The 134608-nt window shown below is 57.3% G+C and overlaps 9 protein-coding genes across 32 annotated transcripts; 5 read left to right on the top strand and 4 right to left on the bottom strand.

The window, feature by feature from the left end:
• The first annotated feature begins 4821 nt into the window (after nucleotides 1-4821).
• On the top strand, nucleotides 4822-7034 carry ODF3B (outer dense fiber of sperm tails 3B). The gene is made up of 7 exons (XM_036430140.2): nucleotides 4822-4959; nucleotides 5374-5513; nucleotides 5671-5874; nucleotides 6085-6189; nucleotides 6269-6390; nucleotides 6473-6613; nucleotides 6836-7034. The coding sequence occupies exons 2-7, from the start codon at nucleotides 5405-5407 to the stop codon at nucleotides 6914-6916; spliced, it is 762 nt and encodes a 253-aa protein (XP_036286033.1). The 5' UTR covers nucleotides 4822-4959; nucleotides 5374-5404; the 3' UTR covers nucleotides 6917-7034.
• A 605-nt stretch (nucleotides 7035-7639) lies between these two features.
• Nucleotides 7640-11328, top strand: LOC118714750 (thymidine phosphorylase). The gene is made up of 10 exons (XM_036430138.2): nucleotides 7640-7752; nucleotides 7944-8164; nucleotides 8304-8506; nucleotides 8863-8961; nucleotides 9369-9498; nucleotides 9813-9931; nucleotides 10362-10524; nucleotides 10607-10837; nucleotides 10933-11073; nucleotides 11155-11328. The coding sequence occupies exons 1-10, from the start codon at nucleotides 7655-7657 to the stop codon at nucleotides 11310-11312; spliced, it is 1563 nt and encodes a 520-aa protein (XP_036286031.2). The 5' UTR covers nucleotides 7640-7654; the 3' UTR covers nucleotides 11313-11328.
• Nucleotides 11329-11482: 154 nt separating this feature from the next.
• On the top strand, nucleotides 11483-13415 carry LOC118714751 (protein SCO2 homolog, mitochondrial). Of its 4 annotated transcripts, none has more exons than XM_045578738.1 (3): nucleotides 11483-11637; nucleotides 12206-12279; nucleotides 12573-13415. In XM_045578738.1, the coding sequence occupies exons 2-3, from the start codon at nucleotides 12266-12268 to the stop codon at nucleotides 13390-13392; spliced, it is 834 nt and encodes a 277-aa protein (XP_045434694.1). In that variant the 5' UTR covers nucleotides 11483-11637; nucleotides 12206-12265; the 3' UTR covers nucleotides 13393-13415. The 4 variants fall into 4 exon arrangements, with proteins under 4 accessions (XP_045434694.1, XP_045434696.1, XP_045434695.1 ...); XM_045578740.1 differs by having other exon boundaries at nucleotides 11483-11660; XM_045578739.1 differs by having other exon boundaries at nucleotides 11483-11963; nucleotides 12208-12279.
• Nucleotides 13416-13522: 107 nt separating this feature from the next.
• On the bottom strand, nucleotides 13523-23571 carry NCAPH2 (non-SMC condensin II complex subunit H2). Of its 4 annotated transcripts, none has more exons than XM_045578735.1 (20): nucleotides 23335-23571; nucleotides 20471-20572; nucleotides 17652-17707; nucleotides 17476-17557; nucleotides 17329-17397; nucleotides 17142-17221; nucleotides 16912-17066; nucleotides 16582-16665; nucleotides 16069-16172; nucleotides 15673-15744; nucleotides 15381-15447; nucleotides 15075-15182; nucleotides 14924-14977; nucleotides 14716-14786; nucleotides 14550-14643; nucleotides 14390-14461; nucleotides 14231-14286; nucleotides 14059-14160; nucleotides 13825-13974; nucleotides 13523-13761 (listed from the first exon to the last, which is right to left on the bottom strand). In XM_045578735.1, exons 1-20 carry the CDS (start codon nucleotides 23440-23442, stop codon nucleotides 13621-13623), a joined length of 1827 nt encoding a protein of 608 aa, XP_045434691.1. In that variant the 5' UTR covers nucleotides 23443-23571; the 3' UTR covers nucleotides 13523-13620. The 4 variants fall into 4 exon arrangements, with proteins under 4 accessions (XP_045434691.1, XP_045434692.1, XP_036286022.1 ...); XM_045578736.1 differs by having other exon boundaries at nucleotides 14390-14458; XM_036430129.2 differs by having other exon boundaries at nucleotides 16939-17066.
• Nucleotides 23572-23727: 156 nt separating this feature from the next.
• On the top strand, nucleotides 23728-28257 carry LMF2 (lipase maturation factor 2). 2 transcript variants are annotated; one of them, XM_036430123.2, is made up of 14 exons: nucleotides 23730-23891; nucleotides 24414-24667; nucleotides 24808-24836; nucleotides 24958-25175; nucleotides 25251-25429; nucleotides 25781-25922; nucleotides 26071-26205; nucleotides 26278-26383; nucleotides 26471-26567; nucleotides 26676-26858; nucleotides 26963-27131; nucleotides 27216-27327; nucleotides 27413-27509; nucleotides 27605-28027. In XM_036430123.2, the coding sequence occupies exons 1-14, from the start codon at nucleotides 23798-23800 to the stop codon at nucleotides 27887-27889; spliced, it is 2100 nt and encodes a 699-aa protein (XP_036286016.1). In that variant the 5' UTR covers nucleotides 23730-23797; the 3' UTR covers nucleotides 27890-28027. The 2 variants fall into 2 exon arrangements, with proteins under 2 accessions (XP_036286017.1, XP_036286016.1); XM_036430124.2 differs by lacking the exons at nucleotides 26963-27131; nucleotides 27216-27327 and having other exon boundaries at nucleotides 23728-23891; nucleotides 27605-28257.
• Nucleotides 28258-33667: 5410 nt separating this feature from the next.
• MIOX (myo-inositol oxygenase) lies at nucleotides 33668-37642 on the bottom strand. 2 transcript variants are annotated; one of them, XM_045578749.1, is made up of 10 exons: nucleotides 37553-37642; nucleotides 37052-37132; nucleotides 36449-36529; nucleotides 36180-36312; nucleotides 34945-35012; nucleotides 34723-34832; nucleotides 34358-34425; nucleotides 34232-34281; nucleotides 34033-34145; nucleotides 33668-33936 (listed from the first exon to the last, which is right to left on the bottom strand). In XM_045578749.1, the coding sequence occupies exons 1-10, from the start codon at nucleotides 37595-37597 to the stop codon at nucleotides 33828-33830; spliced, it is 858 nt and encodes a 285-aa protein (XP_045434705.1). In that variant the 5' UTR covers nucleotides 37598-37642; the 3' UTR covers nucleotides 33668-33827. The 2 variants fall into 2 exon arrangements, with proteins under 2 accessions (XP_045434705.1, XP_036285954.2); XM_036430061.2 differs by having other exon boundaries at nucleotides 36180-36342; nucleotides 37553-37641.
• Nucleotides 37643-41966: 4324 nt separating this feature from the next.
• Nucleotides 41967-43514, bottom strand: ADM2 (adrenomedullin 2). Its single transcript, XM_036430059.2, has 2 exons — nucleotides 43210-43514; nucleotides 41967-42823 (listed from the first exon to the last, which is right to left on the bottom strand). Exons 1-2 carry the CDS (start codon nucleotides 43317-43319, stop codon nucleotides 42520-42522), a joined length of 414 nt encoding a protein of 137 aa, XP_036285952.1. The 5' UTR covers nucleotides 43320-43514; the 3' UTR covers nucleotides 41967-42519.
• Nucleotides 43515-48117: 4603 nt separating this feature from the next.
• SBF1 (SET binding factor 1) lies at nucleotides 48118-72748 on the top strand. 8 transcript variants are annotated; one of them, XM_036430108.2, is made up of 41 exons: nucleotides 48120-48339; nucleotides 54265-54350; nucleotides 54701-54838; nucleotides 55023-55172; nucleotides 55260-55370; nucleotides 55696-55719; nucleotides 55965-56070; nucleotides 56197-56329; nucleotides 56417-56525; nucleotides 56610-56723; nucleotides 56801-56878; nucleotides 57158-57271; nucleotides 57341-57469; nucleotides 57537-57635; nucleotides 57739-57943; nucleotides 58022-58134; nucleotides 59085-59234; nucleotides 59434-59502; nucleotides 59575-59733; nucleotides 59820-60082; nucleotides 60153-60325; nucleotides 60400-60473; nucleotides 60545-60740; nucleotides 60900-61027; nucleotides 61435-61613; nucleotides 61685-61818; nucleotides 61911-62118; nucleotides 62238-62434; nucleotides 62508-62645; nucleotides 65259-65336; nucleotides 65636-65817; nucleotides 65896-66075; nucleotides 66480-66767; nucleotides 66847-66973; nucleotides 67045-67175; nucleotides 67249-67479; nucleotides 71004-71111; nucleotides 71210-71421; nucleotides 71950-72037; nucleotides 72104-72235; nucleotides 72319-72748. In XM_036430108.2, the coding sequence occupies exons 1-41, from the start codon at nucleotides 48285-48287 to the stop codon at nucleotides 72415-72417; spliced, it is 5688 nt and encodes a 1895-aa protein (XP_036286001.1). In that variant the 5' UTR covers nucleotides 48120-48284; the 3' UTR covers nucleotides 72418-72748. The 8 variants fall into 8 exon arrangements, 7 of the variants coding, with proteins under 7 accessions (XP_036286005.1, XP_036286001.1, XP_036286000.1 ...); XM_036430107.2 differs by having other exon boundaries at nucleotides 55023-55181; XM_036430110.2 differs by lacking the exon at nucleotides 55696-55719.
• Nucleotides 72749-73779: 1031 nt separating this feature from the next.
• Nucleotides 73780-130212, bottom strand: PPP6R2 (protein phosphatase 6 regulatory subunit 2). 9 transcript variants are annotated; one of them, XM_036430114.2, is made up of 24 exons: nucleotides 129980-130212; nucleotides 110700-110829; nucleotides 98451-98693; nucleotides 95658-95844; nucleotides 89125-89262; nucleotides 87745-87810; nucleotides 86406-86518; nucleotides 86030-86143; nucleotides 85711-85837; nucleotides 84832-84984; nucleotides 81880-82059; nucleotides 81475-81539; nucleotides 79881-79996; nucleotides 78866-78951; nucleotides 78521-78598; nucleotides 78132-78229; nucleotides 77602-77715; nucleotides 77400-77561; nucleotides 77154-77308; nucleotides 76773-76935; nucleotides 76598-76686; nucleotides 76042-76204; nucleotides 74658-74900; nucleotides 73780-74561 (listed from the first exon to the last, which is right to left on the bottom strand). In XM_036430114.2, exons 3-24 carry the CDS (start codon nucleotides 98675-98677, stop codon nucleotides 74510-74512), a joined length of 2889 nt encoding a protein of 962 aa, XP_036286007.1. In that variant the 5' UTR covers nucleotides 98678-98693; nucleotides 110700-110829; nucleotides 129980-130212; the 3' UTR covers nucleotides 73780-74509. The 9 variants fall into 9 exon arrangements, with proteins under 9 accessions (XP_036286007.1, XP_036286012.1, XP_036286011.1 ...); XM_036430119.2 differs by having other exon boundaries at nucleotides 77400-77524; nucleotides 77658-77715; nucleotides 129980-130210; XM_036430118.2 differs by lacking the exon at nucleotides 78521-78598.
• Between the last annotated feature and the right edge of the window lie 4396 nt (nucleotides 130213-134608).

The raw sequence follows: 134608 nt of genomic DNA, 5'->3' as shown, positions 1-134608 counted from the left end.
TAGAGCGTCAGCTTGGGGACTGAAAGACCAGTTTGGCTCAATGGATAGAGCGTCAGCTTGGGGACTGAAAGGTCCCGGGTCCGATTCCGGTCAAGGGCATGTGCCTTGGTTGCAGGCATATCCCCAGTAGGGGGTGTGCAAGAGGCAGCTGATCGATGTCCATCTCTCATCGATGTTTCTAACTCTTTATCTCTCTCCCTTCCTCTCTGTACAAAATCAATAAAATATATATATAATAAAATAAATTTAAAAAAAAGAACAAGCAGAAACCGGTTTGGCTCAGTGGATAGAGCATCAGCCTGCAGACTGAAAGGTCCCAGGTTCGAGTCCAGTCTAGGGCATGTACCTTGGTTGTGGGTGCATCCCCAGTAGGGGTGTGCAAGAGGCAGCTTATCGATGATTCTCTCCCATCAATGTTTCTAACTCTCCATCCCTCTCTCTTCTGCTCTGTAAAAAGTCAATAAAACATCTTTTTTAAAAGCAAGAACAAAGTAAATCAAAAGAAAAGTATCTCTTCCTTGCCACACATTATAAAATATTTCCCCATGATAAATCTTAAAACTAGACAAACTGTACCTTCAGTGGGAAGAGGAGGGAAGGGGCCAGGTGGTGCAGTGTATACAGAGCGCCCTCTGGTGATAGGTGCTATGCATATCGTCCTCCAAAATAAGAGCTCAAGATTACGGAAGGGGCCACAGAAATCTCTTTCAAATGTATGTAATCTGAGCTGATGTAAACTTTTTAAAAAAATACATTTATTTATTTATTTATTTTTACAGAGAGGAAGGGAGAGGGATAGACAGCTAGAAACATCTATGAGAGAGAAGCATCCGTCAGCTGCCTCAAACATCCATGTGCTTGCAACCAAGGTTCATGCCCTTGACTGGAACCAAACCTGGGACCCTTCAGTCAGCAGGCTGACACTGAGCCAAACCGGCTAGGGCATGATGTAAACTTTTAAGTAGCTATTTTAAAACTATTATAGGCCTGGCCTGTGTGGCTCAATGGTTGAACATTGAACTAAGAGGTCACCCATTCGATTCCAGTTTGATGTGGATGACTCTCAGCAGCATACATTGAAATGGTTCAACCACTCTGAAAAGTTTGGCAGTTTATTAAAACAAAAACAGACATACAGTTTCCATCTCCCCAGCAATACTCCTGGCATTTATCCCAAAAAACTGAAATGTCTACACAAACACCTGCACAAAAATGCTGTTTCATTTTTAATAGCCAAGCTATTTTTTAAAATTAATAACAATAAGAATGTTGTGTATCAAAAACTACAGGTATAACTAAAACCATATTTCAGGAGAGCCCATGACCATATTTTTTTTTTAATTAAGAGTTTAGGTGGGTTTTTTTAAATAAGTTTTTGTTGATTTATTATTATTATTAATCCTCACTTTAGGATATTTTCCATTGATTTTTAGAGACGACTGGAAAAGAGGGAAAGATGGAGAGAAACAATGATGTGAGAGGAACGTGTTGATTGGTTGCCTCTTGCACAGGTCAGGGCTGGGGCCGGGAAGACCCTGCAACCAAGGTACATGCCCTTGACTGGAATCAAATCCGGAGCCTTCAGTCCCCTCTATCCATTGAGCCAAACCAGCGAGGATTCATGACCATAGTTTTAAATGTCCTTATAATTAAATAAAGACTGAAAAGTAAATGGACTAAGCCTGGGTTCCTAGGAAAGCCAAGCTGAGGCAGAAACTGAGCACTGCTTTATGAAGGTGTGACCCCAGGGGGCAGGATAGGGAGGAAACCACCACTGGGTACTGAGCGTGCTGACTTCTCAAGGGATCAGCCTCCAAGAGGCCAAATAAATTCATCATTTCTCAGTATTGTCCTTCAGGGGAAGAATTAATCCAATCAAAGCTCTTCCCCTTGGCCCTGGCCAGGTAGCTCAGATGGTGAGAGAGCAGTGCCCCAATATGCCATGGTTCACTCTCCGGTCAGGGCAGAAACAAGAAGCAACCATGTATGCACCAATGAATGCATGCATAAGTGAAACAGTAAGTCAATGTTTCTCTCTCATCAATAAATATATATATTTTTTATTTATTTATATATTTTTTTAATAAGTTTTTATTGTTCATATTATTACAAATGTTCCTTTTTTTCCCCCCCACCATTGCTCTCCTCCACCAGGTTCCCACCCCACCCTCTGCCCTTTCCCCTCTCCCCATTGTCCTCATCCATAGGTGCACAGTTTATGTTCAGTCTCTTCCCACGCCCCCCTCTCCCCTTTTCCCCAAGAATCGTCAGTTCACTCCCCTTCCATACCTCTGATTCTATTATATTCAACAGTTAATATTGTTCATCAGATTTTTTTAAATTTCCTTGGTTTTTAGATTCACTTGTTGATAGTTATGTATTTGTTGTTCATAATTTTTATCTTTGTTTACTTTCTCTTCTGAAAGAACCCCCTTCAGCAATTCATATAATTCTAGTTTGGCCGTGATGAACTCCTTTAGCTTTTTTTTATTAGTGAAGCTCTTTATCTGGCCTTCGATTCTGAGTGATAGCTTTGCTGGGTAGATTATTTTTGGCTGTAGGTTCTTGCTATTCATCACCTTGAATATTTCTTGCCATTCCCTTCTGGCCTGCATGGTTTCTGTTGAGAAGTCAGCTGACAATCGTATAGGTGCTCCTTTATAGGTTACTACCTTCTTTGCTCTTGCTTCTTTTAATATTCTCTCTTTGTCTTTTGCTCTTGGAATTTTAATAATGATGTGTCTCGGTGTGGTCCTCTTTGGATTCCTTTTGTTTGGAGTTCTGTGTGCTTCCTGGACTTGTAAGTCTAATTCTTTCACCAGGTGGGGGAAGTTTTCTGTCACTATTTCTTTCAGTATGTTTTCGATATCTTGCTCTCTCTCATCTTCTGGGACCCCCATAATTCTGATATTGGTTCGCTTGAAGTTGTCCCAGAGGTTTCTTACATTATCTTCAATTTTCTGGATTCTCTTGCCTTCTAGCTTATGTGGAGGAGTGTCTTCTGGCTCTTTATGTTCCAAATCTTTGACTTGATTCTTGCGATCTTCCCTTCTGTTTTTAGGACTCTGTAAAATATTTTTTATTTCAGACAATGTATTCTTTATTTCTTGTTGATCCATTATCATTTCTTGTTGACTCCTTATTAATTCTAGTTGATCTCTTTTCATATCCTCATAGGCCTTATCCATCTTTTCTAGGAAATTCTTGAAAAACCTTATAAGCGTAGATTTGAACTCTATATCCAGACACTTTTTGTCCTCCATTTCTTTCGTTTGTGATCTATTTTGTTGTCGCATTTCGCAGTTACAGATGGGGCGGGGTTTCAGGGTGGAGCCTGCAGCTTTGGCTTTCGTCAGCCCCGCCCTATGCGGGTCCTTCAGTGCTCACTGCCAGGGCCTCTGAGAGAAAGGTGCCCTCGATTTTCGCCTGCTGCCAAACAGTCTATGCTCTCCCCCAATGAGCCCGGTATTGGGGTTCAGTTAAGTTGGAAGTGGAGTTGGAGGTGGCGTTCAGAGCAGTCTGGAGCCCCAGTCTCCTTCCCGTCAGGGCAATCCCGCGGCACAGCCGACCATCCCTTCTCTGCGCGCGGTGTGAGCGCCTCCGGGACCTCCTTTCGCCTCTCCCCGGGATTCCGCCTTACAGCCCGGCTCCCTATGGCTGAGCCTGAGTCCCCGGGGTCTGGCCTAGAACTGGGGTTCAGAGCAGTCGGGGGCCCAGCACAGTCGGAGTTTTATCTCCTTTCCGCTAGGGAACGCCTGCCAGGCACTAGGCCTCCCTCCTCTCCGTCTCCGTACCTTGGGCTTTTCCAGCTCCTCCGCGCCTCCTTCTGGTTTTCTCCTTGCTTCTCGCTGTAGAATTTCCAGTCAGTCAACCTTCCAGTAGTTCTGGGCAATGTCCGTTTTATATTTTAGTTGTATTTTATTGAAATTGTTGTGTGCGGCTGCGGCTAGGTGTTCACCTGGGCGCAGCCATCTTGGATCTCCTCAATAAATATATTTTTTAAAAGTCTCCCCCATGGAGTGTGAATTTCCTGCATTTCCAGGCTGCCCTGAGCTGGGGAGCAAGGTGCAGCTGGCCGTCCCACAGTCCATCTTGTTCTCACTCCTGGGCTGGCTCTCTGGGCTCAGCACTCACTTGACAAAGGCCAGGAAGTCCCTCCAGACCAGGGGACACTCCTCCCTGCCCTTCTCCTCTCGGAGCTGGTGGGAGTGCCACGCTTGGCAGAACAGACCCGTACTTCTGGTCTAAGGAGCAGTGCACTTGACTTCTTTTTCCTAACATATTTGTAAGATGTTGTTTATTAAAATTTTTTTCTTCATTATAATGAAATCAAGGAAGACTTTGTTTCTCTCTGAACACAGACAGCTTTAGCTATGTCCTATAGAGCTGGGTGTGAAGGCATGTACCTTTGCAGTTTTATATATACTTTGAAACTTCATATTTGAGTTTTTCTTTAATTCAGGGTTTTTTAAGAGGTAATTTTCTAATTTCTAACTATTTAGGTTTGCTTGCTTTTTAAACATTTTACTGTTTGTTTAGAATTGCTTTGGATTACGATAGAGTCATCTGTCCTAGTTCACCTCTTAGTTTGCATGGGTGTGTGTACGTTTGAGTGGCTTGGCACACAACGATATTTTGCAAATACCGTACTTTGTGGGCTTAAATAGATGTAACACTCTCTCTCTCCACATAATAATCAACTGAGCCTGCTGACTGTATTACGATTTTTTGTCCTAATACCTGCTTTTCGTCTGAACATCTGTCCATTCCTGGAATGGGTGTATGAAGTCTGGGAAAGCCTGAGGCCCGAGTACTGGTCCGCGGCCAACACCAGGCTCCAAGGAGGAGAGGGCGGGGCCAGACAGTTGGGTTGCCAGGCAGCAGCACCGGGACACAATGGGGTCTGGGATTTGGCCCCTTCACCCCACTTGCCTTCCCAGCCGGTAGCCACAGGAGCAGGTTAGTGCATCAACTTCTGGCCCCACTCCAGACACCCCACCCGTCCCGGTGCCGCAGCCCTGCTGTGGAGTCTTCACCAGATGCCCTCAACCTACCCCAGCCCCCCAGAACCGGGGGATTCCCTCCCGGCGGTGCTGAGTCCAAACTTGGCGCGGGCACCCCAACTCACTCAGTTTGGGGGTGGGGGATGGGAGAAGGCCACGAAGCTGGGTCCCTGCCCTGCGCCCCCCACAGCGCTGAGATAGCCCCTCGCGTGTCTCTCCCCCCCCCCCCCCCACACACACACACACAGAGCTGGGAAAGCACCGCGTTTTCCTGGTGCCTGGGAGACGGATGGAGCCCCGCCTGGCTCGCCCTGGAGCTGCAGGGAAGAGGCTGGGGAGGAGGGGCCGGACCGCCACCTTCTGTCCGCAGGTGCTGCGGGCCGTAGACCACCTACCGCGCCATGGGGTCAGACCTCTGGGTCGGTCCCTGGCGGCCGCACCGGCCCCGCGGCCCCATCGCGGCGCTCTACCGGAGCCCGGGGCCCAAATACAAGCTGCCCTCCAACACGGGTACCGGCGCGTGGGGCTGCGCGGGCGGGGCGGGAGGAAGGGCTGGCGAGTCTGTGCCGGGAGCGGGTGCCGTGCCCTGGGCTGGAGGCTGGAGGTCAGGGCGGGGGCGCCTGTGCCCGGCGAGAGCGGCCGGACCGGTGACGCTGGACGCCCGCAGGTTACCTCCTGCACGACCCCTCGCGGGCCCGCGCCCCCGCCTTCTCCTTCGGCCTGCGCCTCCCCAAGCAGCTGGAGTCGTTCGGCCCCGGGCCCGGCTACCTGGTGCCGGCGCGCATGACGGCGCGCGGCCCGGACTGCTCCCCCGCCTACTCCATCCACGGCCGCCAGCGCCTCGCCGCGCCCAGCGTCACCCCCGGACCCGGTCAGGACCCTGGGCCCCCGGCGCCCGGGCCGAGCTGCACCCAGAACCCGCCCAAGCGCGACCCCGGGGAGGGACCCTAGCACTCCAAGGCCGGGGCTCCGAATCGGACCTCACAGAACTCCAAGCCCCGCGGGTTCAGACGAACGGCGGCGCGGTTCCCCCCAAACCGGGCCCAGGCCGGGCTCCGCCTTCACTCCGGTCGCCCCGCAGGCAGGTACTTCCCGGAGCGAGCGGGCAACGCCGCGTACCCCAGCGCGCCCCGGCACACCATCGCGCCCCGGAACTGGGGCGTCCAGGTGGAGCACGACAGCCCAGGTGAGAGACCCCGCCCGTTCCCGCACCCCGCCGACCCTGCGGCCGCCCGGCTCACCCCACCCCTGCTCGTGCCTTCCAGGCCCCGCCGCCTACACCGTGCCCTCGGTCCTGGGCCCGCGAGTCATCGGAAAGGTCTCAGCCCCAACCTACTCCATGTATGGCCGCAGCGTGGTGGGCAGCTTCTTCGAGGACCTGAGCAAGGTGAGGCCGGGCTCCGCGCGGGGAGGGAGCCGGGGCGGGCCGGGGACCACGGAATGGAGCCGAGCCCAGCGCCCCTCCGCAGACCCCAGGTCCCGGCACCTACCCCGTGGTGAACCCCGGCATCTACAAGTCTCGGGCCCCCCAGTTCTCGATGCAGCCGCGGACGGTGCCCCCCCAAGACCACAGCCAGAACCCAGGACCCGCAGCCTACAATGTGGACCAGGTGACCTGGGGGCCAGGGGCCAAGGGTCAGGTCCGGGGACGTGAGAGCGGGGTCCCGGATGGAGGGTCTGAGGCCGGGTCCCGGATGGAGGGTCTGAGGCCGGGTCCCGGATGGAGGGTCTGAGCCCGGGGCAGGAAGGGGTGAAGGGCGGACAGGACAGGGACCCGGGTGCAGAGCCGCAGGGCCGGTCTGCGAGGTCAGCGGCGTCTCCTGGGCCCCCAGTCCCGGAAGGCCGGCGGCTGGAGCTTCGGGATCCGGCACTCGGACTACGAGGCCCAGACCTTGGCCGAAGTGGATGACTGATGTGCCGGCGGGCGCGGCCCCACAGACCTTTGCTTAAAGCTTCGGGAACGCCGGTGTCCGTGTCCGTCTCTCCGCGCGCTGGGCCCCGAGAGGGCGCGGGGGGATGGGGGAGGCGGCGGGGGGGGGGGGGGGCAGGGGCGGAGGGAGAGGGGGGCGTGGGGCGGGGCGGAGTCTGGCCGAAGGCCCTGCGAGTCCGGGAAGTCTCAGTTCGAGCGGCCTGATTGGCCGGAACAACAACAACAAAAAAAAGCCGCGCCTCATTTTTGCGGTTAGAGCATCCTCCCGGCGCCCAGCTTCCTCTTTCGGTCCGCACTGAGAGTCAACCAATGAGCGCATCAATAAGTAAAGTAATTTTCTGTTTCTCTTTTCCTAATATTCTCCTTAAAAATCCTCCGGTGAGAATAAAATATAAAAATCGCCCTGGCCTGTGTACTCAGTGGTTAGCGCGTGGGCTTGCGCTCCGGGTCGGGGGTCGCGGGTCAGATTCTGATCCAGGGCAGGTCCCAGGAAAGGAGAGGCAGCCAGTGTGTGTGTCTCCCCCCTTCCCTCCCTCTCTGAAAAGCAATGCAAAACATATCATGTGAGGATTAAAAAACACAAATACGTAGTAAATGATTTTTTTTAAAAAAACACACATCATCCCGCCTCCTCCAGGCGGCCATTGGCCCAGAGCCCTGTCTGTGAGGCCCGCCCACCTGCCGCCCCAGGGCAGCCACTGACCCCGGTCCGCCCCGCCCCATGGGACCTGCCCTCCGGGCGCACTGTGGTCGGGGCGGGACCGGGCGGAAGCCGCCTGGAACCCGAAGCAGGAAAGGTAGGGCCGCTGTCCGGACAGGTAGGAGCTGGGGTCCCGTTCTGAGGCTGAGAAGGGGGAGCTGGTCCCAGAGACACGCACGAGGGCAACACAAGGCGGCGGGGGGAGGGAAGGGGGGGACACACGGGAGGGAGGAGCCGCGGACCGGAGGAAGGAACGGGTGGGGTCAGCGCACAGGGCTGCACAGATGAACACGGGCGGGGGCAGGTCCCCTGTGTCCCCCATCCGCAGGCCCGGAGCAATGGCGACCCCGGTAACCCCAGTGGGTGACCTCTGGTCCGGAGGGCTCCAGCGCCCTCCTGACCCACCGCCAGAGCCCAAGCCGCTCCCAGATCTGATCCGACTGAAGCGAGACGGAGGTCGCCTAAGCGAACAGGACATTCAGAGCTTCGTGCGCGCCGTGGTGGCCGGGAGCGCGCAGGGCGCACAGATAGGTGTGTGGGCCCCTTGGGCACTCCTCACTCCAGCGGAGACCTCCCGCCCTCGGCACGCCACCACATCCCTGGGCCCAGGCTAACCCATCCCTGTGAGAGCACCCCTCATGCTGCCCACATCACTGTTCCCCGTGCTTAGGGGCCATGCTCATGGCCATCCGACTGCAAGGCATGGATCTGGAGGAGACTGTGGCACTGACCCAGGCCCTAGCCAACTCTGGGCAGCAACTGGAGTGGCCAGCGGCCTGGCACCAGCAGCTCGTGGACAAACATTCCACAGGAGGAGTGGGTGACAAGGTCAGCCTGGTCCTGGCACCTGCCCTGGCTGCCTGTGGCTGCAAGGTGAGATGCCGCCTCTCCAGAATGGAAACTCAGACCTTAAAGAGGCGGGCAGCTCCCAAGCTTCTCCCCCCAACCCCATTCCCAGTAGCCCCCATAACAGGGCCAAGCTACCTAGCACCCCTTCCTCTTCAGTACCCGAGAAAGGACTCCCAAGGGAGAAGCTGGGTCCTCCTCCCTCGGCAGATTCCAGCGTCCTTCCTCAGTGTCCCCCCAAACCAGGACAATCTCTCCCCCATTCCCAACTCCACCAGTGGACACCCACTACCACGTCTAACTGAAGCTGAAGTCCCAGCCAGGAAAGGCGAGGGAGAGGTGGAGGGTGGCCGTGCAGGGCACTCAGGGTTCCTGTCCAACAGGTTCCTATGATCAGTGGACGCGGCTTGGGGCACACAGGGGGCACCTTGGATAAGCTAGAGTCGATTCCTGGATTCACCGTCATCCAGAGCCCAGAACAGGTACATGGAGGCCACTAACCGGTCACTGACCTGGATTATTGATGGGAACATTAACTAGAATTGCTGAAGGGTCACTGATGGGTTATTAGTTAGGGTCACTAATGAGGATGTTCACCGAAGTTATTCATGGATCTTTGATGGTCACTGGGCTTTTGTCAAAGTTACCAATGGAATTTTGGTTGGAGCCATCAATAGGGACTTGGTAAAAATCACTGATGGGCCATAGGACATTGATTAATTTCACTGAGGGGTTGAGGACTTATCAGAAGTGTTCCTAAGGTACTGGTCATGGTTTTGGACATTTGTCAAGGTTGCTGGGGAGTCGCTTGATCAGGGTTAGTGATGTGGTCACTGACCAGGGGTCACTGACAGTCACTGGGAGTCCTGATGTAAGGGGATCTGGCCAGATGCAAGGTCTGCTGGAGAAAGTGGGCTGCTGCATTGTGGGTCAGAGCAAGGAGCTGGTTCCTGCGGATGGAATCCTGTATGAAGCCAGAGATGTGACAGCAACTGTCGACAGCCTGCCACTCATCACAGGTGACCTGACTCCACACTCCAGGGCCCACCTTCTGCATGTGAAGTGTCTCTGACTTCTGATGGGCCGGTAAAGGGTCCTCTCATAAGGGGGCTGTGGGACCTCCCCCAACCCCAGGGTAGGCATTCCCTCACCACTCAAGAGGGGAGATCTGGCTTAAGCACAACGGTCCAGGCCCTGTGACTCCCATCCTAAGGGACTTGACCCTCAATGTTCAGAGTCCCTGACTCCTTATGCCTGACCCGAGAGCCAGGAGGCCCTGCATCTCAGGAAGCGCCAGCTCTCCGTACCCACAGCCCCTCTGCCTCCCTCGCAGCCTCCATCCTCAGCAAGAAGGTGGTGGAGAGGCTGTCTGCACTGGTGGTGGACGTCAAGTTCGGAGGGGCCGCCGTCTTCCCACACCAGGAGGAGGCCCGGGAGCTGGCAAGGGCACTGGTGAGCAGCCGTGCCCACGGAGCCTGGGCTGGGGAAGGTTGCCCCCTCGGCCGGCCTCCCCTTCATTACCCAGCAGGCGCTCCCTGTGTGCCTCAGCACAGCCACTCGGCAGCCTCGTCACCAGGGTCCCTGCCAGCACCCCACTCCCAGTTCTGCCTTCACCCCCTTCTCAGCGACCTTCTCAGCGACCAAGCAAGGCTGACATGGCCCGGGGCCATGGCTCTCAGCCCCGCCAAGGACAAGGTCTTTCTGACCCCACCTCTGAAGTCAGGCACATTGCCTGCTTCCCCGCTCCCCCCCACTCCACACCCAAACCCTTCTGGGGCCCCCTCACTCCTGGGGAACTGGCACCCAGGCGTGCAGCACCGGCTGGAGTTTGATTACAAGCGGCCCCACAGGGCAGGGGCCACACTGAACCGTGTCTCCGAAGGTTGGTGTAGGGGCAGGCCTGGGGCTCCGGGTTGCAGCGGCTCTGACAGCCATGGACCATCCCCTGGGCCGCAGCGTGGGCCACACCCTGGAGGTGGAGGAGGCGCTGCTTTGCATGGATGGCGCGGGGCCCCCGGACCTGCGGGACGTGGTCACTAGGCTCGGTGAGTGGACCCGTAAGAGGTGTGGGGGTCGGAGCTACAGAATCGCCTCCGCTGCACCTAAACCCCGGGCCCACGCCGGCAGGGGGCGCCCTGCTCTGGCTCAACGGACAGGCGGAGGCCCAGGCCGAGGGCGCAGCCCGGGTGGCCGCGGCGCTGGACGACGGCTCGGCCCGGGACCGTTTCGAGCGGATGCTCGCGACGCAGGGTGTGGACCCGGGCCTGGCCCGCGCCCTCTGCTCCGGGACCCCCGCGCAGCGCCGGCAGCTACTGCCCCGCGCCCGGGAGCAAGAGGAACTGCTCGCGCCCGCGGACGGTGAGCTCCCGCAGGCCCTCCTCCCCCAGCTCCCAGCCCTTCCTGAGCCCTGCCTGCCCCCCGCGCCCCACCCGCCCAGCACGCCCTCCCCGCAGGCACCGTGGAACTGGTCCGGGCGCTGCCGCTGGCGCGCGTCCTGCACGAGCTCGGGGCCGGGCGCAGCTGCGCCGGGGAGCCGCTCCGGTTCGGGGTTGGCGCGGAGCTGCTGGTGGACGTGGGCCAGAGGCTGCGACGCGGTGAGCGCGGATCCCGGCCCCCCCTCACCCCGCAGCCGCCCCGCCCACCCCGCCCGCTAACCGCCCGCCCGCCGCCCGCAGGGTCACCCTGGCTCCGCGTGCACCTGGACGCGCCCGCGCTCAGCGACCCGCAGCGGCGAGCCCTGCAGGGGGCGCTCGTGCTCTCGGACCGAGAGCCCTTCGCCGCCCCCTCGCCCTTCTCTGAGCTCATCCTGCCGCCGACCGACGCGCAGCAATAAAGCCGAGAGCCGCAAAGCCGTGTCCGTGCCTGGTTCGCCGCGGGCGGGCGGGCGGGCGGGCGGGCGGGAGGGCCCCGGGAGGACCCTGAGGGAGGCGTGGCCTCATGTGCGGGGGCGGGACTCGGGAAGCACCGCCCCGCTCGGCACGTGACCTTTGGCGGCCCCGCCACCTCCTGCGCGCACTTCCGGCCGCCATCAGGACGCGCCTGCGCGGCAGCGTTGGCGCGTGCGCACTGGAGTCGAGCGTAGCGACCCGGCGAGGCGCCACCGGCCACGGACCTTGGGGGGACTGAGCGTCCGACATCCCGACGCGCGACCGCCCGAGGTGCGGACCCCCGGAAGCCCTGGGTGCGAGGTTCGGAGGGCGGGCAGGCGCCTGGGGTATGCTCGGCGCGCGGCCTGCAGCGGGGTCCAACTTGGCGCGCGTCTGGAGGGCGCCCTGGAGGGGGCGCCCAGAGGGGCCCAGGGAGTCTCCGCAGGGGCCTTCGCCGGTCAGGCACATCTCGGCAGCGCTGAGCCCATTTTGCAAAGGAGGCGGGTACAGAGAGGCTGAGGGACGTGCCCAAGGTCACCCAGCCCGGAGCCCAAGCCCAGGAATCGTGGGAAGAGGGTGGAGGCCCCTCAGACCCCCACCTACACCCCTCCAGAAAGGCACGGTCCCCGAAGCGACTGCAGGGCTGGGGCCATGCGCCACCAGAGTTGTGGGAAACCCGGGTGTGAAGGATGCGACTTGTGGCCGGTGGGAACCTTGTTTCTCCGTGAGGGAGGGCAGAGACAGACCCGGTTTCTGCTATTGGTGGGGAAAGCTAACCGGTTGGGAAAGGTCAGTCTGTCGTTGAGGGTTGAAGCCACTCACCAGCCTCCTTTCTGAAAAGGGGCTCATTTCATTGCAGAGGTCCACGTGCTCAGGAACCCAGGCAAGCCAGCACTTGGGATGATTTCAGGCGGCTCAGATGCTGAAATACAGGTGAGTGCCAGGCTGCTTGGAGCTGCGGGCCCGGGCCAGGGCGGGCGGAGGCAGAATGAAGCACTGGCCTGAAGGACAGCAGTGACAGGCTGGACTTCTAATTCCAAAGCTGGAGCTCTCAGCTTCAGAGGGGAGATGACTCTGAGCTCAGCAGAGCCCTGGGTGGCCATTTGGGATAGCTTGAGGCTAAGTGTACGGTTGGTCCTTCAGCTGGAGGCCCGTTTCCCAGTGATGGGAGATGACCCAGGAGGCCAAGGCACCTTCCAACTGCTGACATGTTTGCCCTCTTCCAGGAGCATCAGGCCTGCGCTGCTGCTGCTGCTGGCTCAGCGGCCCAAGGCTCAACGCGGGCTCTCCCAGCTCAAGGCCTCCGCCCTCCTGAGGACTCCTGGAGGTGAGGTCCGCCAAGTGAGGTGCCGGCTCTCGTCAGGGCAGGGCCCTGCAGAGACAGGCAGGCAGGGCCAGCCCCGGGGCCCTGGGCTGCGAACCAGGCTGCTGGTCACGGCCTTATTTGGGGCGGGGCTGGGGGGAGTCTGGCTGGCCTTGCGGGCTGAGAAGGAGCGGGAACAGCAGCGGCGGCGGACAGAGGCCCTGCGCCAGGCCTCTGTGGGCCAGGGAGACTTCAGCCTGCTGGACCACCGGGGCCAGGCTCGCTGCAAAGCCGACTTCCGAGGCCAGTGGGTGCTGATGTACTTTGGCTTCACTCACTGTCCCGATATCTGCCCCGACGAACTGGAGAAGCTGGTGCAGGTGGTGCGGCAGCTGGAGGCCCAGCCCGACCTGCCCCCGGTGCAGCCCATCTTCGTCACCGTGGACCCCGCTCGGGACGACGTCGCCGCCATGGCCCGCTACGTGCAGGACTTCCACCCGCGGCTCCTGGGCCTGACCGGCTCTGCCAAGCAGGTTGCCGAGGTCAGCCGCAGCTACCGAGTGTACTACAGTGCCGGCCCCAAGGACGAGGACCAGGACTACATCGTGGACCACTCCATTGCCATCTACCTGCTCAACCCCGACGGCCTCTTCACAGACTACTACGGCCGGGCCAGGTCGGCCGAGCAGATTGCAGACAGTGTGCGGCGCCACATGGCTGTCTTCCGCAGCGTCCTGCCCTGAGCGTCATTAAAGGCTGTGGCGGAGTGCATGTGTGCCTGAGTGTACCAGCTGCCCAGGGAGGCACGGAGGAGGGGCCCAGCACCTGGATGTCGGCTGGGTGCTCTACACAGGAGCCTTTTAAAGGGGTGGGTGGGGTGGCAACACCACTTTATTAGGCTGGGCCAGCCAGGAAGCAAGTGTGAAGTGACCAGACGTGTGCCCAGCATCGTGGGGGGCAGGGCTGCCCACTCAGGGCTGAGCCATGGAGGGGGCGGTGTAGGTCTGGAAGCGCTTGTGGGCCCGCTGGTGCGTGAGCAATCTTAGGGACATGGTGTCCACAGCCGCCTCCAGCCCGGACTGCTGGGTGATCTCTACCGTGTGGTCATTGGCCTGTAAGGACAGGGAGTCAGCAGAGCCAGGGACCACTTCCCGCCCAGGCCCAGGGCCACTCACCAGTTGCAGGGAGGCCAGCATGGCGCGGCACACCTCGAAGGCAGGCTGGCCCGCCACCAGCTTCGCGAAGGGACACCACTGGTTGAGCTGACTGAACCTTGAGACCATCTGGTCCCCATAAAGGTGGATGTCAAAGGGCACGTGCTGCTCCTGCAAGAGGGAGAGCAAAGTCCTGGTCAAACCCTGCAGCATTGGGGCTCCGTGCCCGAGCAGAAGCTGGCCCCGTCCCCTCACCTGCTCCTGGAGCAGGGGCTGGATGCTGTTCTCCCAGTCCCTGACCCGCTGGCTCAGCTCCGTCTCCTGGACGAACTTCTGAGACGTGGCGATGAAGAGCTCCTGGGGAGGACGGGAGCTGCTGCCTCTGTCGGCATCACCCAGCCCCCGCTGCCCCCCAACCAGGGCCTACCACGTTCTTCCGGACCAGCTCCTCGTAGCTCAGGGATGCCGGCATGGCCTCTGCTTCTGGAGGAGGAGGGCAGCAGGAGGTGTAGGCCACACCCTCCCTCCCTCTCTCCCATCCTTGGGCAGCCTCACAGGACCTGGCCAGCACCCACCCTAGACCTACCCAGGTCTGCAGCGTCCTCGGGCTTTGCCCCGTCAGGCTCTGCGTATCCTTCGGGCTCTAGAAAGTCATCTGCTGGGAGGTGGGGTGGTACCGGCAGGAGGCAGGTGAGCAGGCAACCAGTCCTGAGCCCCCTTCCTCCCACCACCCTGTGAGCACCCACCTGCTTCCCCCAGCTCCTCCAGGGAGTCTTCCAGGCGGTCCTCCTCCACAGGCCACAGCTCCTCCTCAGCCCTCGGCAGCCACCGCTTAGCTGCCTGTGCAGAGAATGTGTGAGCCGCTGCTGCCTCCCCCCACCCAGGGCCGGGAGGCCAGTGGCAGGTACTTGCCTCCCTCCTCTGCAGTTTCCGGAGGGTCTCCAGCTGCTCCCTCACATGTTTCCAGTACAGGACCTCCATGTCTACACACAAAAGCCTTGTGAGGGGGAACCCACATCCTGCCTAGACCACTCCGGTCCACCCAGGCCTTGGGCATCCCCAGACGGAGAGGAGGAGGGCAGAGCATTATCCCTCAGAGGAGCACCCTGGGCCGTCGTACCTGCAAAGGATGGGCCCTTTTTCCGGAGCCTCCTGCTGTCAGCATGGTCAGCATCTGCGAGAACTGGGTCGTCAGGAGCCAGATCAAGTCCTTTCCTGCCCCCCTTGCACCCTCTTGCCCTGGCCTGGCCCAGGCCCACACACCCACTCACAGGTGGCCAGGTACCACTGGTGGAAGTCCTGCAGCTTGGTGGCACCCTTCCTCTTGCGCTTCTGTCCCGGAACCTCCTCCACACAGGCAGGCACGGAGTAGGGTCTGCCTGGGGGGCAAACGGACTGTCTCGGGCACCACTGCAGGCCCCGGGGAAGATCCCAGTGCCCACTCCCCCTGGGATCCATCACACGAGGAAGCACAGCCCCACCAGGCTCCCCGTGGGTATAGGGCACACCCCACTCACCACCCGTGCCCCCATGAACCCAGCCAGACACTGGGTATAGCTTCCCCTCTACCCAATTACCTTTCTTAAAGGGCTTAGAGTCCAGGGAACTGAAGGGGTCCAGGCTCTGCCAGGGGTCTGGGGTCTCCTAAGCACAGAGAACAAGTAGGTTCAGGGAGAGGGGGGGACACACACCCTTCCCCCAAGGCCAGCACTGAGGGCAATGACGGCCACGTGGATGCCAGGCCACGTGGAATCCAGGACCCAAGGGTGGAAGGGCCTCGGCAGGTAGCAGTGAAGACATGGGTGGTGAGGCCTCAGGCATACACCCTCCCTGCTAGTGGGGTCAGGGATCTGAGCCCCACCACCTCACCTGCAGCTGGTTCACAGGCTCCAGGGCATCCTGCCTCTCCCTCAGCTCAAACCTCCTGGGCTGGGCAGTGCTCTGCAAAGAAAAAGCCCCAGGGCGTCCCCTCCTTTGCTCTGGGGGCAGATATGTTGCAGGAGGCCGGAGGCAAGGACATAGACTGGAATCTACCCACCATCCCCAGGGCCCTCCAACCCAGAGCATCTGAGCAGGAATGTCAAATAGTCCAAGGGCTAAAGGCACACTGCTAGGATAGGGAACAAAACAGTAACAGGCTGCTCTGCAGGGAGGGAAGGGATGAGGGCCGCTGCCCGAGAGAGCTGGCTAGGAGGCGTGGGCTGCGGCAAACCCAGGGCTTCTCCGATGCACGGCTCAGCTTTGCAGGCCTCGGTGCGCGCCCACCTGCTGCGGGCTCCTGGGCTCCTGGGGGGCCGCGGGGAGCTCCGCCCCCTCTGCATCCTCGTCCTCGTCCCCGCCTCCGGGCAGTGGGTCTTCTGGGGACGGGCCTGGGCAGAGGAGCAAGAGACCTGTCAGCCTGGAGGAGCCCAAAGACTAGGCTGCAGGTGAGGGCTGCCCCTCTGGGCCTGAGGCCCTCCCCGTCTCAGCCTCTTCGTTGATTAGACCCAGAGACAGGAGCACGGCGTTTCACACTCGACGTGCTGCTGTGCCGTTTGTTTCTTTTACTTCTTAGCCACCTTCCTCTTTAAATGCTGCCGTCTGTCTGCCCAGAGGAAGGGGCAAACGGGGCAGCGGGCAGAGTGGGGACAAGGCCTGGGCACACGGGACCAGTTCCAAGGTTTCACGGCTCCCATGCCGCCCCAGCACAGGCATGAGGGGTGGGCAGCCTGGGTCGGTTGAGCACAGAGCCCTGTCCCCACCCCCACCAGTGGGTCCACCAGGATGACCTCTTCTCACCTGGCTCCTGGGAGATGCCGGGCACAGGGACCGGACTCCTGATCACAGAGACTTCCATTGGCTGCGCCTCAGCCCACCCAGCCTCTGGAAGAGAGGCCGTGAGACAGGGAAGCCCAGCCCCTCCCCATAACTCTCCCAGAGACCAAGGGCCAGGGCTGGGGAGGGAGAGCAGGGCCCTGCTCTGAGCCAGCTGTGGGCAGACAGGGGTGGCAGCAGGACTAGCTCCAGCAGGCCGGCCTGGGGCAGGTGACTGGGGAGGAGGGTCCTGGGGACCAGAGATGGTGGCACAGGATATCCAGTAAGGAGCCCAGCCTCGAGACCCTTCTTTACCACCAGGCCCCACACCGGAGCCCTCACCCGTCCTGGGCAGCAGTGTCTCCATGGGGGACAAGCCCACTGGCTCCAACATGAAGGCTCCTCGGGGGTGAGGGGTGCACGTATTCATCCTAAAATCCTTCCGACTCGCCAGGACCTCCCCCTGACAGCTGTGCTGGCAAAAACACAGCCTCTGTAAAGACCGCCCCCAGCAGCCGCCCTCCCCCCCAGGCCCAGGCCCGCACCTGTACAGGGGGTTGTTGTTTTTGTCCATCTCATCCAGGGCTACCAGGGCCATGGGCAGGAGGGGGACGATGGTGACCTCCTGCACGGGGGCCCAGAGTGAGTGAGCGTGGGAACCAGATGGATTCCCACACTCTACAAGCAGCCCATCAGCTACGTTCAGCCCCACCTACGGGGGAGGGCACTCACACCAGGGGCCTGCTCATTCCTCAGGTCCACGTTAGCACGGGTGTCGGGCAGGTCATCCAGCGACAGGAACTGTGAGGGGACAGTGAGCTCAGCAGCAGCACCCAGCAAGCACCCAGCAGGCAGCAGCCAGGCGCCCAGGAAACCCACCTCGTCCTCCACCTGCTGGGCGGCCCTGGAGCTGGCGTCCCTGCTGGCCCCGTCCTCCTGCGCCTCGAGCTGCCTGGCCCTCCTGGGAAAGATCAGTGTTCGGAGGCTGCAGGGGCTTCCCCAGCCACACGCAGGGCGCGGGCCTCCACCTCCTGGCTCGCGCCTCCTGGACTCACCTCTTGCCAGAGATGAAATCGAGGGCCTGGTAGACCAGTGAGTAGAGGTATTCAACCTGGAGGCCAGAAGCGGAGGTGAGGACACAGAAAGGAGCCTACCCACAATCCCCAGGGCCCTCCAACACAGACATCCATGCAGGGAAGCCGGCTGCCACTCCCAAACCTCCAGCCCAGGTCCTGCCATCGAGAGCACTTCTCCGACTGACCAGAATTGCTCTGACAGCTGAGCCCTCCTCCCCCACTCTCAAAGCTGTGCATCCCGCCCTGCGCCTCTGTGCACACCTGCCTGCAGGCGGTCCATTCCCTGCCCTGGCCTCAGCCCACCACTGCCTCCACCGCCAGGTACCACTCCAGCCACGACCGAGGGTCCCCACCCTTAGGGTGAGGGTGGGGATTTGGAGATGCTGACCACAACCCACCACGAGGGGGCGCGCCTTCTGCCTCTGGGCCACTTCCTCTGGGTGAACCCCCTTTTCCCCCACTCCTACACTCCCCTCTCCTGCAGAGCACACACAGCCCTCTGCTGGAGGGGGGTGTGGTCTTTTCTTTCATGCACTGGACACTGATACAGTAGTGAGCAAGAGACTCCACTTAATAGGAATAATAAACGTTAACTCTTCTAAGTGTGTGCCACACACAGAACCTTGTTTCACGCTTCATCTCACTTAACCTGTCTGAATCGGGTGCCACTACTATCCTCACTTTATGAGACAATAAACTCAGGGCGCACTCTCCCTCCCTCTCCTTCCCCCACAGCAGGCCTCTCCTAAACTCTGAGACCCACGGGCTTGCCCCAGGCGGCGGCGGCAGCAGGCAGCAGCGGCAGCTCTTCCCGGACTCAGCCACCTGTCTCCAGGCCCCTCCTCTGGCTCTCCAGCGAGTGAAGGCAGCCCCAAGGCCGCCGCTCTTGCTGTGACTTCTGCTCCAGTGGCCACAGCAGCCCCACCTGGCTCCCCTTTCGCTGCTTGTCCTAAGCCCTTCCTTGTGTCACTTTCCCCAGCTTTAATAAATGTCCTCTCAAAGTAAAATACAAATTAAAACATTAAAAAGAGAGTAAACTCAGAACACAGTAAGCTGGCGCAGTCCTGGGCCCAGGGCTGGCTCCCAGCGCCTGTGAGCCTAGAGCTGAACCATCTGATGTGCAGCTGTGAGCCACATGTGGCTACAGCAACTTACATTACTGGACAATTAACAAAGCTCAAGACTAACTCCCTCAGCCACACCAGTCACAGGTGAAGGGGTCAGGAGCCACATGCACCCAGCGGTCCCCGCCTGACCACAGGCCCGGACCGCTCCCAGCACGGGAAGCCCGCTGCTCCGCCTCCAGAGCCTGAGCCCTGTCCCTCGCTTCACTCCGGTCAACACCCCGCTCCTGCCCATCTACCTGCCTATCAGTGCCCCTTGTACTGGTGCCTTCAAAGCCAGCTGCAGACATTCCTTCTTAGGACAGACACAGGAAAGAGGAATTCGATTCGACGGGATTATCTAGAACAAAAATCAGTCAGGTCTTGACTGTTTTAAAGCTCTGCAGTGCCCAGAGGCCTATCCACCACACCCTTGCCAGCCAACCACAAGCAGATTCCTGTCCCTCTGTCTGCTGTGGACCCTGAACTCAGCTCTTCACAGCTCTTGTAACTCCTACCTCCCACCCCCTAAACTCCCAATGCTGGATCAGCACCGGGGTCCACTTGCCATCCCCCTCCCCCCACACACACACACATCCCCGGGAATGCTAAGCCCCCTGGGGAGGTGCCTGGAACGGGCAGGTGATTTCCATCTCCCGTGTAGACCAACGCTTTCCATTCACCTTTTGTTTGCATTCCCCTCAGCAAACACTTGTAACGTTTGCCCAAATCCACTGTCCAAACGTCCTCTCCAGTAGCCGACTCTCAGTACTTGACTTACAGCCTCCGTTACAAAAACTGGGGGCTTAGGCATCAACTCCCCAAGTCCCTGCGCCCAACTCCTCTGCACCCATGTTTCCGTATCCCTCCAGGCTCCGGCCATGAGGCAACGCCAGCCTGACCCAGTCTCCCTTCTGGGATTCTGTTCACCTATTCCCCTCCCTCCTCCCTTCCCCCTTTCCTCCGCCACCACTTCCCAGGCTCCCATCCCCACTGCGACAGAGGATGTTTTAAGAAATCCTGATGCCTGCACCACTCCCCCGCTCCCACGTATTCAGTCCGGGCAAGGCCCAGCCACGGTGGCCGCTGGGAGTGTAGCCTCGGTTGAGAACCACGCTTTAATTGCCACCTAGTCTCTCTCCTCCCCTTTTCTATAAAACTTCTCAAGAGCACTTTCTCGTACCTCTATTTCCTTCCGCCAGTGGTCCAGCCCTCCTCTCGCTAAATCCCCGTGACCTGCAGACCCAGAAGGGACTTGGAAGTCTTTAGTGTATGGGTCCAACTCCCTGAACTCAACATTTTGGGCCATTTTTCTTCCCTCTGGACGTTCTCTACTGCTCTGACTTCCCGGCCAGGACACCGTCTCCTGGACCATCTCCGACTTCCCCCTTGAGGATGCTCCCTGAACACTGCTTCCCTCTCCCGCCACAGCAGGCTCTCAGCCTGGGAGCAGGCGCTGTGGGCTGCATGATTCCCCGCCACGGGGCTCTCCTGGACATTGTTGGGTGTTTGGAAGCAGGCCCTGCACGTTTAAGTCCAAGCTCCTGTTCAGAGTTAAGAGATGCCACGTGTCCGGGAGACAGGAGGTTGGCAAGGCAGGTCGGAGGCGGGTGAGCCTGCCACCTGCCCGCAGCACACAGGATGCTGGTCCTGCCGGCCCCTGAAGCACCCAGTCCTGTGGCCAGGGGCACCCACCTTCTTGCTGTAGACGCAGGCGGAGCCCTGGATCAGCAGCGCTGCCTCCACAAAGTTCATTGTGGTTTTGCCTTCGTCAAAAGAAATGCAGATCTGGTCCAGCTGCAAGACACAAACTGGTTCTGAGGGAAGCCAAGCGGTGCACTTCCCGCAGGAGCGCCCACCCCCACCCCACCTCTAGCCCCTCAGGCTGACAGTTCTGGCTTTGCTTGGGCTCACTTATTGTCTGCTGACTGGGAAGGGTCTCTGTGCTTTGCCCCACTTCCTGTAACCCGAGCCTGGTATTTGGAAGAGGGAGACCCCAACCACACAACCAGTGTTGCACACAGCTCCCTGCTGAAGGTGCTCCATCCAAGCCAAGGCTGACTCAGACAGACCGGCAGGAAGACCCCACACCCTGAGAGAGAAAGGGGACTTTAGGGGTGGGGAAGACAGAGACAAAACACCAATCCTTGGAGAAGAAAACTCAGGAAACAATTCGAAGTAAGTCCTCCTTCCTCTTCTGTGACCCCTGAACCCCAGTTTGTATCAACCACATGCCAACAACTCCCAACCCCGTGCAGAGCAGCGCCCTCTCCTAAGTTCGGGGTGTGTTTGTAGCTGCCTACCAGGTATCTCCATCGAGACTGCCCCGCAGCCTGGCCCCTCCTGCAGTCCCAGCCAACAGCACATGTCTGTCGAGCTCTTTGCCGGGAGCGCCCACCCAGCCTGGCCCAGTGCACTCTTCTGCAGTCTCCCTCGGGCTTCCTGCCACCGAGGGAGGTCTGGCCACACGTGCGTCTCTCCTCCCTCCATGCAGTGAGCAGCTCAGGGTAATCCCAGCCGTCAGCGCGGCGCTTGATGCTGGTGCCCCATAAAAGGTTGATGAACAAAGTGGTGATGACGGAGCTAAGCCTAACACGCTTTGTGGTCCTCTTTCCCGGGTGAAGGTGGTGGCTTTTCAGGAAGAGCAGCGCCACACAAAGGCCGTGTGTGGACAGGATGCGGACACTTAGGAAACGAGTCTTAGGTGACCTATCCATCCAAAGGGAGACAGGCCTGTGGTGGCGCCAAGAAGGGGGGCTCCACCAGGCCAGGGCGACTGCTACTCATTCCTGAAGGACAGAGGGAGGGAGTTGGTCAGGTCAGCAGGGAGGGAGGAAGCAGGAGCAGGACAGCCGGAAAGTGCCGCTCGAACAGACATGTCCGCCCAAAGAAAGGGAACGTGAAGAGGGTGCAGGGCCACCCAGACCCCGAGCTGCAAAGGTGGTCCGTCTCTTCGGCGACACTGTTGCCCCCGCTGGGCACCCATTCCCAGGACCTCACTTTCCATTCTCCTCCTAATGACTCCCAAAGGCATGCTCCCAGATCGGACCTCCCATCTATGCCCAAACCTTTTGGATGGCTGACCCGGAAGTCACCCTGAAACAAGTCCACCCTAAGCTCTAGAGATTCCCCTCCCCAAGTCACCTACCCAGAATCCCAGGTGATATTTGAAATCCTGGGAATAAATGAGAATGCAAAGGGGAAGCCTGTAAGGAGATGGCCCAGGCCTCACCGGAGAAGCTAGACACTTAGAGGCTGGGTAGGAAAGAAAAAGTGGGCCAGGAAATCGGACGAATATCAGAACACCAAAACCTGTTTTAAAAGGGGGCGATGGCCAAAACTGGTTTGGCTCAGTGATAGAGCTTCGGTCTGCGGACTGAAGGGTCCCAGGTTCGATTCCGCACACATCCTCGGTGGGGGGTGTGCAGGAGGCAGCTGGTCGGTGTTTCTCTCTCATCGACGTTTCTAGCTCTCTATCTCTCTCCCTTCCTCTCTGTAAAAAATCAATAAAATATATTTTTAAAAATAAAAAATAAAAAGGGGCGATGGCCAAAACCAGTGTGGCTCAGTGGATAGAGCATCGGCCTGCAGACTGAAAGGTCCCAGGTTCCATTCAGGTCAGGGGCATGTGCCTTGGTTGTGGGCACTATCCCCATTGGGGGGGGGGGGGGGCAGGAGACAGCTAATCGATGATTCTCTCTCATCGATGTTTCTGGCTCTCTATTCCTCTCTCTTCCTCTCTGTAAAAATTCAATAAATATATATACTTTATATACTTAAAAAAAGGGGGGGGGGGCCAATGGTCAACCCAACAGCTGCTGCAAAGCTAACCAGATGGCCCTTCCAGCGTGCCCTGAGTCTGACAGGATGGAGGTCATTACCCATCAAGACACGGAGCAGCCCAAACGGAAGAGTTCAAGTCAAGTGCAGCCGAAACCGGTTTGGCTCAGTGGATAGAGCGTAGGCCTGCAGACTGAAAGGTCCCAGGTTCGATTCCGGCCAAGGGCAATGTACCTTGGTTGCCGGCACATCTCCAGTGGGGGTGTGCAAGAGGCAGCTGATCAATGATTCTCTCTCATCGATGTTACTCTCTATCCTTCTCTCTTCTTCTCTGTAAAAAATCAATAAAGTATATATTTTTTAAAGTCAAATGCAGAAAGGGAGCGGCACACCTTACACTAAGTCTGAGACAACACTGTATATCAAGTATCGTTAAAAGTAAATTTTAAGAAGGGAATTCTTACATCCTGATCCAGACCTCTCAAACGCCCAAAAGGCACATGCATTCTATTACAACGGAACAAATGCCGGTCACCCCGTAAGAAGTCCACCTCGGAGCCCGCTGATGGGGAGCGAGCGACCTGTCAGGACAGGCTCACTTAACGAGGGATGGTGCCGGGAGGCGGGGCGGCGCCGGAGAAGCAGCCGAGCCCGAGGCCCAGCGCGGCCAGGGCGGCCGATGCACAGGCCCGGAGGTGGCGGGCCGCCCGGAGTCCCCGGCCCGGAGCCCCCGGCGCGGGGCCCCGCCCGCCCAGCGCCACTCCCCCGGCCGTCCTCACCTCCTCCAGATACTCGCCCAGCTGGGCCGCCACGTCCACCTCCCAGTTCTTGGTGAGGTCGCGGATGGGCTGCAGGAGGTGGGCGAAGCGCGCCTCCACGTCCTCCATGCCGGGCAGCGGCTGGGGCGGCCCGCGGCCCGCGAGATTGGCTTCGAGGGGGGCCAGCGTTCTCAACCCGATGGGGCTCCTGGCGCCATTTCGCTGCTCCCGCCCGGGAAAGCGCGCGGCTCCGCGCGCACACCTATGACGCACTCGGCCTACGCGCCGGAAGTGGCTCGGGAGCGTAGGGGGCGGGGCAGACTGAGGGCGGGGCTGCGCTGTCGGGGGCGGGGCTGCGGGGCGGGGCGGGGCCGGGCCGGGCCGGGGCGGGGCGGGACTTGCAGTTGCAGCCCGCGCGGCACGGCGCGGCGGGGCGGGGCCGGGCGGACTCGCGGGCTCGCGTCCAGCGGACCGCGTAGCGGACATGGCGGGCTCCCGGCTCCCTCGGCAGCTTTTCCTCCAGGGCGTGGCCGCCGTCTTCTTGTTCGCCTTCGCCTCCCTCTACACACAGATCCCGGGTGAGGGCGCCGAGCGCGGGGCACCCCTCGCCCGCTCCCCGCGACCCCTCCTCTCCCCGCCGACCCTACCGTCTGGGCGGGAGTGCGGTCCAGGCCCTGATGCGGGAATAGGGGCTGCGATCGTGTCCTGCGGGCCGCAGAGTTTGGGGGAGAGGAGGGCTTGCGATGGTCCGTTTCCCGTAGGTCTCGGGTTCTCACCTGGGCGAGAAACGGGGCCCCTAGGTGGGGGGCCCCCAGACCTGGCGGGGTAGTAGGGCACCGGCTCTAACCTGGAGGAGAGGGGAACTGGGGTCTGCCCGGTGGAGACCCTGGCCTGGGGACCCGGAGTGGGGTGGGGGTGCTGGCCCCGGCGTGAGGGGAGCGGTCCCGGGGCTCTGACACGCCGCTCGGTCGGTCGGGGTGAGAGCTGGTCCTGACCTGGGCCGGCGGGGAGGACTGGCTGCAGGTCTGGACCTGAGGCGGCAGATGTGCGGGCCTGGCTGGTGGGGGCGTCTGGCCTCTCAGGACGGTGCCCTCCCACAGGCCTGTATGGCCCCGAGGGCATCCTACCCGCCCGGAGGACACTGCGGCCGCAGGGCAAGGGGCCCTGGCAGCAGCTGTGGGAGACCCCGACGCTGCTGTGGGAGGCGCCCCGCCTGGGGCTGGACACAGCACAGGGCCTGGAGCTGCTGACCCTGCTGGGCACCCTGCTGGCCCTGGGCGCCCTGCTGCTGCGCCGGCTGCGCCACCTCCTCGTCTACCTGCTGCTCTGGGCCGCCTACCTGTCCGCCTGCCAGGCAAGAGGAGGCTGCCTGCCCTCCCCTCTTCTCCCCTCCCCTCCCCTCCCCGGGGAAGCTGGTCACCAACTCACTTCAGCCCCACCCCTGGCCTGCCTCCCCAGACACCCCGGCCTTCCTGACCGCCCTTCTCCCCGCAGGTGGGCCAGGTGTTTCTTTATTTCCAGTGGTGAGTGACCTTTGGGCGTGGGGCATTCGGGGGTGGGAGGGGGGTCAGCCTCTCCTGGAAGGGCCGGCGGGGAGCAGCCTTGATGGGGAGGGCCCCTCTGTGCTCTTCCTTCTCCCTGCAGGGACTCCCTGCTGCTGGAGACTGGCTTCCTGGCTGTGCTGGTGGCCCCCCTGAGGCAGCCCTCCCGCCATAAGCAGCCCCCCCAGGCTGGGCCTGCGGGGGCCCCGCCCCACGACGGCCTCCCCTTCTGGCTCGCGCGCTGGCTGCTGTTCCGCCTCATGTTCGCCTCGGGGGTGGTCAAGCTGACCAGCCGTTGCCCCACGTGGTGGGGGCTCACTGGTGAGGGTCCCCGGCTGCACCTGGGGCAGTCTGGGGGGGCTCTGCCCAGCCCTGACCACGCACCGTCCCCCGCAGCCCTCACCTACCACTACGAGACGCAGTGCCTGCCCACGCCTGCTGCCTGGTTTGCCCACCACCTGCCCGTCTGGCTACACAGGCTTAGCGTGGTGGCCACCTTCCTCATCGAGATCGCGGTGCCCCCTCTGTTCTTCGCCCCTGCTCGCCGCCTGCGCCTGGCTGCCTTCTATTCCCAGGTGAGCGAGCCGTCCGCCATCAGGACACAGGCGGGAACAGGCCCTCCGCACCTTCCAGGGGGCCCCGCTGGGCAGTCAGGAGGTCTCGTGGGCAGCGGGCCAGGGGAGCTCTGGGCAGGAAGGTGTGCCCATGGGACAGAGCACAGCCTCGCTGAAGGAAGTCAGGCTCGGGTCGGCGGGGGCATGAGGTGTGCTGAGCGTGGGTGTGAGCAGAGGGAACAGAACAGAGGCCAGGGATGCTGCAGAGGCGGGCCAGGATGCCTCAGGAGAGACCTAGGCGTGGAGGGCAGGCTCTGGAGGGCCCAGACGGGGGCTGCTGTGTGGAGTTCTGAGCGGCAGACCCTCCTGCAGGTCTTGCTACAAGTCCTGATCATCATCACGGGGAACTACAACTTCTTCAACCTGCTCACCCTCGTGCTCACCACCTCCCTCCTGGACGACAGGCATCTGGCTGCCGAGGCTGGCAATGGCCGTCACAAGAAGACACCTGCCTGTGAGTGTCACCTGTCCCAGCAGCCAGCTGTTCTCACCCACGTCTCCTCCCCCCACAGTCCCCGCTGGCCTCCGCTCCAGCTCCCCAGCCTCCTGGCTTCCCACCCTCCGCCCTGTTCCCAGCTGGCCAGAACTGTCTTGCCCTGCAGCCTGGCCCAAGGCCCTGCTGGCCCTGTCGGCCCTCCTGCTGGAGCTGGCCGTCTACGGGCTGCTGGCCTATGGCACCGCGCACTACTTTGGCCTGGAGGTCGATTGGGAGCAGCTCACCCTCCACTCTAGAACCAGTGAGTGCCAGCTGGGTGCCCGGGGGCAGGGGCTGGACTGGGCCGCTGTCCTCACACCCCTTCCTTCCACAGCCTTCACCTTCCACCAGTTCTCCCAGTGGCTGAAGATGGTGACCCTGCCCACCATGTGGCTTGGGGGCGCCTCCCTCACCTGGGAGCTGCTGGTCGCCCTCTGGAGGTATAAGCGGGGCGGGGCGGGGGGCGGGGGTGAGGGCTGTAGAGCTGTGCAGAGCAGGGCTGACTGCACTTGGCCCCTGACCTTCAGGTGGACCCAGGTGCCAGGGTCGCTACGGAAGCTCTGGACTGCAGTCCAGCTGTCCATCGTGGGCACTGCCACCGTGGCCATGTTCCTGATCAGCCTGGTGGGTAGCACTTCACAGGGGACAGGAAGGGGCTGGGAGGGGCGGGAGGAGCAGTGCTGAGCCTCACACACACACACACACACACACACACATACCCCTCGCCTCCAGGTGCCGTACTCCTACATGGAGCCCTCCACCCACGGGCGCCTCTGGACCGGGGCCCACCGCCTGTTTGGCGCCGTGGAGCACCTGCAGCTGGCCAACTCCTATGGCCTCTTCCGACGGATGACTGGCGTGGGTGGGCGGCCCGAGGTGGTGCTGGAGGGCAGCTATGACAGGCACCACTGGACGGTGAGCGTCCGCGGGCGGGGAGCCCAAGGGGGATGGGGCTGGCAGGGAGGATCCAGGGAACCCGGGTCTAGCAACTCTCCCAACCTGCTGGGCGTGGCTCGCAGGAGATCGAGTTCATGTACAAGCCTGGGAACGTGAGCCGGCCGCCCCCCCTCGTGGCGCCCCACCAGCCGCGCCTCGACTGGCAGATGTGGTTCGCGGCCCTGGGCCCGCACACGCACAGCCCCTGGTTCACGAGCCTGGTGCTCTGCCTGCTGCAGGGCCACGAGGCAGGTGAGGCCGGAGCAGGGGGCCGGGCTGCTGGGGGGCTTGTGGGCGGGGCTGAGGGAGCAGCCGGCTGAGCCCGCTCCCCCACAGTGATCCGCCTCATCCAGAACGATGTGTCGAGGTACCCCTTCCACAAGCAGCCGCCCACCTACGTGCGAGCCCAGCGCTATAAGTACTGGTTCTCACAGCCCGGGGAGCCGGGGTAAGGCTGGGGCGGCCGGCGGGGCTGGGGGCTGGGGCCTGGGGCCTGGGGGCTCCCCTCGCCTGAGCTCCCCGTCCTGTTGCAGCCAGTGGTGGCGACGCCAATGGGTGGAGGAATTCTTCCCCCCCGTGTCCCTAGGGGATCCCACGCTGGACACGCTACTCAAGCAGTTTGGTTTCCAGGTAAGAAGGTGCTAGCCAGGCTGGGGGTGCTGGCAAGGGTGACCTCCACCCCCAGGGACCACCCCTGTTGACCGCCCTCAATCCTGCCCCTGCAGGTCAAGAGCCCACGCCGGGCCCGCAGCTCCGGCAACGCCCTTGCCCAGGCCCTGCACTGGGTCCGGAAGCAGCTGTCGCCCCTGGAGGCCCCCACCCTGCTCTTGGGACTCATCCTCACAGTGGGGGCCATCAGGGTCCTGCAGGCTCTGCTGGGGCCCCGTCCCTCCAGGGAGGAGAAGCCCAGGCCGGCACCCAAGAAGGACCCGGGAGCGGCCAAGGACCAGGCTGCCCCAGCCCCCAACAGCAGCAACAGTGGCTCCCAGACTGCCCGGCGGAAAAAGTAGCCACGTTCTGTCTGCCACACGCCCGGAGGGTGGGGATCCCCCACACGTCTGCCCTTCTGAAGCAGGACGTGGCCCAGCCACAGTGCCTTAGCCGGTGGTCCTGGCAGACGCAGGCTGGGGTGCTGCCCAGGGGGCAGGCTCTGGTTGCCCTACTGCTTCGAGGGTCCACTTGTCCCCCACTGCACCAACCACGCCCCCCCCAGGGCACCCTCTGACCTGGACAGTGGCCCCGGAGGTGGGTGTGACACCCGCTCAGAGCCCTTCCCAGCACGTTGTGCAGGACGGGGTCCAAGTCCTCAGAGGCCGCATCTGATGCCAGCCCAGCCCATCATTCGGTTCACGAACCAATAAAGGTTCTTCATGCTTGACCCCACGCTGTCTCCTTCCCACGGGGAGGCCTGCAGACAGGCCTCTGCGTGGGCTCCGCCCGGGCGCTGTCCAGCTGTTGCTGACCTGGCTCCCTGGGTGTCTTTGCTCTGCCCTTCTCAGTGTTCCCCTCTATAAAATGGGCACAAGGATCTGGCCTGGCACCGCTCGGGGCCCCAAGCCTCAGTCAGCACAGCCCGGCCCACCTGTCGGGTCTACACATCAAAGCCACGAGGCCAGTTGGAATGTGGAGCCTGGGCCCGGCTGAGGGCCTGGAACCCACCCAAACCCAGCCCCTTCTCTCCTGCTCCAGCTGCCTCAGGTCACTGCCCTTGGGAAAGAAACGAGGACTCGGAGCACTGGGCGCTGCTTGGGCCAGGAGGAAGGAGAGGTGGGGCGGGGCCGGGGGCCGCTGGTGGCAGGTCAGGGAAGTGCTGAGCGGAGGGACCACCTGAGAGGCCGGAGCAGGAGCGGTGCAGTCGGGGAAGAGGAGCCGGGGCCTTGGGTCAGGGCGGAGGGCACCGTCCAGGTTTCCACTTGGGGGTTGGTTGTCAATCAGGTCACTGCCTTCTGTGGGCACTTGCAGCTCAACCTTCCCTCTGCCCCCAACCCCCACCTCTCAAGCTCACACAGAGCCCCAGGCGTGCCAGCTCCTCCATGTCAGGGACACCCTCTGGCCAACCCACAGCCACTCGTGACTCTGGTGGACCTGTGACCCGAGTTTTTGGGTGGTTTCACAGTGCTCTGAGCCTGGCCAGTGTGGCTCGGTTGGCTGGACATCGCTGCGTGCACTGAAAGGTTGCATTTGATTCCTGGTCGGGGCACATGCCCGGGTTGTGTTGGGCTGGATCCCAGTGGGCGGCGTGCAGAAGGCAGCCAACCCATGATTCTCTCTTCATTGATGTTTCTCTCTCTCTCCCTCCCCCTTCTTCTCTGAAGTCAATAAAAACATGTAAAAAAAAAAAAAATACATAAAATAGCCGAAACCGGTTTGGCTCAGTGGTAGAGCATCGGTCTGCGGACTGAAAGGCCCCAAGTTCGATTCCGGTCAGGGGCATGTACATTGGTTGCGGGCACATCCCCGGTGGGGGATGTGCAAGAGGCAGCTGGTCGATGTTTCTCTCTCATTGACGTTTCTAATTCTCTATCTCTCTCCCTTCCTCTCTGTAAAAAGATCAATAAAATATATATATTTTTAAAAACATAAAATAAGTAAATAAATAATAACATTTAAAAACGAAAGGAAAGACAGCCTGCTCAGTACCCAAGACAGAATGACTGCAGTTTGTCTATCGGTCAGAGTAAAACTGGCTGGTAGAGCTGGAAACTCAGTCACCGAGGACTTTTCCTTGAGGCTGACTGTCGTGTTTAGTGCTCAGCAGAAGCATTCTTCTCATGTTTTGTCACAAAAGATTAAAAAAAAAAAGACCCCTATTCAAGGAGAGGGAATTAAGAAACATGATAACTTACTGCTTGCTCAGAGACATTATTTTTTAAAATATATTTTTATTGATTTCAGAGAGGAAGGGAAAGGAAGAGAGGGAGAGAAACATCCATGATGAGAGAGAATTTTTGATCACCTGCCTCCTGCATGCCTCCCACTGGGGACGGAGCTCACAACCCGGGCCTGTGCCAATTGCCGTGACCTCCAGGCGTTCCAAGACATTCTTGAGTAAATGACCTTTTCTTAGCTGGCAGTGTGTGGCCCGAAGGACACGGGTCTAGCACTTTGGGGCCACCGTCTGGATCTGGGCAGGTCGGCAGCCATTGTACCGCTGTTGCATGTATGTCGTCATTGCGAATGTCAACTCAGTGAGAAGGGCAATCAGTGTCTCAGTCCATTGCACCAGCACGGACTCTCCAGGCCCCTGAAAGGTCCCCACTCTGCAGAGCGGCTGTCGGAGCACCAATCCACCGTGAGCGTGGGCTGACTGACATCTAGGGACTTGAACTTGAGGTTGTATTTTCATGGGCTGTTTGCACCTTCAAAAACCACCCTTCCTCTAGGGCCTGCTCATAGTCCCCAAACAGGCAAATCCCTGGAGTCTAGACCAAAGGAGAACATTCTTTTTTTTTTTTTTTTTTTTTTTTTTTTTTGTGGGGTGGGAGTGGTGGTGAGGAGAGGCTGTTGTAAACAGAGTCTGTTTCAACTTTGAGTTGAACGTCTCATGGCTTTTCATTGACTGAGCTGGAGCAGTTTTTCATTGGCTGAGTAGTTGCCAATCCTTTTTTTTTTAATATATTTTTATTGATTTTTTTACAGAGAGGAAGATAGAGAGACAGAGAGTTAGAAACATCAATGAGAGAGAATCATTGATCAGCTGCCTCCTGCACACTCCCTACCTGGGATGTGCCCGCAACCAAGGTACGTGCCCTTGACCAGAATCAAACCTGGGACCTTTCAGCTTAAGGATCTTGAGGTCATCCTAGACTCTGGGGTGGGAGGACTAAGTGTCATGAGAAGTGTCTGTGTGAGAGGGAGGCAGACCCAGAGAGGAAGCCGTGTGAAGGGGGGCAGAGAGATTCAGCCAGGCAGAGGGTGCTGGCGGCCACCTGAAGCTGGAAACAGCAAGGAGCCTCGGGGGAGCCTCCGGGGAGCAGGCCCGGCGACACCTGGACCTCAGAGTTCTGGCTCCCAGAACTTGAGAGCATGGATGTGTTGCTTCAAGCCAAGAGGTCTGTGATAGCGTGTTATGTCAGACACAGGAAGCTCACAATGTGGAGTCCTGTTGCAGCAGCCAGCCAGCCAGACATCCCCTGAGGCCACTGCTTGGGATCGGGTCATGGGACCAGCGAGGATGGGACTGTCTGAGCACTAATAAGCATGTCAATTCCAGCCCTGGCTGGTGTTGCTCAGTGGATAGAGCGTCAGGCTGTGGACTGAAGGATCCCAGGTTTCGTTACAGTCAAGGGCACATGCCTGGGTTTCCTGCTCAATCTCCAGTGTGGGGTGTGCGAGAGGCAGCTGATCAATGATTCTCTCATCATTAATATTTCTGTCTCCCTCTCCCTCACCTTTCCTGTCTCTGATATAAATAAAAATATTTTTTAAATAATAATAATGGTAATTCCATGACTTGCCCCAACTGGCGTGGCTCAATGATTGAGTGTCAACCTATGAATCAGGAAGTCACGATTCAATTCCCGGTCAAGGCACATGCCTGGGTTGTAGGCTCAATCCCCAGTAGGGGGCGTGCAGGAGGCAGCCGATCCATTCTCTCTCATCATTGATGTTTCTCTCTCACTCCCTCTCCCTTCCTCTCTGAAATCAATAAAAATACATCTTTTTAATTTTTTAAAATATATTTTATTGATTTTTTTACAGAGAAGAAAAGAGAGGAATAGAAAGTTAGAAACATCGATGAGAGAGAATCATCGATCAGCTGCCTCTTGCACACCCCCTATTGGGGATGTGCCCGCAACCCAGGTACATGCCCTTGACTGGAATCGAACCCGGGACCTTTCAGTCCGCAGACCGACGCTCTACCACTGAGCCAAACCGGTTTCGGCAAAAGACATATTTTTTAAATCTATGGTGAAATCTACTTGTTCTTAACACAAAAACGGACGGCTTGATCACCATTGAAAGATGTTGCAAACGGGTAAGTTAAGAGAAAGATGCGCATGTGCTTGCCTTTCCCACACACACAGGAACCAGCTAGCGGCAGAGGGGCTTCTGGGTACCGCAGGGTCCAAGGAGGATGGAGGAGTGAGGGCGGATACTGTCTGGACCTCGGGTGGGTTAAGGATGCTCTCAGATTACACTGAAGAGCACTCCACCACCTCCAAAGCACTCTGGCCCCCAACCAGCCTCACCTGACTCTGACCAGGCCTCTGCATTCGCTCACCGATCACCAGGAAGAGTGAGGGATGACTAACAGAGACCAGGGGGCTGCAGCCCGCAAACCCGGACAGAAGGAAACTCCCTGAGACAAACGAGCCACTTTCTTCAAAGAAATAAACAGCCGGCCAGCAGGGAGCCAGCGAAGCTGTGGCCTGGCGGGCACCCTGGGAGGATGAAGCCACGTGGAGGAGGTGAGGGCCGAGTCACAGGCAGGGGCAGGGGAGAATGACAGGGGGCTGGTGTGTGAATTCTGGATCATGTTAGCACCCTGTGCACTTGTTACGTGTTTCTGCCGTGTGTTCTTTAGCGATGAGGTGTTTCTTTCCTTTTTTTAAAATATATTTTTATTTCAGAGAGGCAGGGAGAGAGACAGAACATCCATGAGGAGAGAGAATCATGGATCGGCTGCCTCCCGCACGCCCCACACTGGGGATCAAGCCCACAGGCCGGGCATGTGCCCTGACCGGGAATCGAACCCTGACCTCCCAGTTCATGGGTTGATGCTCAACCCCTGAGCCACGCCAGCGGGCAGGTGTTTCTCTTTATAAGGCGACCGAGCCCAGAGGAGTTGGTGACTGTTTTGAGAAAGGGGGAGTGACGACTAGGTGATCCCAGGTTCTCAGTGGGGAGCTGGGAGGGTGACAGGACACATGTCCATGAGGCCGGGTGTCCCCCCTGCAAGCAGACCGCCCTGCATGCAGCACACAGGGCTCAGTGAGGTCCAACTCCAGCTGCTTCTAGATCTTTTTTTTTTTAATATATTTTATTGATTTTGTACAGAGAGGAAGGGAGAGAGATAGAGAGTTAGAAACATCGATGAGAGAGAGTCATCAATCAGCTGTCTCTTGCACACCCCCTACTGGGGATATGCCCGCAACCAAGGCACATGCCCTTGACCGGAATCGAACCTGGGACCCTTCAATCCCCAAGCCGACGCTCTATCCATTGAGCCAAACCGGTCCCGGCTAGATCTTTTTTTTTATTTTTACTTTTTTATCTTCACTCAAAGGTATTTTTTCCATTAATTTAAAAAAAATTTTATTTTAAAATATATTATTGATTTCAGACAGGGAGGTGGAGAGAAAGAAACACCAATGATGGAGAGAATCATTGATCGGCTGCCTCCTGTACACCCCCTACCGGGCATCGAGCCCACAACCTAGGCATGTGCCTTTGACTGGAATGGAACCTGGGACCCTCCAGGCCATATCTTTCTCAAAAATCGGGACTATTTTTAAAACACTGCTGGTCGTGGGGAAAACTGTTAAAAATCGGGACTGTCCCGCCAAAAGCGGGATGATCTGGTCACCTTACCATAGGCTGATGCTCTATCCACTGAGTCAAACCAGCTAGGGCTCCACTGATTTTTTTTTTTTTTTAGAGAATGGAAGAGAAAGGAAAAGACAGAGAGAAGCATCCAAGTGAGAGAAACACTTGGATTGGTTGCCCCCTGCAGGAGCCCCGACCAGGGCCTGGGCCAGGGAGAAGCCTGCAACCTTGACCGGGATTGAACCCGAGACCCTTCCGTCTGCGGGCCGACGCTCTATCCACTGAGTCAGACAGCTAGGGCTGCTTCTAGGTCTTTATTGCCATCGACCCAGAGGCCACGGGTGGGGAGCAAGAACAGCAGGTGGGTCCCCAGGAGGCTGGGGTGGGTTGTCCCCTTGCCCGACACTGGTGTCCCCCCCGGAACCCGGCCAGGCCTGAGCAGGGCGGGTGGGCGGCTGGTCACCAGCTCAGGACCCCAGGACAGTACTTGTCAATGAGGCCCTGGTAATAGGGCCGCAGCTGGTCCACGTCCGGCAGGTCGGGACACTTGGTGTAGAGGTCAAACTTGCTGCGGTGAAGAAGGGATGGTGGGTGACTCAGGGGAGGCCCCTCCCCACCCCACACACACACCCCGCCCCCCCAGCCTCCGTGGGGGTGGCTGTACTTGAACTCCCGAACCCAGGGCAGCATGGCCAGGTCCTGCTCGCTGCACAGCTGCCGGTAGTCGCCCCCCGTGTGCCACGGGTAGAAGGAGTGGAAGCGGATCATGTAGAAAGCCTGCAGACAAGAAGAGGCCACCCCCAGTGAGCGCCAGGCTGGGGGGGTGACGGGCAGCCAGGCGGGGGGCCCCTCCCCACACCTACCTCGGGGGGCAGGGAGAAGTTGTTGAACTTCATCATCTGGTACATGTACTCTGTGGGAGAGAGGGGTCACCACCAGGCACCCAGAGGGACGCCCCTCCTGGGCAGTGCCAGCCCCGCCAGCCTCACCATCGTGGCCCCAGGACATGAGGACGTTCTGGAGCCCACAGTGCGGCTGGTACATGCCGAGCTCCGAGCTGCGGGGAGAGGGGGGTGAGGGAGGAGCTCTGAGGCGCCCTGGGCCAGCCTGTGGGGCTCCGTGGTTGAGCGATGATCTATGAACCAGGAGGTCACGGTTTGATTCCCAGCCAAGGGCCCTGGCCGGGTTGCAGGCTCGATCCCCAGTGTGGGGCGTGCAGAGGCAGCCGATCTATGGTTCTCTCTCATCGTGGATGTTTCTCTCTCTCTCCCTCTCCCTCCCTCTCTGGAATCAATACAAATATATTAAGAAGAAGACAAAGAAGCACCGTGGGGACCAGCGGGGGCGGGGGCACCTGTATCGAGGGTCCTGCAGGTCGGGGTTGTCCTGGAAGGTGGAGTCTCTGAAAACCACAGAGGCCTGGGGCAGGCAGCCCACTGGGAAGGTGTCGCCGACGACCGCCCACTGGGGAGGGACAGGCAGCCATGGGGGCCACGGCTGGCTTTTCCCCAAGTGGGGGTCCCACGCCCAGAGCTAAGGCTGCCCAGCCCTGTCCCTGCGCCGCCACGCCCCTCACCTGGGGCTCCCCCGCCAGAGCCAGGACCTTCCCCAGGTCGTGCAGGAGCCCCACGAGGTGGAACCAGTCTAGGAGGAAAGGGAGCAAGGGTGCCGGCGTCAGGGCAGGGAGGAACGGGGGGTGCCGGGGTCAGGGCAGGGAGGAATGGGGGGTGCCGGGGTCAGGGCAGGGAGGAATGGGGGGTGCCGGGGTCAGGGCAGGGAGGAATGGGGGGTGCTGGGGTCAGGGCAGGGAGGACCGGGGGGTGCTGGGGTCAGGGCAGAGGAGGAATGGTGGGTGCTGGGGTCAGGGCAGGGAGGAACGGGGGGTGCTGGGGTCAGGGCAGGGAGGAATGGGGGGTGCTGGGGTCAGGGCAGAGAGGAATGGGGGGTGCTGGGGTCAGGGCAGGGAGGAATGGGGGTACTGGGGTCAGGGCAGGGAGGAACGGGGGGTGCTGGGGTCAGGGCAGAGAGGAATGGGGGGTGCTGGGGTCAGGGCAGGGAGGAACGGGGGGTGCTGGGGTCAGGGCAGGGAGGAGGAATGGGGGGTGCTGGGGTCAGGGCAGAGAGGAATGGGGGGTGCTGGGGTCAGGGCAGGGAGGAACGGGGGGTGCTGGGGTCAGGGCAGGGAGGAACGGGGGGTGCTGGGGTCAGGGCAGGGAGGAATGGGGGGTGCTGGGGTCAGGGCAGGGAGGAATGGGGGGTGCTGGGGTCAGGGCAGGGAGGAGGGGGGGGTGCTGGGGTCAGGGCAGGGAGGAATGGGGGGTGCTGGGGTCAGGGCAGGGAGGAATGGGGGGTGCTGGGGTCAGGGCAGGGAGGAAGAGGGGGTGCTGGGGTCAGGGCAGGGAGGAATGGGGGGTGCTGGGGTCAGGGCAGGGAGGAAGAGGGGGTGCTGGGGTCAGGGCAGGGAGGAAGGGGGGGGGCTGGGGTCAGGGCAGGGAGGAATGGGGGGTGCAGGGGTCAGGGCAGGGAGGAGTGGGGGGTGCTGGGGTCAGGGCAGGGAGGAACGGGGGGTGCTGGGGTCAGGGCAGGGAGGAAGAGGGGGTGCTGGGGTCAGGGCAGGGAGGAATGGGGGTGCTGGGGTCAGGGCAGGGAGAAAGAGGGGGTGCTGGGGTCAGGGCAGGGAGGAAGAGGGGGTGCTGGGGTCAGGGCAGGGAGGAACGGGGGGGTGCTGGGAAAGGGCGCCTTGTCTGCCTTCCCAGCCCCAGGGCAGTGCCTCCCCCACCACAGCGGGAGGGAGGGGCAGCCGGGGCGCACCCTTGTCGGGGTGGGCCTGCCGGATGCCCTCGGCCGTCTGGAAGGCATGGAAGGAGTTGGGGAAGTCCACATCGGGGTCCGACTCGTCCACCAGCCCGTCCAGCATGTCCACAGCCTCCAGGATGGTCATTCTCTTGTAGGAGAAGCTGCTGAACTGGGCGTGCTGGCCCGGAGGACAGAGTCAGCAGGCCCCTGCCGGGCAGGCCGCGCACTGGGGGCGGGGCGGGGGCCATCCCCCTCGGAGCTGCCACCGAGGGGTCAGCCGGTACCTTCCTCCGGACGAAGTCCACCGTCTGGTGTGTGTGCATGAGCTTGTAGGTGGCAAAGACGCGGTCCAGGAGCGGGCCGGACTGCAAGCCAGAGGGTCAGCCAGGCGGCTGCCAACCCTGCCCTCACCCCCGGGGTCCACGGCCCCCTCTGCAGGCCGCTCTCACTGGTGCGAAAGGGCCTTCCCCACGGCCGGCCCTGTCCCTGTGCCAAGGGTTGCCCTCCCCTGGGAAGGGCGGGGCGGGTGGAGTGGGCAGAGAAGGTCTGAAACGTGGGTTGGAGTGGGGCCAGGGGGGAGGCGCAGGGGGCAGGGAGGGGCGCAGGGGGCAGGGAGGAGGCGCAGGGGGCAGGGAGGGGCGTAGGGGGCAGGGAGGGGTGCAGGGGGCAGGGAGGAGGCGCAGGGGTGATAAAGCTGGAGAGGAGTGTGGGGGCAGGGAGGCGGCGCAGGGGACAGGGAGGGGCGCAGGGGGCAGGGAGGGGCGCAGGGGGCAGGGAGGGGTGCAGGGGGCAGGGAGGGCGCAGGGGGCAGGGAGGGCGCAGGGGTGATAAAGCTGGAGTGGGGGGTGCGGGGTCCAGGACCCATGAGGGGACGGCAGGGTCCTCACAGTGTAGTTCCGGAAGCTGCCCTGGTCCTTGGCTGCCTCCGGGTCCACCTCAGGCCTGTAGACCAGGGAAGGGTCTGGGCCCTGGTTGGATGGGGGTTGAACCCGTTTTACCATGATGCCAGCTCCAGGAGGCAGTGGGGACCCCCTCGAGGGCACGAGACTAAGCGGGGGGGGGGGGGGGGGTCGGCAGCGGAGGCCAGTGGTTGCCCCAGAGCACAGCGCCCCAGCGCACCCATCTCCAGCCCTCGCACCCGGCGAGGCGAGGTGAGTCTAGCCTGCAGAGCAATGTCAGCCGGGCGCCTGCTTCTGGGAGATGCTGTGCAGGAGCCCAGACCCAGCTGGACCTCCCTCCCGGACCCGGGCACGCTGGGAGCCTGGGGCTGGGCAGCTGACCCGTGCCCAGTGGGACCGGAAGAGGAGCAGCAGGCTGGCGGGCACCAGCAGGGCGGGGACACTGAGAGTGGCCAGCGGGGCCTGTGGGCACTGGGCCTGGGGACTCACCACAGCCACCTTCATCCTCAGAGGGAGCAGAGCTGCAGCGGGCATGCGTCCCACAGGCCATGTGCCCTTATATGTGCCCACTGTTACATAAGTGGTCAACACCACCCACCCCTGGCCGGGCCCTCGGTAATGAGTGACCATCCACCCTCCTCCTGGCTCAGCGAGTTGATGGGTCAGCACAGGAGCGGCCCAGCCCCTCTTGCCTGAGCTCTGGACTCCCTCCCGGACAACTGGCCGCTCAGGGTGTCCTGCGCTGTGTCCCACAGGCTCCAAACCGGCCACACCCCCGGGGCCCTCCTCACAGGCCGTGGGACCCCCGCCACCCCATCCCTCAGGCACCTGGGATTCTGGGCACGGCCTTGTTCCAGAAACACTTACTCTTCCCGGCCGGTGTGGCTCAGGGATTGAGCATCAACCTATGAACCAGGAGGTCACAGTTCAATTCCCTCTCAGGGCACAGGCCTGGGTTGTGGGCTCCATCCCCACTGTGGGCATGCAGGAGGCAGCCGATCCGTGATTCATTTATCATTGGTGTTTCTTTTTCTTTCTCCCTCTCCTTCCTCTCTGAAGTCAATAAAATATATATTTCAAAAAAAATGGGGGGGGGAGGTCAATTGTGGGGGAGGAGAGAGGAGGATGTATGTAATACTTTAAACAATGAAGAATTTTTACAAAACCTCCAACACATTTATTTATTTATTATATATTTTTATTGGTTTCAGAGAGGAAGGGAGAGGGAGAGAGAGAGAAACATCAATGAATGATGAGAGAGAATCATCGATAGCTGCCTCCTGCACACTCCACCCTGGGGATCAAGCCCCAGGCGTGTGCCCTGACCTGGAATCAGCTGTGATCTCCTGGTTCCTAGGTTGACGCTCAGCCTCGGAGCCGCACCAGCCAGGGCTGTTCTGACCTTTAAAATGGGAAGGAAGCGGTTCCCAGCTGGGCTCCACCAGAACACAGTGGGACAGCCATGTCAGCGAGGAGCAGAGCGGACAGGGTGTTCCCACCGCAGCCCCAGGGGCAGCCCCAGCCTGGAAGCCCACCTCTGCCCACCGGGCGGGGAGGGGCCACAGAAAGAGGCTGCCACGGACTGACGGGGTTTACGAAGGGACGTGTTCGCAGGAGGCAAGTTGTGGGCGGCTGCAAGACCAGACGCATCCCTGCGCCGCTCGACAGGGGCCGGCTGACGGGACAGTGCTGGGGTGGGGAGTCCCCGGACAAGCGCAGGAATGCTCCCTGGCACAGACATCGCGGTCCACGCTTGACCCGGTCCAACAAGGGCCTGTTCCAGGGACCGGCACACAGCGGGGCAGGGAGGTGCCCTCCGATGGCTGATGTCAGAACAAGCAGCAGCTGTGTCAGCTCCACTCGGTCTGCCAGGCCTGCTCCAGGCCACGTCCTGGACCATCTCTCCGGGGGGAGGAGGGAGGAGGGTCTGTGGGAGGAAGATGCCAGAAGGAGACCTCAGGAGCCGGGGGTTCTTGCTAAACTGACCTGACAGGATTCCTGCTGAAGGCGGGGCAGGGCGATGAGCCATCAGGGTGGGGCCTCTGCCAGTACCAGGCGAGACCCCGGGGGTGGGGGGGGGGGGGGGGGGCCGGTGAGAGGAGCCCAGAGCCCGCTGAAGTCTGTGAAGGTGACGGTGGGTCTCTGTCTGGCTCTCAGGGCTAGAGGTTCTGTTTTGAGTCCGGGCAGAGATGAATTCCAGCAGCACTGGGCCCAGTCTGGTTCTGCAGACACAGCAGGGTCCAAACGCACACACACACACCTGCCTGGCACCGACATCTCCATAGAAGAGGCAGACAGCAAAACGAGTCCTGCCAGCCGGCGTGGCTCCGTGGCTGAGCATTGACCCATGCACCAGGAGGTCAGGGTTCGATTCCCGGTCAGGACACGTGCCCAGGTTGCGGGCTCCATCCCCAGTGTGGGGATGCAGGAGGCAGCCGATCCATGGTTCTCTCTCATCATGGATGTTTCCATCTCCCGCTCCCTTCCTCTCTGAAATCAGTAAATATAAATCTATTAAAAAAGAGAAAGAGACACGACCGAGCTCTTGCTGCTCGAAGGTGGCCTGAGGCTCCAGAAACGGTATCGCTTCTGTGTGGGACGTGATACTCGGGGGTGAGCCTGCCTTCCTAGAGACCAGGCAGGACGCCCCGAGGGAGCCCCCAGACAGCGGGGAGCCAACGAGGCTGCTTCCTGAGGACAAGGAAGCCCTCAAAGGAAGGCCTGATGGCAAGGCGGGTGTGAACAAAAGCCTAACTGAGGAGCCGAGGAGCGGCCTGGAACCTCTTACGCCTCAAATCGCTGGATGTTAAAACCTTAGCACGGGGCCCAGAGCAACCTGTGTCCCAGAGGCCTGTGTGCAGAGAGGACGAGAAGCAGGTGTGACGATGACTGGACAGGTGACTGCAGGACCTACTGGGCGGGAGACTGCAGGACCTACTGGGCGTGAGACTGCAGGACAGGAATGAGAAGTTGGTGAGAGTCGCGTCACTACGCCATGCTGTCCATGCTGTCAGCACCAGCAGCAACACCTTCCTTCTGCGGACACCACGGTCCCTCCCCTCGCCAGCACCCGTCGTTGGTCTCCTAAGCAGAGCATGATTTGGGTTTCTGCCAGAATCAGTGATTCGGGAAAAGCTTAAAAAAAAAAAAATCTCAAATAAACGCTTGTCTCTCATGTTGAAAGGCCTTTTCCTTTTAGGTTGACAAGAGGTTAGAAGGCTGTGCCTCCTGCACACCACACACTGGGGATCGAGCCCACAACCTGGGGGAGCTGGGTGCTGCCTCCAGACCTCCAAGGGGGGTGCGAGGTAGGCAGCGGGGCATGGCCTGGAGCCCAGGGGCCGGGGGCACCAGGTGTGATGCTTTGACCACAGCCTGTGGCCTCGTGACGCGGCCCAGCCATGCGTTAAGGTCAACAGTCCGTCCCGCCTCAGGGAACAGCCGCCCTGGGCTCCGGGGAGAGGACCTGGCAGCCTGGTTACCGTGTGGGGGTGCATCGCGGGGGAACGTCCGTGTGCAGGCCCAGGCCACGGGCAGGCCCAGGACTTCGCCCCAACTCCGCCTTCCTGGTCCCGTCTTCCTCGTTCCCATCCCCTCTCCTACGCCCTCCCTGCCGGCCTTCCTCCGACACCCCTCAGTGACCACAGGCCTGGCTCTGAGGCCCGCCCACGCGTTCCAGCCTCACTCAGCGGCTTTGGGGCGGCCTCTGCACTCTCTGGGTGTTTTTTGGGTTTTTTTTTTTTTTTAATATATTTTTATTGATTTCAGAGAGGAAGGGAGAGGGGGAGAGAGAGAAACATCCATGATGAGAGAGAACCATTGATTGGCTGCCTCCTGCCTGCCCCCTCCTGAGGATCAAATCCACAACAGGGCATGTGCCCTTGACCAGAATCAAACCCGGGACCCTTCAGTCCGTAGGCAAACACTCTATCCACTGAGCCACACTAGCCAAGGCCTGTCTGTGGTTTTGTCCCTGACCTCTGTGGCTGCAGTGGCTGCCCTTAGAGTTGGAATCATGATTGTACCCCCATCACAGGGTGGCTGAAGGGGTGACAGGGGCAGATATGGGCACACTCAGTGCTGTGTGGGTGTTTGCTAAATACAAGAAACCACCTTCCTGGACTCCGGGCCATGTCCCTGTGACGCAGGGTGTCAGGACTGACAGGCTCTGAGTTATAACGTGCAAGGGGCTCCATGCACCCTGCTGTGCGCCGTCCCCCTCCCCAGGGTCCTGGCAGGCCCCGGACAGCAGGTCCCAGCGAGTCCCCCCAGTAGGCAGGGCAGGGGTCAGGGAGCCTGGGTTGCCTGTGGAGCCCCCACTCTTGTGTGCCATCCCCACGCCCCGGGAGATGCGTGAAACTGGGGGTCCCAGTTTCATGGAGCTACTCGGCTGGGAGATCTTGTCCACAGTCCAGCCTGCCTGCCCCTGGGACGTGGAAGGGGTGTCTGTTCTGCTCCGCCCCAGAACACCGTGTGACCTTTTTTTTTTTTTTTTTAATATATTTTATTGATTTTTTACAGAGAGGAAGAGAGAGGGACAGAGAGTCAGAAACATCGATGAGGGGAGGGAGGGAGGGGGGCAAAAAAAAATCATTAAAATATGTAAAATAAATAAATAAATAAATTTAAAAAAAAAAAAAAAAAAAAAGAAACATCGATGAGAGAGAAACATCAATCAGCTGCCTCCTGCACATCCCGTACCCGCAACCAAGGTACATGCCCTTGACCGGAATCGAACCTGGGACTCTTCAGTCCACAAGCCGACGCTCTATCCACTGAGCCAAACCGGTTTCGGCTCTTTCTTAAAAACATTTTTTTATTATTGATTTCAGACAGGAATGGAGAGAGAGAAACATCAAGGATGAGAGAGAATCACGGATCGGCTGCCTCCTGCACACCACACACTGGGGATCGAGCCCACAACCTGGGCCTGGGCCCTGAGCAGGAACTGAACCGTCACCTCCTGGTTCATAGGTTGATGCTCAACCACTGAGGCATGCCGGCTGGGCTAAAGCCAGGATTTAATCTGACGGCGAGCACAGCAGGGAGAGGGCCACACGCACCAGGCAGTGCGGCCCCTGGCTCCCGGGGGCCAGGAGGTGGTGCCTGGGTGCTCGGAATGACTTCTGCTCCTTGACCCTAGCAAACCTCGTCCCTCCAAAGCCCTTTCCCGCGTAGGGTGCGACCGGCCACCTCAGGGGCACACTTGTCCCCTGAGCATGCACACTGCTGGATGCACAGACCCTGGGCATCCGGACTCTGCCTGCTGACCTGCTTGGGGCCGCACAGGTGCAGGTTTACGTGTCCAAAGCAGTACAAGGTAGCTCGCTGCAGCACATGGTGTGTGTGTGTGGGGGGGTCTCTGCTGCCTGCGGGAACCCTGGAGGCTGGGCTGGGCTCAGCTGCCGCCCTGGGGTTGGGGTGCAGCATCTGGCTAGGGCATGGCCTGCCCCACCTCAGCCATAGCTGTGGGGGCTGCTGGGGTCCATGGGGGCTGGGTCCCGGGGGCCGGCCGACGCCACGAGCTGCCACAGGCGGTGGCTGAGGTTCTGCACCTGGCAGGTGCTCAGCACACAGCCCACCCGCAGGCGCTGGGCTCTGGGCCTTGGGGGGCTCAAGTGCCGACGGGGACCACTCTGGAGAGGATGACCCGCGGCAGGGGTCAGACGGGCGCCCCTCTGGGGTGGCTTGTGGATCACAGGCCGGGGTGCAGGGTGCTGGGGCTGCAGGCCGCTGGCGAGGGTCCTGGCTGGAGGCGCCCTGCAGGGGAGATGGAAAAGGTAAGCCTGACAGCCCAGCCGTTCAGGGGCCCCTGCTTTCTGCCTGGAGAACGCCAGGGGGAGCCCCAGGTCCTCCTGGGGCTTAGGACCTGGATTCTGGCTATTCAGCCACTCAGTAGCCCAGGCCCCTGTGCCATTCACCGCCCCTCCTGGGAAAAGGGCACCCCTGGCTTCTGAGGGTCACTGTGCGCAGGGCCCAGTGGCTCCCTTGATTTTGAGGTAAGCCCTAGCCGCAGGGTTTTTCCCAAAAAAAAACGGGGAGGAAGGGTAGGGGGGTGCTGAGGAGGGGCTGGGCAGAGGGGGCCTCCCAGGTGTTTGGTTTCTGCAGCTTCGGCCAGGGGACAGGCTGGTCTGTGCCCCACTCACCTGGGCCGGGCGGGCTGCCGGCTTCTGCCCTGGCAGCGGGTCAGTGTGCCTGGGAGCTGCAGGCAGAGGAGGCTGAGGCATCCGAGGGTGACGGGCAGGAGCCGGGCCATGGCGGCGGGCGGATGGCAGCCAGCGAGCAGGCAGGTGCGGGGAGTGGAGGGCTGCAGCCACCCTCTGTGGGGAGCCCTCGGCGTGGGGTGGGAGGGCTGGCACCTGCGACCAGCGGAGAGAGGGTCCTGCTTAGGACGGAGCCCGGGCACCTCGGGACCCAAATAGTCTCCCCAGGAGTGAACAGGGCGGGCGGGGCGGGGCACCCTCCCCAGGCCTCCCCTGCCCACCACTCCCCCTTCCGCTGGCTCCCCAGCCTCTCCAGGCCTCCCCTGCCCCCCACTCCCCCTTCCCCTGGCTCCCCAGCCTCCCAGGGCTCCCCTGCCCCCCACTCCCCCTTCCCCTGGCTCCCCAGCCTCTCCAGGCCTCCCCTGCCCCCCACTCCCCCTTCCCCTGTCTCCCCAGCCTCTCCAGGCCTCCCCTGCCCCCCACTCCCCCTTCCGCTGTTTCCCCAGCCTCCCAGGGCTCCCCTGCCCCCCACTCCCCCTTCCACTGGCTCCCCAGCCTCCCCAGGCTCCCAGGCAGAAAGAGTGGGTGCCAGAGGGGTGCAGTCCGCAGGGCTGGTTCCCACCCAGCGCGTCTCCTCTGGAGGTGGAGGGGGGAGTGTCCCAGCCCACAGATGTGGGGGGCAGAAGAGCCACCCTGGGGCCTGGCCAGCAGCCCTGAGGAAGCACAGCGGGCTGGGCACTCGGTCCCCCACAGAGAGAAGTTCAAGACCCCTCAGCCCCAGCAGCTGGTTTCCTAAGAGCCTGCTCCTGTCCTCTCACCACTGAAGGACTGAAGACTTCTGTGAGCAACTTAAACAAGTAGAGCGTGAGGTCCCCATTGCCCCCGTGGCTCCTGCACCACGGGGGGGGGGGGCACCCCACGCCTGACTTCCTCTTGTTCGCAGGCCGGTGTGAGCGTCACCGAGTACTCAGGCGCGAGCAGCTAAAACCCGTGTCCGCTGAGAGCGCTCCGACCCTCCCACTGCTGGCCCTGCTCCGTGTGTAGGTGTTCTGGGGCTGACTTCAGGGATCCTTTAGTTTTTATGTTTATTTTTTAAATATATATTGATCGATTTCAGAAAGGAAAGGAAAAGGGAGGGTTAGGAACATCAGTGATGAGGGAGAATATGGATCGGCTGCCTCCTGCACGCCCCCTCCTGTGGATTGAGCTGCCAACCCGGGCCTGTGCCCTGACCGAGAATTGAACTGTGACCTCCTGGTTCATAGGTCTATGCTCAACCCCAGGGCCACACCGGCCGGTCAATGGATCCTTTATTAAGGAGCCACGAGGTGACCTCCACGAGGACCCTTGTGCCGTGAGCTCACGGATGGGTCTCTGCAGGATGCTCTCCTAGAAGTGGAAATTCCGGTGCAGGGTGAGCCTGTGTTTGTGAAAACTCAGTGTCACACTGTGCCCCACGAAGCTTGTGCCAATCCACTGTCAACCCCACAGACTGAGAGGGGACAAAGACCCATCGCCCCCCCCTTTTCCCCCCAAATATATCTTATTGATTTTTTACAGAAAGGAAGGGAGAGGGATAGAGAGCTAGAAACATTGATGAGAGAGAAACACTGACCAGCTGCCTCCTGCACACCCCCCACCAGGAATGTGCCCACAAGCAAGGTACATGCCCTTGACCAGAGTCAAACCTAGGACCCTTCAGTCTGCAGGCCAATGCTCTATCCACTGAGCCAATCACCCCTTTAAAAAAAAAATATTTTTTATTGATTTCAGAGAAGAAGGGAGAGGGAAAGAGAGAGAGAGAGAGAAAAACAGTAATGATGTGAGAGAACCATGGATCGGCTGCCTCCTGCAAGCCCGTACTGGGGATTAAGCCTGAAATTCAGGCAAGTGCCCTGACCGGGAATTGAACCGTGACCTCCTGGCTCATAGATCAACACTCAACCACTGAACCACGCTGGCCGGGCCCGTTGCCCTCCGTGGATGACTGAGCATCTCTGAGTCTATCCCTCCCTCCTCGTCCTTCAGACCCTCCTCAGTGTCCTCCCCTCAGTCAGGCTACTGTGAGTGACCGCCCCCCCCCATGCCTCCTGCTGAGCACACCCTGGGAGCCCAGGGAACATGTGCTGGATGAGGGAGCCCACCAGTGCTGAGCGTCACCGAGCGCGGTTTTTATCCTGAGGAAGGTGGGGAGTATCGGCAGGTAACCCCATTCCACTGGTTTCCTTTTACCGTGAGGGAGCAGGGAGAGGGTCACGTGCACATTAGACAAGTGGGGTCAGCAGGGAGGTGGGGGCTGCGGGCTGGAGGGGGCAGGCAGGGAGAGACGGTTGGGGAGTTATGGAGATGGCAGGCTTGGGGTGGGGGGGCATGCGAGCACTGCCTAAGGAGGGTGCGGAGAGGACAGGGCATGACCCGCCGGCTGTGAAGGGACAGGCAGGGGAGGGGGCGCGGGGGACCCGGGGGCATGATTCTGCAGCTTCTCCCCACGAGCCCTCTGCCCCCCACTCCCTGACTCAATCTGTTGTCCACACGGCTGCCCGGTTGATGGTATTCCTCATCCCACTGATGACGGTGCTTTTAAAAAAATGTTTTCATTGATTTCAGAGAGAGAGGAAGGGAGAGGGAGAGAGAGAAAAGCATCGATAGAGAAACATCCATCTGCTGCCTCTTGCACACCCCCTACCCAGAATCAAGCCTGCAACCTGGGCATGCACCCTGACTGGGGATCAATCCCAACCTCTTGGTGCGCGGTGCACAGGACAGTGCCCGCCCGCCCGCCGAGTGCAGCCTGCCAGGGCTCCCGGAGTTTTACTCTGGGGGTGCAGGTGAGTCTCAGTGAGGGGTGGGTCCCGGGCTCACGGCATTCTTCCTCAGGACACGTGCTGCCACCAGGGGCCCAAGGTCCCATCTCCTCGAAAGCCCACGGACGGGGCGCCCTCTGGCTGCGGGCTGCTTGCTTTGCCTCTGGGACCTCACAGCCCCTGCACAGCACAGCTGGCATCTGGGGGCACTTGTCTGTGATCCGTGTGCCCTCTGGGGTTCCTTCATTCAGCCTCAGTCGGAGGAGATATTTCTGGAGAGTGGTGGGCTGGCTGCTGAGAGCTGCCCACCAGTGGAGGTGCCCTGGAGGGTGGGACCTGGGCCACAGCAGGCAGGTGGTGCTTTAGAGAAATTCATGCGAGGCAAGAAAAGCCAGGGTAGCAACTGGCTGGGCGACAGCTTCGAGGGCAGTTTTTTAAAAATATATATTTTTATTGATTCCAGGGAGGAAGGGAGAGGTAGCAACATCAGTGATGATGGAGAATCACTGATTGGTTGCCTCCTGTGCACACAAAACAATGGGGATGGAGCCCGCAACCCTTGATCAGAGTCCCCTCAGTCCACAGGCCAGTGCTCTGCCCGCTGAGCCAAACTGTAGAGCATCTTAAGATGAGCGAGAGTGCGTTTAACGCTGGTGGCAAGGGGCATTGGAGAGGAAATGACTGAGCACCAGGCCTGGGGAGCCACAGCAAGAGGCAGAGAGAAGGCTGTGGAGGGCGCGGGGGTAAGGGAGGCAGGCTGGGGCGTGGTGATGCCACACGTGGCTGACCGGAGGGTGGCTCCTGCGTGTTCTGTGGAGGAGGCCCTTGGGGGTGGGGCCCGGGTTTGAGGAGACTGCGGAGTGGAGGAGAGCTGAGCAGACATCGGCAGCTGGGCAGCGGGGTTGTCCATTAGGCTGGGCTGTGGTGTCCGGTGGCCATCTGCACTGTCAGTGGAGCAGGGCTACAGGAGACGGGTGGGCAGGACTGTGTGCGTCTGGGGTTTGCCAGACGGGGACGGTGAGAACCAGGCGGAGAGGTGGAGGCCACGGCATTGGCAGCTGCCAGGTGAGGGAGCCACACCGGGGGGGGGGGGGGGGGTAAAGAAGGGGCCGTGGGACCAGGGAGGGTCGCTCCCAGCAGCAGGGCCTGGGTGAGAGCAGGGAAGGCACAGGACCTTCAAAGGGGAGCAGGCAGGCCAGAGCAAGCACTTCTGAGGAGCACCATGGTCCAGAGCGAACCCCCAAACCTGCCTGTGACCCTAAGGTGCCTCTGAGAGGGCTGCAGAAATGGGCTCCTCAGGGCATGAGGGCTGGGCAGAGCCCGTCCTGGGCTTGGGCGCCAGGCTGAGGACTTCCCAGGGGCACTGCCCCCACCTCCTGCACCTCAGGTGGTGGCGGGACCCTTTTGGCTGAAGGGATGGAAACCAGTTCAAGCGGCCGTGACAACACCCGACAGACTCAGGGGAGGCTGAGACTGGGCCTGTGCACCCAGGTGGGGAGCGGAGCCTCGTTCGGTTTCATTCCCTCTCCCTGGCCAGCCCCGATTCGATGGCGGTGGGCACTGTGGGGTCCTGGGTGTGCACCCAGCCGGCATCTTAAACTCTGCCCGTCACAGCGGGGCCTGCAGCAGCCTTTCTCGTGGTCACGAGTTAAATGTCTCACCCGCTGCATGGGGCCTCCAGGGGGGCTGAGCCCCCCTAGGGCTGGGAACCCCGAGGTCAGGGCCAGGGTCCGCCCCTGCCGCCAGCTAGGCAGGTCCTGAGGGATGTCCCGGGCCCCTCCGGCGCCCATCTGGGGGACCCGCGGGCAGGGCCAGGCCCTCCCGCCTCCCTCCCTCCCTCCGGGCTGACAGCGCCGCGGAGGCAGCACTGGGCTCGCCGACCCGCGGGAGCCGCCGCCGCTGTCCCCGCCCGGGGGCGGGGCCTCGGCCCGGAGCTCCGGGTGAGGGCGCAGCCCCGCCCCAGCCGGAGCCCGCGGGCCTGGACCAATGGGAGCGCGCCTCTCCGGGCCCTGCCCGGGGAGGGGGCGGGGCGAGGCCGCGCAGGCGCGGGGCGCGCCCGGGCGGGCCGGCTGGCTGGGAAGATGGCGGCGGGAGCCCTGGCCGCCGCCGCGGAGCGGGCCCCGGGCGTCCGGAGAGCGCGGGCAAGGGCGGGGGCCGGGCCATGAGCACGCCGCCCTCGCGTCCCCGAGCCGCGGAGCCCGCCCGCCCCTCGCCATGGCGCGGCTCGCGGACTACTTCGTGCTGGTGGCGTTCGGGCCGCACCCGCGCGGTGAGTGCCGGCGGCCGTAGAGGGGCGGCCGGGGCGGGCGGGCCGAGGCCGCCGGGCCGGCGTCGCGATCGTCCGGGCACCTGCCGCGCCGGGGCGGGTCCGGAGGTCCTGGGTCCGGGGCGGGCGGGGAGAGGGTCGGGCCGCGCCTGCCGCCGCACGCGGGGCAGAGCCGGCCAGGCAGCGCCGCGGCGTCGCCGGGGTGAGCGAGGGCCGGGCGGGCGGCCTCCGGCTCCCAGTGGGTGGGACGGGCTCCCCGCCTTGGCCGGCTGCCGGGCGGCTGTGCCTCAGGCGACACCATCTTCCGCTCGCGAGCCCCTCCGCTGACCCCGGAGCCTCCGGCCTGAAGCGCAGGCCCGGCGCGGAGTGCCTCCGGCCCGGGCGGTTGGGCGGGTGCAGGCGAGGGCTCGGGGCTCGGGGATCCGGGGATGCTTCACCTAGAGGTGGTGTTGGAGCTGGAGCTGGAGGATTTCAGGAGGAAATGGGGGAGAGAGAAGAGCATTCCTGGCAGAGGGCCCACGTCCTCAGGCCTGCAAGCCCAGCCCGGAGCGGGGGTCAGCGTGCTGCCTGCTGTCCGTGTCCGGGAGGGCCTGTCTGGGGTCAGCGCCGCGTCTGGAGCCCTTCAGCGCGGGGACAGGAGGACCCAGAGCCGGCATGACATCAGCAGCAGTCTGGGAGGCAGCGCCCGGGAGCAGTGCCCTGTGCCAGGCCCTGCACAGCCCTTTGTGCGCCTGACCTCACTGTCCCAGGGCAGCCCACCCAGGCCTCCCTGCGGGCGCCCCGTGCACAGCGGGCTCGGGCGCCTGGTCCTAGAGCCGCTGGAGGGGTCGGCCGTGCTGTGGGAAGTGTGCCGTTGGGGATGGCTTGTGGTCAGGCTGAGCTGAACCCTGAGCCTATCGCCCACCCTGCTGCTTATCAGTCCTGCTGTTAGTCACCACCCAGGACCCAGACTTCCTCTCCTTGCCTGCTGGGTCCTGCGCACTGCAGACCCTGCTCAGGGCCCTCCCACTCAGGACTCTCTCCCCTCCTCTGTTCCCGGCTGTTGGAATGCACCCCTGACACCTTCCGTGTCTGTGGGGAGCGTGTCCTCTCCTCCCGGGGTGTTCTCGTGGGCAAGCGCCATTCTGCACACGGTGGGCGCACTGTCAGTGGTGTACAGGCCAGAGGGGTGCATGGGACCCAGGGAGCAGGCTGGGGCCCCGTGTGAGGGTGCTGGGCAGGGGCTGCGTGTGCAGAGCAGGTTTGGAGGCTGATGATGCTGAAGGTGGTGTGGGTAGGATCCGAGGAGGCAGAGACCATGCTGATGGTGTGACAGCAGGGGTGGGGCATTGAGGGGGAATATGAAGGAGGCATGGGTGGGCTCCTTAACAAGCTGGTTGTGACATGTATGTGCTCATGGGGTATGCACCCCACATGTATGTGCCCTTTGACCAGGATGGGGAAGGCTGGAGCCCACAGTTCCCACTTACCGTAAGTGGCAGGAAGGAGTGGTTCCCCTGCTGTCCGCTGCCTTGGGGGTGGGGCTCTGGAGCCCCTAGACCACTGCTCCAGGCTGCTGGCCAGCCACCCAGCCTCAGGACTTCCCTTGGCAGGCTTTGTCTATTCCTGTGAGGAACAAGCCCACAAGCCGGGTGCCTGCTGTGGGGCCAAGGGCAGAGGAGCACTGTGTGGGGGGTCAGCAGGCCCTGCTTCGCCACTTGCTAGCTCTGACCTTCGGCCGGTCTGAGGCTCTCTGCACCCCAGTTTCCTCATCTGCAGATGGGATGAGTCATGCAGACCTGCCAGGCTGCCATGAGCATGAGATGGACACACATGAAGCTGTTCACATGGCGGCTCCAGGAAGTGGTGGGTGTCTTGTTAGTGCGAGCAGCAGGTGTGCGGACACCCCTAGGCACAAACGGAGTGGGCACGTCCGTGGGAGGAGGAGGGGCCTTGCGTGCTGGAGGCCTAGGACATTACTTGGGTTCATGGAGGTGTTGGGAGATGGATATCTGGCCTGTACCTGGACGTCCTGCCGGAGCTGTGGCTGCAGGGCCTGGTGCCGAGTCCCAGAGTGTTGCCAGAGGGTCACGACCTGGCAGATCTCTCCAGGGAGGAGGGTGGGGGAAGGAGGGACCCCCTCATGGAAGAGGATGGGTGGCCCCTCCCTTGTGGGTGGGAACTCCTCCGCACCAACACAGGCACCCTGCTGGTCTGGGAACATCTCAGATGCCAGACAGATCCCTCTGTCCACCTCCCGGCCTGGGAGAGCCCTGGTAGTGTCTGCTGACTTAACGCAACGTGGCCAGTGCTGGTTGTGCCTTTGGGAGCCAGAGAATGGCTGACCAAGTGTCTGAGGGACTGGGGGCTGGACCATCATCTGAGAAGACCCCCCTTCCATTTCATGGCCTGGCCTCTCAGTCCTGACTGAGCTGAGCCGCCACATTCCTGTGCCCATCACTCTCCCCACCCCTGCCCTGCCCTGCCTCTGGAGCAGGTTGGGGCTGTTTGGGTGGCCTCGGTTGGCTCCCAACCCCCACCTGGGAGTCGAAGGGTCCTAGGCCTTGGGTCTGGCCTGACTGAGGAGGCTGCGAGCCGTGGTTATGGGGCTCCAGAGCGCCCAGCCCTTGTATGGCTGCAGCCCCTCGGCACGCCTGCGCAGTGGCTGGGGGCAGAGGGAGGAGCAGGAGGGTGCTGCCTGCCTTTGCTCTTCTATGGCTGGGCTGGTCCCAGGGCGTGTGCACCGCCCTGGCCTCTGCCCACAGTGCAGGCTAGCCCAGGCGGCCTCCAGCACTGAGCCTGGCACTGGTGACGGCGCTGCCAGCAGATGACAGAAGGCATGCCCTGTGTTCTCCCGCCCCTTGTCAGCCTCAGCCCACACGGGACTGGCTGCCGGGATGTGGCTGTGGGAGGAAGCTCTGGTCCCTGTCTGTGTCTCAGGGGACCTAGTGCTTTCCTCCTAGGCCCCCCCCCCCAGCCATGTGACACAGGGCTGTGCTGGTCCCTGGGGTAGGGGCAGCTCAGGGCGGGCAAGGAGCAGCAGCAAATCACCTCCATGGCCGAGGGCTCCCTCGGATGGGGGTGCTGGGAGACAGGGCAGAACCCACCCTCGCCTCAGGGTGTGGCCACAGCCCAGCTGCAGCCTGGCCCCTGCCAGCACAGACTGAGGTGTGGGCTGGGGTCTCAGAGGGCTCAGGAGAGCCAGGCTTCTCTACCGCATGCCCTTCCAGGAGCCTGTGTGCCTGGGGCACCCGGGCCCCGGAAGCTGCACTCTGACTGAGGAACCTGTTTGCTTGTGGGGTATGAGTGGGGCTGGCTGTGGGCGGATGGTGGTGCAGCCAGTTGTGTGCATTCCGCCAGCCCTCATTGGGCTGTGGGCTGTGCCAGGCCCAGGTGTGCTCTGGATATGCAGACGGAGCTTCTTGCTCACGGAGCTCCCATTTGGCCCAGCCAGCCATCAGGTGTACAAGAATCAGGTGTGTACCAAAACCGGTTTGGCTCAGTGGATAGAGCCTGCAGACTGAAAGGTCCCAGGTTTGATTCTAGACAAGGGCATGTACCTTGGTTGTGGGCACATCCCCAGTAGGGATGTGCAAGAGGCAGCTGATTAATGATTCTCTCTCATCAATGTTTCCAACTCTCTATCCCTCTCTGTAAAAAAATCAATAAAACACATTTTAAAAAAATAAAATATATATTTTTTAAAAAGAATCAGGGGTGTGGTGGAGGCAGGCAGGTCCTGCAGGCCCCAGGCTCAGGCAGCAGACTTCTGCCTGAAGGAAGGGACGCAGTTTGGGCTGAGGCCTGAAGGTCAAGTTTGGGGTCATCGTGGTCCAGAGAAGTGATGTGAGCACCCCTTGCCTTGCCCAGCCACCTGCCCTTAGGTAGTGGGACAGTTCAGGAGTTGTCCCCAGTTGGTTCTTTGGAGGGTGGAGCCCCTGCAAGTAAGAGTTGACATTTCCTACGATGAGATGAATGGGGAGAGGAGGGGGCGGTGGACAATGCCAGCTGCTCTGTCCGCATCCTGGGGGAAGAGGCTGCTGGGAGAGCTGCCTGCCTGGCCTGGACGGGAGGCTGTGGGACAGAGCTGCGCACACCCCCTTCCTTCCTCCGCCTCTGCCTCGTGGCAAGAGCTGGGTGAGCCCTGGGTGTCAGCCAGACCTGGGCCCAGAAGTGGTTTGGAGCCCACACCAGTCAGCCCTCCAGGGCGAGCTTTGGGGAAGGAGCCATCCCTTGGGGCACGCCAGCCTGGACCAGGCAAGGGTGGCCCTTGGGGGGGCCTGGAGGAACCCCAGAGGCTTTGTCGTGGTGGGCTGTGGGCAGGTGTGTCAGTGTGTGAGCACCAGACAATTGTCCCTTTCCCCCACCTTGTCTTGTCTGCCACCTCATCTCCGAGCGAGTGTCGTGCTGGGGGGGGGCGGGAAGCAGGAAGCTGAGGTTTTGTGAGTCAGGCCCCTCACCGCCACCTCCAGCGCCACCTCCAGCCCGCCAGAACCTCCTGTTGCCGGCCTTGGTGCTGTCTGAGGACCCGGAGGTTGTCTCCTGAGAGGGCGCTTTCTGACCTCAGGACCCTGCCCATCCTCCCTGTCCACCCTGCTCTCTGCTGCCCTGGGCAGCAGTGAGGCTGCGGGGGTGCGGGAGGCTTGTATTTTTCTGGTTCACTCTGCTGCCATGCGGGGCGGGAGCTGGAGGAAGAACAGAGACTGTGTCCTTTCTCCCAGAGTCCCGAGAAGCAAGGGCCCCCCAACAGGGCCCTGCCATCCCTCTAGTTTGGCTCTGGGCTGAGTAAGAGCCGCTGTGTGACTTTGACCTGGGGCAGTGCCCGGGCTCGGAGTGGGGGAAGTAGATGAGACGGGCTTAGGGGCCCTGGGGTTCCAAGGAGTGGTTGGGTCTCTGGGGAGCACCCTGTGCGTGAGGCTGGGAGGCAGCTTCTCCAGAGACAGCAGGGATATGGGCCTCCTCCCTGGCCCAGGGTGGCCTCCTGTGCCCCCTCAGCACTCCTCAGAGTTTGCTGGCTCCTTCCGGGGGTGCCTGTCTCTGCGGCCGTGGGCACAGTGGTCTTTCCTCTGCCACACACAATGCGTTGAGACCTCTGCCTCTCAAGTGAGCTTTGGCTGGCGGGTGAGGCAGAGCCAGGGAGTGGGGCTGGGTGCTGGGCTGCCGGGTGCCCACTTTCTTGGTGCCTATCTGTCAGGCCAGGGGCATCGTGAGGGCCTGGTGCCGAGGCTGGTGGTTGGCTGGGGGACAGTCTGGAAGGATTGCCCCCTGGCTGGAGGGGTGTGCTGTGCAGTCGGCTGGTGTGCAGGCTGCAGGTGGCTTCTGGGGGGTAGGGGGGAAGTACGGGGTGGGGTGCTGACACTGGGGCCAGGCCTGGGAGTAGGAGTGAGACTGAGGTCCCAGTCCCACAGCAGGCCTTCTTTTTGCCCTCTGGTGGCCTTGGGGTCTGTGGCTGCCCAGTGGCCTCTCTCAGGATTATTTTTAGGGAAATTATAGGTGTGGGAGCTGAGGCTCGCCTGGTGCCAGATGAGGACGGGGGCGGGGACGTTTCCACCCAGGGCTTCGAGGCTCCGGCCTGGTGGGGGTGGAGGTGGTGGTGGTGGTGGTGGTGGTGGTGGTGGTGGTGGTGGGGGTGGGGGTGGTGGTGGTGGTGGGGGTGGGGGTGGGGGGGGGGGGGGTGGGGGTGGGGGGGGTGGGGGGGGTGGGGGTGGGGTGGGGGGGGGGGGGGGGTGGGGGGATGGGGGGGTGTTGGAGGGGTGTAGGGTTGGGGTAGGGGGGGTGGGGGGGTGGGGGGATAGGGGAGTGTGGTGGGGGGTGGGGTTGGGGGTAGGGGGGTGGGGGGGTGGGGGGGGGGGTGGAGGTAGTGGGGGTGGGGGTGGGGTGGGGGTGGGGGGGGGGGTGGTGGTGGTGGTGGTGGTGGCAGGTGCTCTGACCGCCTGCTCCTGTCCTCAGGGAGTGGGGAAGGCCAGGGCCAGATCCTGCAGCGCTTCCCGGAGAAGGACTGGGAGGATAACCCCTTCCCTCAGGGCATCGAGCTGGTGAGTGGGGTGCTGGCTGCTGGGGGGCCGCCCCCCTAGGGTCCAGGAGATGTCTGAGCTGCTTCGGAGGGTGGGGGCAGCGGCACTGGCTTGGCTGACGGGGTGCTGGGTTCGCACATCCTGTCATTCCTCCCTCCTCACTACAGGGACATGTCCTGCACCACAGGGTCTGCACCCCACCCAGGCTATTTCTCCCTTTTGTGGGGGGGCGGGCGAGGTCAGGAGGTGAGGTGCACCGGGTGGCCCAGGGAGGGGCTAGCTGCTGATCTGGAACCGGCATCCAGGCCCTGGCTGTGCACATGCTCCCTGCAGGATGCAGAGGGAGCTGACCTCTGACCCCCCTCCCACAGTTTTGCCAGCCCAGCGGGTGGCAGCTGTGTCCTGAGAGGAACCCACCGACCTTCTTTGTTGCTGTCCTCACTGACATCAACTCTGAGCGGCACTACTGTGCCTGCTTGACCTTCTGGGAGCCAGCAGAGCCCACACAGGTCAGCTTGGGGCTGCGCCCCTGTCCCTGCCCCTATCCCTACCCCCGCCCCTGCCCCTGGGAGTGCCTCCCTGTCTGTGGCTGTCCTGGCACCTAACCCCATGGAGCCTGGAGTCACCCATGTCCTCCTGCTGGGCTCATGGGACCTGCCTGGGAGCCGGGCGAACAGGCTTTTCTGTCCACAGGAAGCTGTGTGCTCGGAGGACGCTGCTGGGAGGGAAGAGGAAGCCGTCGAGGGAGGCTCAGGGCGACTGTCACCGGGCACATCCGGCCCTCCTGGCCAGTTATTTGCTCCAAAGACGCTGGTGTTGGTGTCTCGGTTGGACCACGTGGAGGTGTTCAGGGTGAGGCGGACAGCCAGGGCACGAGGCCGGGCGTGGGTCTCCCGCAGCTGCTGCCATGCTCCTCTCTGGCTCTTGCAGAACAGCCTGGGTCTCATCTACACCATCCACGTGGAGGGCCTGAACGTGGGCCTGGAGACCGTGGTCGGGAACCTGCTCACCTGCATCATCCCACTGGCTGGCGGCTCACAGGTGGGTCTTGAGGCAGCGGCTGGGCGCTCCTTGCTCCCCTGGCTGTGGGAGTGGGGCTGTAGGCACTCCACAGTCCCGCCTGGGCGGAGCACAGCCCCAGGCCTGGGACACGCGTGTGTCTTGGTGCACTGCCATCTGCCACCCTTCCTTGGCCTGCCTGCTTGCCTGCGTGTCCGTGTCTCGCCTGGCTCTCTGCCTGGCACCTGTCAGTGTGTCTGTCCTCTTGCTCCTTGGGGGTGCTGTCCCTGGATGCTCAGCCTCTTTGTCCGAGCCGCCGTGTGCGAGTGTGTCTAACTGTGTCTCTCTGCCCGTCTGTCCTGTGCAGCTGGACTCTGTTGAGGACGGAGTGGTACGGACTCTTTGTTTTTTCTACCCACCCAGGCCCGTCCCTGCCCCAGGTCAGAGGCCCCGAGCTCTCTCGGCAGCACTGCTCGGGCCAGCAGAGGCTGGTGTGGCCTTTCCCTCGGGCCTGCTGCTGCCCCAGCCAGTCCCACCTCGGGCCCTGTCAGCCCCCCAGGCCTGCTGAGGCCACGGAGCTCTGGGCTGACTCGGGTCTGGGTGGGTCTCTGAGCACCGGTCTCTCTCCTCCCACAGAGAACCATCTCGTTGGGGGCGGGTGACCGGCAGGTCATCCAGACCCCACTGACTGACTCCCTGCCCATCAGCCGCTGCAGTGTGGCCCTGCTCTTCCGCCAGCTAGGTGAGCCTGCCGCCCCGTCCGCCAGGCCTCCTTTACCCCCCTGGCCGGGGTCAGAGGTTGAGGCTATCACTGTACGTGGGGTGGGATGGGTGGGGCGGAGCCTGCCAGCCTGTCCTCTCCCTTCAGGCATCACCAACGTGCTGTCTTTGTTCTGTGCTGCCCTCACCGAGCACAAGGTGCTCTTCCTGTCCCGGAGCTACCAGCGCCTCTCAGACGCCTGCCGGGGACTCCTGGCCCTGCTGTTCCCGCTCCGATACAGGTGCCTGCCCCGGGCCCCTGCTGCCCCTGGCCCCTCCGCCCAGCCCCCTCCTCGGGGGCACCCACCTCACTGAGCCGGCCTTTGCAGCTTCACCTACGTGCCCATCCTGCCGGCACAGCTCCTGGAGGTCCTCAGCACGCCCACGCCCTTCATCATCGGCGTCAACGCAGCCTTCCAGGCAGAGACCCAGGAGCTGGTGAGGGCCGTGTGTGTCCGCCCGTGCTCCAGGCCTGCTGGCCGGACTGCGGGCCCCTGACCACACGCCGCCTTTGGTCCGCAGCTGGATGTGATCGTGGCTGACCTGGATGGAGGGACGGTGACCGTCCCCGAGTGTGTACAGATTCCGCCGCTGCCGGAGCCACTGCAGAGCCAGACGCACAGCGTGCTGAGCATGGTGAGGCCGCGGGCAGCCGGGAGGCGGGGCTCAGCGCCGGGCTGGCTCGCCTGACGGCGCTCCTCTCTGCTGCTTAGGTCCTAGACCCGGAGCTGGAGTTGGCGGATCTCGCCTTCCCACCCCCCACAACATCCTCTTCCTCCCTGAAGATGCAGGTGGGGGTCACAATGCGCCCACCCTGCAGCGGGTCACAGGCCTCGGGGGAGGGGGTGCTGAGCTCCGAGGGCCCCGGGCAGGAGGGGTGCTCAGTGCTGTTGCAGGCACCCCTGCGCTCTGGAGGGAGGGGGCTGGAGGGAGAGGAGGGTCTGAGGCACCTGGGGAGCCTGGGCAGGGCCTGCACAGGCTTTGGGTTCGAGGAGGTGGAGCCTGGAGTGGGTGGAGGGTGAGGGCTGCCTGGGCAGGGCTGGGCACTCACCTGCACTCACCTGTTCCAGGACAAGGAGCTGCGGGCTGTTTTTCTGCGGCTCTTTGCTCAGCTGCTGCAGGGCTACCGGTGGTGCCTGCACATGGTCCGCATCCACCCGGAGCCCGTCATCCGCTTCCACAAGGTGGGCATCAGGGCGGCACGGCGGCGGGTAGCAGGCAGTGCCTGGGGGCTGACCTCCTTGTGCCCCCAGGCAGCCTTCCTGGGCCAGCGTGGGCTGGTGGAGGACGACTTCCTGATGAAGGTGCTGGAGGGCATGGCCTTCGCAGGCTTCGTGTCGGAGCGCGGGGTCCCCTACCGTCCGACGGACCTGTTTGATGAGGTGTGCCCCGCCCCCTCTGGGAGGAACCCCCCCAGCCTGGCCAGGGCCTGATGCTGCCTCTCCACAGCTGGTGGCCCACGAGGTGGCACGGATGCGGGCGGATGAGAGCCACCCCCAGCGGGTCCTGCGCCACGTCAAGGAGCTGGCGGAGCAGCTCTATAAAAACGTAGGTGGGCGGCCCCGGTGGGCGGCCCCGGGGGCCACTCTGCGGCCCCCCCCTGCCTGGGAGCCCTGGTCTGCCCGCCCACGCTTTCTGTACGCCCCCCCAGGAGAACCCGTACCCCGCTGTGGCTATGCACAAGGTGCAGAGGCCAGGGGAGGCCAGCCACCTGCGGCGGGCGCCCCGGCCCTTCCCCCGGCTGGACGAGGGCATGGTACAGTGGATCGTGGACCAGGCCACGGCCAAGATGCAGGGAGCACCCCCCGCTGTGAAGGCCGAGAGGAGGACCACCGTGCCCTCGGGGCCCCCTATGAGTGCGTAATGGGGTGAAGGCACTGAGTTCGGCCCGGGTGGGTGTGAGGTCAGAGGTGAGTGTGTTCTCTGCTCCCCAGCCGCCATCCTGGAGCGGAGCAGCGGGCTCCATGGCAACAGCGCTCGCCGCCTGGAGGTGGTTCGAAACTGCATCTCATATGTGTTCGAGGGGAAGATGCTTGAGGCCAAGAAGGTGAGGGCGCGGGGCACGGGGGATGCTGGGTGTGGGAGTGCTGGGCCCCCGCTGGGTCTGCTCACCTTCCGTCAGCTGTGGGAGCTGGGCTGGCAGGGAGGGCTGTGGGTGGCAGGGCTCAGGTCCCCCCACCTCAGTGGGGTTCAGTGAGAGCCATTTTCTTCAACTTCCCTTTTTATTAAATTCACTGGAGGGAAGTTGGCTAATGGCCACGTATGTTTCAGATGTGCAGTGTGACACATGACCTGTATTTTGCAGTGTGTGCTCATCACCCAAATTCAGATCATCTTCCATCACCACATACGCTGTTTCCCCGAAAATAAGACAGTGTCTTATATTAATTTTTTCTCCCAAAGTTACGCTAGGTCTTATTTTCAGGGGATGTCTCATCTTCCCATGCGCTAGGTCTTATTTTCGGAGGATGTCTTATTTTCGGGGAAACACGGTACTTGGCTTCTTTACCCTTTCCTGCACCTCCTACCCCCCAAAGGTTTCTTCTTCCTTCACAAAATGTGTTGACCCATGTGTGTTTTCTTAAAAGCTGATAGAAAAGGGGACCCACACACCGCTGTGCTGGTGCTCACGACAGCTGGGGTCTTGGGACAGCTGTCTGGGTTCCTCCAGCCACAGCCGCCTGGGCCCGGGGGCGGCAGTTCCCCGTTTCCCCATGAGCAGCAGCTTGTGCTGGGATGCGGAGGCCTGGCGAGCTCGCTGAGCGCCGTGCTGTGCTCAGTGCCGTCTGCACACTGGCTGGTGAGCGTGCAGCCTGCACCCTCCTGTCTCCGCCTACACGAACTTTCGTGTGTGGAACCCTGAAGTCGCAGCGCCTGGCACACTGGCCTGGACACCTTCTGAGGTCCTGTGTTTACAGCCTGGGACCCGCCCCTCCAGGGCACAGTTGATGGTCCCTGCGTAGTCACACGCACTCTGCCTCCGTGCTCCATCCCCAGCTGCTCCCGGCCGTGCTGAGGGCGCTGAAGGGGCGTGCGGCCCGCGGCTGCCTGGCCCAGGAGCTGCATCTGCATGTGCAGCAGAACCGCGCCGTCCTGGACGACCAGCAGTTCGAGTTCGTCGTCCGGATGATGAACTGCTGCCTGCAGGTGAGGCGGCCGCCACGGGCCACAGGGTGCCGGCCCTGCCAGCGGGTGGGGGAGGCCCGGTCTGTGGGTGGGTGCCGGCTTGTCCTTCCCTGAACCTTTGGACAGCCCAGGGCAGCCTGGGGAAGGTTCAGGAGCCAGAGAGGTGGGTGCCCTGGGAGGCGAGGTGGGGGAAGGTCTGACGGCTCTGGCGCTGCCGCAGGACTGCACCTCCCTGGACGAGCACGGCATTGCTGCCTCTCTGCTGCCCCTGGTCACTGCCTTCTGCCGGGTGAGTGCTGGCGGCCCCGTGCGCCCCTGCCCCTTCCCACTGCCCCTGCTGACGCCCGCCTGGCCTCTGTAGAAGCTGAGCCCGGGGGTGACGCAGTTTGCGTACAGCTGCGTGCAGGAGCACGTGGTGTGGAGCACGCCCCAGTTCTGGGAGGCCATGTTCTACGGGGATGTGCAGACCCACATCCGGGCCCTCTACTTGGAACCTGCCGAGGACCGAGACCCCTCCCAGGTGCGCGGAGACCTCGGCCTGGAGGTTGGGGCGGGGGTTGGGAGGGGCGGGCCTGGCCCGTCCCGGCTCACCCTCGGCCATGGCAGGGCTGGGAGGAGCCTGCAGAGGAGGAGCGCTCGGCCCTGGATGTGGCTTCCGAGCAGCGGCGTCTGTGGCCCACGCTGAGCCGCGAGAAACAGCAGGAGCTGGTGCAGAAGGAGGAGAGCACGGTGTTCAGCCAGGCCATCCACTACGCCAACCGTATGAGCTACCTGCTGCTGCCCCTCGACTCCAGCAAGAGCCGTCTGCTGCGTGAGCGCGCGGGGCTGGGCGACCTGGAGAGCGCCAGCAACAGCCTGGTCACCAGCAGGTGGGTGGGCCTCCGTGGGCGGGGGGGGCTCGGCCGTAAGGCCTGTGCCCACCGTGCCCTCCCACCCCAGCATGGCAGGCAGCGTGGCCGAGAGCTACGACACGGAGAGTGGCTTTGAGGATGCAGAGACCTGCGACGTGGCTGGGGCTGTTGTCCGCTTCATCAATCGCTTTGTGGACAAGGTCTGCACAGAGAGCGGGGTCACCAGCGACCACCTCAAGGGGCTGCATGTCATGGTGCCAGGTATGGGGGTCTGGGTCTGGAAACACGCCCCGTGGGCCTGGGCGTGGCCCTGGGTGAGGACCGCTGTCTCCCAGACATCGTCCAGATGCACATCGAGACCCTGGAGGCTGTGTACCGCGAGAGCAAGAGGCTGCCCCCCATCCAGAAGGTGCGTGGGGCCTGGCGGGGCGGGGCCCGGGGCCTGGGCTGGGTCCTGAAGTGCCGCCTCTGTCTGAGCAGCCGAAGCTGCTACGGCCTCACCTGCTGCCCGGCGAAGAGTGTGTGCTGGACGGCCTGCGTGTCTACCTGCTCCCGGACGGGCGTGAGGAGGGCGCAGGGGGCAGCGGGGGTGGCCCCGCCGTGCTCCCGGCCGAGGGCGCCGTCTTCCTCACCACCTACCGGGTCATCTTCACGGGGATGCCCACCGACCCCCTGGGTGAGCCTTTGGGCGTGCCTCTGCCCTGCCCACCCTCTCCTTCCCCCGCTCGGGTGCAGGGCACCGCTTCCCTTCCCTCCACCTGCCGGCCCCCTGAGCCCTGGGGCCCCCAGGCTGGGACCTGTCCCCTCCCGTCCCCTGACTCTGCTCCTGCCGCAGTGGGGGAGCAGGTGGTGGTCCGCTCCTTCCCGGTGGCCGCGCTGACCAAGGAAAAGCGCATCAGCGTCCTGACCCCCGTGGAACAGATCACGCAGGACGGGCTGCACCTGCGCTCCTGCACGTTCCAGGTGGGCCCGCGGGGGCAGGCAGGGTGCAGTGGGTGATCTGCCAGCTTTGTGGGTGCTCCTGTTTGCTCTATGGGTCCCCAACCTTTGAGTCTGTGTCTGGAGTGTGCCGCATAAGCTCAGCACAACTCATAACGGGCACGCACACAGAGGAGACGTGGTGAGAGCCCATGCCCCCTACCTTCCAGCCTGGGGTGACACACCCGCCAGCCCCAGGGGTGCACAGCGCGATGCAGAGGCAAGGGGGCCCTTCACAGCCGCCCGGGCGTTCCCCTGACCCCGGGGCCCGCTGGTCGCAGGGTATTAACCGTCCGTCCGTTAGGAAGGCGCAGGGTTTCCTATAGGCCCGCCGCCTCTGGTCGTAGCCAGGCCCGGGCCGCCCAGACCTCAGAGGCCTGTGTGTGTCGCAGCTGCTGAAGATGGCCTTCGACGAGGAGGTGGGGTCCGAGAAGGCCGAGCTCTTCCGCAAGCAGCTGCACAAGCTGCGGTACCCGCTGGACATCCGGAGCACCTTCGCCTTCACCCTGGGCGCCGGGCACACGCCCAGCCGGCCGCCCCGCGCCGCCAAAGACAAGGGCCCCTCTCTCAGGTGTGGAGCGGGACGCCTCCCAGACCGCTGGGTGCGGCCCGGGCCTGTCCGCTCACTGCTGACTCCCCCAGGACCCTGTCCCGGAACCTCGTGAAGAACGCCAAGAGGACCATGGGGCGGCCGCACATCACGCGGAAGAAGTACAACCCCCCCAGCTACGAGCACAGGGGCCAGCCCCCCGAGGACCAGGAGGACGAGATCTCAGGTGCTGTGGGCGCCCTGGGCGGTCGGGGTGCAGACCCCTGGGCGGAGGCTCTGGTGCTGTGGGGGTGACGCTCCTATTGCCGGGCCGCCCAGTGTCCGAGGAGCTGGAGCCTGGCACGCTGACCCCGACCTCGGCCCTGAAGCCCTCCGACCGCATGACCATGAGCAGCCTGGTGGAGCGGGCCTGCTGCAGGGACTACCAGCGCCTGGGCCTGGGCACGCTGAGCAGCAGCCTGAGCCGCGCCAAGTCCGAGCCCTTCCGCATCTCTTCGGTCAACCGCATGTACGCCATCTGCCGCAGGTGCGTGCGGCCTGGGCCTCCAGCGCCGGCAGCGCGCTGCAGACGCCGCGGGCTGGTGCCGCCTGCCCGCCCTCTCACCCCGCCCTCTCACCCGCCGTCTCACCCCGCCCTCCTCACAGCTACCCGGGGCTGCTCATCGTGCCCCAGAGCGTCCAGGACAACGCGCTGCAGCGCGTCTCCCGCTGCTACCGCCAGAACCGCTTCCCCGTGGTCTGCTGGCGCAGCGGGCGCTCCAGGGCGGTGCTGCTGCGCTCGGGGGGCCTGCACGGCAAGGGCGTCGTCGGTCTCTTCAAGGCCCAGAACGCGCCTTCTCCAGGTACCCACCCTCCTCCGCACGCGTGCCCCGTGCCCGCGCCCCGTGCCCGCTGCAGCTCTGCCTCCTCCCCCAGGCCAGTCCCAGGCGGACTCCAGCAGCTTGGAGCAGGAGAAGTACCTGCAGGCCGTGGTCAGCTCCATGCCCCGCTACGCCGACACGTCGGGCCGCAACACGCTCAGCGGCTTCTCCTCAGCCCACATGGGCGGCCATGGTGAGGGAGCTCATGGGCCAGAGGACTTTTGGGGTCACGGTGATATTTGTGGAGGGCAGGCCAGTGAGGGGGCAGCATGTTTGGGGTCTGAGACGAGGGAGAAGGCCCAGCATGGGACCAGGTGAGTGCCCTGACCCCCTGCTCTGACCACTCCTATCCCCTCACTGCGCTCCCAGGCCTCCTGGTCGTCCCTGGACACAGCTCTCAGAACCCCGTCTGGTCCCGTCCCTCCTGCGTCCCCTCAGTGTCCCATGGCCCACTCCAGCCAGCCAGCCTACCTGTTGGCTTCTCTCCTTCTCTCTCCTGGCCCCTTGGGCCTGGTCTGCACTGGTTTTACATCCCTTCCCCACCAGGGCCCTCTCCGTGCTCACTGGGCCCACTGTCCCTGGTGGTCCACGCCTGGTGGGCCTCCCTCTGTCCACCCCAGCCCTGCCCAAGAGCCCTCCCTTTTCTGTGGCTCTGCCCTGCATGCAGAGAAGGCCTCAGGCCCTGCAGGTCGGGCGGAGGGCCTAGGGGCCATCAGTGCACCCGCCCTTTGCTGCAGGGACACTGGTGCAGACTGGCCCCTGTAGAGGGGTAGTCTGGTCTCCTGGGCAACAGGTGGGAAACCTGTTGAGGAGGTGATCAGGTGGGTGCTGGTTGCGAGGAGAGGCCAGACAGGAACCACCCATGAGGGCCTCATTCTGTAGTTAGAGAGGAGGGTCCTCCTCGGGGGTTCCACTCCAAGGCACTTACTTCCGCATCCCCCTTCCCACCTGATCCCATAGGCTTGTGCCTGACCCCAACCTCCCACTCCCCATACCCCACCGTGTCTAACCTTATCTCTCCGTCTGCCTCAATTTCTTCCTCCTGACCCCGTCTCCACCTGACCCCGTCTCCACCTGACCCCGTCTCTACCTGACCCTGTCTCCACCTGACCCTGTCTCCACCTGACCCTGTCTCCACCTGACCCCATCTCCCGACCTGACCCCGTCTCCACCTGACCCCGTCTCCACCTGACCCCGTCTCCACCTGACCCCGTCTCCACCTGACCGCATCTCCCGACCTGACCCTGTCTCCACCTGACCCCGTCTCCCCACCTGTCCACTTGACGCCGCCTCCACCTGACCCCGCCTCCACCTGATCCCGTCTCCCCAACTGACCTGTCTCTCCATCTGACCCCGTCTCCATCTGACCCCGTCTCCCCAACTGACCCCGACTCCCCACCTGTCCACCTGACCCTGTCTCCCCACCTGACCTCGTCTCCCCACCTGACCCCGTCTCCCCCGGCTGCCGTGGCTCAGGGGCCACATGAGGGCCACTTCTCCGTGAGTCCTGCCCCATCGGTGCAGAGGGAATGTGGTGGTCGCTTCCTGGTCAGGCTTCCTGATTCCCTCCATCCCTACCCTCATGCTTGTCCGCGTTTTTCTCTGTGGTTAACACGCTGGGGTGACAGGCAGGGTTTGGGGGCTGGTGGTACTACCCACAGGCCAAGCCTTCCAGAAGCCCGAACGTCATCCTTGATTCTTTCCCCTCTGCCCACCCCGAGTCCCCGTCTGCCCTCCTCCACCCGTGCTGTGGAGGAGCGGCTCCAGGCGCACGAGGGCCTCGCCTGCCCCTCCTGCCCTCACATGCTCCCTCTGCTGCCTGAGCAGCCTCCCTCCCACTCTTCAGGGCTCAGGTCCCCTGTCTGTCACCACTTGCTGGGCGCTCGGGACAAGGGGCTGGGAATGGGCAGCCAGCGCCTGGTGGTGCTCATGGGGACGTCCTCTGGGGCACAGATCTGACCTCCTCACTGCTCAGCATGCTCTACTCCGTGGCTTCTGCTTGTCCACGTCAGAGGCCACCTTTGCGTGTGACTGCCGGGTATGCTGTTGCACTGCCTCCCACGCTCCCTGGTGCCTGCCTCTCCCTGCGGCCACCTGGGCACTTCTGACCCCAGCCTCCTGGTTCCCTGCTTCGGGGCATGCCTGTCGCCCTCGCTGCTCACCTCAGCTGTGTCACGTCACCACATGACAAGGACACGCCATGTCCTCCTGGGTGTGCCTCCTGTCCCGCAGGGAGGGCTGGTGGGGCTTGTCTGGAGACTGCTCTAGTGGGCAGCCTTGTCCCTCCTGCCTCCTCGGGGCCAGGGCGGGATGCCAGCTCCAAAGCCGCTGCCTGGCGAGGTTGCCTGTGCCTCTGGCTGGGCCGGACCAGCCCATGAGCCTCGGGCCTTCCTCCACCTAGGGTGGGTGCTGGGGCTGCCCGCCTGGTCCTGACAGCCGTGCTCCCTGGTTGTGGGCTGGAGCTCCCGGATCTGGTTGCTGCTGGCAGAAGCTGCTTGGTGGGATGTGCTGGGAGCGGCTTGGGGCCGTGCCATTGGTCCAGAGACCCAGGGACAGGTCATGGAGGAGGTGTTTGAAGGGGAGCCCAGGGTTCCTGCCTCCTCTGACCCTGCCTCCCTGCCTAGCCAAACGCTCCCTGGCCTCCCTCAGAGGCCCTGGGCCTTGGCGCGGACCCTGCTGCCCGGGGGCTCCTGGGGGCATGGTGGAACCCAGTCCTGCATGTGGCCCCTTTGGTCCACAAGACCTCATGCTGGGCACACACATGGGCCTGGGCCAGGCCTGAGCCTTCTTTCTGCTGTGCCCCCAGTGCCCAGCCCCAGAGCCAGGGTCACCACGCTGTCCAACCCCATGGCGGCCTCGGCCTCCAGACGGACCGCACCCCGAGGTACCGTACCATCCACTCAGGCTGGCTCCCCACACCTGGCACAGATGCCCCCGTGTGACTGAGTCATCGTGGGCACTAACGTCCCCCCACGCCTGCACTAACGCCCCACACAACAGACTGGCATAACCCAGCCCTCCCATGGCCCTGGGCACTAACCTGGCACCCGAGTCCTGCCCCCACCCCAACTCTGACGCAGCTCAGGCCCCGAGGGTCCTGCTGGCCTCCCCGCCTCCCCGGGAGTCAGCCCAGGTAAGTGGTGCCTGGCCCAGCTCGGGGGCTGATCTGGTCTCTCCGTGCAGGTAAATGGGGCAGTGTTCGGGCCAGCGGGCGCAGTGGTGGGCTCGGTGGTGATGTGGGCTCCCGGCTAGCAGGCAGAGACATGCTGGGCCCCCCCCAGGCGAACGGGGCTCCCCCAGACCCAGGCTTTCTGCGGCCCCATCGTGCAGCCCTCTACATCATTGGGGACAAGGCCCAACTCAAGGTGACTGACTGACTGGTGGGGGCATGGGGCCAGGTGGGGCCTGGAGCCGAGCAGGGCTCACCGTGCTGCCTCCTCCAGGGCGTGCGGCCAGACCCCCTGCAGCAGTGGGAGCTGGTGCCCATCGAGGTGTTTGAGGCCCGGCAGGTGAAGACCAGCTTCAAGAAGCTGCTGAAGGCGTGTGTCCCGGGCTGTCAGGCCTTGGAGTCCGGCCCCACCTCCTTCCTGCGCTCGCTGGAGGATTCGGAGTGGCTCACCCAGGTCAGCACTGCCCCTGCCCCCGCTGTGGCCGAGGGCCGTCGGGGGTGAGGAGATGGGGAGGGGCTTTAGGCTCCCCGAGTCTGGCCCTTCATTCCCTGCTGCCAAGGACAAAGGAGGGCTTGGCTCACTTGTCCAGCAGGATTGGGCCCTGGGGGGGAGTGGTGGCCACTTCGCACCCAGGTCAGGGCCACTGCTGTCCTTTGCGGGGTGGGGTGTTGTGTGTGCATCCCACGGACGGCCACCTCTCCACTGCTGGGGGCTGGGGAGGGCAGGAGGCAGCAGGGGTCGGCTGTTCATCACTGTACCTTGCCGGCCGCCCTGGGTGCATTGCCTCCATGGCTGCCCTCCTGGGGACGTGTGGGTCCCAGGGTGTTTGGCCTGGTCTGAGTTGCTGGTCCCTGCAGATCCACAAGCTGCTGCAGGTGTCGGTGCTGGTGGTGGAGCTCCTGGACTCGGGCTCCTCTGTGCTGGTGAGCCTGGAGGACGGCTGGGACATCACCACGCAGGTGGTGTCCCTGGTGCAGCTGCTCTCGGACCCCTTCTACCGCACGCTGGAGGGCTTCCGCCTGCTGGTGGAGAAGGAGTGGCTGTCCTTTGGCCATCGCTTCAGCCACCGGGGGGCCCACACCCTGGCCGGGCAGAGCAGCGGCTTCACGCCCGTCTTCCTGCAGTTCCTGGACTGTGTGCACCAGGTGAGTGGGTGGCTGTGGTCGAAGGCTGAGCCCCGGTCCTGGTCGCTGGCCCCTGACCCCAACCTCTGACCCTGCACAGGTGCACCTGCAGTTCCCCATGGAGTTCGAGTTCAGTCCCTTCTACCTCAAGTTTCTCGGCTACCACCACGTGTCCCGCCGCTTCCGGACCTTCCTGCTGGACTCGGACTATGAACGCATTGAGCAGGGTAGGGTGCCGGTGGTGGGTGGGGCAGGGTGGGTGGGGGCTGGCTGTGAGGCTCAGTGCTGCCCCCTGCAGGGCTGCTGTACGAGGAGAAGGGGGAGCGCAAGGGCCCGCAGGTCTGCAGGTCTGTGTGGGAGTATGTGGACCGGCTAAGCAAGAGGACGCCCGTGTTCTACAACTACATGTATGCGCCCGAGGACACGGAGGTGAGCTGGGCAGGGCCCGGTTGAGCATGTGGGCTTCTCCTGGCCCAGCTCCTCACGCCACTCTTGCCCCCAGGTCCTGCGGCCCTACAGCAACGTGTCCAACCTGAAGGTGTGGGACTTCTACACGGAGGAGACGCTGGCCCAGGGCCCCCCGTACGACTGGGAGCTGGCCCAGGTGTCCCCGGAGCCCCCGGAGGAGGAGCGGCCTGACGGCGGGGCTCCCCAGAGCAGGCGCCGTGTGGTGTGGCCCTGCTACGACAGCCGCCCCCGGGTGCAGCCCGATGCCATCTCACGCCTGCTGGAGGTACGTGCGTGTGTGTGCGCGTGCGTGCATGCGTCCAGTGGCCCTGCCTTCACCTGCCTGCAGCTGCCTGCCAGCCTGCTGGAGCCTACCCTGCCCTGGATGCAGGACCCGGCTGTTGTCAGAAACCCCAGCTTCTCTGGCCTGTGCACGCTCCCTGCCACCAGGGGCTGGCCCTCAGGGAAGGCGAGTTCTCCCAGGTCCTGGTGCGCCAGCTCCCACCCCCTCCTGGTCCACCTGCCTCGTGTCCCCTTCCGAGAAACACTGGGCCTCCTCTCCTCGGAGGTCATGTGTGCTCTGCCTCCGAATCGGGATCTGTTGGGGCCAAGGCCCTGGGACAGGGAAGAGCCATGTGAGCTGGGGGTTGGGGGTGGGGCTGGGTGCTGGGACACCCAGCAGTCAGGAGGCGTGGGCAGGCTGTCTGAGTGGCTGTGGGGACCATCTCAGCATCTTGGAGCTTGTTTGCTTGTGGGGAGAGGAGAGGTGCTAATCCCTGCGTCCCAGGGAGGCGGTCGTGCAAACTGACAGGAACAGGGCTCAGCAGGGCCGCACGGGGCCTGGCCTAGGGCACCTGCCACCAGGGTCTCGGGGAGCACAGGGCCACGGGTCAAGCACAGGGAACAGCAGAGTCCTACCTTCTCTCTGGGAACACAAATAGACTGGGGTCTAGAGTGAATTGTTCCCTAACTTCCTACAACCCACCCCGTGAGGCCCGTTCCGTCTGTGCTTTGACTTGGACTGCGTGTGCCTTTCCATTTAAATGTTTCTTTTATCAGAATGTGGTTCCGTCTCATCTGTTCTGATGGTTCCTTTCATTGGAATTTTTACTCCATTTACACTTAATTGTTGATGTGGTTTGGTTGAAGTCTAGCATCTTATTATTTTCTACTTCACTGTTTTGTCCCTTTCCTAACAATTATTTGTTCATATTCTGGGTTTGCTTTAGTAGGCTTTTGAGCTATACCTCTTCGTGTTACTCTTAGTGGTTGTGAGGGACCACAGTAGTCCTCCCCTAACAATCCATGGTTTCAGTCACCTGTAATCAGCTATGATCCAAAAATAACAAATGAAAGACTTCAGAAACAACTCACAAATTTAAATTGCGCATTATTCTGGGTGACAAGATGGTACTGTGCAGCGCCTGCTGCCTGCCCGGCACCAGAACCCTCCTCCCTCCCTCCCGGCACCCCCCCCCCCCCCCCACGCCTGCCTGTGAGCCTGGAGTCACCTTGGGTGTCAGACTGACTCACAGTATTGCAGTGCTTGGTTGAAGTCACCCTTGTTTTACTAAATAACAGCCCAAACCCATTCACATAACTTCCTACAACGCGTAAGTCAACTTTATTATTACGATTGGTAATCTCTCAGTATGCCTGATTTGTAAGTTAAAACTTACTGCAGGTATGTTGTGCAGGAGAAAACATAGTATAGGTGGCCGTTTGGTGTACTGTTCACGGTTCAGACATCTGCTGGGGGTCTTGGCACGTGTCTCTGGGGTAAGGAGATGACTGAACAATCTTGCCACCTTACACACGGACCCAGTCAGCAGCACCTGCCTCATCACGCCTTTCTGTCATGTTCACTTCACTGGGGCAGAGACACTGAGGTCACTTCACTGGGGCAGAGACACAGTAGGGGTGGTGTTTACATAGCCTGGTGTTGACGACATTAGGACGTGAAAAAGCCTCTGTAGTTGCCATGTTCAGTCTTTGCTCTTTGATTGTAGATCTGACCTGGTCTCATCCCCGTTGGCCTGAAGGACACGGGCTGTTTCTGGTAGTGCAGGTCTGCCAGTTCAGCTTCTGTTCCCCTGAAAATGTCTGCATTTTTATAAAATACAGGTGTTTTATTTTTATTAAAACACCTGTATTATTAAAGGGTGTTTTCTGTGTGTAGGATTCTGGATTGACGGCTTTTTATACTCAATAGTTTAAAAATATCATTCCAAACGTTTTCTGGCTTGTAGTGTTTCTGATTAAAAGCTGGTGCTCATTCTTATGCTTATAAACTACATAAAACACACACACACCCCTCCCCTCCCCCCCATTACCTTTAAGGTTTTTCTCATCATCTTTGGTTTCAACAATTTGACCGTCACATGGTTTTTCTGTGTTCATTCTGCTTGGAGCTCTTTGAGCACTTTTAATCTATGAGATGGTAGTTTTCAACATGTTTAATACATTTTAGGCTATTTCTTTTAAAGTTTTTTCTTCACAATTCTCCCTTCTTTCCTCTGGGACTTGATTTTCCCAGTCATTTAGGCTATTTTCCCTCCTATTTTTTTTAGTCATTTAGGCTAATTTCCCTCTGCAATTCATTTTGGAGCATTTCTATTATCTTGTCTTCAAGTTTATTTCTCTTCTTATGTTTATGTGCACTTAAGCCTGTCTGATTTTTCATTTTAGATGTTTTCAGCTCTAGAATTTTTTTTAATAGTTATATTCTCAGGAGAGCTCCCATCTGTTCAATCATTATGTCCATCTTTAAATCTTAAAACATAACTTTTCCTTTTCTTGTTTGGTCACTATAATACCAATTTCATTTTGGGGGCTGTTTCTTTTAACCTTTCCACTAAGGATGGATCGCATTTTCCTGCATTTTTGCTTGTCTAATAATTTTTTATAAGCTGGACATTGTGGGTTCCATATTGCTGAGCATCAGGAATGTGTTGTCTTCCTTGAAAGTGTCTTGAATTTTATTCTTGTAGGCAGCTAATGGGCTTGTGTCAGCGGGTCTTTCCTGGGCTTGTTTCTCAGCTTTGTTAGGGCCGCTCGAGAGACACCTTCCCTTTGGTTCAGAGGAGCCTGCTCCACAGACGGGGCCTCGCCAGAGCTTGCCCTGGGTGTGCCATTCCTTTATCTCGCCGCAGTGCGTCCCCTGAGCTTTAGCTCTCAGGTCCTTAGTAGATGCTTAGGCCTCGAGACGCCTTGCCTGGCACGTGGCAGTTTAATTGGGCCAAACACTCAGGAGGCCTCCGTGTGGTTTCTGTGCCATCCCTCCTCTCCAGCCTCCTGGTGGCTGCGCCCCTCCGCCCCTCAGTGCTTGGCTCGGGCTCTGCCGCCCGTCTGTGGCCGTGGCCCTGGTGTCACTATCTCAGGGCCTCCGGCCGCACTTGTCCGGCCCATGGGTACCTATGGTGGCCGGTCAGGAGCCGGACACTGTTGTGGCCAGAGGTGGATGTCCCGCCTCCGAGGGCACAGCAGCCGGCAGTTGCATTGTTGCGTTCTGAGCGAGCATGCCACTTTCTGGGAGGGATCGGGCTTCTCTATTCCAGCCATTCTCCTGCCTTAGCCTGCTGGATTGGTCGTGCCCTGATTCTGTTGTGATACCTCTTGCTTGTTTGGTAAAACTTCCAGTTGAAGTTTAGATTTTGCACCTCCGTGCACCTGTCCCCCCTTCTCCTTTTGTTCTGTTACACGTTAGCCCTTTTCCTACTTTCTCACTTTCCTGTATTTTCTTCCTTTTCCGTTTCATGTCCCAGGGTTGGTACTTCTTCTGAATAATGCTAGCTCACTCCTTCTCCCCAGGAGCTGCAGCGGCTGGAGACCGAGCTGGGCCGGCCCCCCGAGCGGTGGAAGGACAGCTGGGATCGGGTGAAGGCTGCCCAACGCCTCGAAGGCCGGCCAGACGGACGTGTGAGCAGGGGCGGCTGTGAGGGGCTGGGGGGGCGGCTTGGTGCCAGGAGGTGGTTCAGGCTGCCCGGCGCTGACACAGGCCCATCTCTTGCCCCCAGGGCACCCCCAGTTCTCTGCTGGTGTCCAGTGTGCCCCACCACCGCCGCTCGCTGGGTGTGTACCTGCAGGAGGGGCCTGTGGGTTCCACCCTGAGCCTCAGCCTGGACAGTGACCAGAGCAGTGGCTCCACCACGTCCGGCTCCCGCCAGGCCGCGCGCCGCAGCACCAGCACCCTGTACAGCCAGTTCCAGACTGCCGAGAGTGAGAACAGGTGTGAGGCAGCTCCCCGCGGGCGGGGCACTTCTGGGCTGGGGCCTTTGGGGAAGGTCTAGTCATTCTCCAGGGAAAGGACTTGTGGGGGAACCCCATGGTGGCTGAGCATCAGCTCAGTTGCTAAGGACACGATAGTGGCTTGGAAAGGGTTTGGGATACAGAACCAGTGACCACAGCCCAGCCCAGAAGGTGGCTGCAGAGCAGAGGGACAGGTCTATGGGCTCTGTGAGGGCAGGCAGGGTGCCAGGTGAGGTTGGAGTAGGTTCCCGGTGAGGCCAGGGCCTGGGGAGCTGCTGGATGTTCCTCCTCTTCCACGGCACCTGCCCTGTGTGCGGGGCTGCTTCACGGACACCCGAGGCTGATGTGGGGGGCTCTTCTCCACTTTCCTGGGGCTCCCTGGTCAGTGCTCCAGCCTCGGGTCTTTTGGGGACAGGGGCCTTGGTCTTGCTGCTAGGACTGGCCAGGAGGGGAGGGGACAGCTGGGCCTGGCTGGGCACTCATGGCCCCGGCTCCGCTGCCGATGCAGGTCCTATGAGGGCACCCTCTACAAGAAGGGGGCCTTCATGAAGCCCTGGAAGGCCCGCTGGTTCGTGCTGGACAAGACGAAGCACCAGGTGAGTGGTCCGTGGGCACAGGGCGGGCAGGGGCTAGGACCTGCCCTGACGTCCTGTCCCCCTCAGCTGCGCTACTACGACCACCGCACGGACACAGAGTGCAAGGGGGTCATCGACCTGGCGGAGGTGGAGGCCGTGGTGCCTGGCACGCCCACCATGGGCGCCCCCAAGACCGTGGACGAGAAGGCCTTCTTCGACGTGAGCTGTGGCCAGGGTGCAGGAGGAAGGCGGGCGGGTGGGCGGGTGGGCGGGCCGAGGACTCAGCTGCCCACCCTCCCCAGGTGAAGACGACTCGTCGTGTTTACAACTTCTGTGCCCAGGACGTGCTGTCGGCCCAGCAGTGGGTGGACCAGATCCAGAGCTGCCTGTCAGACGCCTGAGCCCAGCCCTGCTGCGCTGTGTCCAGTTACAGACCACTAGGGGTGGGCAGGGCCCCCCGGCCATGTTTACAGCCCCCACCCTTGACAGTATTGAGGCCCAGCCCCCGAATTTGTGTGTACAGCCCCTGCCATTCCCACCCTGCCCACCCCGCCCGCCTGGCCAGCTCTGACCCATTTTGGAGTCCTGGCTGAGCGTTGGCGGGAGGCGCCATGGTACAGCCCTCTGGGTGGGCCTGTAAATAGTCCCGCCCTGTCCGCGTGGTGGCCCCGGCGGCCCGCAGGCACCCTGTTCCTACAACAGAGTCTATAAAGAGAACTAACTATGTGCCACCCGCCTGCTCGCCTCGGCTTCCCAGCGGAAAGGACCAGGTCGGCATGCACAGCCCTGGGTGGCTCCGCCAGGTCCCAGCTTGGTCCCGGCCCCCATCTCCCTGGCGGCGGGGGCTGTGGGGTCCAGAGCCTGAGGATGTCCCTGGTGCCGACGAGGCAGTGGTTTCCGTAAGGGGAGGTGGAGTTGGTTGCTTGCATGGCTCTTGGGAAGCTGTCCAGAGGGCAGACTGGGCGGAGGGCTGGAGGATGGGGTCTCTGATACATGCTGGTTGCTGGTCAGATCAAAGGAGGTGCTAGGAGGGTGGGCTGGGAGCGAGGGTGCCCAAGGATGTGGGGAAGAGGGTCATATATGGAGCCGGCGTGGCTCTGAGGCACTGACTGTTCCTGATGACCCATTCAGACATGAGCCCCACCGGCCCGGCCTCACCTGTGGGGGTGGGGGATGGATGTTAGAGCTGAGAGAACACTGCAGAGGGGCTGGTGGTGTGAGGGCCTAGGTGGAGGTGGCATCTGTCGAGAAGATGATAAGCAGAGGCGGACACAGGTGCAGGCGGGACCTCTGCCAGCGTAGGGGTAGGGGTTGGGGTAGGAGTGGGACCCCCAGGTCCTCCCATGCCAGGCTGATGGCTGTGGGACCGTTTCTAACACCCAGGAAACTGACAGGCTTGAGGTCCTGTGCCTGGATGTTGTGGGGTCATGAAGCTTGCTCCCTGGGGTCGGGCGTAAGCTGGAAGTCATCAAAGCAGTGGCACCAGGGCTTCCTGGGAGACCCTCCTCCCTACCAGTAGCCAGGCACAGACCCTGGAGGGAGACACTGCCCTTCAGCTGCCCCACCCGCCTGGCCAGGGAGGACGGGGCGGCCCTTGTGAGCTGCGGGCAGAGGCTGCTTCACAAGGAGAAAAAGCTCAATGTGTTCTTGCTCCTTGTTGCTCAGGTGTGGAGACCTGCAGCTCTGACGGGCAGGCCTCGGGCAGCAGGCAACCCCACTGGCCAGGATGGGCTCCAGGGTGTGCAGCTTCACAAGACGCAGTTGTAAGAATAACACAACTTTATTGGGTGTTAGGGTTTGGGTGCCCTGTCAGAGATCAGAACATTAAAAATGGACTCGGCATCACACGCTGTATCTACAGGCCTTCCTGGACGATGGCACTGGCCCCACCCATCCAGCACTGCTGGGGCCAGTCTCTGCCCCCGCCCCTCCTGCATGACCCCTCCTGCATGCCCATGGCCAGCTCTTGCCAGGTGCCCAAACGCACCAGAGTGCCAGGGCCGGGCTACCCCTGCCGGGCTGTGAGGGTCTCGGTATTTTTAAGGCAGTCAAATTTTGCATCCTGGCTCAAAGGCCAGCTCCCAGGGCCCCTGGGCAGCTAAGACCCGTGTGGCCAGCCCAGGCCTGGACATACATCTGTCCCAAGTCAGGGAGACCCTTCACTGCAGCCAGATACAAAGTGCAAACACGGCTCTCTGCGTTGTTTAAAAATCTGTAAAAACGGGCTGGCAGCCGGTGGCATCCGCGCCCATCACGCCTCAGTCCTGTGACACCAGGGTGGTGGCTGGGCTCTGGCAGGCAGAGCGCATGTCTGAAGACTTATTGCTGTGCATGGGGTCAGGCAGGAGCGACGCGAGCTGGGCCGTCCGACTGGGTCCAACTGCCAGCTTTACCAATGCAGCATTTATTTTAAAATTAAATTAAATTAAAAAAGACAAATTGCATCACCAGGTAGGTTTTCGATTAAGGGCGCGCCCTGCCTGGGTGGCAGCATCACACAGGGCCATTGGAGGCGGCTCCTGCAGGTGGTGGGGCAGCCGTCTTCCTGCAGGAGAGGAGTAGGGTTTGGAACCTAAGGGTCTAAGGGTCCCTGTCCAGTCCCCCCTACTCCCTCCCCCCAACCCCGGCCCAGCCTGCTCACCTGTCCTTTGTCACTGTCCCCAGAACGGCCACTGTGGCAACAGCTGGGCTGGCTGCAGCTGTGGTTGTGACGGCCACCAACGGCCCTGGGGGCACTGCCACAGCCAGCACCCCTGTGGGGGCTGGGGCAGGACTGGCCTTGCTCACAGCTGTGGAGGCTGCCTTGGGGGCGACAGCCCCCGCCAGGGTGGAGGTGGCTTCTGCAGGTGCAGAGGAGGTGGGACCTGGCAGCGTGCTGGCAGCCCTGTGGGGAGGTGTGGGCTCAGTGACCTGGGCTGCCCCAAGTTCCCAACATGTCAGAGCAACCTGCCTGCCTCCCAGGCCTCCACCCTCCCTCCAGGCAGCCCCTACCTTGCTCCCCGGGACCCTCATTTCTGGGGACCACACTTGGTCCTGGCACTTCCCTGACAGCCCGTAGGCCTTGTCTGCCCAGAACTTGCCCTCCCACACCAGGGACAGCCTGGCCCACACCTGCCCAGCACATGCTTCCACTGCGCCATGTCAACACCACCCTCGCAAGGACCCCGGGAGCCTGCGGAGGGGCCTCGTGGGGCTGCGCCAGGTGCGGTGGGCAGCATGTGGAACAGACGGAACCCGCTGTCAGGTAGCTGGTGGGGAGGGGAGAGGTCGGGGAGGTTTGAGAACTGTAGTGCTGCTTTAAGGGGCTAAACCTTGCAGGAGCCCCAGGCTGCCCCTTGCCTGGCCTGCTTTTCTGTTCCCGAAGCCCCGCCCCACTTCCTGTGAGCCAGAGCAGGACCCCCACCCTGGGGTGCACAGAGCTCCACCTCAGGTGGGAACCAGGGTGGGTGGGAAGGCGCCATCTCACTCAGCACCGCCTGCTGTGACCGCACATCACACGTCACATCGCACTGCCCACGTTCCCCCAGGCTGCCCAGCACTCCTTCCCTAGTCTCCAAAACACTCTGTGCTGCCCCCAGGCCAGCCTGGCCTCTCGCTGAGGGTAGGGATGGGACATGTGGGGGCTCAGCTTGCACAGAGGCCATCGCCCATCAGAGGTCCGCTGCAAAGCCCTAATAGCCCCCCACTGTCTGAGCGCGACAGGCATTTATTTCCAAGGCGCCTGGTTTAGGTGGGCACGTGGCTGGGACTTGGCACATACCAGACAGGCTAAAAGCTGAACCCCCTCCCAGCCATCCAAGGCCACCCCAGAGCCTGTGTAATGGCTCAGCAGGGCCTGGCCATTCTCTTCAAGGCGGGCCTATGGGTGGGGCGGCCCCATTCTCGGGTCCCTGAGGTGGGACACTCGGGTCCTCTGCTCACCCCCAAGCATCCCTCCCCAGAGCCACCTCTGCGGGGTCACAGGGTCCACCTTCTCCTGGGCAAGCGGAGAGCTGTGGACAATTGCACCACCCCATCCTGCACACCTGGGGACGGGCGTGGGCAGTGAGGGGGCCTCCTGGCCGGGACCCATACTGATAGCCTCGGAGGCGACAGCCACCTTCTGCTCGTCCTCGTCACTGCTGGAGGCTACCAGAGGGGCGTCCCTGGAGACACACACATTCCAGGCACACGGGGAGGCGGGGCCAACTGCAAGACAGGGGTGGGGGGGCACTTGTGAGGGCAGAGGAGCCCCAAACTCGGGTGGGCATGCAAAAGCTTCAGCCTCAAACTTGGGACAGAACCTGTCTGCCAAGGAATGTCTGCCCATGAAGAAACTGTCCTCCCTGTTGCTTCTAAGAGCCACGCCTCCCAACGTGGCCCTCGACAGCCTGGGGCTTCCCGGCCTGTCCAAAGGGCTCGGGGCCAGACACCCTGGACAGGCCCCCCAGCTGCCCGAGGTGGCTGAGGGCGTGCGAGGCATGAGGAAGGCTGCCAGGGGTCCCGGTGGCACAGGCAGATGCAGGGGCAGCCCCTCCCTCCAGGGGTGGCTCCAAGGCCTTCCACCCGCCCGCTGCCCAAGTTGGAGGTGCTCCGACTCACCGGTTCTCTCTGGGGCCTGGCTCAGGCTGCCCTGGGCATCGCCGGGTCCTATGTCCACCGGGGAGCTGCACCTGGGCCCCGACTCGGAGCTGTGAACAAAGCCGAGGCTGAGGCCCTGCAGGGAGACGCTGCCCAACCTGGGCGTGACCGCCGCCTGCCCTCCCTGCCTCCTCACCAGCAGAAGGGCTGGAAGTCGGGGAACTTGGCCCAGCCTTTCTCCTCCAGAGCCGCGGTGCTGGGGGCCCTGGCTGCCCACACACTGGAGCCTACGTCCATCGCCACTCCAGGGGCGGCGGCGGTCGGGCTCGCCGGCTCATCAAACGCCGTCCACGTGGCACCTGCCAGGGACGAGACCAGAGCCCTCAGCCCAGAGCAGCCAGACACCCAGCAGTGGCGCCCCCACTGGGCAGCTAGGCGTGTGGCTGAGGGCCAAGCATGAGCCCTGGTCACTGGGCACAGGGAGCCCGCAGGACCACACTCCATAGTGCAGGCGCTAGGGGCACCCGCCAGGGCACCCAGTCCTCCGTCACCTGTGCCCCTGCACCCCAGCACCTACCTTCCGAGCCACCTTCCACACGAGGACCGGCCTTTTGGGCAGCGGCCTGAGGAGCCTCTGCGGGAGCCACATCCCGGTTGGCTTCCGCCCCTTCCCGGTCTCCACTCGCCAGGCCCTTCTCCAGGCAGCCCTCTGGTGCGGGCGGGCCCCCGAACCTGGGGGGGGCACAGTCAGCTCGGGACATCGCGGGCGGGCGGGACAGGGCCTGTCTCCCTCGGGGAGCTGGGGCGGCGGGCGGGCACACACCTGGCTCTGCCCAGGCCCCGGGCGGCACACTGGGTCTCCTTGTCCTCCCAGATGTCATCGTCTTCATCGTCGTCAAAGGGCTGGATGTGGTCCCCGCAGCAGGCCTCAAACAGAGCCGCGCTGGGCTGTGGGAGCCACGTGTTCACAGCCCGAGGCCTGGCCGCAGCCACACGGGATGGGCTCCCGGGGAGCAGCCCCTCGCCCCGCTGCCCACCCACCGCCATGTCTGTCCACCGCCCGCAGACAGAGGAGACTCACGCTGTCCTCGTCGGCGTCGATGTGGAAGTTGATCTCTGCGATCCTGTCGAAGGGAGCGCTGGAAGGAGAACGCAGCCGCTCAGCGCGTGGCGCCTGGGTGACCCCTCAAGGCCGCCCAGCGCGGAGGCCGAGGGAGTCTGTAGCCCAGAGCAGTGGGGCTGAGAGCACAAGGCTGACCGGGTGGGCCCATGCCGTTTGCTTTCTCCCGGCTCTGAGGGGGCAGCCTGGGGACTCGAACCTGGCTGCTGCAGCTGGTCTGGATAGGGCATGCCCTGCCCTCTCCGAGTCTTCAGGCTGTGAGGGTCCCTCTCTGCCCAGCCCTCCCACGCAGCTCACACCTGGCTCGGCTGAGGAAGGGGCAGCCTCTAGCGAGCTCCACCCTCCGGAAGGGACGGGTGGGGCTGGGGGAGGGGTGATGCCACAAAGCAGGGCTGTGGTGTGCGAGGAAGGCAGCCAGGCACATGCTGGGCTCACTTGACGCTGTCGTCCTGGTCTGCAAACTCCTCATCGTTGAAGCCAAACTGGTCCACGAATGTGGCCGTCATCTGCTGGACCTGGTACTCGGAGAAGGCCTGGGGGGCGGGCACGGCCTCAGACTCGCTCCCCCCGCTCGGCCACACAGGGCGCGTGTGCGTGCGGCCACACCCACTCAGCCTATTTGACTTGTCATTCGCCTGCCGCGTCCCCAAAGGCCCATCCTTGTGAGTGGCCTGGGGGAGGCTCCCGTCATCACGGCGAGGGGCAGGGCCAGGCGCAAGGAGCATCGCTCCCCTCGCCCTCTCCCGGCAGTCCGGCGAGATGCCCCGGGACGCCTAGAAGCTCAGTGCCGCTAGGCCTGCGGACAAGGGCCTGGCCACACGCACCTGCTGCAGGGACAGCTCGTTAGGGAACACGCCCTCCATGTCCTCATCCTCACTCGAGGGGTGGAGGTGGGTGCTTACCTGCAACAGCAGAGGGCGGGTGTGAGCTGGCAGGAGCAAGCTGTTGCCTGCAGCCCTCACTGGGTCTGGGCACAGGCCTCTCAGGCCACACTGGGCCTCCTGACACGACAGGGATGGGACCGAGCGGCCACAGCAGCTCTGCTCAGGGCCTCGGGCCCGCACGGGGATGGCCCAGGCCCGTGGTCAGAGGGTCTGTGTCTGGACACAGCAGACGCCGCACCACACGCTCGGCCGCAGATGCACACACAAGCAGACCAGACTCCTCACCAGGTCCACAGCGTTCCTGCGGTTGGTCTCCGTCAGCGTCTCCTCCACGAAGCTCTCCCAGCGCCCACGGCAATCCGCAGGCAGCCCTGCGAGGGAAGTGCTGCCTGGTCCCCAGCGCCACTGCAGGCCCCAGGCGGCCTGTGCGGCAGGCCCAGGGCCGACTCGGCGGGCGCCAGAGCCTGAGTTCACCTGGTGCCCGAGGGACCCCAAGGGGCCCGACAGACACGCAGCGCCGACTCCTGTAACGAAGCGGCCGACAGCCCGCCTCTGCACAACCCGCGTGCCCCACCCGCTTTTCGGAGGTCGGAGCCTCCGGTTCACACCACGGGAACGGCGAGGGAAGACGACGGCAAAGAGCTTCCACTTGCTGTCGCCTCCCCACCTGGACCATCCTGGGGAGCCTTCCCTGGCCCCATCTCATGCGACAGAGGGACCAGGAGGCCCGACCCCAGCCCGGGGCACTGACAGAACAGCCTCCCGCCTCCGGGACCTCCTGGGCTCACATCGCCCGCGACCACGGGCTGCCAGGCGGGGACACGCCAGGTCCAGCGAGGCCACGCCCGTGGTCTGACTGACGACCCCTGCAGCACAACTGAATGCCAGTACCCCGTGCCCCCTCTGGGCTCACAGCATCTGCACACCCCCCACACTCGCCCCTAACACACTCCGCCGCCTAGCCATCTCCCAGTCCACCCCCCCGGGCACACCCTGCTCCGTCTGCCTGGCATCCTCCTCCCCAGTGCGGCCACATGGACCCTTCCCGGAGCTGCTGACAGTGCCAGGACATGCGGGAAGGGTCGGCACCAGCCGCCGGAGCGAGGTCCTGCCTCTCAAGTAGGAAGCAGCCCAGGGTGCAGAGGGGAGGCCTGGCCTGGCCGGCGAGGGCTGCCTGGCTCAGAACTGCATGGCGTGCCCTGAGCGCGAACAGACGTCTGCCAACAGAACAGCACCGGGCCCACACCCAGCCACGGGAAGGCCCCCGCGAGGCGAGGCAGCCAGGTGCGCCCAGGCTCACCTTGGATAACCTCGCTGACGGGCGTCTGCATGGCACCCCTCTCCAGGTTCCGCACGACCGCGTTGGCGATCCGGGTGAGGTGGCCCATGTTCCCACGCCTCATGCCACCTGCTGCCCTGGAAGCGAACGAAGGGCAGCATGAGGGCAGCTGCCAGGCCTGGGCCTTGCCCACCGCCCCGAGTCCCTCCTCATGGCTCGCCTGCGTTGGGAGGTGCTGTACACAAACACACACACACACACACACACACACACACACACACACGCAGACCAGACAATGGGGAAGTCGCCAGGCTGTGGTTGCACGGCCATTTGGGTTCAGTAAGAGCAGATGAGGGATAGGCCGGGAGGGAGGCAGCCCCAGGCTAGCGGGCAGGGCAGCGGGAGGGCAGAGGGAGGGCAGAGGGCAGGGCAGAGGGCAGGGCAGCGGGCAGGGCAGAGGGAGGGCAGCGGGCAGGGCAGCGGGCAGGGCAGGGGGAGGGCAGAGGGCAGGGCAGAGGGCAGGGCAGAGGGCAGGGCAGCGGGAGGGCAGAGGGAGGGTAGAGGGAGGGCAGAGGGAGGGCAGAGGGCGGGCAGGGGGAGGGCAGTGGGAGGGCAGAGGGAGGGGGAGGGCAGAGGGCAGGGCAGAGGGAGGGCAGGGCAGAGGGCAGGGCAGAGGGAGGGAAGGGGAGGGAAAAGGGCAGGGCAGAGGAAAGGCAGAGAGAGGGCAGGGGGAGGGCAGAGGGAGGGCAGAGGGAGGGCAGAGGACAGGGCAGAGGGAGGGCAGAGGGAGGGCAGAGGACAGGGCAGAGGGAGGGCAGAGGATAGGGCAGAGGGAGGGCAGAGGGCAGGGCAGAGGGAGAGCAGAGGGCAGGGCAGAGGGAGGGCAGAGGGAGAGCAGAGGGCAGGGCAGAGGGAGGGCAGAGGGAGGGCAGTGGGAGGGCAGAGGGAGAGCAGAGGGCAGGGCAGAGGGAGGGCAGAGGGAGGGCAGTGGGAGGGCAGAGGGAGGGCAGAGGGAGGGCAGAGGGCAGGGCAGAGGGAGGGCAGAGGGCAGGGCAGAGGGAGGGCAGGGGGAGGGCAGAGGGAGGGCAGAGGGAGGGCAGAGGGCAGGGCAGAGGGAGGGCAGAGGGCAGGGCAGAGGGAGGGCAGCGGGAGGGCAGAGGGAGGGCAGAAGGAGGGCAGAGGCAGGGCTGCCACAGTGGACCCTCCAGGCCATCTGGGACCCGGGCGGCAGGAACCTCAGGCACAAGTGTCAGCCTCTGTTCCAGAAAGAGCCGCTGCTCAGAGCCGCACGGGCAGGGAGGGAGCGGGGGGAGCAGGGAGGGAGCGGGGGGTGCCTGGACACTCTTCTGAGGGCCCAAGGGCTCAGCGGCAGAAGTGGCAGGGCTGGGATGGGGAAGGGGGTTTGGGACACCCTGTGGCAGAGGAAAGGGAGAGGCGGCCCGGGAGCCAGGCTGGTGGAGCCTGAGGGGAAGGAGCCCTCCCGGCCGGGCGCCCGGCCGCCCTGGCAGCCCGGCAGCGGTGTCGGCAGCGGCAGAAGCCCCTCTGGAGCCCAGCCTCCTCTGGAAGCCCCGGGGCCACTGGGCCTGGCACACACTCCAGCCCCCGTGGTTCTTACTGTGTGTGGTCATTGGCCTCCCAGGCCTCCAGGATCCTCTGGACCAGGCAGCACTTCTGGAATAGCTGGGGGGACAGGCTGATTGGTCAGGGTCCGAGGGGCTGCGTGCTCCCTTCCGCCCTCCATGAACCGAGTGGGCTTAGCAGGCAAGCAAGCAGTGGCCTGGAGGGGAGCATCGTGGGAAGCGCTCCCGGGGGAGAAGGAAAGGAGAGATGCGTCCCGTCGAGGATGACGCATGTGGACTCAAAGGACCCCAAATCCCAGGATGTTTTCTCATGCCCTCTTTCTGCGATTTCCTCTCTCAAAGTCAAAAGGAGGCCGCTCACCCAGGTCACGTGAGGATCGGAAAAGAAAACGCAGGGGGGAGGGCCTCAGGCGGTGTGGCCGGCGCCTGGCTGGACTCACGTGGGCCACCATCGTGCTCTCGGCATGGCTGGCAGCAGGCAGCGGGCTCTCCGAGTCTCCTCTCTCGGGGCCGCCGGCCACAGCACTGTCCTCCCGCGGGGCGTGGGAGAGAATCGCAGCCACGCACAGTTCCACTTGGAGGTGCAGAAAGTTATTCCAGGTGTACTTGAAAAACAGGTCCTGGGGACAGGCAGGGAGGGGCAGGGGCAGGTGAGGCGGCACCCCAGAGCCTCCCTCTGCGGAGCCCAAGCAGAGGCACCTGAACATGCCTGAGGGTCAATCTTTTGTCTGCAAATTAGAAGCTTAACTCCTTCTAGCCTTTCTCTTTATCCCATAGTTTGTTTGTTTTTAAATATATTTTATTGATTTTTTTTTACAGAGAGGAGAAGAGAGGGGTAGAACGCTAGGAACATCAATGAGAGAGAAACACTGATCAGCTGCCTCCTGCACACCCCTTGCAGGGGATGTGCCGCAACCAAGGTACATGCCCTTGACCGGAATCGAATCTGGGACCTTTCAGTCCGCAGGCCGACGCTCTATCCACTGAGCCAAACCGGTCTCGGCAATAATTCCATTTTCAACAGTACCCAAAAACAGAACACACTTAGGAATGAGTGAGCCCAGGAGGTGAGAGACGTGCACACGGCCAAGGAGCGCAGACCTCTGAGTCGCTGAGAAGGCGCAGGTCAGGCAGGAGGCTGACACCATCACCAAAGTGATCCACAGACTCAGGAAGGTCTCTTCAAATGCCACTCAGCGGCTTTTTTCCCCCTTTTTTTTTTTGAGAAATAGAAAAATGCATCCTAATATTCATAGGGAATCACAAAGGATCCCCAAAAGAAAACAATCTTGACCCCAAAAAAAGTTGGACTCACACTTCACTTCCCAGCAGCAGGTAGTCCTGGCGTGAGGATAGACATGGAGACCAAGGCAAGAGAACTGAGAGTCAAGAAATAAACTCCTATATATGGCCACCTGATTTCCCACAGGATGCCACGCTGTTCAGTGGGGAAAGTGCCGGGAATGGCCATGCACAGGCAGAGGAACGAAGCTGAACCCTCCCGGAGACGGCATTTACAAAGTAATTCACAGTGCATCGAAGACCTGACAGAGCTAAAATCATAAAACTCTTAAGAAAACAAGGAGTCCGTGGCATGACAGTGGATTTGGCAATGATTTCTTGGATATGACACCAATAGGTAAATTGAACTTCATTAAAATTAAAAACGTGTGTGTAAACGGAATGAAAAGATAACCCACAGAATTGAGAAGAATCCATTTAAAAACCTTAATCCATAATATATAAAGAACTCCTATAACTCAACAACCATCAAAAGAACCACCTGACTCAAAAATGGGCAAAGGACTGGACAGCTGTTCAAAGGAAAGACACAAATGGCGAACAGAAGCACATGAGCAGGTGCTCAGCATCACCAACCATGAGGGAAATGCAAATCAAAGCCACCACGAGACACCGCCTCCCAGCCATCACGCGGCCACTTTTACAGAAAAGGAAATCGGGAGGACGCGGACGCCGGCACCTGGGCACCTGCGCGGCCGGCGGCGGCGGAAGCGGGCAGCCGTGTGAGAAAGCGCGCTCCCTCGGAGCGCGGCCACAGCACGTGACCCCCAGCCCCACGTCTGGGCACGTTTCCCAGAGGGAGGCTGGACTCACACAGGAACCTGCACGTCCATGTTTATAGCAGCTTCATTCAAAGCAGCGGTGTGGCTCAATGGATAGAGCATTGGTCTGGGGACGGAAGGGTCCCAGGTTAGATTCCGGTCACAGGCACATGCCTGGATTGTGGGTTTGATCCCCAGTAGGGGTCTTGCAAGATGATTCTCTCTCATCACTGATGTTGCTGACTCTCTCTTCCTCTCTCTAAAGTCAATAAAAATAAAATAAATAAAAGAGCTGAAGGGGAAAGCAACTCACACATCCATCAACGAAGAGAATGGACAAAGTTGTCTACAAGGGGAGGCGATTCCGCCATAAAAGGACAGACGTCTGGTTCCTGCTGCAGCAGGGAGGAACGGACCCCGTAGACAATGTGCTCAGTGCAACACGCAAGACACAAAGGGCCACCACGGCGGTGCCTCTTCCACCGGCCCTCAGAGCCCACCTCACAGGGGCTGTGGGAGGGCATGGGGGACAGACTGCCTCATGTCAGTGCTTGTTTGAAGATAACAAAGTTCTGCAGATTCACAGTGGGGTGGTTATATAAACTGAATGTACTTAATGCTACTGAATTGGAACCCTTAAAATTATTAAGCTGGTAAATGTTTATGTGTTTGTTTACCACAGTAAAGATAGAAAGAGGTGGGAAAGAGAAAACGATGTTTAGGAGAGGAAAAGGAAGTCCTTCATTACCCTCTGGGGTTTCCACATCGGAAGAACCTGGAGAGGCCAGTACTCCAGGCCCAGCTCCAAGGCTGGCTCCTTCTGGGAGCAGAGGCCCAAGAGCAGCTGGGGATGCATCTGCCTGTGGTGCCCGCAGAGCCATGCCCCCGCCTCAGCACCCCTCTGCCTGGCGGGCCCTCTCCTCAGACACCCAGGCTCCCCCAGGCACTGAATGGCTCACCCAGGCTCCCCTGGCTCTGACAGGAAGTGCTGGGGTGCCCTGTGGAGAGCGAGCAGCTGCTCCTCTAGGATGCTCTGTGCTGAAGGGCTAAAACCAAAGTCCTGCATCGAGCAGCGATCTGGGAGTGAGTGACCTTCTTAACCCTCCCTCAGAAAGACAGACACCAGCCTCTGCTCGCAGGGCAATCTCCATGAGCTGCATCGAAGCCGGGCTGTCCCAACTTCGCTCAGGCTGTGGTCAGCCTGGGCCTGTCTCACCCCGAGGCCCACCCCTGGGGTGAGGTCCGGATGCCCGCCTGCGGGGCCTGCCGGGGCACCTGCCTAGCCCGCCCACTGCCGCGTGGGGGAGGGAGGAGGAGCGGGCCGCTCACCAGCAGCAAGCCCATGGTGTTGAGCCGGCAGAGCTCCTGGTTGATGCTGGGCGTGTTGGTGTGCAGCAGGGCAGCCATGAGGCGGGCGCCGTGCAGGCGGGCGTTCCCGAGGGGCTCCTCCAGGACGCCGATGGTGGTCAGGATTGCCGGTTTCTGCAAACACAGAGCACTCACTGACCCTGGCAGCCCAGCGTGACCACTGCTCCAGGGCCTGCCTGGGGCCCACACTGTGGCACAGCTCGGAGGGAGGAGGGGGCCTTCCTCGAGAGAGCACTGGTTGGAGAGGGAAGGAGGCATCAGAGTGAGTGCGGGGTCTGCACCCAGAGGCTCCCCAAGCTACAGGGGTCAGCACCCTGGAGTGTGAGACCGGGGTGCGAGGCAGGACCAGCGCTCTCAGGGCCACCTGGAAACTCAGGAGGCTGCACACGGGTCTTCTCTGATCCGCACATGCAGCGTCCTGTAGCTACCTTTCTGCTAACAGAATGTTCCAGAACCTCTACCTCGGTGAAGCTTACTTTCTGGCGGGGAGGCAGCCTGGGGGACAGTGAGAGAACGAGTCTCCTCAGCGTGACCCCAGCACCCTCTCGAGCTGCGGAGCTGAGCAAGGGGCCTCCTCTGGGATCCCTGGCCCTTGGCTGGGTGCCCTAACTCAGAGGCCAGGCGGACGGTGAATGTGGGCTCTCAGACGACCCTATTTCAGAATACAAGTCATCAGGGGGCTGCAAAAGGCCCATCCCCAGTCCCCGTGCAGACGGACATGCAGCAGGGGGCCCGGAACAGGCGCTGGCACCGCCTGGTCCTCATCAGGTCAGGGAACAGCAGGGAGCATGTCCACGCGTCCGCGTCACCTGGGGCGCTCTGCTGTCTGAGGTCCCGTACCTTTGGCGGGTGGAGCAGGAGCTGGTGGAAGTCCTTCAGCCTGGGCTCGATGCCATGCAGGACGCTGCGGCTGATGGGGCACAGCCTCTCCAATCCCTGAGCAAAGGCGTCCACCAGGCCCTCTGTCCTGTGGATGAGGAAGCAGATGGAGGCGGGACAGCCCGGCTCCGTGCAGCTCCCTCCCCTGCCCAACACCCCCACAGCCTCGTCTCAAGAGGTTGGTGGCTGCCTGAGGCCTCGAGAGAACTTCCCCACACTCAAGCCGCCTGCCGGGAGGGTGGCGCCCAGTGAGGGCGATGCTTCCCCACGAGGCACTCACCCAGCCCGCCTGGCTTCCAGCAAGGTCAGCAGCACCTGCGTCCCGCTGACGAGGCAGCTCTCCGTCTGGTCCCCGTCAAACATGTTCCTCAGAAGCTGCTCCACGCAGTCCTGCCTGTCACACACGGTCACTGCCTGGAGCAGAGCAGACAGAGCACGCCTCCCTCCCCCCCTCCCGTGGAGGTGTGCCCTGCCAGCCTGCACTCGGGCCCCTGCCTAGAGCCCTCCCCGGGGAAACAGGCCCTGGGCTTAGCTCTGGGTCCGGGGAGCATGGCACAGCCAGCTCCTCCGAGTCCGAACCTGCTTCCAGGGCGCCCTAACTCAGAGACCCCATCCCACCAGCGCCTGCCAGCATCCCACTAGCCCACAGCACTCACGACTCCAGCACTGCGAGGAGGGGGTCCGGCTCCAGGGCCTCGGGCAGCTGGCCGCCCTGCTCCCTGCCCAGCCGGACGATGTCACAGAGCGTCTGGGAAGCGTTGGACTGCCTCTGCAAAGACAGGGACACGGCGCCCGTCAGAGCCCGGGGCCGCGTCAGCACCTGCCGGCGGACAGAGCCGCTGCTCGTCTTCTGGAAGCTGGGGACACGCTCTAAACCAGGTCACTCCCGCGGTGTCTGCTCTGCCTCCCACTGTCAGGCGCACTAGACTGCCTGGCCGGGGAGGGGCTCCTGGCGAGCGGGCTCTGAGGCAGGTACGAGTTCCCAGGCTCTCAATGCTCCACTGGCTCGCAGGGCGCCTGCCCCTCGGACCACGGCGACTTGCGCTGCATAGGGGACCAGCTCCCGGGTCCCATCTTTTACCCTAACAAGGGGCTCCTGTTACTCAGAGGAGTCCCGTGAAAACAGACACAAAGGATCGACTTTTGAGGGAAACGTGACCACGGGGACGTGTAGAACTGACCCAGGGCACTTGTGGGTCACGGGGTTTCCTCGGGGCAGTGGACGCGGTTAGACGTGCAGCCTGGCCCCTTGTCGGCATCAGGACACTCGGCTGAAGGACGGGGAGAAATGGGAGCAGCCAGGCAGGCCCTGTGGCCCGTGGACAGGCCCGTCAGCCCCAACGCTCAGGCTCAGGGGCATCGGCGCAGACACCCTTGGGGGATGGCGGGACAGACTCCATTGGCACCCCCATGCCTCTCCCTGGCAGGAGAACTTCCGGCCAGAGCTCTCCCTTCCAGCCCGGCCTTGAGCACAGCCAGAACCAGACACTCCCCTGCAGGGAGCAGAGCGCAGCAGAGCCTCTCGCTTAGAGCAGAGTCTGAGGAGCCTCTCCCGCCTGCTCTCCCCGAGGGAAGCCGAGCCACACTGCGGGCTGCCCTGTGGAGAGGCCCCCAAGGGCCCGAGTCCTGCAGACAGCCCAGTGACCGAGGCACCAGTGACCCTGTGAGCAAGCCTCCTCCCCCGGGCGAGCCCTGGGCAGAGGGCCCGCTAGGCTGTGTCCACATCACTGACCCACAGAGACAGAGATAAAAATTACTTGCTGTTGTGAGCAAATGAGTTTTGGGGCAATGTGTTACTCAAGCACAGGAAACACACAGTTCTGTGCGAGCAGCTCTATAATGCGTGCGCGTTACTCATCAGTAACAAAGTCTCCGAGTCAGTGCTTGACAGATGGACAGAGCTGTGCCATGTCCTCCTGGGCGGAAAGGCCGCCCTGCCCCTCGGACGCAGCAGCGGGCGCTGCCCCACGGCCTGAGGCGTGTACGTGTACTCACGTCTTCATCCTCCCGGGGGTGGATCAACTCCACGAGTCTCTGGATGACCCTCTCTTCACTGAGCCACTGGAAGGGAAAGGAGGATGTGACGGCTCTGCTCACATCTAACCACACGGAACGTCCTTCTGCGTGTGGAACACCACGCACAACCTACACGCGCACCAATGTGGCGTGCATATGCCAGCATATGCAGACACAGGCTCTTGGCCCAGCACGTGCCCCAGGCCCAGAGAGAACAGGCAGCGACCTGACGTCCATGGGGAGGAAGCGCCGTCCGTGTCCTAACGGGGTGGACGCGCACACGCCAGCTCTGCCTGGAGCACCCGAGCACCACCCCTCCCAGTGCAGCAGCTGCTGCTTTTTCCTTTTTCTTTTAATCCTCATCCAAGGACATGTCTTTTCTTTTTTTAGAGAGAAAGGAAGAGAGAAACATCGATCGATTACCTCCCGTATGTGCCCTGAGGGTTGAACCCCCCACCTGGGTGGGAGCCTGACCCGGAAGAGAACCTGTGACCCTGGTGAGGCCACAGGAGCCCTCCAGGGCTGACGTGCTGGGCGCTGGGGGGTTCAAGGGCAGACGGATGATGTGCGCCCAGGACTGTGCAGGGAGCCTTCCCTCCAGCTCAGAACAGCAGACGTGATGCTGCGCCCACTAAGGGCGTGGGCTGTGACTGGTCTTAGTGGGAGGCTCACCCAGGCCGGGCTATTAGCCTAGGACTGAGCCCTGCCACCCTGATGAGCAGTCACGGGTTCCAGGGGCTGGGACATGGGTGAGGAGGACCAATAGTTTATCCTACTTTAAACTGCACACCCACCAGGCACCAGGGACAACTGCCAGCACTGACCTCCTGCCTCTCTGGGCTGGGAAGCCCTCTTTTCCCCCCGTTTCTGGGAAAGCCCTGAGGGAGCTACGGCCGGCCGTAAGCACCTCGGGACAGACACACCATCGGGACAGACACGGGCACACACTGCAGGACAACCGACAGGACCGTGGGCTCTGCCTTTCCCTGCCTGGCTCTGCCTTTCTCAGGTCTGCAGGGCACAGAGCCACAGGAGGTCCTGCCTCAGGCCGAGGGGTGGGACGGGAGGTAAGGAAAGTTGGGGTTCTGCTTGGTCACTGAACAGAGGCTGGAGAGGTGGGGGTAGAAGGAACGTTCTGCTCTTGCTTCTGAATGGACGGAGAAAGGACAATGGAAAAGGTGCAGAGTCCAGCCCAGCCCTGACCGGAGCCCGATGGCCTCAGGGAGGCACCACGCGGCCTGGGAAGCGGGGAGTGCCCAGCACGCCAGTGCTAAGCCCTTCACTGTGCAAGCCACGACCACCATCAGGAACCTGCAGACACGCCGGAGGGACCGGCTGAGCGCAGGGCCACACACTCACCTGCAGGACTTCCTGCCGGAGCCCAGCTGGCTCCACACAGCTGACCAGGCGAAGCAGCAGGTCCATGAGGGCCGAGGTGCCGATGTGCTTCAGGACCAGGCTGATGAACGTGTCCTTCCTCTTCAGGAACACGATCACCTGAAGCCAAACACCTGTAAGCAGGGGGCCAGCCCGCCCCTGCAGATGCCCCTGAGGGGATCACTCCTGGGAAAGGTGACTTCCATCAAGCCGAGCAGAAACACCGGGAAGACCTAAGAAGCTATAAGCAAGCCTCTGCGAGGACAGCAGAGACCCAGACTCAGAAGTCCTACAGGCAGGGGAGGGGCGAGGACCGGAGGACAGGTTTGCTTGCAGGTGAGCCTCCATGGAAACATGACACCACTGCCCAAGCGAGACCGCACACTCCGGATGCTGGCTCGTTTCCTCAATAGAACGACGAGCGTGCAGAGCTGAGAGGAGAGGACGGTCACTGCTGACAGCCCCTGCCGGGACGCCAACCTGGAGAGCAGAGTCACCACAGGTCCGTGAGGGTGGAAGGGAGCCAGGGCAGCGGCTTCAGGAGGAAGAGGAAGAGGCAGGGATGTGCGGCTGGCTGGTGACCACGCCAAAGAGATGAGAACAGCCAAGTATGAAGCATGAAGCCATGGGGGGGAGCAGCCAGCACCTGGGTGGGCTGCTCAGAGGTGGCTGCAGGTGAGCGAGCAGGTGAAGGAGGCAGACTGGGCAGAGTCCCTCTGGGCTGCATGTGTGCACGTTTAGCTCAGCTAAGCCCGAGATGAAGTGCCTGTCTATCCAGGTCACTGTGCTGGGCCGACCCAGAGCTCCACAGGAACAAGGACACAGAGAAGAAGCCCTGCTGAGGGAGGTCAGCCACACTCTGAGCTGGAGGAACGGAGGAGGAGGAACGGAGGAGGAAGAGGGAGAGGTTGCACAGGAGGAAAAGAGGTGGGAGGAGGGCTCTTTGAAATGAATAATTAAGCTCCTAGAGAGATTACTGGGAATGAAATGAGGGAAAGCACTACAGAAATCAGCCTAGATAAACAGACTGTGGGTCCACAGACCATAGCACTCCTCGGCAATAAAAAGGAGTACACCAACACACCACCGAAGCACACAATTGGAGGACACTACAGGGAATTACGCTGACAAAGAAAAAAGCTAATTCCCAAAGGCCATGTATTATATGTTTAGCCAAACATTTGGAAATAACACAATTTTAGAAACAGAAACTGATTAGTGGTTACAGGGGTTGGGGATGTGTGACGGTACCGGGCAGGAGAAAGGTGGGAGCAGTTAAAAGGGCCACACCAAGCCGAAACCGGTTTGGCTCAGTGGACAAGAGCGTCGGCTTGCAGACTGAAAGGTCCCAGGTTCGATTCCGGCCAAGGGCATGTACCTTGGTTGTGGGCACATCCCCAGTGGGGAGTATGCAGGAGGCAGCTGATCAATGTTTCTAACTCTCTATTCCTCTCCCTTCCTCTCTGTAAAAAATCAATAAAATATGTTTAAAAAAAAAAAAAAGGGCCACACCAAGGTGGTTTGAACTGCTCGGTACTTGACTGTGATGGTGGAGATACAACCCACACAGGGAATAAAATGCATATCGCTTTTTTCTTAAATCCTCGCCCCTGGATATGTTTTTATTGGTTTTGGAAGAGAGAGAGAAAGGGGGGAGGGGAAAGGAGGAGAGGGGAAGGCAGAGGGGGAGAGGGGGAGAGGGGGAGAGGGAGAAGGGGAGAGGGAGAGAAAGATAGAGAGATAGAGAAAGAGATAGAGAGATAGAGAGAGAGAGAGAGAGAAAGAAAGAGAGAAAAAAACATCGCTCATTTGCCTCCCGTATGCACCCTGACTGAGGATGAAACCATTCAATTAAAAAAATGAGCAGAGGACCTGAACAGACACTTCTCCCAAGATGACATACAAATGGCCAACAGATGTATGAAAAGATGCTCAGCTTCACCAGCTATGAGGGAAATGCAAATGGACCCTAAATTAGATACACCTGTTAGAATGGCTTTTACCAACAGGACAAGTAATGACAAGTGTTGGAGGTTATGAAGAAAATGAAACTCAAGAAACAAAGATGGCAGCATAGGTAAATACTTAAACTGCTGCCTTACACAATAATTTCAAAACTATAACTAAAGACAAAACGAACATCATTCAGAACCACAGGAAAGCTGGCTGAGTGGAAATCCTACAACTAGAAGGAAAGCACATTGAGACTCAGGTATGGAGATATGTGTGCACGGGCAGCTGAGTGCCTCGCTGGCTTTATCTAGCGGGAGGGAGACAGAAGCTCCTGACTGCACTGAACCCCAGTTCCGGGCGACACCCTGGGGATGCAGGGTTATACGGGGGGCGGGGGGATCTTGACTGTCAGGCGGAAACTCAGGGGAGCTGTGAAAGGCAGAGGTCTGGAGGTGTGTGTGCAAGTGCGCGAAGAGAGGACTTTCTAATGAATGCCGCTGGCTTTCTCCAGCAGGTGGGAAACAGAAGCTCCCCCGCTACGCTGAACTCCAGTTCCGGGCGAGAATCTGGAAATACAGATTCACTGGGGGAGAAACTGGACTGTTTGACAGAGGGCGAAACCCGAGGGTGGCTTACTCTTAGAGGTGCTTGCAGCAATTACCGAGGGACACTGAGACCCAGGGGCATCATAGGGCAGGGCTGACGGGAAGCCAAGACTGTCTGCTCAGCCCATCCAAACTGAGCACAAAGGCTTTTGCAATTTTGCAAGTCTTATCTCATAAGGCTGTCTCCAGCACAGAAGTTCTCCTGGCATAGACACAGCTGATCCTCATAGCCAATTGGCCTGGAGGTCAGTTCCTCCCAGTGATACCAACAACAATCAAAAACTTAACTACAACAAGGCTGTACACACAATGCACAAAGGGGTGCATCAAGAGTATCCACCTCAGGTAACTGGGGAGGCCGAGCCACTGGGCCCTATAGGACACCTAGCACACAAAGTTACCCTACCAACTCAGGGAAGCAGCAAAACTATAGAGACAAAGAAACAGATCACAAATGAAAGAAGTGGAGGAAAACAAACGACTGGATAAAGAGTTCAAAATCACGGTTATAAGGTTTTTCAAGAATTTCCTAGAAAAGGCTGATAAATTTAGCGAGACCCTCAAGGATATGAAAAAAGACCATCTAGAAATTAAACATACACTGACTAAAATAAAAAATAATATACAGGGACCCAACAGCAGACTAGAGGAACACAAGAATCAAGTCAAAGATTTGAAAACAAAGAAGCAAAAAACACCCAACCAGAAAAGCAAAAAGCAAAAAGAATCCAAAAATATTAAGGTAGTGTAAGGAGTCTCTGGGACAACTTCAAGCATACCAACATCAGAATTACCGGGGTGCCAGAAGAAGAGAGAAAACATGATACTGAAAACCTATTTGAAGAAATAATGACCGAAAACTTTCCCCACTTGGTGAAAGAAATAGTCTTACAAGTCCAGGAAACGCAAAGAACCCCAAACAAAAGGAATCCAAAGAGGACCACATCAAGACACATCATAATTAAAATTTCAAGAGCAAAAGACAAAGAGAGAATATTAAAAGCAGCAAGAGGAAAGCAGTTAGTGACCTATAAAGGAGCACCCATATGACTGTCAGCTGATTTCTCAACAGAAACGATGCAGGCCAGATGGGAATGGCAAGAAATATTCAAGGTGATGAATAGCAAGAACCTACAACCAAAATTACTCAGCAAAACTATCATTCAGAATTGAAGGTCAGATAAAGAACTTCACAGATAAGAAAAAGCTAAAGGAGTTCATCAACACCACTGAAAGGTATTCTTTATTTTTTAAAAGTTTTTAAAAACATATTTTATTGATTTTTTTTACAGAGAGGAAGAGAGAGGGATAGAAAATTAGAAACATCAATGAGAGAGAATCATTGATCAGCCGCCTCTTGCACACCCCCTACTGGGGATGTGCCCACAACCAAGGTACATGCCTCTGACGGGAATTGAACCCGGGACCTTTCAGTCCACAGGATGACGCTCTATCCACTGAGCCAAACTGGTTTTGGCTGAAAGGTATTCTTTAAGAAGAAGAAGAAGAAGAAGAAAAAGGTAAAGATAAAAAATTTTGAACAAATACATATCTATCAACAAGTGAATCTAAAAATCAAGTGAATTAAAAACCTGATGAACAGAATAAACTGGTGAATATAACAGAATCAGGGACATAGAAAGGAAGTGGACTGAAAATTCTCAGGGGAAAAGGGGTGTGCAGGAAGAGACTGGACAAAAAGCATACACCTATGAATGAGGACAGTGGGAGGAGGTAAGGGCAAAGGGTGGGGTGGGAACCAGGTGGAGGGGATCTATGTGGGGGGAGAGAAAGAGGAACAATTGTAATAATCTGAACAATAAAGATTTATTAAATTAGCCGAAACCAGTTTGGCTCAGTGGATAGAGCGTCGGCCTGCGGACTGAAAGGTCCCAGGTTCGATTCCGGTCAAGGGCATGTACCTTGGTTGTGGGCACATTCCCAGCAGGGGATGTGCAAGAGGCGGCTGATCGATGATTCTCTCTCATCGATGTTTCTAACTCTCTCTCTCCTTTCCTCTCTGTAACAACAAATCAATAAAATATATATTAAAAAAAAAAAAGATTAAATTAAAAAAAGAAAATGGAACTCTTGCTGGCGGGAATGTAAATTGGCGCAGCCACTATGGAGGTTCCTAAAAATAATTAAGAACAGAGTTACCACCCTGTTGCAAAGTGGTTAGAGCATCGGGCCTCGCACCAAAGGGTTGTGGGTTTGATTCCCAGTCAAGGGCACATACGTGGGTTGCAGGTTCGCTCCTGGCCCCAAGTCAGGGCATGTGGGGGAGGTGGTATTTCTCTCACATTGATGATTTTCTCTCTCTCCTTCCCTCCCTCCCTCTCTGAAAAGCAATGGAAAAAATATCCTCAAGTGAGGATTTAAAAAAATAATAAAATAAAATAAAAGAATAAAGTTACTATATAACCCAGCAATCCCTCTTCTGGGTATCTACCTGAAAAACTTGAAAACATTTCTTCACAAAGAGATATGCAGCCCTATGTTCATTACAGCATTATTCACAGAGCTCCACAATGGAGGATTACTCAGCCATAAGAAAAGACGCACACGGATGGACCTTCAGAATATCATGCTAAGCAAAATCAGTCAGTCAGTAAAAGCTAAGAACCATATGATTTCTCTCATTATGTGGGATGTAAAGCAAACTCAGACACAGACAACAGTGTGGTGGCCATCAGAGGGAAGGGGATGGGTGTAAAGGGCAAAGTGCTGGACGATGACCTGAGCTTGGGCAGTGGACACACACTGAAAAAAATTTAAAGTACCAATCAGCAGTGGTTCCCCTGGAGTGTCACCTAAGACTGCTTTCTGTATTTCTGTCTTACCTGAATTTCATTTAAATGCGTTACCTTTGTCAGTAAAAAAACTATTTTTTAGGAGTGCAGTCCATATTATTGGTAAGGGAAGAAGACGGAGGTGTTATAAGCGGCAGGAAAATCCGGACGGTGTGAATCTGGAAGTAGAGTGGTTTGGGACACACGTGTGCAGCACTGGTCTGGAAGGCGGGCAGGACCTGGTGAACCCCGCTCCCCGGCAGCACTGCTACTCCGGGACCGAGACTCACTGCCGAGCCCTCACCCCTTCTCTGCCAGTTTCCAAAGTATCTGAGGTGAGACAGTCCTCGGAGGCCCCCTGCAAACCTCAGATTTACAACCCCATGATGGGGACAGTCCACTGAAGACCCAACATGCCACAGGGTCCCCTCCCGCCCACCATGCTCTGCCGGGCTGCACCTCTCAGAGCTCCAGGCAGACACGGAATATGGGGCTGTCCCACGCCTAGGACGTGAAGACACCAAGTCATCATGGTTAACCGTGTGGGGTGTGATCGTGGGATCTGCTCAACAAAGCCTGTCCCTCCTGTAGCTGATTGAAAACATCTTGTACTTAAGAGATGTAAGTATCTACAGGGATGAAATGCTCTCAAACAGGCCCCAGGGACCTGGGCGGCCCGGGTGCAAAGTGCTCTGCAGCTGTCCATGGCTCTCGTCTGCTCGTCTGCAGAGGGGGAGGCACTGAAGCAAGTGTCCGCTGGATGTGATACCAGCAGCACCGACTCCAGGAAGACAAGCTCAGAAAAGGAGTCACTCACTATTTCACAGAAGCTGATTGCTAGAAGTTTTTTTTAATTTGCTTTAAAACAGGAAGTGCCCTAGACATTGCCACTGGCCACCCACACAGATGGCGCACGTGCCTTCAAGGACGGACAGCTACAATCCTGCCAGGACTCACGCCTGCGGCTGGGGCCTGGGCTCCCAGGCGTGGTGGGAAGCGCTGCGACTGCAGAGCCGGCAGCAGAATACCTCTTGGGAAGCCACCTTCTTACTCCACCTCCACCTCACAGGTCAGCCGCCCACACTGCTCCACTGAGTCCTCCGCCTGCTGACACGTCGTCCGCCAGGCCACCACCCCGACTACACGGACATGGCATGCTTTTTACCTGTTCCGTCTTTCTTGCAATGAGACTGCCGATGGTCTTGCTGAAAAAACTGGCGAGCAGAGGATTGAGAGGCGGCTCGTGGTCTAGGAAGTCGTAGAGGAGGTTCAGCAGAGTCTCGTCCCCACCCAGTCTGTCGTTGATCTGCGGCACGTCGCATGTCAGCAGCTCACAGGCCGTGTTCGGGTACCTAAAGGGCACAATGCCAGCAACTGGAGGTGAAATTAGACTTCTCCAACTCTCGGGAAAATAGCTTAAATAATATGCCTCTTAGGATGCAGAGGGAAACACTGACAAACCTCTGAGCCTGCAGACTGAAGGGTCCCAGGTTCGATTCCCGGTCAGGGCACATGTCTGGGTGGCAGGCTTGATCCCCAGTTGGGGGGATGCAGGAGGCAGCTGATCCATGATTCTCTCTCATCATTAATGTTTCTCTCTCTCTCTCCCTCTCCCTTACTCTCTGAAATCAGTAAAAATAATTTTTAAAAGGGCCAGAGGCTTGTATTTAAAAGATGAAAAATAACAAATGATAACAGGAAACTTAAAAATCAACAAAAGGGAGGAAGATAAAATTTGATGAAACCTCTCAGATGTAGAACAAAGGCAAAGACAAGACATTAGGGGGAAAAATAAGAAGTATCAATTTGCCAGAGAGAACAGAGGGAAACCTGGGAGAGAGAAAGTTATCGAAGAAATAACACAGAGGCTTCCTGTGCCGAAGGCCACGAATGAGACTGCAAGGCCCCTGGTATGCAGCAGATGGTGAGAGCCCACACCCAGGGCTCGCCTTGGTGGGAACACGTAGTCCACAGCTGGGCACCTGCTCAGCTGGGTGTTTGCTTGCTTGTTTCCTTCCCCTAGAGCAGAAGTTCCCAACATGGGGCACAGGCCCCCCCCAGGAGGGCAATTTGATTTTTAAGGGGGCATTTTGAGAATGAGTTATTAACAGTGAATATTTTGCATTTCTTGTGGTTCTAGGGACCTCATATACAGTCTATAAATATACATGTGACATATTATGCATTTCAGTTCTCTATTATGTTTTGAAACGTTATTTGCTACTTTTTTTTATATCACTTCATATTATTTTTTTAACAATTTCTTAGTGATTTCTTCCTTAGTATTTCAATGTCTTTTTGTTCCTTTTTCTCTTTCATGGATGCCATGTTCTTTGGAAGCTTGTTTAAACCAAGTTAATGGTCTTTTAGGCTTCCTCCATGTGAATAGGAGTTCACTTTTTAAATAAAAATTATAGCCCTGACTGGTTTGGCTCAGTGGATAGAGCAACGGCCTGCAGACTGAAGGGTCCCAGGTTGGATTCCGGTCAAGGGCATGTACCAGTAGGGGGTGTGCAGGAGGCAGCTGACTGGTTTTTCTCTCTCATTGATGTTTCTGACTCTCTATGCCTCTCCCTTCCTCTCTGTAAAAAATCAATAAAATATATTTTATAAAAAAGAATTATATGTCACAGGAGGCATCAGGAATTTAGAGATACTTAGGTGGGCTGTAGCCGAAAAAAAAGGTTGGGAACCACTGCCCTAGAGCGAATATAGTTCCTCCTTGCCCTGTCTGCTTGGCTTTCTACCATCTGTCACTAATCTCTTTCAGAATCAGGAGAGAAAACTTCCCTGGCCCAGGATGCTGCTCCAGGACCCCTCTGCCCAGCCCTGCCCTCCTCCCTCAGGCCTGTCGCCGACCCTCCCGACAGGAAGACCACATGGGGAGCGAGAGGGTGAGGGGGGGGGGCTGTGAACGGTGATGACGTGAGGCTGAGGCCACACGCTGAGCGGGAGCACCCCAGCACAGCGCCCCCTATCAGACCTCCCACAGAGGCACTAGAGCCGAGGCCGTGGCGCCTCCACCATCCAGCCCTGCCTCACCAAGCACAGGCACCCCTGACTCCCCACCGGCTTGTGCAGCACAGTCCTGTCCGGGCAGGGACGGCTCTGGGTGGTCTCTGCTGAGCCACCCAGTCTGCCCTTGTAACTGCCAACGGGTTAGGTGTGCTTATGCTCCAACAGGACTTTCTTCATGAACAATGAGATGCGAATTTGGTATCATTTTCATGTGAAACAACCATTTAAAAATACAGACCCATTCTTAGCTTGCAAGTCAGACAAAAACAGGATGTGACCTGCAGGCCATGGTTTGTGCCCTGACCAGGAATCGAACCGTAACCTCCTGGCTCATTTGTCGACGCTGTGACCCTGTTCTAAGACCTCCCACCACTCCCTGTCCAGCTGGCCATCTGTCCTGACGAGCTGCCCAGGCCCCAGTGGGCACCCTCAGAGCCTAAGGCTGCATCTGCTCTGCCCTTCCTGTCACCTTCCTATCCTCAAATTCCTCAGTCCTTATGCCAGACCCTCGCCACACCCCTTCCTTCTGACATCCTGGGACATTTTAGGAAAAACTGAGAATGGTCACTAATGACATATTCCGCTGAGCCCAGGCCCAGAGGAAAGCAGAGCCCATTGTCTCCCAAGCCCCTTCCCGGGGTCTGTCCTCCAGCACACCATGGGCACCCTACAGCTCAGAATGCAAGTCACCCCCCAGGAGCAGCCTCCTCATTTGTCCACCAGGAAGCCCGCCCGGCTCCCCTGCAGCCCGCCCCCTGCAGCCCGCCCCCTGCAGCCCGCCCCCCTGCAGCCCGCTCCCCTGCAGCCCGCCCCCTGCAGCCCGCCCCCCTGCAGCCCGCCCCCTGCAGCCCGCCCCCCTGCAGCCCGCTCCCCTGCAGCTCGCTCCCCTGCAGCCTGCCCCCTGCAGCCTGCCCCCCCTGCAGCCCTGCCCGGTACATACTTGAAGCGGACCTTCTCGTCCATGTCCAGGGGCGGGTCCTGTGTGATGAGGCTCACCAGCTCCTCCATACACTGTGGCCGACACAGGAAGTCCAGCAGCTTCCGGTTCTGGGCCTTGCACTCCTGTAAGATGTCATCTTCGTCCATTAACTCCCGCAGCGTCACGTCCTCCTTATCCAGCAGCTTGTCGACATGGGACGTGGTGTTCAAGTCGAACTTCCAGAACATGGTGACGGCCACAAACCTGCAGGCAAAGACCAGAGGGTCACTTCCCCCAGCACTTGACAGGGTCCCAGAGTCCGTCCCCACAAGGGCCTGCACTGGAGACGGTGCCCTTCCCAGCACCCGCTCTGCCCACGCCTCTCTGGTCAGGCTCTCACGTCAGCAGGGACGTCATGTCCAGCATTCGGTTCCCTGCTCGCTGACCGCCTTCCTCAGCTCCGTTCCCACCCTGGGTGCTCTCTCTCACTCCCTGCCCCCTTAGGAGAGGTGTCTGCGTGTCGGACAGGGATGCCTCTGCACCCCAATCAAGTTAATGATTCACAACTCCACCTCAGAGTGAACATTGGACACCTCCCCCAATGTCCCTGGATCGTATGGACTCTCAGTTCTCTGTAGACGATGCTCTGACATCTTAGAACACCTTTCTGGCTGGAGAGAAATGCCACTCCCTGGCTGGTCAATCTTAGAGGCAGCAGAGGGCCCAGCAGGGGCCGGCCTGTGCCCCCTGCACACTCCCATCCAGAGGGCTCCTCCACTATGCCCAGCCGTCCCCTGCCTCCAGCCAATACTCCTGCCTTTGTCTCAGGGCCAGGGCCCAGGCAGCCAGGGACTACCCAGCGACTTAGAGCCCACCTACCCTGTCCACAGGCCCTGCCTCTCCCGTAGAGCCCCCGAGGTTGTGCCTAAGCATCGACACCTGTCCTCTGCTCCCTGCACCCCGGAGTCCCCCACGTGGCCATGCATGAAGAGCAGCCTCCTGTCTCCAGGGGCCATGAGGTAACAGCTTTATTTTCCTGAGACTCTGAGTCTCCTCTCGTGTCTGTGCCTGACTGAGCATCTCATAAAAGAACACAGAACATCTCACGGAGTCTGACTGGTGTGGCTCAGATGATTAGGCATCGACCTACGGACCAGGGGGTCACGGTTCGATTCCCGGTCAGGGCACATGCCTGGATTGCGGGTTCGATCCCCAGTGTGGGGTGTGCAGGAGGTAGCCGATCCATGATTCTCATCACTGATGCTTCTCTCTCTCTTTCTCTCTCCCTTCTTCTCTGAAATCAGCAAAAAGATATATTTTTAAAAAACATCTCATAGAATACAATCTCAGCAAGACAGCTTGCTTCGCTTCACCCCTCCCACTACCTGGCACCTCCCCTCACTGTGCCTTCTTGCTGAGTAGGTTATCCTAAAGCCACATGTCCCTCACACTCCGCTGGGCCCTGAGACTGCTGCTGTGTCCTCTGCACCCCACACTCCTCTCCAGGCTCCTGAAGTCTTGGCCTTGCAGATAGGAGGTTTGTCCCGCTGAGGGAGCCTCACGTGTCTGTCTGTGGGCCTAGGTCCCTGTCTGACACAGAATGAAGAACAAAGCCTGGGTCTTTAACACAGTCAACCTGCATGTGACATTATAAATCTTTGCAATGTTTTAAGAATCACTGGAGGCCTGATGCATGAAATCCCTGCAAGAGTAGGCCTTCCACCCTCCGGCCGCTGGCAGGCACCCAGGACCAGGGCTTCCCTTGCAGGCCAGCTTCGTACAGAAGGACAGACATCCAGTCTAATTAGCATATTATGCTTTTATTATTATAGATTATTTGCAAAATTATGGTAACAAATGAGAAGATGGACTTGTCTACCTTTGACCTAGAAGAGAAAGGCTGCCCACACGATGTGAGCTCTGTGTCCTCTGTGTCCTCGCTGTCCAGCCGACCCCCCAGCAGCCTCTTGTCCCTGCTGCACAGAGGCCTTTTCTAAGCCAGACACCTCCACATTCCTCCCATCCTGCCTAACATCCCCCTCACCAGACTGCTTCACAACGGCTCCCAGCCCCTTGGGAAACCCCCCGCCCGCCGAGCCCCCTGGCCACAGGGGTGCTGTGCCTTCCTCAGCACAAGCAGTCCTTCCCCTGTGCCCTCTGCCCGGCAACAGGCAGCCCCTCCTCCAACCCCATTCGCCCTGCAGGCTGCGCAGGGCACCACACAGAGGCTGGGTGCTTGGACTTGCCCTGCACTGTGTGTCCTCGGGCGCCTTCCCCTTGATTTCCCAGGAGGAGTGGAGGGGACACCGGGGGGCAGCACCAGACTGCGGGACCAGAGGTCCCCAGAAGCACCTGGCAAAAGATGGCCTCCCCACCTCCAGATACCCCTCTCTCTCGAGCGACTCCCACACTCGATAACGTGCAATCCAGGGAGGAGGGGCCACAGGGAGACCCAGCTGGCAAGGCTTTTTCCAGGCTTGGAGCAAGACTTGGCAGCACAGGGCAGCTAGAGCTGGCTTCTGTGTGTCATGCTTCCAGCCACAGAGTGGGTGAGTGGCCACGTGGACCACAAGATCCCATCAACCAAAAGAACTGCAGTAATCCAGAGGAAGACAACAAAAATAAAAAGGAAAAAGAAGAAGAAATAAGTAACAAAAAAGACGGGACAAATGGGGGGAAAACAGCAAGATACCAGTCGTAAACTCAACCAGTGCATTGATGAATACTTTCAATTAAAGACAGAAATGGTCAGACTAGATTTAAACAGCAACAACTAACTATATGCTGAATATAAATGACTTATTCTATCTTTTTGTTGATTTGGGAGAGAAGGAAGGATAATGGGGAGGGAGAGAGAAACATCGACATGAGAAACGTCAATTGGTTGCCTCCCGTACATGCCCAAACAGGCACTGAGACTGCACCTGGGTATGTGCCCTGACTGGGAATCGAACCTGCCAACCTTCAGTGTATGGGATGATGCTCCAACCACCTGACCTGCCGGCCAGGGGTAAAAAGCTGGCTTTAAATATAAAGACACAGGTCAAGCCTTTGTTTTGCACGGCTGGAAGGCTACAGCATGTGACCACGAATCGTGATGGTTCACTTTGCTGTGCCGCCCTGTTCACTGCTACCAGGTACGAGCTGCCCTCATCAAACATGCTGGGAAAGCCCAAACCGGTCTGGCTCAGTGGATAAAGCATCGGCCTGCAGACTGAAAGGTCCCAGGTTCGATTCCGGTTAAGGGCATGTACCTTGGTTGCAGGCACATCACCAGTACGGGATGTGCAGGAGGCAGCTGGTTGATGTTTCTCTCTCATCGATGTTTCTAACTCTCTATGTCTCTCCCTTCCTCTCTGTAAAAAATCAATTTTATATATATATATATATATATACACACACACACACACACACACACACACACACACACACATACGTATTTTTAAAAATATACTTTATTGATTTTTTTTTACAGAGAGGAAGGGAGAGGGACAGAGAGCCAGAAACATCGACCAGCTGCCTCCTGCACCCCCCTCCCCCACCGGGGATGTGCCAGCAACCAATGTATATGCCCTTGACCAGAATCGAACCCGGGACCTCTCAGTCCACATGTCAACGCTCTATCCACTGAGCCAAACCGGTTTTGGCTAAAATATATTTTTAAACAAAAATTTTTTTATTTCTTTTATTAAAAAAAATTTTTTTTTTTCCAGAGAGGAAGGGGGATAGAGAGAGAGAAATACCAATGATGAGAGAAAATCATTGATTGGCTGCCTCCTGCACTCCCCCCATTGGGGATCAAGCCTACAACCTGTTCATGTGCCCTGACCAGGAACTGAACCAGGGACCTCACTACCCTGGTCAGATAATTGATTTTTTAGACCTTTTTCCTATCATAAGCATTTAAATCTGCAAAGTTTCTTTCGAGCACTGCTTTAGCTGCATCCCACAGATTTTTATATTCATAATGATTCTTGTGATTTTTTTCTTGGACTTACATTTTAAAATATAATGCTTAATTTTCTAATCATTTTGGGACTTCCTAAATAGCTCTTTGCTACTGATATCTCATTTCTGTTGTGCTCAGAGAGCAGGCTTATGTGACTTCATTCCTTTAACTGAAATGGTATTTAACTTATGGCCTAGCATGGAGGTCAACAAACTTCTCAGAAAGAGCTGGGCAGGAATTATTTTCAGCTTTGTAGGTCACATGGGATCTCTGTTGCATGTTCTTTTCCTTCTTCCTAACCATTCTTTAAAAACATAAAAACTGCTCTGATCCCTGACTAGCGTGGCTCAGTTGGTTGAGCGTGGTCCCATGCACAGAAAAGTTGTCGATTCCATTCCGTCAGGGCACATGCCTTGGTTGTGTGCAAGAGACTGCAATCCATCAATGTTTCTCTCTTTCTCTTCCTCTCCCTTCCTCTCTCTCTGAAAATCAATTAAAAATCTTAACAACAAACTATTCTCAGTCTGCAAGCTGCAGAGAGCAAGTAGTGGCAGGACCTGCATGCAAGCTGCAGTCTCCTCCCCAATCCTTGCCTATGACAGGGCACGTCCATCCCAGTGAATGTGTGTGTACCTGGACACTGGGTTCTCTCTGCTTCTGGGGAGTCAATCCAGTCGGCTGACAGTAGTAAGATAATGGTAACTGATAAAATCAGCTGACAACTGCTTTTGTGACTACTTATATCAAATAATGAGAAGATTGCAGTCTCCACCTATAACTGTGGATGTACTAGTATTCATGTCTCCTCTTGATTTTGTAAGTTTTTGCTTCATGTATTTAGAATTTATCTTATTATGTGGACACATATTTAGGATTTTATAACTTGATGAACAGCCTCTTCATTCATTTTGAAATGCCCCTTGTTATTTCTGGCAATATAGGCAGCCTGGCTTCACTGCGCTTCCAGAGACTGTGCGATCCACCCGCCAAAGGCCTGTGCAGCCCTGCATCTCGCCAGCCCCTGGCACCACTCCCCAACGGCCAGTGCTCAGTGCCTTTCTCGAAATACACAAACCTTGTCACTGCCACCACCGTCATGTGCTCTGTGATCAGTGACCCTTAACCTCACTCCTGTCATTCTTTGGGGCCCACAAACTGCCCCATGAGACCAAGACGGTCCCTCCCTCTCCTGGGCCCCTATTTCCTGAGACACAAGGCGGAAGGCAGGCCCTTCGTAGCCCACGATGGCCTCCAGGTGCCCGTGCAGGAAGAGCCGACCTCTCACTTCACACCAAAAGCAGAAGCGACCCGCAAGGGGGAGGGGGCTTGTCCAACGCCAAGAGAAGCCGGAAGCGAGGCCTCTCGGCCAAACAGTGAGCACGCTGTGACCGCCAAGAGGTCCTGGAAGGAAATTACAGTGCTGCTCCAGCGAACACGCGTGTAAGAGGCAACAGCCTACAGCTGGGGAGGAGGCAGGGTCCATGCTCTGGGAGAGGGCCACCAGCCAGGACTCCCTCCAGCCACAGCCTACTCCAGGGCAGGCCCGACTCTCCCCCATCCTGTGAGGCCGAGAGGGGAGGCGGCTGTGGAGGAGCGTGTGGAGGTGGGAGGCTGGTCGTGAGCTGGAGGAGGTGCGGGGGCAGCAGGGGCTGAGCTGCAGCGAGCTGTGCAGAGGAGCCTCTCAGCAGACTCCTACCCGCCTCCGAGGTGGAGGACGGGCCTCCGGTGGGAAGGAGACGCCACCGGGACCTCACAGCTGAGAGGTCGGCGCCTGGCCTCACAGGACAAGGGGCTTGGCTCGTGCTATCGGGTCTAGTAATAATTAATGTCGTTTTTAAACATTCGTTTAAAATCTTGCTTGGCGTTGACTTGTATTGACATAACCTTCAAACACGTGGTATCTACAGAACGTGTGAAGTGCAATTAACAAGTTTTGCTTGAAAAAATTTGTGTTTGGTTTGGTTTTTGTTGCAAAACTAGGGCTAAGAAGATGGCAGATGAAGAGCATATTCGGCACTGCATGCTTTACGAGGTCCAATTAGGAAGAAAATCAAGTGAGGCTGCAAAAAACATCTGTAGTGCTCTTGGTCAAGATGCAGTTAACGCCAGAAAATGCCAGCGTTGGTTTGAGAAATTTCGCGAGGGAAATTTTTCATTAGATGACAAGAGTGGTCGAGGCCGTGTGTCCAATTTTGATCAAGAAGCTCTTCAAGCTCTTTTGGTGCAAAATCCTCAAATTACCCAACAAGAGCTTGCGACAACTTTAAATTGTTCACAGAAAACAATTTCCAATCAATTGCGTGCACTTGGCAAAGTCCAAAAGTTTGGAAAATGGGTTCCTCATGAGTTGACCGACAACAACCGTAATCAACGAGTCACAATTTGCAGTTTGCTCCTCTCTCGTCAAAACCGTTTGCCGTTTTTAGAGCAAATTGTTACCGGAGATGAACAATGGGTGCTATATGTTAATTTGAAAAGGCGGCCTCAATGGTTGGACAAAAATGAGGCTCCACAGCCCACGCCAAAACCTGACTTGCATGCGAAAAAAGTGATGTTGTGTGTTTGGTGGAATTTTAAAGGAATTCTTCATTATGAACTTTTACCATCTAACCAAACCATTACAAGTGCAGTGTATAGTGCCCAATTGGAAAGGTTAGCCCAAGCTTTAAGAGAAAAAGAACCCGCGCTGATTAATCGGAAGGGCGTAATTCTTCACCACGATGACGCACGACCGCATACTGCAAGAATCACTGCTGAAAAACTGCGCCAGTTGGAATGGGAAGTTCTCCCTCAACCTGCATATTCTCCTGATATTGCCCCTTCCGATTACCATTTGTTTCGTTCTTTGCAAAACTTTCTTCTTGGAAAAAAATTTAATAATGAAGAATGCCTCAAAAATGCATTGACCGAATTTTTTGCATCAAAATCACAAGAATTTTACAACAGAGGGATTAAAATGCTTCCTGAGCGTTGGGCACAAGTAGTAGAAAACTACGGCAACTATATTGTTGATTAAACTTTGTTGTATTGTTTAAATGAATTCGATTTAAAAAAGTATTAGAATACGACATTAATTATTACTAGACCTAATAGGAGCTCAGCAGCTGTGACTTGAAGCTGGAGCCAGAGCTCACTTCCCGTTTAGAAAGTCCAGGCCCGTGAGAGTGCGGCTCCCCCTGCTCTGCCTGTGTCTGCATGTGCCCCCAGCTCCCTGGACAGTGTGAGCCCGTGCAGACCGACCCTCAGAAAAAGGACCCTTCCCCGTCTCACTGCTTGCGACACGGCGGCGCCTGGTGGAGGGCCCATGAAGGCCGTTTCCATGCCTTCCTGCCGCTCTGGGTCAAGGACTAACTGACTCCCACATCTCCTTGTGAAGAAAAGCCAGTGATGAGCTATGGCCGCGTGGGGTTCCTCTGATGGATCGGGGCAAATCCATGGAAAAGGTCTCCCTGTCCCGCTGCACAGAGACCCTCAGTGAGTCCTGGAGGCATTTAAGGGTCGGGGAGAGGCCCACCCGCCCTTGTGGCCGCCCTGAGGGCTCAGGCCTCCAAGAGGACGTGCCTGCCCGTGTGGAGGGAGCAGCAGGAGGAGCATGAAGCGGAGCATGAGGACGGGCGGGGTCGCTGCAAACTCAGGACAGAGCCTGAGTGAGGAGGAGGTGCTTGCAGAGGAGCAAGGAGAGGGGTTTCGGGAGACAGAGCCCCCGTGACGAGGCTGTGAGGACGGTGAGGACTGGAGTGTGATGTGAGCGTGACTGACAGAACGGTGCCGAGTTTGAGGACCGGCTGCAGATAGAGAGAAAAAAGAGACACAAAAGAGAAAAGGAAAAGAAAGGGGGGGAAAACCAAACAACTCTCCTCTACAATTACCTTCATTTCAGAAAATAATGACTTTCAAATATCAAAAAAGAAAAGTCATCATTTTAGGATTAAGGATAATGTCTCACTTACAAAAAATATCATTTTAAGAAAAACTCACCTCATTACATTTATTTCGTTCATTTCACCCATATTACAGACCAGCATTTGTGGACCTCTATTATTTTACCACCACATGACACATGAAATAAAACTAGGTTATACTCTTACAACCATTAACTTAGACCAGCGTTTTTCAACCGCTGTAGTGTGCCGCGAGATGTTGCCTGGTGTGCCATAGGTGCAGACAAGACAAGAATTTTATAATTTTTCACTATTTTGTTTACTTAATATTTCATAATAAAGTAATTATAAAATACTTTCTTTGTGTTTATTTGATTCCTATTCAAGAGAATTACTTTATATATAGTCAATATAGGCACAGAGTTAAATTTTTTAACATTTTCTAATGGTGGTGTGCCTCGTGATTTTTTTCATGAAACAAGTGTGCCTTTGCCCAAAAAAGGTTGAAAAACACTGACTTAGACCATAGCTCATGAGCTCACATCAGCACATTGTGCTTCGCCATTAAGTCAAAAATCCCTGTATAAGGACACTTCCGCTCCCATCAGTTTTCTATGCATTTTAAGAAATACTGATCGCATCTGTGGCTTCCTTTGAAAGCTCGTCCCAATGGCACTGTAGCTAATTTCAATGTCCCAGGAATGCGGCAGAAAACACTGACTCCTCCCATCGCTCTCACTTCCCGGCACCGCTCAGCGGCCCCACCGCAGGGCGCGCTCGCTCTCCTTCCCAGGCGACACTTCCACGGCATCCCCACCCGCAGGTCCAGCCATGAGACTGCAGGCCTCCTCCACACCCTGGCAACGCCTCTGCCGCCAGCTCTCTGGAACCCTAGCAAAGCATCACCAGCACCTTCCAGACGTGAGTCAACGGCCACCGAAAGGAACCCAAGTTGCCCATCCCTATTTACTTGTTCTGGTCAGCATGCTATCAGACTGCAGGTAGGTCCCAAAGAGAAACGCTGCCACGTGATCCTATAGTTCCAAACGAGCTCTTCACAAAGGAACACGGAGGCACAGACTGTTGCTAGGAGAAATTAGAATCTAAAAGATTCACAATCCGAGTCCTGGATTGGCTGTGTGGCCTGAAGCCAGTTATGTGACCCTTGTACTTTGGTTTCTGCACCTGCGAGCCGGGAACATGAGCATCCCGGACTTCTGGAACTGCTGTGAGGACTGAGTTACCCACACACAGAGCGCAGAAGCGAGGCCGTGCGTGGTGGCCACAGATCCCGACTGCAGGAGAGAGGGAAGAGGTCACCTGCTGCAGAAAGCAGCTCGGGGTGCTGGGCGGCGGCACGGCTGCAGAGCTGAGTGTGTGCCTCCCCCAAGCTCACCACAGCGCGTCACGCTGGAGCTTGCATCCACAGGAAGGAAGTGTCTGCACTGTTAACAGACAAACCCTACACCCAGGAGGCTTTCTTACCTTCCCAGAGAGCAGTGGTCACACACTCACAAGCACAACTGGAATTCTATGTGGCTTGGAAAAATGGTGATGCAAGTCCATGGAAAGCAGTGTATATTTGTACAATCGACTGATTACCAAATGAGACCAGGTCTAAACTGGGGGACAGACCCTAAAAATAGCCTAATTGAAACATGAGTAAAAATCCAAAATCAGAAGTAAAGCCCTAGCTGGCCTGACTCAGTAGTTGGAGCACCGGCCCATGGACTGAAGCACATGTGTCAAACACAAGGCCCGCGGGCCAAATCCGTCCCGCCAGGCCTTGCAATGTGGCCCGCACCGCGCTGTCATCACTGCACTCCGCTGCGTTTCCATCACAATGACAGTTTATGACTGTTCAGTAAACCATTCGGCCCGCGATTTAGGCTGGATTTTAGATTTTGGCCCCTTCTCTGATTGAGTTCGACACCCCTAGACTGAAGGGTCCCAGGTTCAATTCTGGTCAAGGATACGTGCCTCAGCTGCAAGCTCGACCCTGGCCCCAGGCAGGGCACGTGCAGGAGGCAACCAATCTATATGCCTCTCTCCCATCGGCGTTATGGGTGAGGATTAACAAAAAACACACACAAATAAAAAAAGTTAAAAGAAGAAATTGCCCTAGCTGGTTTGGCTCAGTGGATAGAGCGTTGGCCTGTAGACTGAAGACCCTTTTGTCTCTCATGCTATCTGATTCCAATGCATGGGTATGTGTTTCTTTCATTTATACTGCGTGGGACAGTGTGCTTCCATTCTGGAAGGCCAACCACACATTATTCTTCTACCGTCCACTTTCTCTTATTCTCATTTCCATCTCCCATCTCTCAGGGCTGCACTGTGTGACTTCTTCATTCATATACTTCAGTTCACAATTCTGTCTTCTGCCATGTTTAATATGTCTACTCCACATATATTGGATTAGTTTTTTGTTTTTTTTAGTAATTCTTAATTGCTGAAAGGATTACATATGCCCCTTTTTTCCTCCCATAGACCCCCTTGAGATTTTTATTTCAACTTCTTTACATTTCTGAAAGTTCTACTTGGATCACTTTGATACTTTGTTTTGTATTATTAATTTTTATTCTATGTGTATTTCTTCAAATATTTCATATATTATTACTAGGGGCCCAGTGCATGAATTCATGCACCTTGAAAGGAACTGGGGCCGAGAGGCTGCGGTGGGCACAGGGATGGATCTTGGCCCATCCTCCAAGGCTCCAACTGGCCCTTCCCACCGCGGCCCCTGGTCTCCCGCCACCACCGCTCCGCTGATGGCGCTGGTCCCACTCGCACCTGCTGACTGCGCAGAGGGATTGGGGCCGGCATTGGGCACTGGCAGTGGGTGTGAGCACTGGGCGTGCAGGAGCAAAGAATTTCAGTAACCACCAGAGGCTTGCCCCAATGACAGTGACCAGCACCCTGCCATGGTCTGGCACCCCTGCTCACCTACTCCACCATACTACCTACGCCAATGCCCACCATGTTCTATGCTCTGCCGCCTGCTGCTGACACCCACCATGATCTGCATGCGCCCCAGGACAGTCAGCGCACATCATAGCGACCAGCTGTTCCATCGTTCGGTCTATTTGCATATTATGGTTTTTATATAGATACACTAGAGCAGTGTTTCCCAACCTTCTCTCATGATGAGAATCACCTGGTGGAGTTGTTAAAACACAGATTCCTGAATCCCAACTAAGAAGTGCTAAACTAGAATTTTTGAGAACATATAGGTAAAATTGCATACCTAACTTAGTGCTCTGTATATAAAATCTGTCTTAGAGCACTAGTTAAGTATACAATTTTACCTATATGTTCCCAAAAATTCTAGTTTAGCACTTCTTAGTTGGGATTCAGGAATCTGTGTTTTAACAACTCCACCAGGTGATTCTCATCATGAGAGAAGGTTGGGAAACACTGCACTAGAGGCCCCCCACCGGTGCATGATTGGGGCTGAGGAGGGATTGTGGGAGGGCTTCAGGGCATGTCCGGATCCCAGCAGCAAGCTAACCTATCAATCATAGTGTCTGCCCCCTGGTGGTTAGTGCACATCAGATACACTTTAGAGCAGTATCTTAATTTTTAGTGCACCAAAGTGATCACAAGAAACCATATTTACTGTGACTTATCCAGCATCTAATTGGAGTGCAATTGGAGAGCTTTTTAGGAGCACCCAATATTGAGGACACAGGAGTCCCTCCCTCCTTTTTTCTCCAAAATATATATTTTTTTATTTCAGAGAGGAAGGGGGAGAGAGAGAAAGAGAAGAGAGAAACATCAATTATGAGACAGAACTGGCTGCCTCCTGCACACCCCATGCCAAGGACTGAACCCACAATCCAGGCATGTGCCCTGACCGGGTATCAAACTGTGACCTTCTGGTTCTTAGGTGGACACTCAAACATGGAGCCAGGCCCTCCCTCCTCTTTCATCCTCCACAGTAGGGGTGTCGAACTCAATCAGAGAAGGGGCCAAAATCTAAAATCCAGCCTAAATCGCGGGCCGAATGGTTTACTGAACAGTCATAAACTGTCATTGTGATGGAAACGCAGCGGAGTGCAGTGATGACAGCGCGGTGCGGGCCACATTGCAAGGCCTGGCGGGACGGATTTGGCCCGCGGGCCTTGTGTTTGACACATGTGCTCCACAGAGACAGTGTGTTCTGGACGGCGCCCATGACCATGTAAGGCTCTAGCTCACGTGCACATCACCACACGTGCATGGCTGTCCCCATTTATTTGGATTACACTTCAGCTTGGAGACCAAGTAACTTTTCCATAATACAGCTCTTCAAAACTAGATTCAGGAGGATCAAAAAACAACCAAAAGACAACAGACTATACACACCCTTCAAAACTAAATTTCTGCTGTCAGAAATGTATGCAGTATATTTGCACATATTATACGGTAACGCAAAACACAAAAGGAAAACCATCCTACCTTCTGTGGAAACTTCTTGTTTAAATTTTGTATTCAGGCAAAATATAAAAACATTTGGGGGTTTTTCTTGGAGTATATGCAACTTTAAGAAAATTTCTTTCATTCAGTATAAGATTGATAATAGCTTCACCTGAAAAATAAAAAGGAAAAAAATATTTTAAGTTCTGCTTTTATAAAGTAAATTACCAAAATGGCAGATAAAAAGAAAGCAAAAATCAGTATCTTTACTTAGTATTCAAATTATCAGAACATTTCAGGATGAAGGAATGAAAGCTCCGTTGCCTCTATTTGTGTTAGAGAGCGTGGTGCCGATGGCGTACACCCAATCCCGTGTCTGGTTAATGAGCTCATTTGTTGGAATGTCACACACAGATTTCAAAAATGTGGGAAGGATGTCTATGGAGTTGTCCACTTTAGTAACTTTATGTATTTACTTATTTTTATCCTCACCTGAGGATATCTTTCCATTGATTTGTAGAACGAGTGGAAGAGAGGGAAAGACAGAGAGAAATATTGGAGAGAGAGAAACACATAGGTTCGTCGAGCCCTAACCAGGGCTTGGGCCAGAGAGGAGCCTGCAAACCGGAGACCCTTTGGTTCACAGGCTGACACTCTATCCACTGAGCCAAACTGGCTGGGGTCGGTTTAGTAACTTCACTCTATCTCCTCAAGAAATGCATATTCCTGTCCTGGCTGGATAGCTCAATTGCTTAGAACAGTGGTCGACAAACTGCAACTCGTGAGCCACATGTGGCTCTTTGGTCTCTCGAGTTTTTAGCAAAGGCCAGCTTAGGAGCACCCTAATTAAGTTAATAACAATGTACCTACCTACACAGTTTAAGTTTAAAAATTTTGGCTCTCAAAAGAAATTTGAATCATTGTACTGTTGATATTTGGCTCTGTTGACTAATGAGTTTGCTGATCACTGGTTAGAACATCGTTCCAATATACCAAGGTTGCCAATTCAATCCCAGTCAGGGCACATTCAAGAAACAGCCAATGAGACCGGCATGGCTCAGTAGTTGTGTCGAACTATGAACCAGGAGGTCACAGTTTGACCCAGGCAGGGCACATGCCCAGGTTATGGACGTAAGGCAGCTGATCAAGGATTCTCTCTCATCACTGATGTTTCTCTTTTTCTCTTCCTCTCCCGTCCTCTCTGAATTATATATATATTTTAAAAGGAATCAGCCTATGAATGCATAAGTAAGTGGAACAAAACTATGTTTCTCTCTCAAAAAAAAAAAAAGCAGCATATTCCTGGTCATAGGTGACTGATAACCCATCACAATGTCTAGAAGCATCTAAAAGTGCTCCAACAGTGACCTCTACATACCAGTTCCAAGTCAGGTGACCAGCACTGCCTGATGAAATGACTGGACACCTAGCCCGGGCAGCTCACTTTGCACTTGCATGAAAGTCATGATTTACCACTGGAAACTGGTCTTCAGCCATTTCCTTCCCTGGAGACATGCATTCCCTTATGACCCCCCCAAGAAAAGTCCGCCTCTGGACCAACAGCCAGCAAGGCTTAACAACAAGACTGTACACACAGCCCACAAAGGGCTGCACCAAGACTGTCCACCTCAGGTAACTGGGAAAGCTGTGCTACTGGGCTCTGCCAGGACACCTAGCACACAAAACTATTCCATCAAATGAGGGAAGCAGCTAAAATGCAGAGAAGAAGCAGGACACAAAGGAAGAAAATGGAGGAAAGTAAAAGAATAGACATTGAGTTCAAAACCACAGTTAAAAGGTTTTTCAAGAATTTCCTAGAAAAGGCCGATAAAATAAATGAGACCTTTGAGGATATGAAAAGGAATCAACTAGAAATAAAGAATACATTGTCTGAAATAAAAAATATTATACAGAGTCCTAAAAACTGGAAGATCGCAAAAATCAAGACAAAGATTTGGAACACAAAGAGCCAGAGGACACTCCTCCGCAGAAGCAAGAAGAGAAGAGAATCTAAAAAGTTGAAGATAGTGTAAGAAACCTCTGGGACAACTTCAAGCAAACCAACATCAGAATTATGGGGGTCCTAGAAGAAGAGAGAGAGCAAGATACCAAAAGCCTATTGGAAGAAATAGTGACAGAAAACTTCCCCCACCTGGTGGAAGAAATAGACTTACAAGGCCAAGAAGCACACGGAACCCCAAACAAAAGGAATCCACAGAGGACCACACCAAGACACATCATAATTAAAATTCCAAGAGCAAAAGACAAAGAGAGAATATTAAAAGCAGCAAGAGGGAAGCAGTTAGTTACCTATAAAGGAGCACCCATACAATTGTCAGTCGATTTCTCAAAAGAAACCATGCAGGCCAGATGGGAATGACAAGAAATATTCAAGGTGATGAATAGCAAGAACCTACAGCCAAAACTGCTCTACCCAGCAAAGCTATCATTCAGAATCGAAGGCCAGATAAAGAGCTTCACAAATAAAAAAAAGCTAAAGGAGTTCATCACCGCCAAACCAGAATTATATGAATTGCTGAAGGGGGTTCTTTAGGAAGAGGAAGAAGATAAAGATAAAAATTATGAACAACAAATACATAACTATCAACAAGTGAATCTAAAAACCAAGTGAATTGCCGGCACCGGTTTGGCTCAGTGGATAGAACGTCAGCCTGCGGACTGAAAGGTCCCAGGTTCGATTCCGGTCAAGGGCATGTACCTTGGTTGCGGACACATCCCCGGTAGAGGGTATGCAGGAGGCAGCTGGTCGATGATTCTCTCTCATCGATGTTTCTAACTCTCTATCCCTCTCTCTTCCTCTCTGTGAAAAATCAATAAAATATATTTTTTTTAAAAAACACAAGTGAATTAAAAACCTGATGAACAGAATAAACTGGTGAATATAATAGAATCAGGGACATAGAAAGGGAGTGGACTGAAAATTCTCAGGGTTAAAAGGGTGTGGGGGGTGCAGGAAGAGACTAAACTAAATCTGTGCACCTATGGATGAGGACAATGGGGGGTGGGGATAGGGCAGAGGGTGGGGTGGGAATCTGGTGGAGGGGAGCAATGGAGGGGGTAAAAAAGAGGAACATTTGTAATAATCTGAACAATAAAGATTTATTTAAAAAGAAAAAAAACAACCACCTCTGCTTTCTCTCTCCCCAGAACGGGGTCAGCATTCTCCTAGGTCCATGGCTATTTTAAAAACCACCTTATTCCTTCATTCTAAAACCTGTTTTTGATCTCTTTGCTACAGGGAGCAAATTTACCTCCCGACCTGCAACAACGGGAGGGTGGAGGGGGGGGGAATTAAAGTGTAAAATATATGGGACAGTTGGAAGGAAGGAAGGAAGGAAGGAAGGAAGGAAGGAAGGAAGGAAGGAAGGAAGGATGGATTGATTCCAGAAATGACATAGATGATAGAATTAATAGAGACATTTAAGCAGTTGTCCTAACTGTGTTCCATATCTTCAAAAAACCTAGAGGAAAGATTAGACATGTTAAATAGAGACATGAAATATACACAAAGACCCAAATAGAATAATAAAAATACTCAATCCCCAAAAAGCAGGAAAGAGGCCGAAACCAGTTTGGCTCAGTGGATAGAGAGTCAGCCTGCGGACTGAAGGGTCCAGGGTTCAATTCCGGTCAAGGGCATGTACCTTGGTTGCAGACACATCCCCAGTAGGGGGTGTGCAAGAGGCAGTTGATCAATGATTCTCTCTCATCGAGGTTTCCAACCCTCTATCCCTCTCTCTTAATCTCTGTAAAAAATCAATAAAATATATTTAAAAAAAAAAAAAAAAAAAAAAAGCAGAAAGTGGGAAAAGGGACCAAGAACACAGTGCACTTCTCCTGTCAGCCTCCACCCGAGGCCCCACAGGGGGACCTCCACAGGACACGACGTGGCTGTTTCCTCCCACCCTCTCTGCCCACCCCGACACTTACCACCGCCTAAGCAGGCGGAGGGTCTCATAGCTGACTGCCCTGGACCCCTGCCTGGAACTCCCCTCCTCCCGCCTCCCCACTGGGCAAGGCCCTGCCAGCTCTTCAATCCAAAGTTCAACCACAACACTCACGTCGAGCCTTCCTAAGTCTTCCTCAGGATTCACACAAGTCTGTTTACACATCTTTTAGAAAATCACATTATAATAACTGGCTTTAAATATTTTTATTCATTTTAAGCCGAAACCGGTTTGGCTCAGTGGACAGAGCATCAGTCTGTGTTCTGGAAGGTCCCGGGTTCGATTCCGGTCAAGGGCATGTACCTTGGTTGCGGGCACATCCCTGGTGGGGGGTGTGCAGGAGGCAGCTGGTCGATGTTTCTCTCTCATCAATGTTTCTAGCTCTCTATCCTTCTCCCTTCCTCTGTGGAAAATCAATAAAAATATTAAAAATAAAAAAAAATGCCGGGACCGGTTCGGCTCAATGGATAGGGCGTCGGCTTGGGGACTGAAAGGTCCCGGGTTCGATTCCGGTCAAGGGCATGTACCTTGGTTGCAGGCATATCCCCATAGGGGGTGTGCAAGAGGCAGCTGATCGATGACTCTCATCGATGTTTCTAACTATCTATCTCTCTCCCTTCCTCTCTGTACAAAACCAATAAAATACATATTTTTTTAAAATAAATATTTTTATTCATTTTAAATTATGAAAATACAAAAAAAATCCACAGAAGAGTATGACAAAGACCCAAATGTTGAGATTTAATAATTGTTAAGAACTGTTCATATATGCCTATTTTAAAAAACTACACATTTCTAATACATTGAGAAACTGACAACCTTCCACTCCCTTCCTCCTCAAAGATAATCATTAACTTGCAGCATCATAATCGCATTCTTTCCCTGCTCATGTGTTTATAAGTAATGCACTGTTTTAAGAATATGCTTTTAGCCCTAGCTGGTTTGGCTCAGTGGATAGAGCATAGGCCTGTAGACTGAAGGGTCCCAGGCTCAATCCCTGGCAGGGGGTGTGCAGGAGGCAGCTGGTCAGTGATTCTCCTCCTTGCTGCTTCTCTCTCTCTTCTTCTTCTCTGAAATCAATAAAAATACTTTTAAAAAATACATACTTTTATAGCACATACATGTGCTCTCCAAGTTTTTTAAGATCAACTCTGAACTTTAGGAAATTGTACTGACACAGGTAGCTTTCATTTGAATTTGGTTTTAAGATCAACTCTGACCTTTAGGAAAAGGCACTGCATCCCTGCAAGGCCTCCCAGGCCGCCTGACTCGTTACCATTACAAGCGAGGCTGCCTGGACCTCTACGCACGTGTCCTCCTGCGCAAGTGCCTCTCAGCTGTTCTTCACTTGGACGCAGATCTGCTGGGTGACAGGAAAGACACCTCCCAGACCAGCCGACAAGAGTCCATCAGAGATTAGAACTTACACCCGCGCACCAGTCCGGTGCAGCTCGGTGGAAAGGCAGCTCACCACAGCCCCGTCCGCAGGGCAAAGTCTTGGGACTGGCCCAGGTCACAAGGTTAATGAATGGCAGTTCTAGAACTTCAATCCAGGTTGGCTCACGTGACCCCAGATTCTGGCCCAGTCGATAAAGAGGAAAGGGAGGTACCCACACGGGTGCAGAAGGAGTGAGGAAGGTGGGGAGAGGTAACAGGAAGGTCCTGCCCTGGCTGTGGGCTGGCAGACAGAAGACAATTCCTGAAGAGGAGCTCCAAAAGGTGCGACTGTCACAGCAGCCGAGAGGCATGGGAAGAGGATGGACAAACAGAGCCTACCCACAGAGCCGACCTCTGGCAGAGAAGACAGGTCCCGAGGCCCCCCGCAGCCCCCCGGAGGGAGACGGGGGCAGGCCACAAGCCCGGAGCAGCCTATCTTCCAGCTGAGGACACACCACCAGTTCCTGTGCTGTGGCCTCTGCAGACAGAGCTAAAAATGCTGACCTCCTGGCGGGGTATAAGGACTGGCTGGGCTAAGTCCTGTGCTTGGAAGCAGGCCTGGCCGGAGTGCCTGGGTACGGTAGCTCTCACAGCGCCATGGAGTGGAGAGTGACTTTTGCAAAGTGGTGGCCTGGTGGCTGAACCTCAACTCCAGGTGCAACCGCCTGGCTGGACGCTCAGCCCCACCACTTACTGACCTACGTTTCTTAAACTCTGTGTCTCAGTCTCCCCACCTGTAAAACTCGGGTGACGAAAGTATATACCTCCCAGGGTCAATGCGAAATGAAACAAGATCATCTACCAAATGCTCAGCACCTGCCTGGCAAACAGGAAGTGCCAGGGAGTGCTGGTCAGAGGCTTCCCTGAGGAAACTGGGCTTGAGTCCACTTGTTTTACATTAATGGCCACCACCTCAAGAGGGGCTAGTTTCTGTCCCTTAAGACAATTGTGACAAATGTCAGATAAGCACAGTTCTGTGCAGCCGCCTCCATCAGGAAGTGACGTCCACCTGCCCACCCTGGGCTCCTGGCCTGCCGCAGCCACCGCCAGGGGCCGGGGAGAGGACCAGGTGCAGTTCGGAGCCTCCGGCTTCACGAGGCTTCACAGCTCCACCCTCAGCCTCTTGGACTCGGGTGGCCAGTGTGTGCAGGCCCGGCGGGCCTCCCTAGGGTGCCAGGGCCCTGCAGAGGCCTGCACACTGGCCACGGCCCGATCATATACGGAAGTGGAGAGGAGCCATCTGGCTGAACCCACAGACTCATGACCGGAAACCAAGATGGTTGTCTTAAGCCACGCATCACTGGGACGGTCTGTTGCAATAGATAACTAATATCACCACCACGCTATTCCTCCTACTCTTTCCTTCACCCTCCAGCAGGCATACCCCCTGAATTCACAGAAAAAGGAAAAGGTCTCACTGGGACCTCTGCTATTCCTGCCTCCCTCCTGCTACGCTGGAAAAGGACCCTGAGCTCCCAAAGGCCAGCCGCTCCCCCACGCTGCAGGCCCTCCCCCCACACCTTCCAATGCTGCTGCTCCTGTGTTTCCGCAGGAATCTCCAGTGCCCTCCTGTGTACACACGCACACACCCTGCCCCACAGACGTTTCTCCAATCCGTTCACGGCAAAGCTTCCTCAAGGAACTGTCTGCTCTTTTGTCCCCAGAATCACGGGAAGAGGGAAACAGAAATATGAGCTGGACACTGAGGGCACTCCCACTGCTCATAGGGGGGCATCAGTGCTTAGGTCAGACCACACTTACACAGCACGCTACTGGAGGAAACGCCAGAGGCACACAGGATGGTTAAAAACTGAAGGGGAAATTGAACAAAGAAGGGAAAATCCCACTCTGGCCAGTATTGATCAGTGGTTAGAGCACCAACCCACACAAGTTCGATCCCAGTCAAGGGTACATATTTGGGTTGTCTCTCTCCATTAATGTTTCTCTCTCTCCACCCCGCTCTCTCTCTTCCTTCTACTTTCTCTAAAAATCAGTGGAGAAAATAACCTTGGGTGAGGATTAACAACAACAAAGAGAGAGAGAGAGAGAGAGAGAGAGAGAGAGAGAGAGAGAGAGAGCCCAAAAATCTTCATTAAAATTCCTCCCAAATCCTTAGCTGACTCCTGAGCTGCACATGGTAAGATGAGATGCCAAGAAATCTAACAGAAAAGAAGTCAGACTCATAGAAACGGAGCAGGAGTGGCTGCCAGGGACGGGGGTGGGGGAAGAGGTGGTTAAAGGTGCAAACGTTCCACTATGAGATGAACATGGTCTGCGGACCAAATGGGGACTGTAGTGATGACACCGTGTTGTATAACCGAAATTTGCTAAGCAGATACAACTTCAATGTTCTCACATAAAACATGTGAGGTGACGGGTATAGTTAACTAGATGGGAGAATCCTTTCTCAATGTATGTACATGTATATAAAAGTATGATGTACTTTAAATATCTTACAATTTTATTGGTCAGTTATGCCTCAATAAAGCAATAAAGCTGAGAAAGAGAGAGATACACACAAACTCACACACACCCGACCAGGCAGAAAGCAGCTGCTGTGAGGTGAAAGAGATAAGTAAGGATTTCAACAGTTGTCCAACACTGGGTGACAAATTTTGGATTTTCTGTTCTACCAGATTAGGAGGGTTTCCCACTAAAACCCCAGAAGGGCATGGTTTAGGAGTAAAAATCGTGTTCCAGAACTGAGGGCTGTGCTCTAACACATAGGGCAAAAACCAAACAGACCCGAAAAGCTTCACAGGATCTAGATCACATGTGTCAAACACAAGGCCCGCGGGCCAAATCCGTCTCGCCAGGCCTTGCAATGTGGCCCGAACCGCGCTGTCATCACTGCACTCCACTGGGTTTCCATCACAATGACAGTTTATCACTGTTCAGTAAACCATTCGGCCTGCGATTTAGGCTGGATTTTAGATTTTGGCCCCTTTTCTGATTGAGTTCGACACCCCTAATCTAGATGCTCTCCCAGTAATTTAACAGCCGGCCCTAGCAAAAGTAAATACTCTTTAGCGAAGATAACCTAAAACAGAATCTCTAGAATGTACTGTCCACAAGCCCATTATACAACAAAAAGTTACTAGACATGCAACATAGAAAAGTGTGACCCACGATCAAGATAAAAAAAACAATCTACAGAACCAACAAATGACCATATGTTGCAAGTGGCAGATGACAACTTCAAAACACAATTAAAAATATGTTAAAGGACTTTGGGGAAAACAGGGCAGAAGGGATGAGCAGGTGGAAAATTAGCAGACTTGTGAACTTGAAAAAAGAACCAAAAGGAAATGCAAAAATTAAAAGTATAATACCTGGAATTAAATGTCACTGGATAGAATTAATAACAGAATGAACACAGAATATACTCATGTAAACAGTGAGAGAAAATAATTTTTAAATTACAGCCACGCTCAGCACCTGTGGGATAAAATCAAACAATCTAAAATAGATGTCACTGGACTGCCAAAAGGAAAGGAGAACGAGACAACAGCCAAAAAGTTTCCAAAGTTGATTACATACGTCAACCCAGAGAGCCAAGGGCAGAAGTAAATCCCAGGAAGGATAAATACTAACACACCAAACTCATAAAATTACCATCAAACTGAAAAAGAAAAAAAAAGTTTATAGAAATAGAGAATTTACTTAATAAAAATAAATAAAATGTCTTTTTTTAAAAATATATTTTTATTAATGTCAGAGAAGAAGGGAGAGGGAGAGAAAGCAGAAAAATCAATGATGAGAGAGAATCACTCATCAGCTGCCTCCTGCACACCTCTACTGGGGATCGAGCCCACAACCTGGTCATGTGCCTGACCGGAATCGAACTCGGGACCCTTCAGTCCCCTGGCCAATGCTCTATCCACTGAGCCAAATCAGCCAGGGCTAAATAAAATATCTTAAAACACACACACACACACACACACACACACACACACAAAACAGCAGGAGAAGATGTCAAGTGAACAATAAGAATGACAACTGGCTGAAACTGGTTTGGCTCAGTGGATAGAGCATTGGCCTGCGGACTAAAAGGTCCTGGGTTCGATTTCGGGCAAGGGCATGTACCTTGGTTGCGGATACATCCCCAGTAGTGGGTGTGCAAGAGGCAGCTGATGGATGTTTCTCTCTCATCGATGTTTCTAACTTTCTATTTCTCTCTTCCTCTCTGTAAAAACTCAATAAAATATATTTAAAAAAAAAGAAAAAAGAAAAGAAAGAATGACAACTGACTTCTCACCAGAAACAAAACACTATGAGAGACAGTGGAGACACTTCTTTAACTGGCCAAAAGAAACAATTGTCAACCTATTGATAGAATTTTATAACCAGCAAAAGTATCCCTCAACACTGAAGGGCAAATATAGACATTTTTAAACAAAAGCTGAGAAAATCTGTACCCAGCATACTCACAACCTAAGAAATACTGAAGCCCTAGCTGGTTTGGCTCAATAGATACAGCATTCGCTTGTGGATTGAAGAGTCCCAGGTTCCATTCCAGTCAAGGGCATGTAACTCAGTTGCAGGCTCCTGGCCCTGGTCAGGGACATGTAGGAAGCAACCAATCGATGTGTCTCTCTCACATCGGTGTTTCGCTGTCTCTCCCCCTCCTTTCCATTCTCTCTAAAAATCGATGGAAAAAATATCCTCAGGTAAGGATTTATAAATAATCTAAAAATAAAGAAATACTGGCCCTAACCGGTTTGGCTCAGTGGATAGAGCGTCCGTCTGCGGACTGGAAGGTCCCAGGTTCCGATTCCGGTCAAGGCCATGTACACTGATTGCGGGCACATCCCCATTAGGGGGTGTGCAGGAGGCAGCTGGTCGATGTTTCTCTCTTATCAATGTTTCTAGCTCTCTATCCCTCTCCCTTCCTCTCTGTAAAAAATCAATAAAAAAATATTTTTAAAATAATAAAAAAATAAAATTAAAATAAAAAAGAAAGAAATACTGAAGGAAGAGCTTCAGGCTGAGGTCAATGATGCCACCTAGAAATGTGATCTGCAAAAACAATGAAGAACTTCCCAACTCATTCTCTGGGGCTAGTTACCCTGATACCAAAACAGTATAATCTGAAAATAAAGTTGTATGCAAGCAAATATCTATATATATAAAAGGCTGAGTGACTGACCATACATATGTCTGACCGTCCACCAGTGTAAGGATGGCACACTTTATGCTATAGATGTGAAAGAGAGGAGAATATAAATGAGAAGTCACACCGATATTTATTAGGTTACTATAAAAATGTCACCTGTCTGTCAACCCATAGGATGTTTCGCTTACATTTTCGGCAATCTGATAAAAAAGATCAATACTATTTGATAATAATACACTCATTAATGGTGGTGATGATACTGTTACATTATTAAATAAATATCAAATTGTAACACTTCAAATAAAACAAATGAAAAGTGTATAGAATTAACGAATGACAAGCATCTTAACAGCACAAAACATGGCCAAAAACATTTACAATTCAAGCAAAACAGTCAACTTTAATATTCTATAATATTTCTAAATAAACAATATAACATTTTATATTTTTTTAAATGTTTGTAAAAGTCATTAAATTTAAAAAATGAACGTCTATTTATGTATGCGTGGTACATATGAGGCACACTGGCAATTTAAATGCAAATACATATGAAGCTCTCGCTGGCGCCGATTACATGCGTCTGTTTCAACCTGTCATTGTAGATCGCGAATTTGGTTGTTTTTATTGACACTGAATTGTAGTTCCTTAACATTGATAATAATGGAAATCAACATTGACAAGAAAATATATCTGAAAAACGATTATTGGCACATTCTACCTTTGAAGCTGAACCCTGGACAATGGGATATGCAGATACTAGAGGCCCGGTGAGGGCGGGGTTCCTTAGTCTGACCTGCACCTCTCAGTCTGGGACCCCTCACTCCTTACTGCCTGCCTGCATGCTGCTCCTTAACGCTGCCAACCATGAGCCGGCTCTGGCTGACCGGCGCTCCCCGTGGCAGCGCACTGACCAGCAGGGGGAGCTCCTGCGTTGAGTGTTTGGTGGTCAGTGCGCATTGTAACAGTCGCTTCGGTTGTTCTGCCCTAACGGTGACTAAGGCTTTTATTATATATTATACACTAGGGGCCCGGTAAACGGATTCACGCACCTTGAAAGGAACTGTGGGCTGCAAGGCTGCCGTAGGCACAGGGTTGGGTCTCAGCCCATCCTCCATGCCCCCGCCCAGTCCCTCCTGCTGTAGCTCCCAGTCCTGTCTAGCAACAGCCCTGCTCCCGCCACCTTTGCTCCAGTGCACTGATGGCACCAGCCCCACTCGCACCTGCTGACAACATGGAGCGATGGGGCCGGCATCAGCAGCGGGTACAAGCAGTGGCTGCTGCCCCAATTACCTCTCAGGAGCAGGGGGAGGTGGAGAAGCCCTCAGGGGCTATCAGGACCAGCACTGGGTACCAGCAGCAGGTGCAAGAGGAGCCAGCACTGGCAGTGGATGTGAGCGCCAGGCAGGAACACAGCATGCAGGAGCAAAGAATTTTTAGTAACTACCAGAGGCTCACCCCCATGACAGCAACTAGAGTCCCACCTTGTTCTGGCATCTCTACTCATCTGCTCCACCATCCCACCACAGCCAACGCCCACCACGTTCCACCATGGCCCCTGGTGGTCAGCACATCACAGCGACCAGTTGTTCAGTTGTTCCGCCATTCAGTCTATTTGCATATCAGCCTTTTATTCCATAGGATACTATTTTGACATATAATTTTTTGCAGTAATGTAATTACCACACGTATCTTTCTTGTAATTAATTTCCTTTCAATGTGCACAAATCTGTGCACCAGGCCCCTAGTCTCTTATGAATACAGATGTAAAAATCCTCAACAAAACACTAACAAGCCAAGTCCAGACACACATAAAAAGGGTAATACACTACACCAAAAGGATTTATCCTAAGAATGCAAGATTGCTTTAATACCTGGAAATCCATTAATATAACACACCATATATCAATAGCATAAAGGACAGAAACCAAGTGATCACCTCAAAAGTTGCAGAAAAAGACACTCTTTCCCTTCAACACAGCCACAGGGAAATAAATGCATATACAAACCTTACGTACCATGAATCCAAACATAAATGTCTGCTGCTAACCCAGGGAAACAGAACCAGGGATTTCGTGAACACAAACCAGAACCATCATTTATGGACTTTGCATTCCTCCCTGCTTCTTCCTGTCAAACACTAAGCCTAAGGCCCCCTGTGGGACTTGGTGGCCAGAATGTCAGCGAGCCTAGTCAGACTACGCGGTTGAGGCAGCCCTGGCCCTGCACCTCCGTCTCCCCCTGGAAAATCAGCCACAGCTTCAAACTCAGCTCTAGCTGGTGGGGTTGGAAGGGTGACAGGGCTGTCGTATTATTTTGTTTGTTTGTTAATCCTCACCAGAGGACGTTTCCATTGATTTTTAGAGAGGGTAGAAAGGGGAGAGAGTCGAGAGAGAGAAATGGTTGATTGCTTCCTGCACTAGGGCCAGGGATGGAGCCTGCAATCAAGGTACCTGCCTTGGCCAGGATCAAACCCAACATCTCTCAGTCTGCGGGCTGACACTCTGACCACTGACCTAACCGGCTAGGGCTGGCAGGGCTGTTTTAACCTAATGTTTTAAGGGACACCTGCTTGTTTAGACTACTTTCGTGACTGAATTTTACAAGATCTGTGCTCTGGGGCTTTCTTAGTGAAGAACAATAATTTTAAGATGAACCTTAAAATGTTCTATATGGGAAGAAAAAAAAGTTGCAGAAAAGACAAACGGATAAAATCCAACACATTTCATGGTAAAAACATTCCACACATTAGGACTAGAATGCAATTTTCTTAACCACTGAAGGCCCATTATCTCCACTCCTATTCAACACTGGATTGGAGGTCCTTGCCAGTACAAAAGTGCAAGAAATAAAAGGCTTAACACTGGGGGAAAAATAAAAGTGTCCTTATTTGTAGATAATGATTATATAGATAGAAAACCTAAAAGAAGCCGAAACCGGTTTGGCTCAGTGGATAGAGGTCTGCCTTTGGACTGAAAGGTCCCAGGTTCAATTCCGGTCAAGGGCATATACCTTGGTTGCAGGCACATCCCCGGTGGGGGGTATGCAAGAGACAGCTGATCGATGACTCTCTCTCATCGATGTTTCTTTTTTTTTTTTCCTTTTTTTTTTTTATTTTGTACAGAGAGGAAGGGAGAGAGTTAGAAACATCGATGAGAGAGAGTCATCGATCAGCTGCCTCTTGCACACCCCCTACTGGGGATATGCCCGCAACTAAGGTACATGCCCTTGACAGGAATCGAACCCGGGACCCTTCGGTCCCCAAGCCACAACGGACACTCTATCCATTGAGCCAAACCGGTCTCAGCTCTCATCGATGTTTCTAACTCTCTGTCCCTCTCTCTCTTCCTCTCTGCAAAAAATCAATAAAATATATTTTTTTTTAAAAAGAAAAGAAAACTTAAAGGAATATACAAACACACTATGAGAACTAAGTGAATTGAGCAAAGTTGCAGGAAACATGATCAGTACACATAAACCAAGTAAATAAAAAAATAATAAAAGTATTTTAAATAACATTAAAAATATCAAATATCTACAAATATAATGAAAAAAGAGTATCATCATACTGAAAACTATAAACAATTGCTGAGAAAAATTAAAGATTTAAATAAATGGAGAGATATATCATGTGCACATATCAGTAGACTCAACATTAATTCAATTCTAGAATTAATCTACAGATTCAATGTAATTCCAACCAAACTCTCAACAAAAATTTTTGTGTGGATTGAAAAGCATATTCTAAAACTTGCAGAGAAGTCTGTAGAAAAATGAAAGTGAAGGTCTTACACTACCTTATTTCAAGACTTACCATTAAGTTACAGTAATTCAGACAGTGTGGTGTTGGCACAGGATAGAACATAACAGAAAGCCCAGAAATAAACCTCTACACACATCTTCAAGAAACTTATAACAAAGCCTCCAGTGCAATTTAATGCAGAAAAGAGTCTTTTCAACAAATGCTGCAAATACATAATCCATATGGAGAAAGAAAGTACCCTGATTCCACCAAACCTAAAAAGTAAGATGCAACATGACCCAGCCGGTATGGCTCAGTGGTTGACATCAACCAGTGAATCAGGAGGTCACGGTTCAGATTCCTGGTCAGGGCACATGCCCAGGTTGCAGGCTAGATCCCCAGTAGGGGGCATGCCGAAGGCAGCTGATCAAAGATTCTCTCTCATTGATGTTTCTATCTCTCCCTCTTCCTTCCTCTCTCTGAAATTAATAAAAATGTATTTTTAAAAACATGCAAGATGGGTCATTCAGAAAGTAGATCAGGCCTGGCCAGTGTGGCTCAGTTGACTAAAGCATTGTCCTGTACACCAAAAGGTCACAGGTGGATTCCTGGTCAGGGCACAAACCTAGACCATGGGTTTGGTTCCTGGTTGGGGTACATAGGAGAGGCAACCAATGGATATTTCTCTCTTACCCCTCTCCCTCTCCCTCCCTCCCTCCCTCTCTCTCTCTCTCTCTCTCTCTCTCTCTCTCTTTCTCTCTCACCCCTCCCAATCTCTCTCTAAAAAAAATCAATGAAAACAATATATTTGGTGAGGATTAACCAAAAAATAAATAAAAGCAGATCAGCATTTGCTTGCAGGTGAGTGGCAGGGAAGGATGGGAGAGAAAATTTGGGGGGTGATGGATATGTACACTATCTTGACTGTGATCATTTTACATGCACATACATGTATCAAAACTTTAACAAAAGATGCAGTTTCTTTAAAGAGAAAAAGATGAATCATAAACCTGCATATAAATGCTACCACTATAAAGCTACAAAAAAATACTAACATACTTTTACTTTATCCGAACTAAAATATTTTGTTTGAGACACTACTGAGAAACAAATAGGCAAACCATAAATAGGAAAAAATGTTCACTCCTCACTTCCTTTCCTCCTCCCACTCCTTCACTACATATATACATATATACATATATATATATATATACACATATATATACACACACACACACACACACACACACACACAGCTCATAACCAGAATATATTTTTATATTTTTATTGATTTTTAGAGGAAGGAAAAGGGGGAGAGAGAAAAACATTGATGTGAGAGTGAAACATCAATCATCTGCCTCTGCACACTCCCCACAGGAGATCAAGCCCAAAACCTTGGCATGTGCCCTGTCTGGGAATTGAACCAGAAACCTTTCAGTGCACGGGATGATGCCCAGCACAACTGAGCCATATTGGCCAGGGCCAAAATGTATTTTTTTTAACTTCTAAAAATAAATATTAAAAAGACATACACTCCAATAAAAATAAAAAAGAATGAGCAAAAGACCTGACACTTCACAAGAGATAAAAAGATGGCCAACAAGCACATGAAAAGCTGCCTGCCGTTTACTCATCACAGAATAACAAAGTGAAACACAGTAAGACACCACTACCACCTGAATGGCTGAAATCAAAAAGACTGAATACCAAGTGTGGATGTGGAGAAACTGGGAATCCCCTATATTATGGCAGGAGTAAAAAATGGTACCAATATGGAAAACTGCTTAGCAGTTTCTATAAAAGCTAAACACACATCTATGTTATGACCCAGCAATCCCACTCCTAAATATGTGCTCACAAGAAATAACATGTCCACAAAATAATAACATGATATAAAAAAATTATATAATCCATACATGCATAAGAACCCTCGGGCCGAAACCGGTGTGGCTCAGTGGCTAAAGCGTCGGCCAGTGAACTGAAAGGTCTCGGGTTCGATTCTGGTCAAGGGCATGTGCCGTGGTTGCGGGCACATCCCCAGTAGGAGGTGTGCAGGAGGCAGCTGATAAGATGTCTCTCTCTCATCGATGTTTCTAACTTTCTATCCCTCCCTTCCTCTCTGTAAAAAATCAATAAAATATATTTTAACAACAACAACAAAAAAGAATCCTCAGACTTTAGTCAGAATAGCCAAAAAGTTAAAGCAACCCAAATGTCCATCAATAGAAGAGAAATAAACAAATGATAGTTTCTGCCCTGACCAGTTTGGCTAAGTGGATAGAGCGTCGGCCTTCGGACTCAAGGGTCCCAGGTTGGATTCCGGTCAAGGGCATGTGCCTTGGTTGCGGGCACATTCCCAGTGGGGGGTGTGCAGGAGGCAACCAATAGATGATTCTCTCTCATCCTTGATGTTTTTATATATCTGTCTCCCTCTCCCTTCCTCTCTGAAATCAAGAAAAATATTTTTAAAAAGTTATCAGAGTTATATATTTAAGATCTGTACATTACATTGGGTATAAAATACTAATACTTTTTACACAGTGGAGTTTTTTAAAAAAATAAGACTGTACGATTACATATTCCGTGCTAACACGAGGAGGCCTGGTTGCTGTACCTGGATATTACATGATTTCCGAGAGGACGTGGGTGAGAGTGAAACTGACTTCCCAATACAAACTGGATCTTTTGCTTTGTCTTCTGCATGCAGATCACCATGTGTCTGACCACTCATTTATTACTGTGACCTTGGGTATGTTACTTAATTTGTTTGTGCTTCAGTGTCCTCATATGAATATTAACAGGAGTATTAAGAGAAACTACACATTAAATTGTTTTCAGAATTAAACGATTATCAGGTTAGATGCTGAAATGTAGAATTTAGCACTGGTTTTCATTCCGGTTTATAGTAAGTTCTGCACAAGTCATATCCCCACTTTATGTCAAAATGTTGTATCTCACAAGGCTACAAGAATAAAGGTATAAACACTTTGTTAAAAATAAATAATTAGCCCTAGTTTGGCTCTGTGGACAGTGTCACCCCACAGACTGAGGGTCACTGGTTCAATTCCAGTCAAAGGCATGTACCTCAGCTACAGGCTCTGTCCCCAGTCCTGGTCCCCAGCCCTGGTTGGGGTGTGTAGGGGAGGCAACCAATTGATGTGTCTCTCATATCGATGTTTCTCTCTGTCCCGCACTTTCACTCTCTCTAAAAATCAATGGAAAAATATCCTCGGGTAAGGATTAACAAAACGTTGTTGTTGTTGTTGTTGTTGTTATTATTATTATTATTATTAAATGGGATATAGACCAGTTGTTGTTGTTATTATTATTATTATTATTATTATTAAATGGGATGATATAAACCAGTGGTCGCAAACTTCGGCTCCTGAGCCACATTCGGCTCTTTGGCCCCTCTTCCACAAAATGACACATTTGGGCGCACGTACAGGGTGACTGAAACTTCTCGGCCCATGCGCAGAGTCGGTGTTCAGCTCTCAAAAAAAATTTCAATCGTTGTACTATTGATATTTGGCTCTGTTGACTAATGAGTTTGCCGACCACTGGTCTGGACAATACACACTAAAAAATATCAGGACCTGCCCTGGCCAGGGCTGCTCAGTGATCAGAGCACCAGCCCATGCACTGAAAGATTAAACAGTACTTTTAAAGCTAACCTTTCCCTTAACCAGAACAAGGGGGTGAGGGGACGGGGGAAGGCTTTAGGCCACTGCCCAAGCGTCTTATAGCTCCGTCTCTTCATGTGAACACGCGAGGAATGGTGGGCCCCACACCCCAGGGCTCGGGGAGGACTAAATGAAGTCCATTACACGGAGCATTTAACACATGCGCCCTGTGTCTGTGAGTCAAAGGCCATGCCCAAGGCTGTAGCCACCATGCCTGCTGGGCTTCCCTCGGGCTCCAGTCTCCTGCGAGAGGCGCACCAAGTCAGCCAGGAGAAAGCCTTCCTTTCCACCTCCACCTACCATGCCCTGCTCAGTCCACCAGCCTGTTCCACCACCCCGTCCTCTCCTCCCCTCTGATCAGCAATTCCCAACAGCTCTCCCTCCCAAACCTCCCAAGGTGACCACCACGGTCTACACCACACCACCACACCCACTCCCAACACCTTGGGCATGTCCCACGTCCCACAGGGTGACAACGGCACCAGGGAGCAGCCCCAGGGGACGGCCAGTGCTCTCACCGGCGCTCCGGGCCACACACACACACGTCGGATCTGGGTCCCCAGGAGGCGCCCCAGGTCTCGGCACCTGCTGTCCCTGCAGCCCCGCCAGGCTCCGTCCCCGGCTCCTCTCACAGCTGCTGCTGCCCGCCTCCCGGGGCTTGGGAGTTAGAAAAGCCCACCGGGAAGAGCCGAGGGAGGGGTGGGGAGAGACGCGAGCAGCTGGCACGGCTGGCCACGGCCTGGGAAGCGGGAGGCCAAGGGCATGGCAGGAAGAGGCCTGGGGGAGGTGAGCGGCGGGGGGACCAGCGAGCAGGGACCGGAGCAGGGACCGGGCCGGTGGGTCCAGGAACGGCCCGCGGGAGGGAGGGTGCGGGACGGGGCTGAGCTGCAGGTGGCGGGGGACGGGCCGGGCACCGGAGCCAACGGAGGCTCAGGACCGGTGGGTGGACAGCCGGGCGGTTAGGAGGCCAAGTGCCAGGCGGGGGCCGTTCAAGGCGGCGGTGGAGCCGGAGGGAAGGCGCCGAGCGTGAGAGAGGGGGCGGCGGCGGGGGAGGAGGGGCAGCAGGGGCCGGCGCCCGGCTCCCTCGGAGCCCGGAAGCGGGGCCGCTAGCGGGACGGAGGGAGGGCAGCGAGCAGGGGGCGGGGAGTCCCACGCAGACGGGCAGGGTCAGGCACGGACGCGCGGACACGGCGGTGGAGAGATGGGGAGACGCTGACGGGGCGGGCGTCCCGGGGTGCACACCGACGGCATGTCATTGACGGGAGGTCACCGGCAGGGGAGGGGGCGGGCACTGACACGGGGACACGGACACCGGTGGACACGCCCGGGCACAGAAGGGCGCGGGCGCGGAGGAGTCTGCGGGCGGCGGCCGCACTCACCTGCCCCGCGGGCCGGGCGTCGCGGCGGCTCCTCGGAGACCCGGGTGGAGGCCAGGGTGTTGGCGGAGGCGAAGCCCGGGCAGCCTGGGGCGGGCCGCACGCACATGGGCCCGGCCCGGCGCCTACTGACTCGGCGCCCACGGACACTGCGCGGGCCGGCGGGCGGCTCGGGACCGGCGGGGGCCGCGGGAGGCGCTCGGGTCACTCCAAAATGGCGGCTGCGGGCCGGGCGCGCGCACGCCGGCGCGGGGGCGGAGCCTCGCGGGGCACGCACGCTGGCGCTGGGGGCGGGGCTTCATGGGAGGGGGCGGAGCATCGATGGGGCGCGCACGCTAGCGTGGGGGCGGAGCCTCGCGGGGCACGCACGCTGGCGCTGGGGGCGGGGCTCCCTGGGCGGGGGCGGAGCATCCAGGAGCGCGCATGCTAGCGTAGGGGCGGAGCCTCGCGGGGCACGCATACTTTCTCTGGGGATGGGCTTCACGGGCGGGGGCGGAGCTTCGTGGGGCACGCACGCTGGCGCGGGGGCGGGGAGTGGGCGGGGCGCTGTGTGGCTGGGCCCGCTGCTCACTTGGACCGGTCCGAGCCCGAGCGGCTCAGTGCGGGGTGGCCGGTGCGCGAGCATGCAGACGGGCGTTGGGTGGGGTGGGTGGGAGCAGCTTTCCTTTTTTTTAAAAAAAAATGTATTTTATTGATTTTTTACAGAAAGGAAGAGATAGTTAAAAACATCGATGAGAGAGAATCATTGATCAGCTGCCCCCACGGGGGATGTGCCCGCAACTAAGGTACATGCCCTTGATGGGAATCGAACCTGGGACCTTTCAGTCCGCAGGCCTACGCTCTGTCCACTGAGCCAAACCGGTTTCAGCAACTTTCTCCTTTTATTCCCCCCTCTGAGGTTTTGCTGAATCTCTGTATCAGCGTAGGTAACTGGTTATGGGACAGTACATTTGCGGTGATAAGTTTCCTACTACAACGACAGCATCAGACTCCCCCTCCAGAAAGAGGGCACACACCTGGGGCTGGTGTGTCTCCGTTCTCCAGGGCGCTCTGCGCGACGGCTGCAGTCCTCTCCCCATGGGGCGAAGGGGTGTCCCCTGAACTCCTTGGGCACGTGGCCAGGGCGCGGCCAGAGCAGGAGTGAATGCGGCTACTCCCCGTGGGCCTTGCGGCGATCCCGGCCACGTTTGTGCTCTCACCGGACTGGTAGCGCCTGAGCCGCAGCCAGCATCCCCAAAGGTCCTTTCCACGTGCCTCACCGGGGTTCCTGTGTTTTGCACATTAAAATATGTGCCCATTTAGCATTCGTATGGAATCGTATGATTCAGTTTAACTAATCTCCAGAATGATAATTATTCTAACGTGGGGAAATGGTGGAAAATGAAGTCGAACCCTTAAGGAATCTACCCCTTAAAAGCTGTTATCTCCCAATCCACCTTGGTCCTCACCGAAGAAGCGGACCTGGTCCTGCCTCTGCTGAGCTTGGGCACCAGGGGGCGCCAGAGGATTTGCTCGGGGCCTCGCGCTGCCGGCTGCAGGCTCCGGCTTGGGTTGCCTGACTTCCCAGCGTCCAGGGCCTGCACCCCGTGCTCTAGCGGCTTGGTAACAGAGGATCTACCCCTGGATACCTTTCCCGCAGGGCAGACATCTGGCAATTCCTTAGGGTGAACTTCCAGAAAGCGGGGAGATGGGGGAGTGGAGGGAACCGCGGGAGGTGGGAGCCTCAGTTTACAACCGACAAGAGAAACTCCCCTGCAGAATGCGGGTTCCAGGACTGGAGGGCCCTTCGTCTGGCAGTGACCCTCCAGCAGTCTCTACTGACAAAGCTGACCGTCCTGCCAACTGCCAAAGAGGGATGCTCAGGGATCCAGCTCCGTCATCACACAGCGGGATTTGGAGCTGAGGCAGGAAGTGCACAACCCGGGGAGTCCAGCCTTTTGGGTAGTTGTATTTGACCAGGACCCCTGAATTGGGGAATCACCTTATTTCTAACAATTTGGGGGCATGTCTGGGATACCATTTGAAATTACAGGGAAATTGGACTCTACTCCTGAGGAGGTACGCCCCTCTGCCAAGTAGCAGCGGCCTCGGTGAGGTGAGGAGGGACAGCCATCCCTCTGGGCCGACTACGGGCTCTGGATCGAGAGTCAGCCAGCAACACAGGGAGGACCTAAGCAAGACCCGTGGCAATCAGTGACTTCATGCACAAGCCAAGACTGTTTTGGTGACTGGGTGTCCTCGGAGGTCAGTTGCATGTGCCTGAGATGTGTCTTGGGCATCAAGTGAGTGCAGAGTTATGATCTGCGGTTCCGTTCTCCTGCGAGGGAAGTGGCCAGAGAGGGACGAAGAGATCTCAGGGATTATGAGAAACCTCCAATGGGGGGTTGAGTACATAGTCACAGGGACCTGCCGAGGATGGGAAACAGACATTCTAGGCTTAGGGAATACATTCCCCCGAAATAGTCCATTGGGAGAATGCTGAGGTCCTGGGGAGGGGCAGTTCCTGAAGACATTGCTCTGCTTTATTGGTGGTTGTTGTTGTTTTTTAATATTATTGATTTTTTTTTTTTTGACAGAGAGGAAGGGAGAAGGATAGTTAGAAATATCGATGAGAAACACCAATCAGCTACCTCATGCACACCTCCTACTGGGGATGTGCCCGCAACCAATAGACATGCCCTTGACCAGAATTGAATACGGGACCCTTGAGTCCACAAGCCAACGGTCTATCCACTGAGCCACACCGGTCAGGGCTGCTTTACTGGTCCTTAATGCAGAGGATTCTGTGGTGTAAACCTTCAGTGTGTTGTGTGCCTGTATAAGAGTATTTCTGTTGATGTTTTATGTCTCTTTGTTGTTTAATTTGTTTAAAAAGGGGCAGATCCCACTTTGGGAAAGCCCAGTCATGTGTGGTGAGGCTGAACACGTGACGGAGACTGCAGGAAAGTCCCGGCAGCTGCCGAGAGTGTTTATTCTGGGGGACCCTTCCTGCTGTCCCTCTCAGGGCGTTCAGCCACCAGAAACCCTTAGCTAGTGAGATGTCTGTGTGTCTGTAATGTTGGCTTTCTATCTTTTAGGGACTTTAGTTTGCTCCTCCCTGGTTCATGGATATGGGGATGTAGGCTACAGGCTGTATGGGGAAACAAGGTTAATGCTTCCGTGATAACAGGCAGTTCTTGAATGAGGAGGACTGCAGTCCAAGGGAGACTGCCAGGTCCTGGGGCATACCACTCCCAGCCAGTTATGTCCTTTCTTCGAACAGAAAGGGCAATCATGGCCGAAGCCGGTTTGGCTCAGTGGTAGAGCGTCGGTCTGAGGACTGAAAGGTCCCGGGTTCAATTCCGGTCAAGGGCATGTACATTGGTTGCGGGCACATCCCTGGTGGGGGGTGTGCAGGAGGCAGCTGGTCGATGTTTCTCTCTCATCGGCGTTTCTGGCTCGCTCTCTCTCTCCCTTCCTCCTCTCCATGAAATATCAATAAAATATATTTTTTTAAAAAAAGAAAGGGCAATCATGATCACCAGCATAATTAATCATGGAAGCCCAGTCACTCAAGAGGAGCCGACTGCGCCCTCTGTTGGAGGAAGGGGCCAGTCGTCCTTCTCCCTGTAAAAGCAGAGAAGCCTAAAAGAGAACAAGGGCAGAGAGGAATGAGATCCCTCGTCCTGCCTTGCCCTCCCTATGCGACTGGGGGACAATGTGAGGGAACATTTCAAGGAAACTACAAAGTTAGAGAACTGGAAGAGTAGAAGTGCAAAAGTGCCGTTTTTAAAAAAAGGCTCAGAAAGTCTATACAAAAAGGTAAGAAATGCAGAAAAGATGACATGTTTATTCTCACAATTCCCCCCTTTCCTTTACTTAAACTCGGCTGACATTCATTGACTTTCCGGCTCCGCGGTGTCTAGGAGAAGACTAACTTGCTGTTTGGTCAATGTGGTTCCCATTAGCCCTTGGATAAGACACGGACGACGTGACATCCCATCACCGTAGCTCCTAATCAAAGGGGTGAAGTGGACACCATCGCCCCGGTGCATCAGACAAAGGACCCTCAGTCCCAGGCATCACTGAAGCTGCCGGTGCCTTAGGCTCAGTGATGGTCTGTGCCCTGCTGACTGGCTCCCAAGTATGCATTGTGTTCTACCAGGACCCCTGAATTTGGGGACTTGCCTTATTCCTTACACTCCCACTCTCTCTAAAAATCAATGGAAAAAATATCCACTGGGGAGGATTAACAAAAAACCAACAAGAACTGAATAGTAACTTCTGACAACTTGCATATGTTTTTTATTTTCCCCCTAATATATTTTTATTGATTTCAGAGAGGAAGGGAAAAGGAGAGAGAGAGAGAGAAACATCAATGATGAGAATCATTGATTGGCTGCCTCCTGCGCGCCTACTGGGGATCGAGTTAGAAACCAAGGCACGTGCCCTGACAGAGAACTGAACCTGGGACACTTCAGTCCGCAGGCTGACACTCTATCTATCCACTGAGCCAAACCAGCTAGGGCAGCTTGCATGTTTTATAAGACAGAAAGCAGAGTGGAAAAAATGGTTACTATATGCAAATAAACTCAGCATTACATGCAAAGCTGCTACAAAAGCTTGTTTCTGTAATTGGTGAGAAGACATGGG

This window comes from Pipistrellus kuhlii, unplaced genomic scaffold (genome assembly GCF_014108245.1).
Source record: "Pipistrellus kuhlii isolate mPipKuh1 unplaced genomic scaffold, mPipKuh1.p scaffold_m20_p_101, whole genome shotgun sequence".
In the NCBI taxonomy this organism is placed as follows: Eukaryota; Metazoa; Chordata; class Mammalia; order Chiroptera; family Vespertilionidae; genus Pipistrellus; species Pipistrellus kuhlii.
This window is presented reverse-complemented; position numbering and strand designations above follow the sequence as displayed.

Excerpts from the sequence above, each read along its gene's own strand:
- LOC118714750 (XM_036430138.2), top strand. The coding sequence starts at position 7,655 with ATGGGACCTGCCCTCCGGGCGCACTGTGGTCGGGGCGGGACCGGGCGG. Across the intron at positions 9,932-10,361 it reads GGGAGCTGGCAAGGGCACTG|GTTGGTGTAGGGGCAGGCCT; the intron begins GTGAGCAGCCGT and ends GTGTCTCCGAAG. Across the intron at positions 10,525-10,606 it reads GGACGTGGTCACTAGGCTCG|GGGGCGCCCTGCTCTGGCTC; the intron begins GTGAGTGGACCC and ends CCACGCCGGCAG.
- ADM2 (XM_036430059.2), bottom strand. The coding sequence starts at position 43,319 with ATGGCCCGGCTCCTGCCCGTCACCCTCGGATGCCTCAGCCTCCTCTGC. Across the intron at positions 42,824-43,209 it reads CGGCAGCCCGCCCGGCCCAG|GGCGCCTCCAGCCAGGACCC; the intron begins GTGAGTGGGGCA and ends TCTCCCCTGCAG.
- MIOX (XM_036430061.2), bottom strand. The coding sequence starts at position 37,597 with ATGCCCGCTGCAGCTCTGCTCCCTCTGAGGATGAAGGTGGCTGTG. Across the intron at positions 35,013-36,179 it reads GCAGGCCCACCCCGACAAGG|ACTGGTTCCACCTCGTGGGG; the intron begins GTGCGCCCCGGC and ends CTTTCCTCCTAG. Across the intron at positions 34,426-34,722 it reads CTGCAGGACCCTCGATACAG|CTCGGAGCTCGGCATGTACC; the intron begins GTGCCCCCGCCC and ends CTCTCCCCGCAG.
- PPP6R2 (XM_036430114.2), bottom strand. The coding sequence starts at position 98,677 with ATGTTCTGGAAGTTCGACTTGAACACCACGTCCCATGTCGACAAGCTG. Across the intron at positions 87,811-89,124 it reads TCCGGCAGGAAGTCCTGCAG|TGGCTCAGTGAAGAGAGGGT; the intron begins GTGAGTGTGTGG and ends TTTCCCTTCCAG. Across the intron at positions 74,562-74,657 it reads GGGACAGTGACAAAGGACAG|GAAGACGGCTGCCCCACCAC; the intron begins GTGAGCAGGCTG and ends CCTCTCCTGCAG.
- LMF2 (XM_036430123.2), top strand. The coding sequence starts at position 23,798 with ATGGCGGGCTCCCGGCTCCCTCGGCAGCTTTTCCTCCAGGGCGTGGCC. Across the intron at positions 26,206-26,277 it reads CACCCTCCACTCTAGAACCA|CCTTCACCTTCCACCAGTTC; the intron begins GTGAGTGCCAGC and ends TTCCTTCCACAG. Across the intron at positions 27,510-27,604 it reads TCAAGCAGTTTGGTTTCCAG|GTCAAGAGCCCACGCCGGGC; the intron begins GTAAGAAGGTGC and ends CTGCCCCTGCAG.
- ODF3B (XM_036430140.2), top strand. The coding sequence starts at position 5,405 with ATGGGGTCAGACCTCTGGGTCGGTCCCTGGCGGCCGCACCGGCCCCGC. Across the intron at positions 5,514-5,670 it reads CAAGCTGCCCTCCAACACGG|GTTACCTCCTGCACGACCCC; the intron begins GTACCGGCGCGT and ends GGACGCCCGCAG. Across the intron at positions 6,391-6,472 it reads TCTTCGAGGACCTGAGCAAG|ACCCCAGGTCCCGGCACCTA; the intron begins GTGAGGCCGGGC and ends GCCCCTCCGCAG.
- SBF1 (XM_036430107.2), top strand. The coding sequence starts at position 48,285 with ATGGCGCGGCTCGCGGACTACTTCGTGCTGGTGGCGTTCGGGCCGCAC. Across the intron at positions 59,235-59,433 it reads TGATGAACTGCTGCCTGCAG|GACTGCACCTCCCTGGACGA; the intron begins GTGAGGCGGCCG and ends GCGCTGCCGCAG. Across the intron at positions 60,326-60,399 it reads GCTGCATGTCATGGTGCCAG|ACATCGTCCAGATGCACATC; the intron begins GTATGGGGGTCT and ends GCTGTCTCCCAG.
- NCAPH2 (XM_045578735.1), bottom strand. The coding sequence starts at position 23,442 with ATGGAGGACGTGGAGGCGCGCTTCGCCCACCTCCTGCAGCCCATCCGC. Across the intron at positions 15,745-16,068 it reads AGCCCAGGAGCCCGCAGCAG|AGCACTGCCCAGCCCAGGAG; the intron begins GTGGGCGCGCAC and ends TTTTCTTTGCAG. Across the intron at positions 14,462-14,549 it reads GGAGGAGCTGGGGGAAGCAG|CAGATGACTTTCTAGAGCCC; the intron begins GTGGGTGCTCAC and ends CCCACCTCCCAG.